We start from the raw sequence: 139,503 nt of genomic DNA on the forward strand, positions 1-139,503 counted from the left end.
GGTGCATGGGAGGGGGAGCAGGAGAGCAGGGAAGCAGGGAGCGGGGAAGCAGGGTGCAGGGGAGCAGGGTGCAGGAGAGCAGGTGTGCAGGGGCGTGGGGTACAGGGGATTGGGATAATAGGAGAGTGGGGGAGCAGGAGAGCAGGGAGCATGCAGTGGGGTGCAGGGGAGCGGGGCTCAGGGTGACAGAGGTACCCTGCGTGCCTCAGGTGGGACCTCGGGCTGGCTTGTGCCCTCAGCTGCTGGCAATACTCCACAGAGGGGAAGGACAAATGCGTGCAGGACCTCCAGGCAGCACTGCACTGTGCCTTAAGCACCTGCAGAAGCTGAGGAGGTGCAGAGAAACCCTCCCTCCTGGCCCAGAAGATGCCAGAAAATGTCTGGATTCATAGCAGTTTCCACAAAACCCGGGAGTTAGGTGAGAGGCTCCCTGCAAAGCAGGGGCCCAGGAGGCCCAAGGGGGGCGGGTAACGGGAAGGTGGCCCTGCAGAGGCATGGGGTCTGTTGGGGGCTGAGCCCTGGTGCAGACTTCACCTCAAAAATAATGAATTTTAAATGGAGCTGGCATGATCCACATGCCTGTGATCCCAGCAGCTTGGGAGGCTGAGGCAGGAGGATCACGAGTTCAAGGCCAGCCTCTGCACTTTAGTGAGGTCCTACCTACCAAGTTTAGTGAGATCCTTGGTACCAAAATTAAAAAAAAAAAGATTTAAGTGGGCAGTGACCCTAAGCAGGACTGCCCCAACACCAGAGCCTCTAGAGGAGGCTTCAGAACCGTATCCCAGACAGGACACAGAACCTCGAGGTGACACCTGGGAGAGCTGAGGTGTGGTGGAGAGGGCAGTGGAGTGAGGGAGCTTAGAACAGGGCCTGAGACGCCCTGGGACCAGTCTTGACCTCCAGAGACCAGCGCCCAACAACCCCTGTACAGCCAGGCATTTCCAGCTGACCGCCAAGCCCCAGAAAGGGCGCAGTGTCACCAATGGCCAGGCAGCGCAGGCCTCCGGAGCAGCAGGCTGACCTGGCACAGAGGGCACGGGGCAGGGCACGTGGTGGCACTCACCTGCCCACGGACAGCAGCTGCGCCTGACCTCACCACAGGGAAGGAGTCCATGTCCACGCCCTGGCAGACCCGAGGTGAATGTCTCCACTTCCTGCCCCTGTCACCAGTGGCACAGCAGAGAGGCTGGGGCCGCCCTCAGCAAGACACGGACCCCAGACCCCTTGGCACAAAGAGGAAGTCTCAAGTGGGGAGGGCCACAGGCAGCTCTGCAGCAGCAGAAAGCCCCCAGGTGGGTGGCCCCGGGGGGATCTGAGTGAAGGGCAGGAAGGGGAGGAGATCTGGGGAGGGGCCCAGAGGGGCAGGGAGGAGTGGAGGCCAGGGAAGGGGAGAGCCAGGGAGGAATGGGGCGGGGCTTGGAGGGGTAGGGAGGGGCCAGAGAGGGATGAGGTAGGGCCAAGGAGGGGTAGGGGAGCCAGGGAGGAGGAGGGGCAGGGAGGAGTGGGGCGGGGCCTGGGATGGGTGGGGCGGGGCAAAGAGAGGCAGAGGAGGGGCCTGGGGAGTGGGGCGGGGCCTGGGAGGGGTAGGGAGGGGCAAAGAGAGGCAGAGGAGGGGCCTGGGGAGTGGGGCGGGGCCTGGGAGGGGTAGGGAGGGGCAAAGAGAGGCAGAGGAGGGGCCTGGGGAGTGGGGCGGGGCCTGGGAGGGGTAGGGAGGGGCAAAGAGAGGCAGAGGAGGGACCTGGGGAGTGGGGCGGGTCCTGGGATGGGTAGGGAGGGGCCAGGGAGAGTCAGAGGAGGGGCCTGGGGAGTGGGCGGGGCCTGCGAGCTCAGGAAGAGGGGGAGCTTGGGAAAGACCTGGGAGGGACCAGGGAGGAGTGGGCGGGTCCTGGGGTCTCAGGAGGGGCTAGAAGTGGGCAGGGACCTGAGCCCCCTTCCGAGGGTTGCCCTGTCTTGCTTTGGGAGAGGCTGAAAGGACTACTGAGTTGGAGCCAGGCTGGAGCCAGACCCCCTCCAGTGGTATTTGTGGTGGGATCGGTGCCTCATAAAGCAGCTCGTGAACACGCGCACTTGCACCTAATGCAACCTGCAAACTGCGGTCAGGAGCCACGCTGGCCTCTGCCTGTGGTGAGAAACACAGGGTAGGCGAGCCTGCTGCCGCTGGAGGAGGCAGGCATGTCTGGGTGTGGCCCTACACACAGGAGGTCCTGGCTCAGTCTCATGCCCAAAGGTCCAAAGTGGTTGGGAAACAAAAACAGAAAGTGAGCTTTCTCAGGGAACACCTAACCTACTGCCAGTTTTCAGATAGGGCAGCAGGCCGTGCCTGCGTCTCCAAGGCCCTGGAGACTATTGCAGACTGATGGTTCTGAGGTCCGGAAGCCCTGAAGGCCTGTGGGCACACTCTGGGTCTGGAGATGCCAGTGGGAGAGTATCTCACCGTAGTGAGGGTGGCCACCCATGGGCTGTGCTTGGCCACTGCTCCGTCTCTGCATCTCTTTGGTCTCTGTGTCTCTGTCTGTGTCTCTGTCCAGCCCCCTCTAGCCCCACAGTCTTAGCAGGTGTCGGCATGTGCCTTTCTGGAGAGTTTGGGGGTCCAGTGGTCGGTGAGAGAGCAGGGTGAGTGTGGAAGTGTGACTAGTGGTTCCTGAGGCCCCCTGGGGACCTGTGACCCTGCCACTTGTCCTGGCAGCCACAGGAGCCCTGACTGTGGAGGGCTTCCATGGACTATGGGAGCCCTTGCAGGAGAGAGGCCTGCAGCGGCTGGGCAGAGGCCATGTGGACAAGTGGTCCAGGCCCTGCACCTCACAGGCTGGGAAGAGTGACAAGATGCAGGTAGGGAGACCTGCAGGGCCCCAGGCATGGGCAAAGGGGGGGTCCCCAGAGAGGAAGATAAAATGCTTAAGAAATAGCAGCTGATTTTTTTCAAAATTTGATGAGCACTAAAAACCCCCAAATTTGTGATCCTCAAGAAACCTCATGCACAATACACATAAAACCCAAACCAAGTGCTTAAAACCAAGAATAAAATATCAGTAGCAACCAGAGAAGAAGAACTCTACCTTCAAGAATAAACCTCAGGGCTGGGGAGGTGGCTCAAGCAGTAGCGTGCTCGCCTGGCAGGCGGGCGGCCCGGGTTCGATCCTCAGCACCATATTCAAACAAAGATGTTGTGTCTGCTGAAAAAAACTGGAAAAAAAAATATATTAAAAAAAAATTTTCTCTCTCTCTCTTAAAAAAAAAAAAAGAATGAACCTCAGCCCGCAGCAGCTGCCTCACTGTGGACGGAAGAGAACAGGCAAACCTTCCCAGCATTAAAAATCCCTCAGCCTCAGGTCTCACCCAGCAAAATGGTCATTCAAAACAAAGCGCAGATTCTGCAAGACAGTTGCAGCTGAGACTGCCCACGCGCACAGCACAGTCCGCAGGAGGAAGGCCGCAGAGCGGCCGGTGGACAGAGACATCCTCTGGAGCCCTCCATACAGGGAGGGCAGCGTGGGACGGGTGAGGCCAGGCAGCCGAGTGCAAGGGCTGTATCTCTCCAGGGCTGCAGGCAGATCTGCACAGTGCCCCGGGGGCAACAGCTGTGAGCGGGGGTGTGGCTAAGCCCCCAAAGCAGACTCTGGAGAACAGTCACAGCTATTGAGCCAGCAAAGAGAAAACACAGGTCACAGACAACACCCCGCTGATCCCCAAGTCAGAAGAGAGCCGGGCCTCTGGGCTGACAGGCAGATGGAAGACGGCACGGCCGAGGAGCCAGACCTCTGTGGACGACCACCCTGAACAGCCCAGCGAGGGCAGAAGTGGTCAGCTCAGGGAGAGGCCAGACCCCAGCACATGAAAACAACAGTCCTTCTAGCTCGGCCCTAACTTGATAGAGGTGAGGGCCAGTTCCCCAAAGGGCCACCAACCCCAAGTGTCATGCAGGGCGCCCAGGTGCCAGCGTTGGGCTCCAGGACAGAAGCAGTCGAGATGACGTGGACCCCAGCAGGACCAGTGGGCCCGCCAGATACCTGCAGGTCCTGGTCCAGCCACGCAGAGCCCTACCTTGACCAGGGGGGCTTCTCCAGCACAAGTCCAGAGGCTGCAGCCACCCATGTTCCCTGTGCGCCCTGCGGGCACTCACCCAGGCCCGCCCGGTGTCCTGAAGCACCCAGGACTGCATCCCCAGCAGGACGGCCAGGCTCACACAGGGCAGGGCAGCTGGGCCGGCTTGCTCCTGGGCATCCCACCGCCCTGCTGAGTGTGGGACCCTTAGTGGGTCAGTAATATGGCCACTGTCACAGGAGCGGGAGAGCAAGTGAGGGCTGCTGAGCTCCTTCCTCAGATAGAGGGCAGAGGGTCCTGAGTCTCCACCCTGACTGAGGAGTCTCGTAGGACCCCGACCAACAGGCCTCCGGCATTCAGTGCTCTCAGCTGGGGGGTGGGCAAGGAACTGCCGGGCCCTGTGCACTGCCTCCGTGCAGACGGAGGTCTGCGGGGCTTGGGCCGAGGAGGGGCCTCAACCCCACTTGGAGAGGCTCCGGTGGTGGTGGGGACCTGGGAGGAGGACCTCAGTACCTGCGGGAGCCTCAAGCTGCTCCGCCCTGGTGTGTGCATGAGGTGGAGCCTACGGAGGGGAGCACTGACGGTGGTCCCCAGGGTGGGCAGCAGGAGGGACGGATGCCTTTTCAGTGCCATCGGGGGTAGATAGGGGAGGGCCAGCCCCGGGATCTAGGAGGCGGGCCGGGACTTCCAGGAGGAGAGCCTGGTGGGCTGGAGCCCCTCCCGTGGTCACGGTGGGCACATGGGCAGGTAGGATGGCCAGGAGCTGGCACTGGGTCCCAGGAGGGCCACCTGGGACAGGCAGCCCAGCGGGGAGGTCCTGGTGAGCTGTGCAGAGCAGTGCTGCCCTGGACCCAGGAGCCGTGTCCCAGCCTCTGTCAAGGTCACGTGGGAGGATGAGTGACGGCCACACGCACCCACCCTGGGGAGTTGGGCAGCACAGACCACCAGAGCCCCTCAGAAGGGCACCTGCAGGGAAGATGGCCCCCAGCCCAGGAGTGGTCAGGGAGCTCTTCCCACACCCAGCCTCAGCCCAGGGCCTCCCGCCCAGGAGAGGCCAGCCCCTCCCTGCTCAGGCTCAAAGCCACTGTCCTGGTGCCTGGGCCTGGCCAGCCCAAGCCTGGTGCAGCAGTGGTCCCCAGGGCCCTCTGTAAGGCGCGGAGTCCTCCGTGGCTTCAGAACAGAACCCCACACCTCTCTGCTGCCTCGTTACCGGGCACTGCCTGTCCCTGAGTCCCAGCTCAAGTGACGTGTGTCGCCTGGCCCCTGACCTGGGCCAGGTAGGAGGGCTCTGGATAGGCTGTGGACCACTGCGGCCCTTCCTTCCCCGGCCTCCCTTGGGGCCAGTGCCTGCCCCACCCCACAGGTGTGGTCAGGTCGGCCCTCAGGGGGAGGCGGGCACTCTGCCTCCAGGTGCCAGGCCCATCCTGGCGTCTGCTGGCTACAGCCACCTCCCTCCGTCCTTACAATCCACCCTTTGGCTGCAGAGGGCCTCAATCATGCCCATTACCAGGATCAAAGGAGAGGAACTGCCCGCATCTCAAGACCGGACAGCCTGTTCAGTTGTGCAGGGTGCAGAGGGGTGACACAGGTGCAGAGCGGGCAGACCAGCCTTGTCTGGCCCTGCAGGCAGCCAGTGTGGGGAAACAGCCCAGCCTCTCCCTCCCCCGGCCTCCAGGCCCTCCCCACGGAGCTGCCAAGCCTCAGGAGATGTCCCTAACACCAGAGCCCCCTGCCCTGACCCCAGGTCAGGCTTTGCAATATTTACTCAGGTCGTGCAGGGCTGGACCTTAAGGGCCTAGGGTGTTGGACAGCCTGTGACCAGGTGGTCTTCTAGCCAAAGGGTGGCGAAGGGGGTGAGAGAAATCCACGCAGCTGAGGCTTCTCACCTTGGATGGCTTGTCTGGCCCAGCAGAGAAATGGCCTGAGCCCTTCCAGGGGACAAAGCTCCTCTGAGAACAAACACCACTAAATAATTACTACATAGAAACATAGGAGAAAGTTCTATAAATCAAATTAAGGACAAATCTAAGAAGGTGAATGTCTGCAGCTAAATGAGAGGAAAAGCATAGCCTTCATATGTGAAAAGCTCTCTCCAATCAATAAACAATGCCTTAGTAGAAAGTGAGATGCCATCGTGGACCTTGAGTTCGGATGCCAGCCTTGCCCACAGCCAAAGACAGAACCCTGGCAGTAACGAGGATGCCTTGCCAGCCTAGCAGGAGCATCCGCAGGCAGTGGGGCTCTGTGGTCCAGGAGTGAAAGCAGTTCCCCTGCCCAGGGAAGCTTCAGGGAGCAGCTGAGGGGGGATGCCAGTCCGCCGTCCCTGTGTGAGGAAGTGGAGTGGCAGCATGGAGAGGGGGGCTGCCTGGGAGGGTCCTGGTGGTTGTCCTCTTGATATCATTCTCCTTTTCCCTAAATTTCCTGTAACCATGGTGCAGAACTGTCAGAATAAGATGATAAACGTTGTATTCACAAAACTACGACCAGGAGAGAGTACCCTGAGAAATGCGCGTGGGCAGGGCGCGTCATTGCCTTGCGGGCTGGGGTGGCTCCCCTGGGGGACCGGGTGGGGCTCAGCCGTCCCGTCACACCTTCCACTCCACAGGGTCAGCACAAGACAGCTGGCACTTGGTCAGTGGGTCGTCCCACTCGTCCAGTGGCCTGAGCCTGGGGGGCTCTGTGGCCTCTAGGACGTCGCCCTGTCCATTTCCTGGAGATATTTCTGTGCCTTTATTTGTTTGTTTGTTTGTTATTTGGCCAGACTCCGATGGCTTTGGCGGGTCTCACTGTGTTGTGAGAACCAGGATCGGTGGTGGGAGAGAGAAGCAGGCGCCCGGGGTGTGTGCCAGGACCCGACCCCTCCACACCCTTGGCGTACCTGCGCCAGGCCCCCGTGGGTGGCTGGAGACACTGTCGAGCCCCTGGGCACAGGACAGCAGCTCCACTCCTCCTGGGCCCACGTCCCGGGCTCTGGGGCTGTGGCAGGTGGGAAGGACGCCGCTCCTGGGCAGGGCCGAGCGGGCTCAGGCAGGGGCCTTGCCCACTCGGGGGCCTCCAGTGGGTGCGTGGGGTCCCCTTGGCCGGGTGGAACTGGACTCAGGCCTCACACCACCTCAGCACACCCTTGTCCTGCAGGCCCTCAGCCCGTGCCAGGCTGCAGCAGCCCCCAGCATGCACCCTCTGTGGCCTGGACCCAGACCTCAGAGCTGCTCGAACAGCACCCATGGGATGCACTCCATAGGCCTGAGGGCTGATGAATGTGCTCCTGCCACTCCTCTCCCCAGGGCCTCTGGGCTTCTGGGCTCCCTGCAGGCTCCCTGCAGGACTAAGGTGTGCTTTCCGGAGGCCTGGGTGAAAAAGCTGCAAGGGAAAGGGACAGTGCCTGTCATGGCTGTGGGCGGGAGGCTCCTGAGCACTGCTCATCCCGTCCTCATGGGAGAGCTCACAGCACCCCCTCCCTGGGGCCTGGGGGGACTCTTCTTGGGGCCCTGGAGGAGGAGTTGGGCTAGGGATGCAGACCCCACCAGAGCCATGTCTTCCACCCCAAAGACAGACGGCTTCACAAGCCTGAGTCGGCGGCGTGCTCCTGGGCCACCAGCCCACAGGCAGCCGGAGCAGCTGGCCGACCCAGCCGCGGATTCTTAGTGGCGACACAGCCAGTCTCACTCCACCTGGGAACCAGGGACTCCTCATGATGGTGCAGACAAGCAGCTCAGGGATCCCTTGGAGCTGAGAAGGTGGCCTCAGTCTAGGCAGACCCGGAGCACCCTGGCCAGGGCAGAAGGAAGGGCAGGGCCCCAGCAGGTGTAGACCAGGTCACTATGAAAAGCCTCAGGAGGACCACAGGGAACTGGCGGTGGGGGAACACCTTCCTGAGCAGGCTGGACACGTGTCCAGGCATCAAAAACTGTCCACAGAGATAAGGGAGGAGGCCACAGGCGAAGCTCCCTCCTGTCTACAGCCTGCCTCCTTCTCCAAGGCCCACGCTCTTCCGGCCTGGCGTTGTGTCCTGCAGCCAGGGGCCTGGGATTGGACACTGCTTCTCTCTGGGTTCCCTGGACACAGGCCCAGCTGCTCCCTCCACTCTGGCCTCCTGCCTTCACTGCCCGCTGGAAACTCTCAGCAGAGCAACCGGAGCTGACCTGTGGGGAGTGTCTGGGACACGGCTGCGGAGCTGACCACTGGCAGGGTCATGGGAAGCATGCCACTGGGGACAGGAGGACCCTTGGGGAGGCCTCTTGGCAGGCCAGGACCAATTGTGAGGAGCCAGCTAGCCTGTGGACGCAGCACGCAAGACACTTGGGAACACCATTTTTTGGGGGGGTGCTTTCCCTCCTGGTGCCCAGACAAGTCTGTGTGGATCGTGCCTGATGCTGAAGGCCGCACCTCCCTGCCAGGCACACAGCTTGGTCCCTCGAGGAAGGCACTATACGCGGTGCACGTGAGTCAGAGGATTCCTGGTCAGGATGATGGCCGGAAAGGACATCCACGTCTAAGGGCCCGGTGGTCTGGTGACCACCATGAGTGCTGGGATGGGTCCCCTGGCTTCAAACCCACTCTCAGTCACCCTTGAAAGGCAAGATTCCTGCGCTGTCCAGGCTGAGGGCTCTGTGCAGGCCACTGGAGGGACCTCCAGAGCTCTGGCGTGCTGGTTGGAAGGGAAGGCGGTGGGAGCCGGCAGCCAGCACTTCCTGCACCACCACCTTTGGGCCAGACCACCGGGGTCCAGGGAGAGACCTGCAGAGAGCATGGGGCTCCAGGAAGGGTGGTGGGCAATGGGCGGTCATCTTATGCACTTGTGAGCACAATGATCCCTTCCCCAAATGGCAAGCACCCACCCAGGTGAAGGCGCACACCCTCAGAGCCACGGTCATGCATGGAAGGGGACAGGCAAGACTGACCAGGCAGGTTTTCTCAGACCCTGCGGTCTGTCCTGAGCAAGACCCCAGGCCATGTGCAGTGATGCCAGTCACACTGGCCACCGGGTGAGCAGCACCAGCATTTCTTGTACTGTGGGAACACAGAGAAGGAGAGGGAGCAAGCCCTGCAGACTGCAGACGTCTGCCCCAGGAAGGCTGCGCTGTGCAGGACCCTCCAGATCCCAGAAGCCTCCGGCAGCCGGATGCCAGGTGAGTGGAAGCTAGGTCCAGACTCAGGGGGCGTTGAGGATGGTGCCTCCGAGGCCCAGCCTGGCGGCTCTGGCGGGCACAGATGAAGGCAGGTGTGTGCATGCATACACACACACACACACACACACACACACACACACACGCACGCACACACGGCCACCTCCACTTCCTTCTCCCCCTTTGGCCTTGAGGTCAGTGACCAGGTGGAGGTGTCCAGTGGCTGCCCCAGTCTGATGGTCAGGATGGAAGTGGACAATGGTGTCAGAGATACTTCGACTGGCTGGAGGATGGAGCTGGTCAGGCCCCGGGTAGAGTCCAGGGCCAGCCCACAGGGAGGCCCTGTTGTCTCCAGGAGCAACTGTGCTGGGAGGTATCTTCAGCCTGGGGTCACTTTTGGACAATGTGGACATTGCTGTTCGCAGTCCATACTGTAAGCTGGCCAACGCCGGCCAGGCTGCGGACCTCCCTGCACCTCTGAAGGCGAGAGGACCATGGTGACAGTACCACCTGGTGACGACCACAGGAGCAGGTGGCACTGCTGAGCAGCCATGTGTACCATCTGTGTGAGAACAGGCATGTGTTTCATGAGGCCAGTACCCTGGCCTCAGCCTCCCTGCAAGGCCAGCTCGACCACCTGCAGGCCCGGGTTACAGAACAGAGTCCAGGTGCTGCCAGGGGCCCACTGTCCTCCCGGGTCCCACAGCACACCAGGGAACTGCCACCGGCGGGCACTGTGGCTGCAGAGGTGGATGCACAGCAGCCCCTCATCCTACAGATGAGGGTGCCTCCCTGACCACTGTGGACAGATAGATGGACAGAGGCTGTGAGTGTGCTGTGATGGGCCGCTGCCAGGCATGGCCCCCACAACCCTCCCTGAGTGCTGAGTGTGGAGTTGAGGAGCAGTGTGTGCCTTGCACCAGAGCAGACAAGGGACTTCTGCGGCCCGACAAGGAGACAGACACTACATCTGAACACACGTCTCCAAGGAGCCGCCAAGGGATGCCACATTGCCCAGCACGGGGGACCGGGGACACGTGGGGCAGAGCCAGTAGGTACACCTCCCACCCGGGAGGTGCTAGAGTCTCACGCTGCACACGGGTGTGAAACCATGCAGGGTTGTGGAAAGCTGCGTAGCTCTGAGTGGAAACCGCTCCGTGTGCAGCACGTCTGTGTGCACCTGAGGATCCAGGGCAGGTCCACACCACGCTGGGCAGGCATTCACAGCACCTTGGTCGCTCTAGCCGCGGTGCAGAAACAGCCCAGCATCCATCAGTGGGCCAGTAAGCAAGTCATGGGCCGGCATTCCCCCAAACAAAGCAGGAGGCACTGTCAGCACGCTGGCCTTGCCCGGGGCACCCTGAACACAGCTGTAGGACAGAAGCCAGACACAGGCTGCCCCACAAGGGTGCACTGCAGGGTGGGCCCCCACAGGGAAGCCCCGCAGAGACAGAAAGGGGTTGGGGGCTGCAGTGGGCTGGGTGGCCGTGGGAGTGCTGGCCGAGGGCAGGGAGTTACTCTCTGGGGCGACCACGACTTCGAGGACTTCCCACGAGGACAGAGCTGAAGCCATGGTGTGGCGAGTGGTGGGTATGTGAATTGTCTCTCAACAGAGCTGCCAAGGAATCAGTGAACCGCGGCCTGGAAACTGAAGCCAGACTACAGAGGGTAGTTGCTGCAGTGAGGTGAATCTGGGCTCATATCGAGTAAGATAAAGAAAATGGAGGACCTATAGAGAATGGAGTCCAGGAAACCAGGTCAGCACTGGGGGAAATTGAAATGTTAATGTCCCCAAGCCCGGAGCCCATCCTAAGGAACTGTCCATGAAACAGGCCCAACAAGCAGGGAGGTGCTAATCAAACCACCCCAGGCCCTTCCTGCCCAGATGACTCCTCCAGCCCTCCTGTCCCCCACCTTTGGGCCTTCCCACCTGCATTCCATCACGGCAAGATAACGGGAAACAAAGGACAGGAGGGTGGGAAAGCTGAAAGAAGACCTTAGCTATAAAAAAGGGAGGACCTGGCCCTTCCGGGGAGAAGTCTTCTCTGCTGTCCTTTAATAAACCTTCCACTGTCCACTCTCCACTGGCCTTGGCGTGCTTTTCGGTGTTATGCTTCAGCATTCAGGGAAGCAAGGACTCGTCACTGGTAAACAGTGGTAATAGGGACACATGGGGAGTGTCTGCTCTTAGGGTCTGCATTTGCCCAGCTCAGCACCACAAGGTGGCCAGGCCAGACCACCCCTCCTGCCCTCCAGGATACTTGCCCAGTGCATCCAGGCCCCCGGCATCTACACTTAATGAAGACCAGAGCCTCAGCCCGCAGAAGGAATAAGGCAATGGCCCCTTCCCCAGTACATCCCCCAGAGGACCACCACCCCAGCATGTGGAGGGCAGGTTGTGCAGCACTGTGAGCACACAGCGTCACCCAGAGGATCCAGACCACATAGGTGGGCAGAAGTCCTGTGGGTATGTCTTTATGGGGTCCCTCACCTGTCTCCTGTGGGCGCCGGGCAGTGGATAAGACAGCACACCCAGAGGGTCTCTCCACTCCCATTCTGCATAACACACAATATTGTTATTGTCACAGCACGTTAGCAGGACACCTGGAGCCACAGATGACTGGCTGTCACCTTCTAACTGGGAAGTCAAAATTCATGCGGGTTGGTGGGATGGGAAGGAGGGGGGCCTGGAGGGCTAACCCTGGCCTGGGGTCTGGGTCTGTGTGGAGGGTGCATTGAGCCTGGGCAGGGGCAGGGTCAGCTGGGCTGTGGCTGGGTGCAGCCTTCTGCCCTGAGGTATGAAGTCATCGTGGTGCAGAGTGGCTGGGTCTTCCAGGATGTCCCCTCCCTGGGATCTCAGAAGGGGTGGTGGGAACAGCTTGCAGGCTGGGCTGCCCAAAGTCTCGTCCTCACACCACCTGGCCAGTGCTGGTGTTTGCTGGGATTGGGGGAAAGTCTCCGTTCCAAACTCAGCTGTGCTTCTGGGAGATTCTGAGGTGTCCCAGGACTCTATGATGGGGAGATGGTAGCACCTGCCCCAAGATGACCTGAGAACTGGGCAAGACAGTTGAGGTGAAACGTCCTGCGGGACGCTAGCTCCTTCCACCCCAGTTGTCTTGGGCAGAAGGTAAGGAGAGGCCGGGGGAACTCTTTTGAGAGCCGGGGGCAGCTCTGAAGGGAACAGAGGGACAGTGGGAACAGGGTAGAAGAGAGGAGGCCTGGCAGGTCTTCGGCCACCAGCCTCCAGGGCTAGAAGCCAGCAGGGGTGGAGGTTGGGGTCAGCAACAGGGGCTGGACACTGGGGTGCAGCAACAGTTTGTAGGGAAATGCTGTTTTTATTCTCAAAATCCCAGTGAGAGACAGCGTGTGCACAGGAGAGGAGCTCCAGGGATGGAGGAGGTTTGGGGCGATCACAGGAGAAGTGTTGGAAGAAGCAAGCTGGGTCCAAGGTGAGAAAGGTGGTTTCTCTGAAGGTGGACAGGGAAGGAAGCAAGTGTGGGTGGCACCCAGCAAGTGAGGGCAGCAGAGGAGGAGGCAGACAGCAGGTAGCTGGACCACCAGGAGCAGAACAGGAGAGACAAGGACCCAGTCCCCCAAGGCCCAAGGTCTAAGGGAGGGGTACAGGGCTTATCCAAGCTGAAGGTCAGAACTGGTCTTTCATCAAGTGGGCAGAAAGAGGCTAGAGCCTGACCTTGGGGAAGAAGGGAGAGGGGGTCACCCCAGCCTGGCTGGGGTGGACTTTGGTCCTTCTCATCCTCTCTTCCAGGTACCTCTTCTTCCCCACAGATGTCCTGCCAGCCATGGGAGGCAAGCAGGGTCCCTGTAGTCTAGAGTCCCCAGGATCCTCCCTTCCAACAGAGGGGTCAGGCTCCCAGACTGGAGATGGCCTGGTGAAGGGTGGAGGATATCCCCCAGAGTCCCCTGGCAGCCAGAATGGCAGTGTCAACTGCAGCCCCTGAGTGCCCTCACAGTCTACTGTGCGGGTCCTTGTCACCGCCAAGCTCTGGGTCCCACCTCCCCAGTTGGCGGCATTGGGCTGCGATGCGCCTGGGCTGATGCGCCTGGGCTGCGGGCTAAGGGGGTCCTGGGGCTGGGGGCGGGCGGGTGCGCTGCGGGCCGCGGCCGCGGGGGGCGCTGCGGGGCCCGCGGTTAAAGCTCGGGCGCGGGCGCGCGCGCTCAGAGGGAGCCGGGCCACCGCGGGCGCTGCTGTCGTCTGTTGCCGCGCCGCCCTGCCCCGCGCTGAACCCGGCTTCCCGAGCCCAGCTCGGAGCCCGGTCCTGAGGCCCCAGCGGACGTCCGTCCCGGGCTCGGACCTGCACCTGAGCGCGCCCGGGCTGGTGGGGTCCGGGATCACGGCGGCGGCATGGGGAAATTTCAGTCCAAGCACGGTGAGGTGCGGGCCGGGAGGGTGGGCGGGGCGCGGACGGGCGGCGCCACTCACTGTCCTTCCCTCTCCCTCGCGCCCCGGCCGCGCAGCAGCCGCCGCAGCCTGCAAGCGGAGAGAGAGCCCCGAAGGTGAGCGCGGGGACCATCTGGAGCCCAGGCGCCCCGAGCCCGGCGCGCGCCCTGCCTTGCGCCCTCGTCGCGGGAGGTGGCCGCCGGGTCTCGGCGAGTGCGCGGTTCTGGACCCTCCCTGTTCAGGGGGTGGGCTGCTGCCCCCGCCCTGCACGGTCCTTGGGGCTTGGGGAGGGCGCGCTGGCGGCTGCGGCGCGAAAGCGCATCCCTCGGGGCTCACGGCATCTCCTTCCTCCTCGGTGGGTGCCGCGTTTCCCGCGCGTCCGTTCGTCACCCGCAGGGGACAGCTTCGTGGTGTCCGCATACGCGAGCGGCCGCAAAGGCACGGAGGAGGCGGAGCGGTACCCAGGCGGCGGCGTGGAGCGCTGCGCGCGGGACAAGCAGGTAGGCTGTGGCTGGCGGGCTGGGACAGCACTACTCAACCACCTTGCAGGGCGCACGAAGTGGTGCGGGAGCTGTGCACTCTTGCCCAGGACCAGGCTCAGAGGGAGCGGCCCAGATGGCTGACCAGAGTAATGTCCAGAGGGCCAAAGAACCAGTTGCTCCCAACCTCCAGGCTGGGGACTTGGGGACTGCAGCATTGGTGTCTGTGCTGGGGGCTGAAGGCCTAGGCTGGGGGTGGGGTGGAGCCCCCACCCTCCCGCTGGAGAGCTGGGAAGGGTCCTGGGAAGGGCTGAGGCCTAGGTGTCCCAGGCTGATGTTCTGAGGAGCTGAGTGGCCTGGGGAATCCACAGGTTATGGGATCGCTGGCCTAGAAAAGAGGGTCCTACTTAGAGGGCACCTTTGCCTCCCCTATTCCAGAGGGGTGATCACAGGCCAGGCAGAGGGGGTCACCAAGAGAATGGACTGCTGGTGAGCTGTGGCCACCTAGACCACAGATGCTGCTAAGGGGATCAGAGGGCGTACTGGGGACTCAGGTGCCCCTGAGGGCAGATTATGAAGTGCTATGTCCAGGAACAGAGAACTTCCCAGGCCCAGGGCCCTGCAGGTCTTGGGTAAATCAGACATGCCTGTATTTGCAGAGTTGGAGGGAGTGGGAATGACTATCATCAGCCTTAAGGGGAGATGGGCCCTGCCAGGTGGACCCCCTTGCCCACTGCTGGATGCCCGGTACACCAGGCAAAGTCAAAATACCCTTTTTGGAAGGGTATTTTTCTGCTGGTTGATCAAAGAGATGCTCTGGGTGTTATTTGTAAACATTTCTGCTCAGAAACTAACACACCCCTGAGCTTGGGTTCCTGGGAGGGTCTGTGCCATGCCTGTAAGGGCAGGAAGTACATTCTGAGGTATTTGCTGGGTGCAGCATAGTAACACGGCTGTTTTGCATCCCTCCATCCTGGGTTGGGGACTGACAGTTGTGTTTTCCCAAGGGAATACTGGTGGCCAGATGGTGCCTCTCGACAGCCTGGTTCACAGATGTGTCATTGTGTAGAGATGTGAAACAGGGGCTGGCGTTGAGGGCTTAGGCTGGCCTCTGTGCCTCAGCTGACCAGGCTAGGGACCTTCTCTCTGGCAGGCAGTGTGGGCTCAGCCCTTAGGGTCCTGATGAGAGAATGATGTGTTCAGGACAGGGCTGAGGCAGGACCATAAAGATGGGCCTCCTGTGGAGTGGGGCCAGAGTACATGTGCTCTGGAAGGTGACCGAGTCCGCGCAGCTGTGGAGTCACCTGGGCCAGGACTGGGGTGGTCTCCAGGACCAGGCTCCACACTTTGGGACATTTTTAAAGAGTGGTGTGGGGTCTGGCTGAGTGTGCCCACATTCCTGAGCACAGGGTCCTGGCTGTGGTGGGAAGAACAGACCCTCAGAACTTGGTGCTGTCCTAAGCCAGGCTCACGAGGCTGCCCACCAGCAGCACTGCTTAGCCCATGTCTGCCATCGGGTCACAGGCGTGCAGTCAAGCCCCCTGCCCAGGTGCAGCCCCAGCTGGGCAGCTCTTGGCCCAGGTCCAGGGGATCTGCCCCTCCGTCCTGCCTCTGCTGCCTGCCAGAGCTCCGCTGGGAATGGCAGGTGTGGAATCTGGAGGTCCTTCCATCTCCCACCTCCCTGCCTTCCCATGGCATCTAGTGCTCCACCCATCACCACATCCTCCTGAATGTGTCCCTGAGGAAGGCCAGCCCTGGTTCCTACTGTACCCTGTGACGTCTGGCAGGGACCAGCGTGGGGACCGTGCCTTCTGGTCCCTGCAGTTGCCCTTGTGAGCACTGTTTTGTCCTGGGAGTTGTGATAAATACCCTCGTGGGCAGTAAGTGGGTATTCGCAACCCCACTTTCACCTAGCCTCTCTCGCCTCAGGGTGGGTGAAACTGACCAAGTGGAGTTGCTGCCACCCAGACCATCCATAGGCTTGTGGCTTCCAGCATGTGAGACGCTCGAGTGTGAGCACGCCCCAGGCAGGTGGCCTACCCTCCGGTGGCTCCCCACACCATTCCAGGAAGCTCCTGCAGACTCGTCTAGGTGGGCTGGTGTGGTTTTCTCCTGAGCGTCTCTGAAGGTCCAGGCTGTGGATCTGCTGGTGATGGCCACTGGGTCGTCTAGAGTGGTGGGTGACATTGGGAGCAACTGTGGTGGGTGCCTTAAGGTTCCCAGCAGTGACAGGGTGGTGGCTTCTGGAGCACACTGTTAAAGTGAGCTGGTGTGGAGCAGTGGCCTCCCTGGGTTCTGTGCAGGAGTGTCCCCTCACATGGGTCTTCGGTTGTTCCTGCTCCCTGAGGCTGGAGGGAAGCAGCTCAGTGACAAGAATCGCTGTCCACAGCTGGATTCTTCTGTAGTTAAACACAGATTCCTGGTAGGTGCTCAGCCTGAGAGAGGGATGTTGTGTTGACTAGAGGGGCTGCTTACTGGGACTCTGCCTGGGAGTGAGGAGGCTGCTGGGCCTGCTGTCCGGGGGGACTTGGGAGCTGACCACATCTGCAGGAGGGCAAGATGTGGCTGCTCAGCCCTCCCTGGGCGACTCCCGCTCCGGGGCCACTCTGTTCTGTGCCTAGGCACAGGGCTGTGTGCGTGCTGATGTGTACTGTGCCTCCCGGTGGCGGTGGCCCTCTGGGACACTGGCCAGCATGAGCACCGGTCGCACCTCCAAGGCTGAGCTCTACACGTGCCCAGCAGTCCCCCGCGCTGGCGCTGGCTTCCGCAACTGTCCGCCCTAGCACGGCCTGCCCTAGGTCGCTTCTGGGATCTGAGGCTCGGCCCCTGTGCTGCCGTCTTCGGAACAGTTCCCTGGAGCTGGCCCGGGGCCTCAGATGCCCATCTCTGCAGCACCCACTGCATGGTCTGGCGGTGCTGAGGCCCAGGCTGTGCTTCCCGACGCCCGGCCGGCAGGAGCCCCTCACCTGCGGGGGTACCTTCTGCTCATCTGTAGGTGAGAGCCTGGCCCTGGTGACCAGGGTGGGGCCCTGGGCCTCGGTGCCCAGAGGTTCCAGTGGGCTCCTTCCTCCCTTCCCACCTCTGCAGCTGTGACAGGAGGCCTGGTCTCTCCTGGATGGGGAGGGGTCCTGAGCCGACACCCACCCTGAGCAGCTCTGGGGGTCAAGGGTCTTCAGTCCCTGCCACCTTCTGGGCCTTGATCCCTGCTGTGGCATGTGGGCAGGTGGCGGTCACTTTCCAGACTTGCCAAGAAGTCCCTGGAGGGACCAGTGTGGGGAGGGGCCGAGTGGAGTGGTCACCTGGCCCCTGGGGTGAGAGGAAGGAAGGCATGCCCTGCACAATGGTCAGCTGTGGCTATTGGCTCCCATGTGTGTCCCGGGGACTGCAAGGCAGGGTGAAAGTGGAGTTGGGGGACCAGGGCAGCTGAAGATAGGAGGCGCCTCGCGGCCTTGGGAGCAGCTGCAGCTTCCTCAGGTGTGTGACTCTGGCCATCCCACACCCCAGACCCTGGTGGACACAGGCTCCCACAGGGCCTCTGCTCTGTTAGCATCTTATGATTGTTCTGGGGCCTCAGTTGGTCATCGGTAAATGGTGCCCATGCATGCCAGTGTGGGGCAGTGGAGACCTGGGGCTCGCTGGGCCCCTGGGATGGAGGGTCCTTCTCAGGTTCTGGGGGGACTCGTTAATGCCACTTGGTGCCAGGCAGCACCAAGCCACCCATGGAACAGTGGCTGCGTCTCCTTGGAAAAAGAGGGGACAGCGCTGTTCCAGCTTTGAGTGGCTGAACCATCCCGCCTGATTGGCTGCCTCTCCAGGCTCAGCAGTGGCCTTCTGGAGGCTCACAGGACGTCCTCGCCCCGTGGAGAAGCCTGGACCTGGTCTCAGCCAGCTGTGGCCATGCTGCAGGCCGCGATTTGCCCTCGAGCCAAGGGGCCTGGGAGGGTGCCCTTTAGCAGCCTCCTGGGCAGTGCTGAACCCGCTGGGTCTTCTGGGCCCTGGTGGTCACTGCGGCTGGACCGGGCCGGTGTGGCCCTTGGCAGCTCCACGGGGGGATTTGTTTCCCCTTGGTCCTGCAGAGTCCTCCAAGGCACTTGTAGCTGGCTTTGAGCTCTTAAGTCAGAGGAACTAAGAAGCATGTAAGGTTTTTTTTTTAAAGGACACAACACCTCCATTTATCTATCTTTATGTGGGGCGGAGGATCGAACCCGGGCCTCACAGGCTAGGTGAGCACTCCACCGCGCTCCACCGCCCAGCCCCAGCCCCAGCCCCAGCCCCAAGCGTGTGATATACAGAAACTCAGATCATTTCAATCCAGCTGTGGGGGTCCTGGCTCAGAACACAGAGCACTATATGCAGGTTGCCTGTGCCTGGACCCCCAGCTGGTCAGCAGGCAGGCCCTCCTGGCTGTCGTCCCAACTGTGGTTGATGACTTCGTCCAGGGTGCACCTCAGCCAGGGCTGGACCCTCCTGCGAGGCCTGTGGTTCTGACAGAACCAGGCCTTAACTTCTGCTAGGAGGAAAGAGACCCGCTGTGGTTCTGGTTCTTGTCCTCTTGACCCGAAAGACCTGAACTGGTGACGTGTCCCCCATAGGAACCGCCCCCTGCGGGGGCCTCAGAGAGGGGTGGGGTAGGGTGGGGTGGGTGGGGTAGGCCTGGCCCTCCGCCACACTGGCCTCCTGCCCGCTCCTCCCTGTGGGGCCCCACAGGTTCCTTCCTGGCCAAGCCCTGGGATGCCCACGCTGCCGGGAGGCTCTGCTGGGCCTCTGGCCTTGCTCAGACCCCTGGCCCCCACCTTCCCCTTCAGTCCCCTGCCCAGCACTAGCCATCGCCCCTCGTGGAGTGCCCGCTGGCCCTTGCTTCCCAGAACACCTCACCAGGTGCCAGGACATCAGCTCTGACAGGCCTCCCAGAGGGCTGGAGTCCCCACTGGCCTTGGCCTTGTCCCCCCTGCCCAGGCATCCCTGTGGCCCTCACAGTCCCCTGTAGGCAGGGCCTGTGCCTTCCTGTGCCTACAGGGACCCACTTGTGGAAGTCACGGCCAGGTGTGGCCCGTTGGCTGGGTGGACTCCAGGGCTGGCCTCCCCCTGCCCTCCGTGGTCTGTGTTCCTGATGCAGGAAGAGGTCTCAGTCTGAAGAGAGCCCTGCGTTTCCAGAGAGATGGGGACCAGCATGGCCCCACAGGGGAGCCCCCAGGAGGTCGGGCAGAGCCCCTGTCCCAGGGAGGAGAGGCTCTGCAGGAGGGCGTGGTCACCTCGGGTGGCCCTTGTATGATGCGGGTGATGCTCGTGTGGAGCTGCCTTCCTGACCCGGCAGCAGGGTCCCATGGTGCCTCCGTGAGGCCCCGGCAGTGTCTGGTGCCCATCCTCTCTTCCACCTGTGTTTGAGTACCTGGAACTCTGCCAGCCCGGCTGTCAGCTGCTGTGACCCTCACTGGGCACCGTGGTTCCCAGAGCGCTCCCAGAGTGCCGCTGGAGAGCAGGTCCTGGCCTCCTGGCCACTGGGCACCGTGGTTCCCAGAGCGTTCCCAGAGTGCCGCTGGAGAGCAGGTCCTGGCCTCCTGGCCACTGGGCACCGTGGTTCCCAGAGTGTTCCCAGAGTGCCTCTGGAGAGCAGGTCCTGGCCTCCTGGCCACTGGGCACCGTGGTTCCCAGAGTGCCGCTGGAGAGCAGGTCCTGGCCTCCTGGCCACTGGGCACCGTGGTTCCCAGAGTGCCTCTGGAGAGCAGGTCCTGGCCTCCTGGCCACTGCGCACCGTGGTTCCCCGAGCGTTCCCAGAGTGCCGCTGGAGAGCAGGTCCTGGCCTCCTGGCCACTGCTCCCAGAAGCCCTTCCTTGCAGGGCAGGAGTCCTGCTGCCTGGCTCCGGCTCTGCACCGCCCTCAGCCCCGTTCACCCCAGTGTGCTCAGATGCCCTGGAGCAGGACACACAACCCCCCTTCATGCTGAGTCAGGGTCTGAGCAGGGGGCTGACCTCAGTGTCCCCACAGGGTGCATTTGTCCCCGACCCCCACTGCTGATAGGCGGCTGTCAGGCATGGGAGGCTCCATCAGTCTGGGTGAAGCTCGCTTCCTGCCCGCTGTGGCCCGTGGCTATGGTGTCACTACACAGGCAGAAAACAGCTGCAGACAGTGCCAGTGGACCTGCTGTGCTGACCTAGGGACAGTCTGTGAGGACAGGAGTGAAACAAAACCCAGCACACAGCACAGATGGCAGCGTCCACCCTGTCCAGGATCCCAGGACACAGAGTTGGCCAGGGGAGCAGCCAGGAGGAGTGGGCGGGCACGGTGAGGGTCTGCCCACGAGGCTGCTACGGGGGATCATTCGTGTGCTGAGCCCTCAGGTCCAAGAGGACGTGGCATGGATGAGGCAGGACATGCAGAAGGACCTTGGTCATCTTTGGGCCACATCAGCACAGTCGCAACCCCAGTGGGCTACAGAGATGGCCACGGTGTCAAGATGAGCAGTGGGTGGGGCTTGACCGCAGGTGGGACGGCAGAGTCCTGGCAGAGGCTGGAAGTAACAGGAGCAGGGTCCACCGCAGCAGGACTGTGCCAGATAGCCCTGCCTACGTGCACGGAGGGCGTGTGGCCAGGCCTTACAGTTCAGACGGCACCTGAGCCACAGACCCGGAGGCTCCATGCAGCCTGCGCAGAGCAGAGGAGGCCACTCTGGGCACGTCCCGGTCAGCCTGCTGGTGACCCATGGTAGGAGAGCTCAGCCAGGGGAAAGCTCTGTCCACCCCATGGTGGGCAGCGGGGAGGGAAGCCAGCGGGAAGGAGCAAGGCCGGGGTGCCCACACACGCCGCGGGGCCACAGGCGTTTCCCACAGGAGATGCTGTCCTTTTCCTGTTTTGAAAGGAGACTGAGATGCAGTGGGCTTAGGAGATCTCCCCAAGTCACCCTGGAACGAGTCCTGGATCAGGTCCCGGTGGCCAAGCCCGCAGAGCCCATGTCCTGGCCCATAGGCTGCTCTGCCTGCCCCCATGAACTCCTGAGCCTGTGCCGCAGGTCCCAAAGGGGCAAGGGTGACCCACGGATGGCCAGTTGGGAGGCAGTGCTGATGAACACTCCAGCTGGGGGCTGCCAGTGCAAAGGCCCTGAGGCAGGAGTGAGCAGCACATGGTGGACAGGAGGGATAGCAGAAGTCGGGGAGCAGCGAAGGATGGCCCTGAATGCACCCATACTCCTCCTCCAGGAGCTGGGCCAGGGTGCCCTGTCCACACGTCCCAGTTGGGGCAGGGAGGAGCGGCCGGGGAGCCGTGTGGGGTGGAGGACCGCGCCGTGGGCATTCTGGGTGTTCCAAGCCCAGGAGTGGGGAGGGGTGTCCCTTTCTTTCCTCCCATTGACTCGTTTGAAATGGCTGGTTTTCAAGAAAAGTACACTGGCTTTGGCCTTGGGGATGTGGATCGGCATCTCATGCCTGAGACCAGCTGTATTCGATGACGTGTCAGGAGTGGCCAGGCCTGGCCAGGATGACAGAGAGCCATATGTGGGCATCCTCAGGGCTAGCAGTGCCCAGCTGGCCTCCTGGGCTGTGCTGGACAGTAGGGCCTGTCCCCACAGTGGACAGGTGAGGTGGCTGGGGCTGGCCACGACCCTCCCACAGCTGGGCCCCACCTGGCAGGGGACCCTGCTCTGGCTGCCCAACACACCCACATCATGTTAGGGTGGACGCTGGCCTCCTGGCTGGGGAGGCCCGGCCCTGGGGGCTCTTGGGCCTGGCCTGAGCTCCTTCTGTGGAGCATGGCACAGCAGGCAGTGGGGCAGGAAGCAGGTGGGGGCCACCTTTGCTTGAGGGTTTATGGGGAGCAGCAGGTGGCCACGGTGGACACCACATCTCCGTCCGTGGCACGGAGGGGCTCGGGCCTGGAAGACAAGCTCCAGTCCAAAGGGCAAAGTGGCCAGGCCAGAGGACCCGCCTTTCCACTGGGTCACTGCCCTCTGGCCGTTCCTAGGCCTCGTGGCAGGAATTGTGGGTGCCCAGCCACCCGGCTGTGACCGGGTCTCGCCTGCTCTTGCTGCTCTTCCTGTTTGAACACCTGAGGGGCAGCGTGCGGCCCCCCTCAGAGTTCCCTGCACTGTCCCAGCCGCCCAGCAGCCTGGGGCTCCGGCTGTCACTGGGCAGGCAGTGTGTGCCAGGCTCCTGGGACACGACTTGTCTTCACACGTGGGCCTGGCCACACTCTTCCCCGGGTGGGTTTGGCCCTTGCTCCTCTGAGGCCCCCTTGGTGCTGCCAGGTGTCAGGGTCCTGAGAGGGCCTCCTCTTCGTCTCCCACAGCTGCTGCCAAGAACAGCAGCACATGGCAGCCGTGGGGCTGCAGGCAGGTGTCTCCACACCCTGTGGGGCTGCTCAGAAGGGGAGTGGACACTTGCAGCTCTTTCTGAGCTGTGCTGTCCCGGGGCTGGTGCCGAGACCAAGCGTAGGCCCATTGGCTGTGGAACAGGAAGCAGAGGCTCTCCCACCACGGGAGAAAACGCGCAGTCCAGTGAGCTTCCCTGGAAGGGTCCGGCGGGGACTGCGCAGGCCTGTCGTGAGGCCAGTGCAGAGGTCGCAGCTCTGCAGCTGGGCTCAGTGATCGGCCAGCAGAGCAGGGCCAGCCACCATGGTCCCCTTTCCCTGTAGAATCGTGTGTTGGGGCCCTGGCCAGATGGGCGAGGTCTGGCCCACTACTGGATATCCTGACTCCCAGCGTCAAACGGAGGACAAACCCGGGATGCCGGGAGTCAGAACCCGACAGGCATTTCATGGCTGCTACGCCTGGACAGGAATCCATGCACCTGTGTGTGCCTGCGGTGCGAGCAGGGTGCCATGAGCATGTGTGTGGGCTGCACGCAGGCCCTGAACATGTGAATTCAGCATGTGTGCTGAACACTGCATCCCAAGTCAAGACCCCATTTGTGACACCTGCCTGCCCCAGCCACACCTGGCAGATGGTAACGACCCCGGGAATGCAGAGTCCCCTTACCATTCTTGGGCAGATGCTGTGCTCTTGGCTTCTACCCGCTGACACTAGCTGATGTGCATGTCACCTAAGCCCCTGCAAGTCGAGAGTCTCACTGCATGGTCTATACCCAGCTCTTGCGAACGCTTGCTGCGTCTTGCTGTTCTACACACCATGGAGTCACTCGGGACAGGTACATCCTGAGGACTGCTGTCATAAACACCATGGAGTCACCAGGGCAGGCACAGCCTGAGGACTGCTGTCCTACACACCATGGAGTCACCAGGACAGGCACAGCCTGAGGACTGCTGTTCTACACACCATGGAGTCACTAGGGCAGGCACAGCCTGAGGACTGCTGTTCTACACACCATGGAGTCACTAGGGCAGGCACAGCCTGAGAGCTGCTGTTCTACACACCATGGAGTCACTAGGGCAGGCACAGCCTGAGGACTGCTGTTCTACACACCATGGAGTCACTAGGGCAGGCACAGCCTGAGGACTCTGTTCTACACTCCATGGAGTCACTCAGGGCAGGTGCAGCCTGAGGACTGCTGTTCTACACACCATGGAGTCACTAGGGCAGGCACAGCCTGAGGACTGCTGTTCTACACACCATGGAGTCACTAGGGCAGGCACAGCCTGAGGACTGCTGTTCCACACACCATGGAGTCACTCAGGGCAGGCACAGCCTGAGGACTGCTGTTCTACACACCATGGAGTCACTAGGACAGGCACAGCCTGAGGACTGCTGTTCCACTCACCATGGAGTCACTAGGGCAGGCACAGCCTGAGGACTGCTGTTCTACACACCATGGAGTCACTAGGGCAGGCACAGCCTGAGGACTGCTGTCCTACACACCATGGAGTCACTAGGGCAGGCACAGCCTGAGGACTGCTGTTCTACACACCATGGAGTCACTCAGGGCAGGCACAGCCTGAGGATTGCTGTTCTACACACCATGGAGTCACTCAGGGCAGGCACAGCCTGAGGACTGCTGTTCTGCACACCATGGAGTCACCAGGGCAGGCACAGCCTGAGGACTGCTGTCCTACACACCATGGAGTCACTAGGGCAGGCACAGCCTGAGGACTGCTGTTCTACACACCATGGAGTCACTAGGGCAGGCACAGCCTGAGGACTGCTGTTCTACACACCATGGAGTCACCAGGGCAGGCACAGCCTGAGGACTGCTGTTCTACACACCATGGAGTCACTCAGGGCAGGCACAGTCTTAGGACTGCTGTTCTACACACCATGGAGTCACTAGGGCAGGCACAGCCTGAGGACTGCTGTTCTACACACCATGGAGTCACTCAGGGCAGGTGCAGCCTGAGGACTGCTGTTCTACACACCATGGAGTCACTAGGGCAGGCACAGCCTGAGGACTGCTGTTCTACACACCATGGAGTCACTCAGGGCAGGCACAGTCTTAGGACTGCTGTTCTACACACCATGGAGTCACTCAGGGCAGGCACAGTCTTAGGACTGCTGTTCTACACACCATGGAGTCACTAGGGCAGGCACAGCCTGAGGACTGCTGTTCTACACACCATGGAGTCACTCAGGGCAGGCACAGCCTGAGGACTGCTGTTCTACACACCATGGAGTCACTAGGGCAGGCACAGCCTGAGGACTGCTGTCCTACACACCATGGAGTCACTAGGGCAGGCACAGCCTGAGGACTGCTGTTCTACACACCATGGAGTCACTAGGGTAGGCACAGCCTGAGGACTGCTGTTCTACACACCATGGAGTCACTCAGGGCAGGCACAGTCTTAGGACTGCTGTTCTACACACCATGGAGTCACTCAGGGCAGGCACAGTCTTAGGACTGCTGTTCTACACACCATGGAGTCACTAGGGCAGGCACAGCCTGAGGACTGCTGTTCTACACACCATGGAGTCACTCAGGGCAGGTGCAGCCTGAGGACTGCTGTCCTACACACCATGGAGTCACTAGGGCAGGCACAGCCTGAGGACTGCTGTTCTACACACCATGGAGTCACTCAGGGCAGGCACAGTCTTAGGACTGCTGTTCTACACACCATGGAGTCACTCAGGGCAGGCACAGTCTTAGGACTGCTGTTCTACACACCATGGAGTCACTAGGGCAGGCACAGCCTGAGGACTGCTGTTCTACACACCATGGAGTCACTAGGGCAGGCACAGCCTGAGGACTGCTGTCCTACACATCATGGAGTCACTAGGGCAGGTGCAGCCTGAGGACTGCTGTCCTACACACCATGGAGTCTCCAGGGCAGGCACAGCCTGAGGACTGCTGTCCTACACACCATGGAGTCACCAGGGCAGGCACAGCCTGAGGACTGCTGTCCTACACACCATGGAGTCACTCAGCGACCTTTTCTTGAGATCTGCTCTGCCCAGCCTTTCTGAGGACACGAGTGTCAACAATTTCACTGTTCAGAAAGTCTCTCTATAGGGACCTACATCTTCCTAATGATCCTGGACAGGTTTTATAGCAATTTAAGCTCTTGACCCCTCTTTAAGCTATGTGATGTAAGGTAGAGGGAAATTTCATGTCCGCAGGGGAGATTTAACTTAAATCACTAGTCACAGAGAGCAGCGTGACTCTGCCACAGGGCACATCTTCCCCTTTGATCCCATCTGCCTCTCAGATCGTCTGCATTTAACCCCAAGATGTTGGGTATAGTGATTAGTTATGTGCCACATACTCTCCAGTGACACTGCTATGGTGCCATGCTAACTGCTGTGCCCTGCATTGCTTCTTGTAGCCTTGTTTGGTTACTGTAGCCTTGGCTGGTCTTGGTAGCCTTGGCTGGTCATGGTAGCCTTGGTTTGTTACTGTAGCCCTGGTTGGTTACTATTGCCCTGGTTGGTTACTGAAGCCTTGGCTGATCTTGGTAGCCTTGGTTGGTTACGATAGGCCTGGTTGCTTACTGTAGCCTTGCCTGGCCTTGGTAGCCTAGGCTGGTCTTGGTAGCCTTGCTTGGTTACTGTAGCCTTGCCTGGTCTTGGTAGCCTAGGCTGGTCTTGGTAGCCTTGGTTGTTTACTTAGCCTTGGTTGGTTACTGTAGCCTTGGTTGTTTATTGTAGCCTTGGTTGGTTACTTAGCCTTGGTTGGTTCCTGTAGCCTTGGTTGGTTACTGTAGCCTCTGTTTGTTATTGTAGCCTTGGTTGGTTATTGTATCCTTGGCTGGTCTTGGTAGCCTTGGTTGGTTACTGTAGCCTTTATTGGTTATTGTAGCCTTGGTTGGTCATGGTAGCCTAGGCTGGTCATGGTACCCTTGGTTGCTTACTGTAGCCTTGGTTGGTTACTATAGCCCTGGTTGGTTACTGTAGCCTTGCCTGGTGTTGGTAGCCTAGTCTGGTCATGGTAGCCTTGGTTGGTTACTGTAGCCTTGGTTGGTTACTGTATCCTTGCCTGGTCTTGGTAGCCTTGGCTGGTCATGGTAGCCTTGGTTGGTTACTCTAGCCTTGGTTGGTTACTATAGCCCTGGTTGGTTACTGTAGCCTTGGTTGGTTACTGTAGTCTTGGTTGGTTACTGTAGCCTTGGCTGGTCATGGTAGCCTTGGCTGGTCATGGTAGCCTTGGTTGGTTACTGTAGCCTTGGTTGGTTACTATAGCCTTGGCTGGTCATGGTAGCCTTGGCTGGTTACTGTAGCCTTGGTTGGTTACTATAGTCTTGGTTGGTTACTGTAGCCTAGTCTGGTCATGGTAGCCTTGGTTGGTTACTGTAGCCTTGGTTGTTTATGGTAAGTTGGTTGGTCATTGTAGCCTCTGTTGGTTGTAGAGGAGATGTCTCCAGAAGGCCACGCCTGGTGTCAGCCAGCCTCGTACCCGTGCTGCGTTGGCAGTGGACTTGCAGCACCCAAACTTATAACCTGGGGTGGGGCCCCAGTGCCGGGCACTGGTCCCTCCAGGAGGACGAGTAGCCCGCAGAGGCACACGCTGAGCTCCAGGCGGCACCAGGAGCCTGTGACTGCATCTCCACAGGCTGATTCCTTTTGCAGCAAACATCTACAGGTTAATAGGTTTCATCTTCATGTCCACCTGGGGCAGAGCTCATGCCTGTCCTGCGGGTCAGAACTCCTCTGGGCTCCAGTGGACGGCACACGGTTAGTGAGTAGTGAACAGGCTTCACGGGCCGGAGCAGGTCTGTGGCCTGTCGGCTGCTCAGTGAGCAAGGGAGGTGGTGCCTTCTAAGGTGAGCTCTCGAGTGAAGCCCCGGCGCAGATGGGGGCTCTTCCAGGTGACGGGCTCCCGTGGGCTTGGCGGGACATGCAGGTTGCCCCTGCCCCCAGGGAGGCCCTCCTTCCCCAGGCCCTGCAGCCTCACGGAGCCGTGTCTGTCCAGGGGCCCGAGGGCCTGGTGCTTCTCCCCACGGTGCTCAGGCGCCTCTTCCAAGCCCCAGGGGGAACGGGCGACCTGTGCCCTGGCGTGGAACATCCGGCTTTTCACGGCTGTCCTCTTCTGTCTCTTGCTGAGCCTCAGCAGGACAGGCCAGGGCAGGGTGCCCCCGGCCCTCCCACTCGGTGGAGCTTTAACTGCCCCCATGCTCTGGGGCTGAGGGAGGCCCACCTCCGCTGTGTCCCAGGGGTGGGCCTGAGCCCTGGAGGTGGTGCTAGGTGGCCTGGCAGGAGGTTGGCTGCTCAGGCAGGTGGGCCCAGGGAACGCTCTGGGCCTGGCTCCTGGTCACTGTGGGCAGATGAAGCTGTGCCAGGACACACCTGTGGGCCTCAAAGGCTTTGGATGAAATGAAACCAGGGTGGCCGCGACACTCTCCTGTCTCCAGCTGCAAACAAAACCGGGCTCTGGCCCTGCGTCACCTCCAGGGACAGATTCCATTTGGCCGGTGGGTGGGGTCTTTGCTCAGCACTGGGTCTGCTCAGGGGCCCCCAAGGCTTTGCATCCACCCAGAGTAAGAAACAGAAATGTCCAGTGGCTCCTGGGCCTTCTGGATGCTTCCAGGGCTGGGGGCCTGCAAGCGCGGGGTGGGGACTCTGCCTGACCAGCCCCACGGCCTTTGCCCCAGCTCCCTGAGCACGTTTTGTTTCCCTTCTGCTCTGTTCTGCAGAGTTTCTTGGCTAAGACAGACTTGGATGTGTCTGAAGTCTCTCCATTTTCCCGTAACTGTCCTTGAGGTCGGCGCTGGGCTGAGGGGTGTCTCCTGCCACGGGCCGGGCCCTGCGTCTCAGCCTCACCCTACAGAAGGCTCTCAGGCTCTGGGGGGCTGAGGCAGGGGGCCTGGTGGCGCCTTTGTGCCTCTGGCTTCTTGTATTCAGCGGTCAGCACGGTGGGCTGGGCTCCAGGGCCCTCCAGGCTCTTGCTTTGAACAGCAGCCGGGTCCTGGTCCTGGAAACACCCAGGTGGAACTTGGGTCAGAGCTGCCGCGCAGGGACCTCTGCCAGTCCTGCTGGGGTGTGGGGGGGCGGTGTTCCTGACTCGGAGACCAGGAGGGCCCAGGAAGCCTGAGGCCCGGGTCCGTTCCGGTCCTGCCGCGCCGAGCTGGTGCTCACGTCCTTCTGTCTGCCCAGCTGAGCCTCATGGTCACTTGCTATTCTGCTTCCTGCAGGAGCTTCCCAGTGGGGACCCCAAGGATGGGCCTTTCCGGGAGGGCCAGGTGCCCCTAGAAGGTGAGTCCAGTCCCTACGTCCCCAGAGCTCACAGCACCGCATTGAAGGCCAGGGTCCTGAGTGGCCTGACACCTACCAGCGTGAGTGTGGCAGCAGCCTCGTGGCCACACTGCCCCCCAGGATCCTCACTGGACAGGCAGCTTGCGTCTGGCCATCACACGTGGTCCAGCCTGTGTCCCCGAGTGCTGTTGCTCCGTGTCTGGAACTCGGCACCCTGTCTGTGGGCACAGGCTCCACGGGGACAGCTCTGGGGGGCTGGGGCAGGGGGCTCCACAGACCATGACTGGGACTGTGAGCCCCAGTGGACGTGGGGGCCACTGTGGAGTGGGCCAGGGTGCATCTCTGGTGGAGGACAGTCCTCCTACAGAGGACAGTCTCCACAGGCCACCTGCCTATCGGGTGCAGGGTGCAGGGTCACCTTTACATGGCTGCTAAGGCCAGGGGCTCTAGGACCCCTACCCCCTGCTGGAAACTCAGGTTCTGGGCACCTTCCCAGCTCCCAGCTGGGAGAGCGCTGCCCGAGGGGTCTGGGGCCCTAACCTGGGGACACGGCTTGTGAGAGCCAGAGAATCATGAGTCGTAGGACCCAGGCGCCTCACCGTCCACACGCAGAGGCTGGGAGAGGGGGTCTGCTCCACAGACAGCCTGCAGGCAGCCTCACCTATGGGTCCTGGGTTGAGGGCTGTCGGGAAACTGGATCGTGCATGGGGGGAGGGAGGTCTGGCCACACGGGCCATGCTGGAGGCCCCACGAGCAGGGACCCTTCCCCAACCCTCTGTGCAATGTCGGCAGCCCCCAGAGGACAGCCTGCTCCTCGGGAGCCAGTGTTGGAGGCCGGCGAGGCAGGACACCTGGCTGCAGCTGACTCTGGAGAGGCCTCCCTGCTGGTCTCTTGGTGCCCCCTATTCCAAAGGCGGACTTTCCGCACAGGCCCACCTGGGAGGGGTCTGTGGCTGGGGGAGGTAGCGCAGGGCAGCAACAGCTCTCCCTGGCCAGGCCCCATCCTCCATTGTCCCCTCTGTCACCAAATCACCTACCTGGGCTGGGCACCTCCCTCACCCCTTCTTGTTCCCCGCAGTGGTGTTCCCCCCCGAGAAGGCCGAGGGCCACGAGGGCCCAGGACAGCTCTTCAGCGTGGACGAAGGGGAGAGAGCCGCAAACCGTGAGGGCTCGCGAGGCCTGGGCAGGAAGCACCTGAACATTGACGTAGGCCTTGGCCCACTCCACACAGAGCGTCCCGGGGCCCGGGGTGGGCAGTGGAGGCCCCAGGTGGGTGGCCCTGGGCCTTCCAGCTGGCCTTCCTGTCATCCAGCATAGGCCCCAAGGAGCGAAGCTCGTGTGTGTGTGCTCTGGGCCTCAGCACAGCTGTCTCGGTGAGCGCGGCCCAGCCTGGCCGATGAGGCAGAAGTGGAGAGGCCCTGCATGGGTGCCCAGACCCCAGGGGAAGTACAGCGAGGGCTGGGGACGGGTCCTGCCTCCTTGTGGGGCCTGGGGAGGAGCCGGCCACCTGGTTTACAGTCGATTTCTGGGGCTGGCACTTGGCAGTGGGCAGGGCCTCCTCATCCTGGGAGACGCTGGGCACTCGAGCAGGCACAGGCCATAGTGGGAGATTGAGCACGGTGCCAGGTCCACTTGGAGTCTCCTGGCCGCACACCAGAAATGGAAGACCCCTTGGAAGTGTCCCTTGGAGTCACAGGCCCCCTGGTGTGACAGGGCCTATAGAAGACCCAGGGTTGTGGGGGATGACAACAGTATTTCCTGTGCCCTATCCCTGCGTGCTACCAGCAGGCCCTTCAGTGTGATGTCTCAGTGGAGGAGGATGACCGCCAGGAATGGACATTCACGCTGTATGACTTTGACAACTGTGGGAAGGTCACCAGGGAGGTACCGTGCCCGTGCACGTCAGCTGTCCACCAGAGGGTGCTCGGGTGTGGCCTGTGGCATCTGGAATCAGGCTGGTCCAGTAGGCAGATGGACAGACAGAGACACCCAGCCCCCGAGATGGGGAGGCAGCTCCAGCTGAAGCAGGAGAGGGTGGGCCTGTGGCTGTGGGGAGGTGGGAGGCAGACAGGAGGGCCCACTGGCGGTCCTGGCCGGCTAGAGTGGGCGTCCTGTAACCCAGGGCTGCCTGCTGACATTTCCCCGCCCAGCCTGGTGTGGTCAGTGTCTGCAGCTGGGATGCCCTTGGCCAAGCCTGGGCCAGCAACCCTGCAGGGCAGCCAGGTCCCAGGAGCAACCCCTACCTGGCTGAGCTGTGAGTCTGGGGCCCAGAGGCCTCTTGAAGTGAAGCAGGGGACAGGGGACATGAACATGCTGAGATAAGCATGCCTGAGTGCAGGTAGAACTGTCCGTCTGTCTGCTGAGCCCTTTGGCAGAGCGCCGTGACTCCAGGGGTAACGGGGTGACCGTCCAGCCATGGAAGGCACCCTCTGGGCTAATCTAAGACGGTCTCTGGCCTGGGAATTGGAGTGCATGGCGCATGGGTGCCAGGGCAGCAGGGGTGGGGGTGTTTAGCAGCAAGGGTGGGCAGTGTCTCCTCTCAGGTCAGCTGTGCCCTCCCAGGACATGTCCAGCTTGATGCACACCATTTATGACGTCGTCGACGCCTCCATCAACCACTCCTCAGGCAGGAGCAAGACCCTCCGAGTGAAGCTGACCGTCAGCCCTGAGCCCTCTAGCAAGAGGAAGGAGTGTCCTCCCACCAACCAGGGTGGGGCCCTGGGCCAAGAAGCCGCCCTTGCTTAGATAGTCCCGTCCCCACAGCACTGCCCAGGCCTGGTTTCAGGGGCTGGTCACCAGCCCTATGCCTGGGCCCTGCCCACACTCTCCCTTGGCTCTTGCCCACTCGCCCACCCCCAGCACAGTGCATGACCCCGACCCCATGCATTTCTCACTACCCGGCTAAGCCGTGCTGTCCCCAGCTTCCACAGTGGCCCCTGCCCCCTGCCCCTGGGGGTTCCAGACTGCTGGGCAAGTAAAAGCGAGGCTGCCCTGCTGGGGGGATGTGCCCAGTGAGTGGCACCCTAGTGGAGGGGCGAGTGGGGGGTGGGGGCTCACGGTGGACAGAATGGATGGGTGCAGGGCCAGCAACGAGTAGTGCCTGAGCCAAGCTGGAGAGCGCCCACCCCTCTTGCAGACCGGGAGCCCAATCGCAGCCGGATGGAGAGCGAGCTTGCAGAGGATGCCCGGGTTGCGGAAAAGTGGCCGTCTGCCCACGTCGGGTGAGTGGCCACTTCTGCAGCTGCCCTGGGAAGGCCCTGGGTGGAGGCTGGGCTGAGCACCCAGCCTGAGTGACAGGCAAGGCTCTGGTGGCAGGTGCTAGGTGGGCCGGCACCCCCAGCCCGGGTCACTGCACATCTTGGGTTCCACTGGCCAGTTTGGGAGGTGTCAGTGGCCATAAACAGGTGACCAGAAAACACCCCAGTGTCACTTCCCGAGGCTCTCTGAGGATATGGCAGGTGACATCCTGGATCCATATGGACCTTGTTCCTCCACCACCACCACCACCACCACCACCATCATGTTCCTCAGGATGGTGCCCAACCTTCCTCAGGCTGCCCCAGGCCATGGGTACTGGTCAGAGCACCCCGGGGCCTTGCTGCCTCTACTGATGCCCCTCGTCAAAGGCGCCTGGTCAGGCCCCTCCTTTCTGCCCCTGCAGGAGGCCCAGCGTCGAGCCCCAGCCCTGCTCTGTGCGGGGGCCCTACTGCGTGGACGAGAACACCGAGTGCAGAAACCACTACCTGGACCTGGCTGGGATCGAGAACTACACCTCTAACTTTGGCCCAGGTAGGTAACGGAAGACCCTACACCACCTGGGCCCAGGTGCTAGCCAAGCGGAGGGCTCTGGAACCCACACATGGTTGGGGCCAAGGGTGCCCCACCCACTCAGAGGACCTGGCCCACTCCTCGGCACCAGCCAGTGCCTGGAGCAAGGCTGTGCATGTCCAGGTGTGCATGATGTACCCAGCCCCAGAGAGGCCAGACCTCGGGGGATCCCGGAAGCCCTGCCCCATGGGGGAGGGGTGTTTTAGTGCAGAATTACCAGCTCCCTCAGAAGCATTGGGCACTCCACAGAGTGGACAGAAGCAGGCCTGCCCACCACTGGTTCCTTCTGACTAGTAGCACCCTTTGTGGCATTCAGTAGGTTGCCATGGTGCCTGGGCCCTATCCTAGGGGTGACCTGGGTCCCCTGACACCCTGACTCTGGGAACTGACTCCCAGTAGGAGTCCAGGGCTGGGCTTCAGGGCCTGTGCCTGTCTGACCTCTGACCTGGCCACCAGGCTGGCCTTGGATGGGAGCCCCTGGTGAGGCCCCCCCTGTGGATCGTGAGCACGTCACTTCCGGGAAGAGGAGACAGGAATGACCCCTGTTCTGGGCCCCGCATGGGCCCATCCTCTGTCCCGTCTGTAGGGCTGCCGGAGCAGGCCAGGCAGGAGCAGCAGGGCAGGGCCGCCTATCTCCAGAGCAGGTCCCGCTCCCAGGAGCCGGACACCCATGCTGCCCATCACCGCAGGTCCCAGATGCTAGCTGACCATGCCATGCCGCTTCCCGAGCCCACTGTGAGGGCCCTGGACATACAGCCCCGGCTGAAGGGGCAGGAGAAGCCGTTCCTCAGGTCCCCCAAGGGCCCAGGGAAGCCACTGGGGCTGGCAGGCAGCAGCAAGCTGGGGAAGGCCCTTGGCTACTACCTGCCGGCTGCCTCGGCCTCCCAGGCCCCTCAGGACGGCCACCACCTCCCACAGCCCCCTCCACAGCCCCCACCGCAGCCCTACGGCCACAAGCGATACCGGCAGAAGGGCAGGGAGGGCCCTTCCCCACTCAAGGCCCCGCACGGCCAGCCTGTGGTGGAGCACGAGGCCTGGCGGGACCTTTTGGCCGTGCCGGGGGCCGAGGGCTACGTGGTGCCCATGGTCCAGCGGCATGAGCACCACCACCATCACCAGCACGAGCACCACCACCACCACCACCACCACCACCACCTCCACCACCTCCTCCTCCTCCCATCCTAGCACCCGCCCCGACCGTGCAGGCACCTCCTCCACCACCTCCTCCACTACCACGTCCCAAGACCATGTCCTCCTCCACTACCTCCTCCTCCTCCCATCCTAGCGCCCGCCCCGCCCATGCAGGCACCTCCCCCTCCACCACCACCACGTCCTCCACCACCACCTCCTCCTCCAAGACCACATCCTCCAAGACCACGTCCTTCTCCACCACCACCACGTCCTCCAAGACCACGTCCTCCTCCACCACCTCCTCCTCTACCACCACCACCACATCCTCCTCCACCTCCTCCTCCTCCCATCCTAGCGCCCACCCCGACCATGCAGGTACCTCCTCCTCCACCACCACCTCCACCACGTCCTCCTCCTCCCATCCTAGCGCCTGCCCCGACCATGCAGGCACCTCCTACTCCACCACCACCACCTCCACCACCATGTCCTCCACCACCACGTCCTCCACCACCACCTCCACCACCTTTTCCTCCTCCCTTCATAGCGCCCGCCCCGCCCATGCAGGTACCTCCTCCTCCACCACCACCACGTCCTCCACCACCTAGTCCTCCTCTACCACCTCCTCCCATCCTAGCGCCCGCCCCGACCATGCAGGCACCACCTCCACCACCTCCTCCATTACCTCCTCCTCCACCACCACCTCCACCACCTCCTCCTCCACCACCTCCATCATCTCTTCCACTACCACCACCTCCATCACCTTCACCAGCTTTACCACCTCCACCACCTTCACCATCTCCACCACCTCTTCCTCCACCACCTCCTCCTCCACCATCTCTTCCACCACCACCACCTCCATCACCTCCACCACCTTTACCACCTCCACCACCTTCACCATCTCTACCACCTCCTCCTCCACCACCTCGTCCTCCACCACCTCCACCTCCACCACCTCCACCTCCTCCTCCTCCTGCCATCTTAGCACCCGCCCTGGGCACTACCTCCTCCACCACCACTAGCACCTCCGCCACCACCTCTTCCTCCACCATCTCTACAACCTTCACCACCACCTCCACCATCACCAACTCCTCCACCACCACTACCTCCTCCTCCACCACCTCCACTATCTCCTCCTCCCTTCCTAGCGCCTGCCCTCACCCACTCTGGGCACCACCACCACCACCACCACCACCTCCTCCTCCCCCCATTCTAGTGCCTGCCCTGCCCACACTGGGTGGCACCACCACCACCACCTTCTCCTCCAGTCCTAGGGCCCGCCCTGTCCTCTATCCACCCTGGTCCTGTGGATGCAGCTCAAGTGCCCTGTGTGAAGTCTGGTGCAGAGCCTGGTGTCCTGACCCTGCACTGGTTCCAGAGGTCAGGTGGGCACAGCCGGGGTAACACCAGGACAGACATAGGCAGGCAGGACTCTGCTCATTTCCCATGGATGCAGGTGGTCAGATGCCACTGTGGTTCCTGCGATGAGCAGTTGTCTGTGATCATGAAAACTGTGCACAGGAAATGCACTTCACTTGCTGCTGTTCATGCATCCAAAGCGGGCCCAGGGCACCAGGGGTCTGCTGTGTGGCTCTCAGCACACCCTCCGGCAGGGTGTCACCTCCGAGTCAGGCTGTCCCTGTGCAAGGCCAGGTGGAGGGAGATGAAGCCTCTTGGAACGTGTGTTCTCTGTGAAGTCAGGCGCAGGGCCTTCCTGAGCACACCAAGTGTCCTCCCCAAACATAAGTCGTGGGGAGAGGGGCGGCTGCCGGCTTCAGCAAGAAGTGCCAGTGCTGGGGCCGGAGAAGAGGTGGTGGCAAAGTGCTCTGTGACAGTGCAGCACGTGGGTCCCCAGTGTCTGGGTGGGCACCAGCAGAGAGGTGCAGGGTCAGGAGGTGAGTCTCACACTTGTCTCGCCCAAGCAAGCGTCTTCCCCGGGTGAGCAGGTGCAGGTCGGGAGCTTGGCCTGCAGGGGCTGCTGCAGCTCCACCGAGCAGAGGCCTTGAGATCCCTCCTGCAGCCTGTCTGCCGGGATTATGGGCTTTCTCTCCTTGGGTTGCTTTGAGGATAAAGCCAATCGGTGGCCTGCTGCGCTGTGAGAATTTCTTCCAGGTGTAAGAAAAGCCCGCGTTTTGTGATGCCGCAAGCTACTGCATACCAAAAGTTTTCCAGAGAGCTGCAGTCAGCGCACCTATTCCAAGTGGCCGGGCGCAGCCCACAGGGTGGGGGCTGTGCGGACAGTATGTCTGCCTGGGTCGATGCGGTGGAGAGTTCCCACCACACTGCTCTGAGAAAACCCCAAACAAAAACCGCAGACCCCCGCTCAGCTCAGGACCCGGGAACACTGGGCCTGGTGTGCAGGTGCATAGACCTTGGCTGGCATAGGAAGCTGGGCTCTGGCCAGCAGGGCCTGCTGCAGGGGCCCACATCCTCCTCGGGTGTTGTGGTTTTAAGAAATCCCTTGAGACTTTTGGGGCTGGGGTCTCTCCCGTGAGCCAAGCCATGGGCACCCACCTCTCCTGGCACTTTGTGTGGGGAACCCCACGGCTGAGGCGGGTCACACCCCGAGGTTCCTTGCTAAGGCCGCCTTCCCAGGACATGCTGCCTTTTCACAACGGAACAGGTCCACCACAGACTCGGCTGTGGACAGTGCTTCCCTGAAGTCCAGACTGACGTCCCCTTCAGGTGTGACCCCAGGAGGGCAGCTGTGGCCCACAGGGTGACTTGACAGCGTCACCATTCCTCTGCGCCCAACACCTTGCCGTCTGCCCACCTGCTGCAGCGAGCAGCACTCTGGTCGGGCCTTCCCTGGTGCAGACCTGAGCTGGTGGACCCGTCCTGCGACAGCCCCGCCCAGAGGAGGGAGGGTGAGCACATTCCTCCCGCCGTGGACTCTGCTCAATGAGACTCGTGAAATTCTCCCAAACCTCAGGTTTCATAGGACTTTATTCTACAAACAAAGTCATACAAAGACAAGGGATCTATAAAAGGAAACCATGAAGTCGACTGTGGATGGCTGCAGTGACAAGGCAGGTTCACAAAGGAAAAGCTGGCCAAGGCAGAGCTGCAGCCCGGCTCCCCAGGCCCTTCCTGGGACGAGGCAGCAGCCTTCCACATGGCTTGGCTCTGGCTGCCCTCGGCGGGCAGGTGAGTTGGGCTGCCGAGTCCAGGCAGGCCCACTGCCTGTGTGGGACATGAGCCGAACAGTGGTCACTGGCAAGCTGACCCCCCCCCCCCGTGCCCTACAGTGCCTCTGCCCTGACCTGGACTCTGTGGACGGGCTTATTCACTAGGGAGCCCTGGAAGCCAGAGGCAGCCCAGGGCCTGGGTGTGGGACCTCCGAGGAAGCAGGCTCTGTGGACAGTGGGGTCATCCCCAAAAGGCCCCAGTGTGTTTAAATAAATAAATAACCCACGCAGCGGACAGCGAGGCCAGCAAGGCCAAGTGAGTCCACAGCCTGCAAACACAACTGACCTAGAATCGGAAAGCTCCAAGGTAAAGTGCAAACCAGCAGCTGGTGGTGAGGGTGCCCAGCTGTTGCTGCCTCACCACACGAGGCCCATGCCCAGCAGGGGCTTGTCCAGCTCAGGCTGCCTTCTTCAGAGGGCAAGGGGTGGGACAGCACTCCACTCTGCATGTGGGCCATGTGCGGAATTCCCGGCTCTTAGGTCCCCGCACACCCCCACTGCTGGCCACTCAGGGCAGCAGGCCCCCGCAGCCCAGGCGCACACTGGCAGGGCCCTGTGGGTGCTTACGAAGAGCAGCTGGGACCCCCACACAGCCGCAGCTTGGCAGGAGGCCAGCAGGGATGCAGCTGGCACTCACACCCCCACAGGGACACAGGCTCTGTCCAGCATCCTGCCCAGTGTGCACTGGCCCAGCTGTTCATGGGAGACTGGGAGGCATGGAGCCCCAAGGCCACACTGACATTCTGCCCTTGGCCCAGGGGACAAGTATGCTCTGCCATAAGTGTTCTGTGTGGGGTGTCAATGACATGCAAAGTCAGTCTGGCTGAGGCTGGGCAGTGGACAGTGGTCAATCCCAGGTTGCTGGGTACATGGAGCTCTGCCCTGGACGGATACAGGGGGCTCTCCAGTGCGGCCCCTCTCAGCACTTCCTAGAATGCCTTCTGTGTGGAGGGAGCCCAGGTGGTGGCTCTAGGTACAGCAGGTCAGGTGGCCTGAGTGGCATCTGTCAGTCTGAGCTGGGCTGGCACCGTCCTCACCCCATCTGGCACGCCCACCGACATCAGGCCTTAGGAGTAGATGGTGATGACCTCCCGGCCACCGCCCCTGACCAGAAGCACCCTGTTCAGCCCCTCGGTCAAGACCTCGAGGAACTCCATGTCTGGGTGCAGAGTTAAGGCCAGGCAGGTCTCACCTGGGCCACGTGCAGGGGAGACCCTCTATCACAACACGGAGTACACCTGGGAAGGGGCCAAGACCAGCCAAAGAAGGCCCCGTGCTGGGGGGCGGGATGGGGGACCCCAGGGAGTGGGGAGGACATGGAGGGGCTGCTGGTCAGGAAGGAGGAGGAAGTGACCACTAGTCCCACCGCAGACCTCAGCAGGTGACCAGATCAGAGCCAGCACCCAGAACCCAGGGTCAGTCTCTGACCCAGAAGCCAGGAGATGCCCAGGGCTGGCTGCAGTCTTGAGGGGAGTCCAGCAGGACCCCATGCATCAGGCCTGCATGACAACAGTTGAACCACTGAGCTACGGTCAGTGGACATGAGCTTCCAGCCCGGGGCTCTCGCTGCCTGCCCTCCTGAGCAGGAGCAAGCTGAAGCTCAGGATGGCCCAGGGTACAGCAGGCAAGATGCCCTACCTGGGCAGGTGAGGGCTGCCCCCACCCCCACCAGGCCGGGTGCTCAGGGCCGGCTTCTGTTCTGTTCTCTCCTCGCCCTAACTCCATCATGGGCCAGCCACAGAAAGCACCATATGGACTCGCTACTGTCCAGGCCCAATGCCCACACCACCTGCTGTAGCCTAGCACTGACCCCCAATGTAAGCCAAGAGCACCTCATGGGGCAGCACTGCCCTGGCCCCCACTGGCGCAGCCGCAGTGTCCTCTCTCTAAACCCTGGAGGGCCCCACCCCACCTACCCACACCTACTCTCCAGTCTATGCCACCCACAGGGACCAGCCCACTCCCCTTCTGTCCCAGGCCTCCCCCAGCTCCGGGGGCAGTGCAGGGGGACCATGTGGTCTGGCATGGTGACCCCAGGTGGGCCCCTGCCTACTTGCCTTGGGGGCCTCTGTTTGGACAAGAGGCAGCACAAGCCCAGCCAGAGCCCCTAACTCAGAAACCACTGGACAGCCCCCACGGTGCCCACGTCCCTGCAGGCAACGTCACAGGAAAGGATACAGTTCTCATCCCCCTGCCGGTTTTTCGGGGGCCCCGGCATGTTCAGCAGGACCAGCTGGGCGTCCTGGGACTTGCTGAGGACAACGCCATTGAGCTTCACGGCCGTGTGCATCCTCCTGACGTTGGACTGGTCCCTGTGGGAGGGGCGGCAGCAGTGGGCAGGAGGCCTTCAGCCTGGCTGACCCGCCCCTGGCTCCTGGTGCTAGGCAGGGCCAGGAGGACTGTGGCCCGAGGGGTCCCAGGGGGCAGGCCCCTAGGAGAAGCGCTGGGTGGCAGGCAGGCGGCTCTGGAGCAGCAGGAAGCACCTGCCGGCATTCTAGACTGAGCGCCACTACCACAGGCCTCTAGTCTACGCAGCGGCTGGAGACTACAGAAGCACAGGACATCCACAAAGCAGAGCTCGCAGGAGGAAGCAGGTGCGAGGGAGCGGCTGTCCTACAGGCTTGGGAACGGGCCACCGGCCTGTGCCTCTCGGGCTGACAACCCTGAAGAAACCCCTGGCTGAGTGGGTCCAAATGGAGCAGAGGCTCTGGGTCTGGGCAGGGCCGGTGCTCAGGAGGGAAGCGCCCACAGTGCCCAGCTGACAAGCAGCCACTGCAGGGCGGCCACTCGTAGGCCCTGCAATGTGGACGGGCTCAGCAGAGAACCTGTAGCCACACCTGGGCCCCTCCAGCCTGGCCCCCCTGGGCCACGCTGCACCTTGGCGGATGGTGGACAGGGCTTCCGGCCTTGGTGGTGCAGGCCTGGGTCTGCCCGCAGGGCATTCCCACCGAGTGCTGGTGCTGTGTTCCTCAGTGTCCCTGGTGGCCAGGCCCAGGGGTGACCATGTAACTCTGGGGCACTGTAGACTGGCACAGGCACACGTAGGCACCCAGAGAACAGAGGCCTCACATGTTTGTTTACCCACCCTTGACCAGGAGGCCACAGTCCCTTCTCTAGGTAGCCTGGGTCAGCCAGCTGCAGAACTGGCCCTCCCAGAAGCCACGTGGAGAAGCCCTTCCACAGAGGACTCCTGCCGTGGTGTTGGTGTCTGTGCTAGAAGACCCAGACGATGTACTGACCCTGTCATGGGGTGGGACCTGTGCAGCCTCCGTTAGTCTGCCCACCTGGTGTCCTCCACAGCCTTGTGCAGGTCACTTGTGCCCCAGACACAGACGGCCAGGCAGGGCCACCAGCAGGTCAGGGAAAGGGCCCATGATGTCCTGTGCTAGCACCCTCTGATCAGCTCGACCAAATACAAGCCTCAAGCCAAATACATCTGCTGACACCCACCACCCACCTGGAGGAAAGAAGGCAGCAGGCCCCACCCCTGGAACCTGGCCCGGTCACAGTCGGTCTCCCCATGGCACCGGGAGGCCTCCACAAGAACCTCAAGTCCACAACCCTGGGGGCAGTCACTGTGTGGGCAGGCGAGACTCCAGAAGGGCAGGGCGTGCGTCACAGGACTTCCTCAGCCTCAGAGGCCAGGCTGGGTTCCCAGGAGGTGGCCCGTGGAGGTCAGAGGACAGGAGAGGCCCTCTGTTCCCAGTGACTGCAAACCCACAACAGGACACCTGCAGGGACATCTGCACCTGGTGGCTCTCCAGACCTGGATCTCCAGCTGGGAGCCACAGGGGCGGGACAGGGTGGCCAGGGGCAGAGGAGATGAGGAAGGTCCACGCCAGCAGGCACACGTATGCACACTCGAGTACACCAACACGCTCTTACACCAGCATGATACAGAGGTGTGCACATGGGTACACATGAGCGTGCACACAAAGTGTGCTCCAGAGATGCAGTGAGCCGTCAGCACACCTCACGTCTAAACTGACCCAAAGGGGGGCCTGGCCTTGACCTTCCAGAGCATCCTAACCCTCCTAGCAGAGGCAAGCCCAAGACTGGAAGGAGTCTCGTGTGTGCATGGTGTATGTGTGTGCGCTGGCACGTGTGTACATGTGTGTGCGCTGGCACGTGTGTACATGTGTGTGCGCACACGCATGCACCCAGGTGTGTGCACGTGGGCACAAGGAGGGCAGGGGTCAAACGTGCTTCGGCACCTACTGTTTCTAACTGAGCCATCTGAGGCACCTTCGGACTCACAGACAGCAGGACAGGGGGCTCCCACATCTGCTGGCCTCGCTCCCAGTGGCCCACCCCCGGCCTCTCCAGTCGCATGGCTGAGGTGCCCTCTCCAGTGCCCAGCTTTGACACTGCCCTGGGCACCACCTGCCTTAAATCCAACAGCCTAGGAGGTCACTGTAGAGGGGATGAGGACCGGCAGACGGGTGGAGGGGCAGAGCAGCAGCCCCAGGCAGGTCCTGCCAGGATGGCCCTCCTGAGACTGGCAGCCTGGACCCCAGCTGTGGGCTCACCACCTCAGACCCCTGGCCCTGGTGCTCCTCGCGAGCCCGACCACAGCGGGACTCAACCCACACCCGCTCCCTGGAGATGGGGGAGGACGCTCCTGAGGGGTGGTCTGGCTGGGGGTGTGGGTAGGGTCACACGCCCACCCTGTGCGCCCTCAGGACCAGCCTCGGGCTGCCTCAGGGATCGCTCAGGGAATGACGTTCAGTAGGCCCAGGGCCATTTTGAGGAGTGGGCTACAAGGACACACAGGGCCGAGCACAGACATGCAAGCAACTGGACCGAGGTGGCCCACGTAAAGCGGTGGCAAAGCCGTGAACTTACAGGTTTCCCCATTCTCTAGAGGAAGAAAAACACGGAGAGCACGTTACTCCACGGAACCCTGCTGACCACGCCCAGGCTGCACCCCCCGCCAGCAGAAGATGTCCTGGGCCCCTCTGGGCCCCCCACAGGGCAGGTAAAACCCCTCTGCCCTCCTTGAGAACCCGGGCCCTGAGGGTCAGCTCCACCACTGCAGGCTCAGCCGGCCACGGCTGGACACGGGACTGAGCCACATCTGCACCCCCGGGGACCCACTGTGGCCCTAAGGGCCTCGGCCAGGCCCAGGGCTCTTGGACAATGCGGGGAGAGGTGGCCCAGAGGCCTGCTGGAGCTCTCGGCTGGTGGAAAGTCGGGCACAACTGAGAGGCTGCAGCCGCGTGCGGCCATCACCAGAGCAGGGCAGCCCCAGGGCTCAGACCTGCCTCATCGCCCAACCCACTGGTGCTGACAGGCAGCAAGAGAAGTCTCTGTGGACCTGCGGGCCCTGGGGGGCAGGCGGGGCGCCCGGGGCAGGGGCTGCAGGGCCTGGCTCTGCCCAAGGCCTCACGACACTCACGGCTTCAGGCTGAAGAGGTCTTTGAACCCAGGGGTGCTGGCCTCCTTGTTCCTGTGCTTCTCCGCAATCAGCTTCTCCTTCGTCCAGGTCATCTGCACCTTGTCGGGCACCGACAGGGCCTGGGGCCTGGTGGCCGCCGCGGCATGGGACGCAGTGTTCCTGTCGTGGATCAGCTGGGCCTGGAGGGCGTGCAGGGGTCAGCACAACCAGAGGCTCACCAGAGCTACCAAGTGGACAGCAGCTGATGAGGCAGGCTGGCCATGGAAAAGGACTTCAGAGCAGTGGCCCGGGACTCCTGGTCACCCCAGCCCTGGGACAGCAGTCCCCCGGCTCTCAGCGCTGCTCACTCCTCCCGTCTCTGAACCCCCCCAGCCTTGCCTCCCTGTCCTGGCCCCCAAAACCACATGGAGCCGTGGCCAACCACAGAGGGCCAGCCAGGTGCTGGAGCAGGGCCGTCGCGTGACCGGTGACCGCAGGGAGCTGACGCTGACCCCATAGAGCATCACCCCCTCTTACCAAACCTCTGATGCAGGGCTAGGGTGTGAGGCCTGGCAGGTGTGTCCGCAGAGCCCAGGGAGGAGACTGCCTCCCAGGCAGAAGTCACGCTGCCGGCCATTCCGAGTGTGGAGTGGCCAAGAGATGCCAATGCTCAGGCACCACCCTGAGGGCACCAGAGACCACAGCAGCACCTCACCAACACCCAAGCCCCAGGCTGTGTGCCACATGCACGGTCATCCCTGCAGCCCGGGCCACGTGTGGCTCACCTGCCCAGCATTCCTGCCAGACTCCACAGGCTTCTGGGGGGGCAGGGGGCACCTCCCTGACCACTGCCCTCACCCCCACAGACGCCTTCCTGTGTGCATTCCTGGACGCGGAGCCCACGCGTTCTGGGAGGGTCTGGCTCAGGCCCCACACACCTCTCTCTCCCGCTCGTTCTTGGACAGCTGCATCTGCTTCAGCATCTGGGACCTCTGCTCCATCACCAGGGTCTTCTCATAGGTGAACGCAGAGATGTCGTTCTCAACCTAGAGGTGCACAGCACGCAGGTGAGCAGAGCGCCCCAACAGCAGGCGCACAGGGTCCCTGGCGCTCTGCGGCCTGAGCTGGTGAGCAGCTGAGCCCGAGCCCTGCAGGGCCCCTGGGGACCTGCAGCTGGGCCCCAAGCAGCTGGGGTAGTGTGTGGACCTAAGTGCCAGACGTGATTGGCAGTCACAGCAGGCAGGCTCTGCTGCCCTGTGCCCCTCCCGGGCCCTCTGCCATCAACACGTGGACAGCAAGAAGAGAACCTATCTCTACACCCTGACCCAGCACCCAGGGCACAGGGTCCTGGACAGGTCATCCAGCTGGTACCTCGGGGCTCACCAGCAACTAGTGCGGCTTTCTATGACACGCAAGCTCACACCAGGAGACCCACAGGGGACGGAACTTAGTGTCACTGCCCAGGGACCCTGGGTTCCGCTCCATGTCCAGAGCAGCCCTGCCCACTGCGCTCACTCAAAACTGCCCATCATCCTGAACCATGGCCATCAAAGGGCCCCACTCCATCAGCTGATGATGTCATCTTGGGCCACTGGTGGGGCACAGGACAGTGGCCCTCTGCGGCACTCTGAGGCAGCTAGCATTGCAGGCTGAGGGGTGGGTGGTGACGCCCACAGGTGCTGCAGGGTCAGGGGATGTGGCCGGCTCTGCCTGCCTCCCTGCCCAGCCCCTGTGGTCCTGAGGCCTCATCTCCTCCCAAGCAGCTCTTGTGACATGTGTGCCACTGTTCAGAGCAGCTGACCCCGAGGGCAAGCCCATAGCCAGGGCTGCGTGAGCTAAGGCCACCATGCAGGCGGCCAGCAGCTGGATCTTGTCCTGACGCAGATGTGCAGTGCTGGACAGCGAGCCCCGTCACGAGAACAGGAAGGGGCACTCAACCTGCTCCCAGCCTCGGAAGCTCCTTCAGAGCAGGAGGAGAACCACCCAGGGACAACACTGCCCCATGGAGACCGAGAGAAAAACACCAAGGGTCATCAGTGATGCCCGAGGAGATGCTGACCTCACTCGAGATCAGAGGCGCAAATCCAGACTAGATGCTGGAGGCTGTTGGCCAGCACTGGACTCCGTACCCCCAGCAGGGGCCTCCCCACATCACTGCTGCGGGAGCAGAGCCCCTCGGGGGCAGTTCCATGTGGTCCCCCCAGCAGCTCTACTCCAGACTGGACTGCAGACTCGCCCGAGCTGGGCAGGCCCCATGCTCACTGGGCGTCACCCAGGATCAACAACCGGGAATTGATGGTGTGACTGCAAAACCGCTACCCTACCCCCCAAGGGCAACCAGAGGCTCTGGGGGTCAGGCGCCTCACTGCAGGCCACAGCAGCGCAGGGCACCTAGGGTCCAGGGGCCGTGGCTGGAACAGATGCCCCCGTTGCCCAGGCCGCCTCCACACCTTGCTCTCTGGAGGTGCCTGGGACTCAGTAGACACTGTCCACCAAATGACCCATTTGTCCTACACCTTGCCCCAGGCTGACCTCACTGACTGATGACCTGTGTGGACAGAGATGGCTGGTTATTTCCAGCTGTGGGACCATGAGGCCATCTCCCACAGCTGGCCACACCCAAGGCCTGAGCAGGCTGGAGGCCAGGGGCAGGGAGCACCACGGGTTGCCTGGTGAGGAGGCGTACCTAGGCCACAGACATCAGCCAGAGGCACTGGGGACATTGCACTGTCCCTGCGAGCCCAGCTCTGCCAGCCCCACCCAGCCCCACGGCGCCTCAGGCCGGCGGCCACACGCACCATCTCCACCACCTCCACCTCGGCGCTGATCCTCAGGTGGTACAGGAACACCTGCAGGTCCTTCTTCATCTGGATGCTGTTGTCGTCCACCTGGGCCACTGTGAAGATGCGCATCCGGCACTTCCGCCACACCTGGGGACGGAGCAGGGGTCCCTACTTGGGCAAGCCCTGCCTGCCCCAGCTGCCACGTGCATGGGGAGCCTGGCAGGCATGGCCAACCCCATGCTCCCTGGGCACAGCCTGCCTTGAACAGGAACAGCTGCCACCCCACACCTTAGACTAGGCTCACCTGTGTGGGCACGCCCATCCCCCGCGATGTCCACCTGTTTGTTATGACCCCACCTTGCGCTGGCGCAGCAGGAAGGGCAGCAGCATGAGCGTGCCCCCCACCTGCCCCCGGGCACCGCCCACCTTGTGTTGGCGCAGCAGGAAGGGCAGTAGCATGAGCGTGACCCTAACCCTGCCCCCGGGCACTGCCCACCTTGCGCTGGCGCAGCAGGAAGGGCAGCAGCATGAGAGTGACCCTAACCCCGCCCCCGGGCACTGCCCACCTTGTGCTGGCGCAGCAGGAAGGGCAGCAGCATGAGCGTGCCCCCCACCTGCCCCCGGGCACTGCCCACCTTGTGCTGGCGCAGCAGGAAGGGCAGCAGCATGAGCGTGCCCCCCACCCCGCCCCCGGGCACTGCCCACCTTGTGCTGGCGCAGCAGGAAGGGCAGCAGCATGAGCGTGCCCCCCACCTGCCCCCGGGCACTGCCCACCTTGTGCTGGCGCAGCAGGAAGGGCAGCAGCATGAGCGTGCCCCCCACCTGCCCCCGGGCACTGCCCACCTTGTGCTGGCGCAGCAGGAAGGGCAGCAGCATGAGCGTGCCCCCCACCCCGCCCCCGGGCACTGCCCACCTTGTGCTGGCGCAGCAGGAAGGGCAGCAGCATGAGCGTGCCCCCCACCCCGCCCCCGGGCACTGCCCACCTTGTGCTGGCGCAGCAGGAAGGGCAGCAGCATGAGCGTGCCCCCCACCCCGCCCCCGGGCACTGCCCACCTTGTGCTGGCGCAGCAGGAAGGGCAGCAGCATGAGCGTGCCCCCCACCCCGCCCCCGGGCACTGCCCACCTTGTGCTGGCGCAGCAGGAAGGGTAGCAGCATGAGTGTGCCCCCCACCTGCCCCCGGGCACTGCCCACCTTGTGCTGGCGCAGCAGGAAGGGCAGCAGCATGAGCGTGCCCCCCACCTGCCCCCGGGCACCGCCCACCTTGTGCTGGCGCAGTAGGAAGGGCAGCAGCATGAGCGTGCCCCCCACCTGCCCCTGGGCACTGCCCACCTTGTGCTGGCGCAGCAGGAAGGGCAGCAGCATGAGCGTGCCCCCCCCGCCCCCGGGCACTGCCCACCTTGTGCTGGCGCAGCAGGAAGGGCAGCAGCATGAGCGTGCCCCCCACCTGCCCCCGGGCACTGCCCACCTTGTGCTGGCGCAGCAGGAAGGGCAGCAGCATGAGCGTGCCCCCCCCGCCCCCGGGCACTGCCCACCTTGTGCTGGCGCAGTAGGAAGGGCAGCAGCATGAGCGTGCCCCCCCCGCCCCCGGGCACTGCCCACCTTGTGCTGGCGCAGTAGGAAGGGCAGCAGCATGAGCGTGCCCCCCCCCGCCCCCGGGTACTGCCCACCTTGTGCTGGCGCAGCAGGAAGGGCAGCAGCATGAGCGTGCCCCCCACCTGCCCCCGGGCACTGCCCACCTTGTGCTGGCGCAGTAGGAAGGGCAGCAGCATGAGCATGCCCCCGTCATGCACTATCCACCACACGTCGATGCTCCCCTCGCTGAAGCGTTCCTGGTTTTGCGGGAACAAGTCGATGTTCTTGGCTACCAGCAAGGCCTGCTGGGCCGCTGTGGTGTCGCGGACAGTGTCTGTGGAGAGAAGTGGCAGCAGCAGGTCACTGAGGGTGGGCTGACCCGCGACCGCATGGAGGCAGGGTCTCCATGAAGCCCCTGCCCAGGGCAGGCATTGAAGGGTCCTCACATCACCGGGTCCTCCTGGCCCAGATGCAGACACTATGTGTCAGAGGCTGGGGACCCCTAACTTGGGGACAGGCTCCAGGGAAGGGAGAGCCTCAAGACTGCCCAGTGGCCATTTACTTGGCTGGTGACAGTGTGGCTCAGGCCTTCCATGGCCCCAAGGAACACGCTCTGGCCTGCAGACAGACCCGAGTGGGGAAGGACCACACCCAGCAGGGCCGAGGGGTGCTGGCTGCCACACCCACCGACGAAGTTCTTCCAGGAGAAAGGGTTGTCCTCCTGCTTCCAGGCCCCGGGCCAGGCCATGAGCACCGTGTTGTGCTTCATGCCCCCCAGGCCGGCCGACTGGATCAGGTGCGACATGCCGTCCCGCAGGTTGGAGGACACCACCAGCTGGCAGAAGCCCTTGGTCTTCTCCAGGCCCATCAGGAACCGGATGTTCTGCAGGAGACGGAAGGATGCCTAAGGGCGGCCAGACCAGCACACACCAGGGGCCCCCACCGGACCCTGGCCTGCAGCCATCAGCTGTGCACGCACAGTGAGGAAGACGGGCTCAGCAAGCAGGTGTGCACGACACCAGCAGGCACAGGTGCCCAGGAGGGTCCCCTGCCCCCGGCGGTTCTTCACCATCAGGGGATCTGGGCCACGGGCCACATGCCCAGCACACTGACACTACCTGAGTGGGTCAGCAGGACCTAACGACTTGTGCAGAAGAATGCTGGACAATACCACTTCACTGCCTTTCCGCCAGGGCTGCGTCTGCCCGGCAGCGACCCCCAGCAGCCAGACATCAAGGAGGCTGGACACGCACGATTCATGATATGTACCCCTGAGCCGTGGCTCCTGCCCTAGCCGCTGGACTCCTGGGACCCACGGGGCTGGGCTCTGGTGGGCTGGCTCCAAACTCGTGCTCCTGGTCCCCAAACCTTGCCCTGTGGAACAGTAGTGCCCGCCATGGGGACCTGCCGTCCACATCTCCAGCACGGAGACCCTCCGAGTCGCAGGACACCACCCAGGGGGTGCAGAGGCAGGACTGGATGGGACTGCGGCTGAGCTGACGCAGCAGCAGTCGGACCTTTTGGTGACATCTCAATGTCATGAACATTTTGCACACATGAGATGTGAACTTGGGGGGGGGGTCATAAAGTGGACTGTAGAGGGTTAAATGGTGGCCCCAAAAGAGATGGCCATGTCCCAACCCCAGAACCTGAAGATGTGACCTTATTTGGAAGGTGTCCTTGCAAATGTGGCTGGAACTCTCATGGTAAGAATGCCGATCACCTCTCTGGACCCGAGTCCAGCAGCAGGTGTCCGTGTAGGAGTCAGCAGAGATGGACACAGAGAAGGGCTGGCAGCAGGGAAGACGGAGGCCAGACTGGAGGGACCAGCCTGGAGCTAGACCCGGCAGGAAGCAGTCTCGGGGCACAGCCTGGCCACCCTGCACCTCAGACACAGTCTGCAGACCCTCAACAAGCTACTGCGGGCCACGGCCACCTCTCTGCCTCCTCTGTGCAGTTCCAGCTGCCACCTGCACCAGCCCTGCAGTGACATTACTGGGCTCCCCAGCCATGTACCCAGCAAAACCCTCCTTCTCCCTCCCACCACCTCCAGGCCTACTCTCTGGATGCCTCTGTCACACACCGACCCCCCAGGGCAGGGCAGAAATGTGGGGACCACAGACACCCTCCCCCTTAGAATTAGCTCAAGTCAAAAGCTGCCCAACATGCTGCCAAGGGGAGCTGGCCGCGGGCAGCCCGGGGTCTTCAGGGATGCAGCAGGACACCCACCAGCCGTGTCTCAGCCAGGAGGCCACCAGAGTGCATCGGTGCTCCTGCCGCAGGCTCTGGACAGGTGTCCGCAGACGGGGTTCTGGGCTAGGTGGGCAGAGAGACCACACCACACCCTCTCCTCGTGCCGGCAGAGCCGGGAAGAGGGCTTTGACGCCAGGGTTCCACGAGGCACACGGAGTAGAAGCTTTTGTGACTTAAAGACTTTCTGAAATCCTTCTCAATTTTATGCCACTGACTTAAAGTCGGATTAGAGCACACAGCTCCTAGGGAGAGCATGTCAGCCCCTGATGCTGGCCTGGGGACAGATGGGCCCTGGACGGCTGCTCCCTGCCTCTGCTGACCAATGAGGAAGCCAGCTCTCAGGTGGCCGGCGCCTTCCTACGGCTCTCAGGGACCAAGCACATCCCCTGCTCAGGCCCTTTAAACACCTGAGCTGCCCAGGACGAGGTGTGGCGGACGGCAGACGCTGGCGTGAGGCCCTGGTGCCGGCCCCAACACCCCAGAAGAAAGGCCATGCTCAGGTATGGGCCCAGGCCGTTCCTATAACAGGGCCAACTGTCGGGCCAGATGCAGGGAGCCACTCAGCCACCAGAGGAGCCCCCTGGGACCCGACAGGAGCCGGTCGAGCTCTGGGACAACAGCCCTGGGTTAACTCTGGGTTCACAGCAAGGGCAGCCGGGGTCCAGACCCACAGAGTGCCATGAGCTGAGAGCCACTGGCCTCTCCTGCCTCCGCAAAGGCTCTGAGCCCTGGAGCGGCCCGAGGCTGGTGGAGCGGTGGTGCCTGAGCCCTGCAGCTCCCCAGGGTTGTCCACAGCAACCCTCTTCCCAGTCTCCCCTCCACAGGCCACCAGCCTGGACTGAACTGAGTGTTGGGCTGAGCACGTGGACAGCAGAGGGCGCCCTGAGGACATGCCAGCAAGATCAGGCCCTCCTGGCCCCCAGGGAAGAGGTGGACACACCTACTGACCCAGAGGGAACAGAGGAAGGGCCTGAGCTGGTCTGCACCAAGGCTCCACAAGCAGACCCAGTTCCAAATGAAACACGTCACAGGGAGGGGCCAGCAGGTGACAGGACCCGGGCTGCAGAGGCAGCAGAGGCAGGTGGCCCCTGTGCCTTGAGGTTTGTGGCTCCCCCAACACACAGGTGCAAAGGTAGGAAATGAAGAACCGTCGTGGGAACCCAGGTGTCACAGAGCCACCAGACCAGGGCCAGCAGGAGTCAGCACAGCACTGAGCCCGGGAGGCGCAGGTCCCACACCCCACTCTGTTCACGGAGCTGGGATGGGCAGAACCGGGCAGCAGAGGCCTCACTCGGTCAAGCTGGTGGTCCAAACCCTGGAGGAAGGCCGGGCTGTGGCGAGGGGCTCCCGGTGCAGAGGTCAAGGCCGGGCAGCCCCTCAGGGTCTCCGTGCAGCCCCTCAGGGTCTCTGCGCTGCATAGGACTGGGTCCCTCGGGTTCTCACGCCTGTCCGTTCAGACCTGCAACCTGGCCTTGTGACGCGAATGGCCACGCGGCACACAGGACTGTTTCCCCCGTCGAGGCAGAGGGCACACTGGTGGCCCTCCGTGTGCCACACCCGTCCTCTGCGCACCCAGCCACCTGCCCACGCACCTCCTCAGCCTGCTGGGCCTCCAGGTGCTGGTCCAGGTAGGTGCCCTCCAGCACTGAGCCCACGATGGTGAGGCCCTTGCCGGCCTTCAGCTGTGAGGCGAAGGACAGCAGGCGGGGGTGCTTCACACAGCGCTGAGCGTCCAGGTTCAACATCACCAACACCTGGGGCCTGAGGGACAGCAGTGACCATGGCAACATGTAGCTGGACTCAGCCATCAACGGGAAGGGCAGGGGGCAGGTGCCAGGCTGTGTCTGAGGTGCCTGGAGCATGAGGCAGGGCCTCCACTACTGGCCACCCAGGCCAGAGCCTGCAGGGCAGGTGACAGCCCCTGGAGGTGAGGTGGTCCACAGGGTGACTCAGAGCCAGCCACCACACCCAGAGCAGGACCAGCAGGGACACTCTGCCCTTCTCCAGCAACTCTGCAGGGGGCCTGTGAGGGGTGGGGGGTACTGGGGACCCACCCTCGTGACCCAGCTTCTGTGGTGGCCCCAATAAGACCCCACCCAAGGGCTAAGGGCAGAAGCTTTAGGACAACAGCTTCCAAGTGAGGGTGGCCTTCCTCCTGTCTACCCCCCCAACACGCTCTTCTCTGTCCCCTCTCCTCTCTGGCCCCTCTCCTCTCTGCCCTCCCTCCTCTCTGCCCTCCCTCTCTCTGCCCTCCATCCTCTGCCCTCCCTCCTCTCTGCCCCCGCTCCTCTCTGACCCCTCTCCTCTCTGCCCTCCCTCTCTGCCCTCCCTCCTCTCTGGCCCCTCTCCTCTCTGCCCTCCTTCTCTCTGCCCTCTCTCTTCTGCCCTCTCTTCTCTCTGCCCCCGCTCCTCTCTGACCCCTCTCCTCTCTGCCCTCCCTCCTCTCTGGCCCCTCTCCTCTCTGCCCTCCCTCCTCTGCCCTCTCTCCTCTGCCCTCTCTTCTCTCTGCCCCCGCTCCTCTCTGACCCCTCTCCTCTCTGCCCTCCCTCCTCTGCCCTCCCTCTCTCTGCCCTCTCTTCTCTCTGACCCCGCTCCTCTCTGACCCCTCTCCTCTCTGCCCTCCCTCTCTCTGCCCTCCATCCTCTGCCCTCTCTTCTCTCTGCGCCCGCTCCTCTCTGCCCTCCCTCCTCTCTGCTCTCTCTCCTCTCTGCCCTCCCTTTCTCTCCTCTCCCTCCTCTCTGCCTCCCTCCTCTCTGCCCTTCCTCCTCACTGCCCCTGCTCCTCTCTGCCCCCTCTCCTCTCTGCCTCCCGCTCCTCTCTGCCCTCCTTCCTCTCTGCCCTTCCTCCTCTCTGCCCTCCGTTCTCTGTCCCCTCCTCTCTGCCCTCCCTCCTCTCTGGCCCCTCCCTCCTCTCTGCCCTCCCTCCTCTCTGCCTTTCCTCTCTGTCCCCTCCTCTCTTCCCCCTCTCCTCTCTGCCCTCCCTCCTCTCTGCCTTTCCTCTCTGTCCCCTCCTCTCTTCCCCCTCTCCTCTCTACCCTCCCTCCTCTCTGCCCTCCCTCCTCTCTTCCCCCTCTCCTCTCTGCCCTCCCTCCTCTCTGCCCTCCCTCCTCTCTGCCCCCTCCACTCCTCTGCCCTCCCTCCTCTCTGCCTTTCCTCCTCTCTGCCCTCCCTCCTCTCTGGCCCCTCCCTCCTCTCTGGCCCCTCCCTCCTCTCTGCCCTTCCTCCTCTCTGCCTTTCCTCTCTGTCCCCTCCTCTCTTCCCCCTCTCCTCTCTGCCCTCCCTCCTCTCTGCCCCCTCCACTCCTCTGCCCTCCCTCCTCTCTGCCCCCTCCCTCCTCTCTGGCCCCTCCCTCCTCTCTGGCCCCTCCCTCCTCTCTGCCCTTCCTCCTCTCTGCCCCCTCCACTCCTCTGCCCCCTTCCACTCCTCTGCCCTCCCTCCTCTCTGCCTTTCCTCCTCTCTGCCCTCCCTCCTCTCTGCCCCCTCCCTCCTCTCTGCCCTCCCTCCTCTCTGGCCCCTCCCTCCTCTCTGGCCCCTCCCTCCTCTCTGCCCTTCCTCCTCTCTGCCTTTCCTCCTCTCTTCCCCCTCTCCTCTCTGCCCTCCCTCCTCTCTGCCCCTTCCACTCCTCTGCCCTCCCTCCTCTCTGCCTTTCCTCCTCTCTGTCCTCCCTCCTCTCTGCCCTCCCTCCTCTCTGGCCCCTCCCTCCTCTCTGGCCTCCCTCCTCTCTGCCCTCCCTCCTCTCTGGCCCCTCCCTCCTCTCTGGCCCCTCCCTCCTCTCTGCCCTCCCTCCTCTCTGCCCTCCCTCCTCTCTGCCCTCCCTCCTCTCTGCCCTTCCTCCTCTCTGCCCCAGGGGGGGGGGCCCACTCACCTCCAGTTCTTGGTGTGGGGCGGCCCGTGCTCCAGGCGCAGTAGGGCGTAGCGGGCAGCGTTCAGAGACAGGCCCCTGATGCCGTCTCCCCACTCCTTCTCAGCCCTGTGGGCAGAGCGGGTGCTGGGCCCAGCAGTACCTCTGGCAGAGCACCCGTGGGGTCTCTGCGACCCTAGTTAACAGAGGCTCTCGGAGGCAGACAGGGACATGGGGACCCTGGGGGAACAGGGAGGTGGAAGCAGCAGAGACCAGCCCCCTGTGTGGGACTGACCAACAGTGCCATCAGGGACAGAGGGCAGTTCAAGTGAAGGAAATGGTGCTCTGAAGAGCAGACAGTGACCTTGGGCAGAGCTGGCCAGGGACCCCAGCCCCTGTCCAGCTGCCAGGAAAGAAAGGGAGGACAATTCTGCCCTGGCACCCACCTCCATCAGGGCCAGGTGGGCCATCCAACAGGCTGGGTCTCCTGGGAAAGCCCAGGGGGCCAGGAGCCAGGGTACAGAAGGGGCGGGACCTGACCACAACAGGTCAGAGTTCAAGAGGAAGAAGGTCACCACATGGGGCCACGGAGGCTACCTCACTTTCTCAGGCAGCCCACTCTGTGCCAGGCTGGTTCCGGGACTTTGGAAGGGACAGGGAAGCCACAGAGGCAGGTCACAGCTGCGCGGGCCGCCACTCACCCGCGGTACTCGATGTACTTGTAGATGCAGCCGGCGATGAGCATGGCGAAGAGGGCATAGTACCAGGAGCAGATGAACATCAGGGCCAGGCACAGGCTCATGCCGAGGAAGGACAGCGTCCTGGGGGACACACAGCTCAGGTGCCGCTGCCCACAGAAACTGCCCTTCCCTTTATGACCCTTCCTCTGTGCTGGGAAAACATGCTGGCCACCTGCCTGTCGGGCCCTCCCAGCCCAGGCTGACCACAGGTGGGCCCAAGAGGCCCACATGTGTCCTGGGGTGGACAAAGAGCATGGAGGCAGACAGGCCACAGGCTCTGGGCTTTGCAGGCTGGTTCTGCAGGGCCACGGGGGCCCCGGGCCCAGGCCACCGCCAGCCTTGAGGCATCCTTACCAGTGGTAGTACTTGAAGCGTGGACGCCAGTTGGGTGTTCGCAGCAGGGTCTGCACAGCGCAGGCCAGGTTCACAAACATGTAGCACATGAGGAAGAACCTGCAGCAGGTGGGCAGCACAAGGGGCCACCGACCACTCAGCCCACAGTGGCCCCCACCGGCTGCCCTGTCCACACTCTGCTCACGACTGCACTCCTCGGGGTCCTCTGTCCACACCGTGGTCCCCCCACCATGGGAGTCTCACTCATCCCCAAGTCCAGCTCCAGTAGCTGACTGGCCTCGTGGACACACCCCACCCTGCCACCGACAGCCACGTGTGGCACAGCCCTGGTGTCCACCACAGCAGCCTTTGGTCAGCCACGCAGCCTTGGTGACCAGATAGCTCAGCACCCACGTGACCCTGTGGCCTGCTGCCCTGCTGTCTCCTGCACCTTCCCGAATGCATGGCCCTGTGCCCTCACGGGGCCACTCACATGGACAGGATGGGGGCCACACTGTCCAGGGAGGCAATGAGGATGCCCATTTCACAGATGAGGGTTGTGAGCAGCAGGGCCCAGGTGGGCTCACCGTTGGCCTTCCCATGTCCGAACACCTGCAGGGAGGAGGCACGTGGGCTGGGGGCAGGAAGGGTCTCCCTCGGGTGAGCCACCCAGCGCCCGCCAGCAGGGCTGCCAAAGACGCAGGACCAGAAGCCCAACCTCCAGGACAGACCACCTGGGCCCAGGAAGAAGTAAGTCCCGACAAGGAGAGGCCCTGACAGCCAGCCCATGACACCTGGAGCTCAGACGTCAGCCTCCAGAGCGCAGAGAAAATAACCTTTTCTCCTGTGTGTGCACACGTGCGCTGGGGCCCGGGGACCACTAAGGACGGACCCTGGTCCCACTCGTGCTGGACGAGTACTACCGCTGACTGTCCCGTGACTTTCTGTTTTGAGGTCTGACTGCAGGTGTGGTGCAGCCCTGTGGCCCAGTCACTCCTCTGCATGCCACCGACTTCCCATGCTCTGCAGGAGGTCCCCAGACACCCAGGCCCTGGCTGACGTGCAGTGGGACAGCAGGGAGCGTCCCCCTCAGGCGAGGAGGACCAACATGGGCCTCATGGCTGCTCGCAGAATAAGTCTCAGAGGCATCTGCTGGCCTGGAGGGCAGGGGCTGCTCTGCCCACCACACCACACACTCAGCCCCGCATCCAGAGGGATGGTGACCACTGGCTGAGGTGGAACACGTGTCTACTCTCTTTACCCTAAGGGTTAGGGTTAGGGTGAGGGAGCAGACCCTCAGGGACCCTCACACACAGAACCCTGACCTTCCCAGGGCTCCTTCCCTCAGCAAGGCACCCGATGTCCACCTACCACAGCCTGGGCCAAGGGCTCACCTGCAGGAAGGGGACGATGCCATCACGGGCGATAGCCTGCAGCAGACGGGGCGCCCCCGTCAGGCTCTGCAGGCCAGCCCCACAGGTGGAGAAGAAGGAGCCGATGACAATGACCCAGGGGGACGGCCAGGCCAGCATGCCGATGACCAGGTTCCCTTGCAGGGCTTCCCCAAACCTGTGAGCAGGCAGGGTGGGCAGTTGGTACAGCTTCCCAAGGACAAATCGGAGACCCTGACCCCAAGTGAGTGGGACTGGTGGAAGGGCAGGGGGCTCCTGAGGAGGAGAGTCAGGCCCAAGACCCCTCCCCACCAGAGGCCCCACCAGGACCCTGAGGGGTTCTGGTGTGGAGGGCACTGCTCGCTGCCAGGCCACGCCTCACGGGCCGGGCAGCACCAGCCTCCTGTCGGCAACCCAGCAAGGCCCCGAGGTCTCCACTCACTGCTCCCCACCCAGCAGCCGCGCCTCACCGTCCTGGACCTGCCCCCACGCCCCAGCCCGCCAGGCACCGTGGCTGCACCCCGCGGCTCCCCAGGCTCTGGGCCCAAGCTGGGGCCTTGTTAGCGCCTCGCTCAGGCCGAGGGCGCCCAACCCCAGCACAAGGCTCTCGGCTCAGACGTGGAGCCGAGACGCTCTAGGAAGGTCGATTTTAAAGCTGAAGCTGCCCCCAGGAAAGAGGGTGCTGACCACACACGCCTGCCCAAGCCACCGTGGAAACCAACGCACTTATCTCGCAAGACCACGCCTTCAATGCAGGCCCCAAAAAGCACTATGCAGGAGAGATCTGCAGCCAGGTCAAGGTCGGTCAGTCCAGAGTGACGGCACAGCAGGCCACGGGGGAGGGGGGCCACTGGCCAGCAGGGCCCATCCCAGGCTCCAAGTGGGCCTCCTGGGCCAGTGTTCCCAGAGTCCCGTCCCCACACCCTGACCCACTGCTGTGCCCAGACCCCATGTCTTCAGTCCTCCCCTCTCTCCATCTCTGTCGGGCTCCCAGGGGTCAGAGTGCGCTTGGCCTGCAGTGTGTGCGCGCTCTGGGGAACAGCAGGAGACCCAGCAGGAGGTCAGACCTCGGCTCGGAGGAAGACGCCTGGAGTCCGAGCCCACCCGGGTCAGTGTGCCCACCAGTCACCATCAGCTGTGGCCACACACGTCCCGTCAGACATGACACTGTGGGTTGCCAAGCCAAAGGTCAACATCGTGGCACATGGCCACCCGGAGGGAGTCCAGCTGTCGCGCTTGGTTGGGCGCATCGCACCACAGCACCCATAGCACCAGGGAGGGCAGAGGCACGGCCAGGACCCACCAGACCTGGAAAGCCCCCCCAGGCTGCTGCTGTGTAAGTGGGGAGGCCAGGGTCCACTCAAGGATACAGATAAAAGACGTGGTGACGATGGCCAAGATGGTCCCTGTGGGGATGGACTTCTGGGCGTCCCTGAGGTCCCCGGAACGGTTGGATCCTGCCATGATACCTGCAGAGGCAGACAGGAGGAGTGACGTGACAGGCAGCCCCGGCGAGGCACGCCCGAGGCCCTCAGCAAGGGCCAGCCAGGCCACAGCTGCCCCCACAGGCACCCGAGCCGCTGCACCATGGACGAGCTGGCCCAGAGGGCCCAGGCCTCCTCTCTCCACTCCACAGGATGGCTGCTACAGGGGCCAGGCTGAGGACCCCAGCTGCCCTCCGCGGGAGATGGAGGTCCCAATAACCTCCTCCAAGCTGCAAAGCAGGGCCAGCGGGTCCCAGCACGCCTAGGATCCTGCCACCTCGGTTCACCCTGTGTCCCAGGTCACAGACTCCAGAAGACGGAGCCCAGGGCTGACTGACTTGCAGCCTGATGGCACCAGGGTGGCAGGCATGGCCCCGAGACAGCTCCGGCCATGCCAGGCTGCCCTCAGCCTTCTCCCACCAGACCCCCGGGAGCAGCCACCCAGGGCCTGACGCTGCCCCAGCTGCACCAGCAGCTGCACCGCAGCCTGTGTGTGGGGAAGCCCAGCTGCGTGCGTCCACGCACCCACAGGCACGCCTGGCTGGCCTGCACCAAGAGGGCACTGCAGGGCCGTGCAGACCCGGGTGGGCGCCCACACCCAGCAGCCACCTTGGGCCACTGAGCTCGTTCCTGGGGGCTCTGCGCTGGCGGGGGAGCGGAGCACAGGGAGGGACGGGGAGGACAGGAGGCTCACCCGTCACGGAGGGGAAGTAGATGCCCACGAGCATGGTGAAGTAGGTCATGATGTCCGAGAGGACGTACGGCAGCCCGCTGGCCCGGCTCTCCTCCGACACAGGCACGGACGGCACGCCCTCCTTCTCCACAAAGGCCCCCTTGTCCGAGTACGCGCTCCACAGGTTATCTGCAGGAAGAGCAGGTCAGGCCAGGATCCGTCCTCCAAGATTCTGGAACCCTCTGCCAGGGCTCCTGGGGCCACGCAGGCCACCACGGGGGCCTGGGAAGGCTCACACTCTCCCCAGGTCACCTTTAAAGGAAGATGCCCAGTGGGAACCACATCTGGGGACCCCCTCCCCAAACCTCTGAGCCAAGACTCCAGCAGCAGGAAAGCTCACACATGCCCACTAAGTGCAGGAGGACCCAGGGCCTGCACAGTGCTGACCAGGTGCTCCAGGGACCCCACTATCTGCAGACCTCCCAGGCAGACCCCAGCTGGGCCAGCACAGGCTCATGCCACCTGCATACACTGTAGGCCCTCCCCACCGGGGAGACTTCATGGCCAGACTTGCCCCTCTGTGCCCCACAAAGCCCCCGCCAAGGCCTGTTCAGAGGCCGCCTCCTAGGGGCTGAGCACAGGCTCCAGCACGGACACAGACACGACAGGGCGGCCGCAGCCCAGTGCCAGCTCATGCTGTCCCCCACACACCAGGCCCGTCCCCGGGGCAGGGGCACAGACAACCACCAGCCTGGAGCCAACTTGCTGGCCTAACACCCATGTGGCTTCTTTGGCTCGGGGAGGGTCGGGGGCCACAAGGGAGCCCACAGGCTGGTTGGCAGCAGCTGGGGAGGGCTGGCCATCCTGGCCATGTCCACAGGATAGCACCCCGCACCCTTCCCTGGCCGGACCCGCCCTCCTTACCCAGGAGGACACCGCTGGCCACACCAGGGATGCCCTGGATCTCAGTGACATTGTTCTGCACAAAGTACTCGTCGCAGGAGGCGCCGGGGCTGGAGCTGTTGCAGAAGAGGCTCCAGAGCGCGGTGGTCACCGTGCCGTTGCTGGCGACGTGCGTCTTGGCACAGGCCTCGAAGGTGCGCTTTGCCAGGGTGCGGTTCCCGAGGAGGCAGACCCTGCACGGGGAGGCAGACCCCCATCTCACCACTTCCACAGCTGACCACAGGAGTCTCCCGAGGCTCTGACGTGCCACAGCCACCATGGCAGCAAGGGCCACACACCAGGGACGGCTCCTGCTCCAGCTGCAGCAGCTCAGGACTCCTAGGGGCCGCTCAGCCCAGTGCCAGGGTCCAGTCCAGTCCTGCCCCAGTCCCTACCAGCCCAGGCCCTGGGCCCCACTCAGCCAGCCCACAGGGCCAGTGCTCCACGGATGGGTGGTGGCCCGTCCTACAGGCCCTCTTGCTCTCTGATGCTGGCCACCCCCGCCACCTCCTCATCCACAAGGGAGACAAGGAAAGGGCCCAACGGGAGGGCCTTCCATGAGGGTGCAGGAAGACTCTGGAGAAGCCCGCTGCCCAGTGGTCCACAGGGCTGCCGGCCACCAGTGGTGAGCCGGGCCCGTACCAGCCTCCGTCCCTATGGTGCACCCAGACCCGCTCCCTGCACAGGGACCGGCTGCACCCCAGCTTCCTCCAGGGAAGGAGGGACCGCCCAGGGCCACGCTCAGCCTGGAGAACAGCCGAGGCCTGGGCTGAGGGCAGAGGCTGCAGAACCCAGGGCCTCCCCCGCCAGGGCCAGCGGCCCCCACTCACGGGATGTCGGGCGGGTCGAAGGCCGTCTTGATGACACCGGCATAGATGGCCAGGATGGAGAGCACCACGCAGGCCAGGAAGACCAGGGCCAGCTTGTTGACGTACTTCACGCCCACGAAGACCACCATGGCCATGAGGGCCAGCGTGCAGCTGCCGTACACGCGCATGTTGTTCAGCAGCGCCGCGGCCTCGCCGCCCGTCTCCGTGGCCTGGAAGATGGCCGCGCTGGGGGAGATGTAGGTCTGCAGGGAGCGAGGCAGCTCAGTAGGGCCTGCCGGCCCAGAGGGCCCCCCGTCCAGGACCCCAACAGGGGCTTCGCACAGACCCCTTGGAGCCTCAGAGAGAGCACATCAGGCCCTGAGACACGAGGACCGACACGGCCCCAGGTCCCATTCCTTAAGTCATTCCCGACAACTGGGCCAGCCCGTGACCTGTGGTGTTCCCAGGACCAGGACAAGACTGCCCTTCACCTTCCAGAGTGGTCGCCCTGCCCCAGGCCCTCCCTGGCAGACAGGCCAGAGTGGCGGGGGGCAGGGTCCCAGCCACAGCCCTGGGAGAGGCAGGCAGCTCACTGTCCTGCACTGTGGCTGCTACAACTGGCTGCAGCCTCCAGAGAGCCAGCAGGTGGCCAGCCTGCCATCCGGGCAGCCCCACCTGGGACTTGCCTAGGGCCAGCAGACACTGGCCGGGCAGAGGGCGACAGTCCAGAGCCTAGCTGCCTGGGTATGGCCCAGCACCAACTGGTGCATGAGGAACTTGCTAGAAATGTAACAGTGTCCACTTTATGCTCCCAATACAAGCCCTTGCTGCTCGGGCCATCTCAGGGGAAACTCGTTACCTTTCTTCCCCATCCCAGGCAGAGTTACCTGTCCCTGAGCACACACCCACCACAGGAATGAAGGCACCAGACTTGGGGATGGCACCAGAAGATTCAGAAATGACTGTCTCCCAAATTAACAGGTGGATCACACTCCAACAGAGAGCACGGGAATGTCGCCCTTGAGTCGCCCTTTAACTGCCCCTGGTCCTGCTGAGGGGCAGAGTCACAGCCTCTGGGACAGGAGCCCCCTGGGTCTCTCCTTTGCTGATAGAGCAATGAACCTTCTTTTTCCTTTTTCTCAAAACCATGTCCTCGTTACTGGATTGGCATTGGGGACAAGGACCAGCTTTGGGTCCAGCAGCAGTCCCAGGCCCTGGCCCAGACCTGAGTCAGAATGTGTGGGAGCCCAGGCTGCGTGTCCCCCTTGAGAAGACAGGAGGGCCTCCTCTGCAGGGGGGCCGCTCGGAGCAGAGGCCAGCCCCACCCCAGCTCTGGGGTCTGGCAAGCAGGGGGAGGGCAAGGTCCAGGACTCAAGGCCAACAGCCTTGTCCTGCTCGGTCCAAACGCCCAGGCGGGAACTCCAACTCCAACCTGGGGAAAGCCTCGCACTGAGGACGCCGACCAGCAGCCCGCGGCAGCCGCTGAGCAAACACACCGCCCAGGAGGCGCGTCCAGAAGCAGGGACAACAGGGTGGGGCCAGGATCCTGTCAAGGGGCCTCTCTCCTGAGCACACAGACCACAAGGCCACACTGCCACCCAGGGCTCAGACGCTCGGGAAGCACCAGGTGCTCCTCACAGAGAGGACGTGAGGGTGTCCCGAGGGACACCTACCACAGCAGCTGGCACCCAGTGCTCCACCCACAGCCCAAGGCAAGGGGGCAGGGGTCCGGCTCTGGAGGCGTGCAGGGCAGGGCACAGTCAGAGGGGCAGCATGGTGACAAGGGGGAGGCGTGGATGGTGCCCTTTCAGCAGCATGCAAACCGGTCCCTGGGTGGAAGGCCTTGGCAAGGAACACTGCAAACCACACACTCACCAAGAAGATCTCAATGGTGCCCAGGATGTACATGGCGCCTGCAAAGGTGGTGCCCAGGTAGAAGCAGAGACCCACGGCCCCTCCAAACTCAGGCCCCAGCGAGCGGGATATCATGTAGTACGAACCTCCAGCTACAGGCAGCAGAGAGAGCAGACCATCAGGGAGCGCACCCCTGGGGACCAGATGGCAAAGCGTGGCCCTGCGGAGGGACCTGGCCCAGTCCCACCCTCAAAACTGCAGGGGACCCTGAGCCCTGGTGCCAGCCCTCCTGTGGAAAGAGGATGGCGTGGGTGGCAGTCAAGAGCCACTCCACCCAGAGTCCAAGTGGCTCCCAGCAAGAGGTCCATGTGACTTTAGTTAAAAAAAGAATCAGGGAGCCAAGTCCTCGGGGAGCTGCTGGGTGCGTTCTGCGTCACCCTAAAGAGTCCTCAGGGCATGGTGGTGGCCATGGCCTGCCGCCCCTCCCTGGTCTGTCCACCAACAAGTGGGTGGACTCAGACCATCACACCTCAGCAGGACACCAGGAAGGTCCAGAACACTCCTGGGGTGCACCCTCCCCCACCCCAATCCTCCCCAGGCAGCACCACGGCCAGGCCACGGAGCTTTGTCCTGAGCTCAGCCAGCAGAGGCTGGGAGAGGGCGGAATCCAGGGCCTCAGTGCAAAGCAAGCTCAGCTGCCCACAGAGGGACACGAGGGGCAGCGGGTGGTCACGACCCGGGCTGTGAACTGACGTGCTTGTTAATTATCACGCGTGTGTCCACTAGCACGTCACCGTTCCCTTATTCGTCTGCAGGGGGCATCCCGCTGCCCCTCTAGCTGGGACCAACCTTCCTAGGACGCAGGCCCCAGGCTGCAGGCCTTCCAGACCCCGTTCTGCTCCCTGCAGGGGCAACTACATGGTGACGCAGGGACAAGTGAACAGGTGAGACGCCACAGGCTCAAGTGACAAAGAGAAGCAAGAAGGAACAGGACCAGGCCACCTGCACACAGGCGTCCCCACGCCCTGGGCTGGGCCACCTCGCCTGCTTAGTACTACTGCATGCTAAAGAACATGGTCCTGGGGCCCATGGTGAGCACCCGCCTCTGTCCAGAGAGCAGAGGCCGAGTCCAGCACCTTCCAAGCCCGCTCCAGCAAGCAGCCAAGACAGCAGCACACACAGGCGCAGCAACACACCTGCCCCGGCCTGGGCAGGGCACTACAGGCCAGCCACTGCCCGCACACAGGGTGGCATGCCTTCCAGGAGAGCCCAGGCTGCCTCCTGCACACGAAACACCATCCTCAGTCACAGAGGACAGCAGGCAGGTAGAGGTGTGTCTGCACTGGGGCCCACGTTGTGCAATCCCTGAGCAGCACAATGCCCAGGCCACCCCAGTCGAAGGGTTAAGGTCCAAGTCACCATCACTATGAAGCAGACAGGACTCGACCTCCACGTGCACGTGGCTCAGGTACCACACTGTGCAAGACTCCTCCAGACCAAGGGCAGGCGCCCCTTACCTGGGACCACACCGTTGGTAGCGATGGCACTCATGGAGATGGCGGTCAGCATCGTCTGTAGAGAGACAGGCAGCCTGGGGCCCAGCCACTCACTCCCGGGCTCCTCATCGCAGAGGAGCCCCTGAGTGACCAGGATCAAGAGGCGCAGGCCCTGCCACTGCCTTCTCCTGCCCACCACAAGGCTTCCTCTCGCACCCGCAGGCGAAGCCCGGACTGGGACACTGCCCAGCCCTAAAGGCAGGGTCCATCTATGCCTACTCATGGGCACAAGGATACCTCCTCTAGGTGTGTACCCAGCAGGGTACAGGTGGCCCCATCTAGTGTCCACTTCCCCAGGGGCATCATGGTGTCCAGTTAGCCAGGGAGGGCCCTGTCTCCAGCTACCCGCCCCTGCTCAGGAGAGCCTGTCTCTGGGCACCAGGAGTGACCAGCTGGGACAGACAGCAAGATCTGGGGCAGGGGGAGGGTAAAGAAGAGTCCTTCCCAGAGAGGGCACCCCAGGTCGCCCTGTGACTAGAGCAGCTCTTCCTCACCAGAGCAGGGGAGGAGCTGAGCTGGGGGCTGGGCACCCAGAGGGCCAACCGGACGAGGCAGCCGCGGTGGCAGAGAAGCCAGCGCAGGGAGGCGACACGGGCACGAGACACAGGGGTGGGGGGCTGCCAGCTCCCCACAGTGTGCCGGGCAAGGCTCCGTGGGACAATGGCCAGCTTCTCCAAGGACCTCCCGCCCCTGGACAGAGCCCCAGCTGGACGCACAGGGACCCAGCGCCACGGAGGCTCCCGCGGGCAAGGACACCACCCCCAGGCCTCCAGGGACGGCCACTCACGCAGGTGCAGCACAGGGAGACGATGAGGAAGGACTCCAGCACGCCGGCCGCGCCCACGATCCACGTCAGGCGCAGGAAGAGGATGACGCCCAGGATGTTCTGCAGGCAGGGCAGGTAGACGCCGATGAAGGTGCCCATGCGCGGGGCCTGCAAGAGAGCACTGCTGTCCAGGGAGCCCGCCCAGGGGCACTCGTGGTCATGGGGTGGTGGCCATGGGGTGGAAGGGAGCCCCAGGCCCTGCGACCCCGAGGCCCTGGGGGTCCTGGGTGCAAGGGAAGCTCTGGTCTGAGAGTAGGAGCCTAGTTCTGAGCCCCGGGATGACCCGGCAGTGAGGCCCCCGCTGGGCTGGGCAGCTGCACACAAGGAAGCCGGGCCAGGGCAGAGCTGGCCCACACCTCCCGCCACGGGCCTGGGTGACAGTATTTGTGGTGCAGGTGACAGAGGTGGTTTTGCTCTGAGCTCTGCAAGTCAAGTGGGCAGAGACAGGCGTGGGGATTCTCAGCTGGGAGAAGGCAAGAACGGTGTAAAGGACACAAGGCCACCGCCGACCCCAGGAAGGCTGACCCAGGGTGTGGACAGCCCACGGACCCTGGACACAGAGCAGCCCTCCAGGCAGAGCCATGCTGGGACAGCTCCAGGTCCTAGCGTCCTGGAGCTCCAGGCAGAGCCATGCTGGGACAGCTCCAGGTCCTAGAGTCCTGGAGCTCGTCCTGTGGCCAGCGCCAGGACCCACGTCCTCTAGAAGAGCACTTTACTCCTGAAAGGCCGCTTGCAGAGGTCCATCGACCAGTCACAGCTCAGGAGATGGACATGCTGAGAAGGTGCCCAGACCGATGGTCCTGGCTGGAAGCCAGTGTCCGCCTCCAACAAGCAGTGTGCTTGGCAGGGGGCCAGGCAAGCCCCAGCCCCTCCGTCCCGGGACCTCACCGGTCCTCTGAGCAGGGTGACCACCTCAGGAAACAGGGGCTCTGCAGAGAAGCACAGGTGGCCCTATCCTGGCATCGACTGAAACTTAGCCCAGGGACCAGCACCACATCCTCAAGGGCACTGCAGCCAGAGCTGGGTGCCTGGGTGGGATGGGGATGTCCTAGGGCCTGACCTGGGCATTCTGTACACAAGTCCACCAACTAGACACTTGCCGGAGAGCTCGGTGGGAGGAGGCTGCGGGCTGCGGGCAGGAGTGTTCAGACCAGGCCCCACACACTGCACGGGTCAAGGTGTCCCCGACACAGGTTCCAGTAGACAGGACGGGGACAGACCCATCTGTCTGCACCAAGTAGGCCTGGTCCTGAGGCCTCTTGTGTGTCACGAGGCAGTGCCGGGGCAGGGACGAAACCCCAGAACACGCTCAGGCACCAATCCCCACCATGACTCCTTCCCCCAGGCAAAGTCTGTGCCCGGCAGTGGGGCAGGCCCCGCAGGGGACCGCAGGAGTGTGGTCCAGAGGCTTCTGAGGACACTGCCCCTGTGCCTGTCCCCAGGGGTCATGTGGCTGGGTCCCCCCAGCCCATTGGCCCCACATCTCAGAACTGCGGTGCTGGCTCTGCTGTGTTTATGGTAAGAGGAAGGAAGGCGGACGTCAGGCACTTTGTAAAGGCCTGGCTTCCCAGGGCCGTGGAGGCCAAGGTCAGGCTGGACGCTCATGGGGGAGGTGTTCAGGATGTGGCTGGGGAGGGCCTTGGCCGCACCCCCACAGGGGGACCACCGGGATGGAAGCACTGAGCTCCTGCCTCAGCCGCCCTCCTGGCACCGCAGACCCCACCCTCCACAGGAAACCGGGCCTTGGTGGGTTGAGAGCGAGGTGGAAAAGCACCACCAGTGGACACCTCCTCCCGGCCCGACTGGGGGAGCCCGTGCTGACCCGGGACGCTGGCTTCTGAGGAGCCTGGGGCTCCTGACGGTCAGGCCCTCATGTCCTCGGGAGGTGGGCCTGCTCCAAAGGCTCTTTGTTGGATCTGTTTGCAAGAAGCCGAGGGAAGGGGCGCGCGGACACCTGCGTGGATCTGGGCCTCTGCTCCAGACTGCGGCCCTCCCCGGGGCCACCCCGCGTCCCTGCTGAGGCACCGTCCTGGGCCCAGGGACCTTTCCTCCTGTGGCTCCCATATCGAAAGACCAGACCCCCCTGGAGCCATGCCCACGAGAACCCTCCCTGGGGCTCCGCTCTTCCTCAGGAGGGGCTCCTAGGGAGACATCCTCAAGCAGTGCATCCTGGGAAACGGCCATGGGGCTGGGGCAGTGCTGAGGGGGAACGGAGAGGGCGGAGGGCAGGGGGCAGGGGGCAGAGGATGGGGGCGGAGGGCAGGGGGCAGAGGGCAGAGGATGGGGGCAGAGGGCAGGGGGCAGAGGGCAGAGGATGGGGGCGGAGGGCAGGGGGCAGAGGGCAGAGGGCAGGGCGCAGGGGGCAGAGGGCAGGGGGCAGAGGGCAGAGGATGGGGGCAGAGGGCAGGGGGCAGAGGATGGGGGCTGAGGGCAGGGGGCAGGGGGCAGAGGGCAGGGCGCAGGGGGCAGAGGGCAGGGGGCAGGGGGCAGAGGATGGGGGCGGAGGGCAGGGGGCAGAGGGCAGAGGGCAGGGCGCAGGGGGCAGAGGGCAGGGGGCAGGGGGCAGAGGATGGGGGCGGAGGGCAGGGGGCAGAGGGCAGAGGGCAGGGGGCAGGGGGCAGGGGGCAGAGGATGGGGCGGAGGGCAGGGGGCAGAGGGCAGGGGGCAGAGGATGGGGGCAGGGGGCAGAGGGCAGGGGGCAGGGGGCAGGGGGCAGAGGGCAGAGGGCAGAGGATAAGGGCGGAGGGCAGGGGGCAGAGGGCAGGGGGCAGAGGGCAGGGGGCAGGGGGCAGGGGGCAGAGGGCAGAGGATAAGGGCGGAGGGCAGGGGGCAGAGGGCAGGGGGCAGAGGGAAGGGGGCAGGGGGCAGGGGGCAGAGGGCAGAGGGCAGGGGGCAGAGGGCAGGGGGCAGCCCTGCAGGACCCTGGGCAGAGGGTAAGAAGGCCGCTCCCCTCTGGGTGGCAGTCTGGACAGACTCGGGTGGGAGGGCACAACCTCGCCACACCCAGGTGTGGCCCATGTTCTAGGTGTCGGCTGAGGCCCGCACCTCGGGAAGGAAAGGCTGATCTGCCGTGACACTGAACGCGACACTGAGCGCATCCTGACTAGACACTGCCAGGGCTGCCTGCGGCCAGCGGTCAGCATGGGTGGGGACGGGCGGGGACAAGGCGGCAGGGCGGCGTGGCGGTACCTTGGCTTCCCTCCGCCGGCTGTCCTCGTCCTCCTCGTGCTCCACCACGCCCTGGCTCAGGTTGGTGTAGTTGGCCAGCTTGTTCAGCAGGGAGGACACCATGGGGTTGCTGTCCATCTCCTCCTGTGAGGCGGGAAGTGCCAGGCACAGGCACGTGAGTCAGGTCCTGCGACACCCCAGGCCAGCAGGCCCCTCTGCCCACTGCTGGCGCCGAGCCACAGGCTGCCAGGAGCCAGAGAGGCCCTGGTGGCCTGCCCAGCAGGCTTGAGTCGGGTCAGCACGGAGTAGGGCCAGGGGACCCACACCCACGGGGGGCCAGGGCCCTCGAGATGGTCTGGGCTCGGGGCTCAAAGGCTCCCAGAGGGCCAGCGGCCCAGACCCAGGGCCCCCGGAGGGCGCCTGGCATCTGTGTGCATGAGGAGTGAGGCCCGGGCAGGGCTGCCCAGCTTCTGCCCACCAGCGTGAAGAGGGGGATGGCCCTGGCCTTGGACCCGCGCCCATCACCAGCCTGGGGCTGCTTTACTTTTCTGGGTGAAAGGCACTGCCCTGAGCACCCAGAGTTACCTCGAAAAGCGCCATGTTCTTCCCTTCCAAGTGACTCTCCCTCTCCAGCTCCACGCTGCTGAGGAAAGGGCTGCTCTCCCTGGGGTTCCCATCTCCTGCAGGGAAGGTGAGCGTCCCTCTCAGGGCCAAGGGCGACGAGGGCGACGGCGAACTCTCCTTCCCCCAAACACTGGTGCCAGGCCCTCACCCCAGCGTGCTCACATGGCCGTGCGTCCCCAGCCTCCAGGGTCTCCCGTCTGACCCAGGGTCAGTGCATCGGAGCTGCTTTCCTGGCCCTCGCTGCTGGCCCACTGCCCTCCCTGGGGTGGGGGCTCCTGGCGAGTTCCAGGACTCCCGGTAGGCCTTGACCCCACGCTCCCCCTTGACCCCTGGGGGAGGCTGGACCTGTCAGCTCCAGCAGAAACTGGACGGTCAGGACCTCTGGTCACCAGACTGCAGGTGCCGGGAGCCTGAGGTCACAGGCATCCTCAGACCAGAGCTGTGAGCCTTCGGGAGTCCTCATGGTGGGACGCGGACACCGGGACCAGACCCTCTCTGCCTCTGACCTCCAACCCCGCAGGCGGTGTCACCAGCCCTGCCCACCCCTGGGGGCTACTGAACGCATACGCAGGACTCCTGGATCACCACACTCCAGCCACAAGAAACAGGGCCGCCGTCCCCAGGCCACGCCGCGCCCTGCCCAGGACAAACCCAGTGGCCCGGACGGTGACAGGGGATCCAGGGCACCGCTCCCTCCTGGGGTCCATGGAGTGCGAGAGTCCCCACCCCGGGGACAAGCACAAGCTTGGCTGCCAGGTGCTCCTCCAGCCCGAGGACCGCCTCGGGACCCAGACCACATGATGACCTCAGTGACCGCCCCTGCCGGGCACACTGTGACCACTTAGGAAACTGGACCACGGGAGGGGCTGGGCAGCACTCCTCCAGGACCCCTGGCCCCTGCGTCCACCCCGTGCCTGGCGGGAAGGAGCAGGGAGGCAGCAGGAGCTGCCGGGGTGGCCCTGGGCAGGCAGGGGTGGGAGACCAGGAACAGGTTCAGCAACAGAAGGGGACGCCCCGGGGAGGCTACGCCAGGGCCCAGGACCCTGCGGGCACCCACAGAGGAGTCCACAGAGGCACCCACAGGGAAGGCGGGAGGCTGTGGCTCACCCTGGCAGGCGGGTCCCCAGCCGCCCGCCGCAGCCAGCAGCTGCCTCCCTCCAAGCCCAGAGCTCATGCCTGGAGGGGCTCAGACCCAACCGGGACCTCCAGGGCAGGCCCAGCAGCAGGCCCCGATATCAGCCCGGCCTCTGGGGACTCGGTCACGTCACAGTCCTGGAAGAAAGGGGCCACACACTGGGGACCCGACTCCAGGGGCTGCCCTGACCCACTGGAAGGCCCTGGGCACTGCAGGAGGCCTCTTTCGCCCCCTGTTTAGGGACAGGGGCATGCGGTGGGGCACACAAGGTCACGAGGGGTGTCCCGCGGCAAGATGAGCACTGGAGCTCCCGGGCAGCGCGGTCTGGCGGTGCCCAGAGGAAGCGCATCTCGAGGCTGACAGACCAGAGGTGGCGCCCCCTGGAGCCCTAGGAAGAGACTCCGGCCTCAGAAAACAAAGACCAAGGGTGCAGGGGCACCCCGAGTGAACCACAACTGAGGGCGGTCAGCCACCCGCTCCTGCAGAGCGAGCCCAGGCCAGGCTGCACGAGGCAGCACCCCTGCAAGGGTATCTGCTTGTTGGGCCCCCACACAGCCCTCAGCTGGGCCTGGCCGTGAGGTGCCCCTGTGCTGACACACCCACCTGCAGGTGGCCGACCGTCAGTGACTCCTGCCCTACAGCCGCAGGGCACACCCGTCAGTTTGTCTTCTTGTTTTGACAGCAGCTGTGAGTTTCAGATCCCCTAGATCCTGGCAGATTACACTGGCCTTACAGTGATTCTGTTTGTTCAGAGCACAGCTTGTCACCAGGGACCCCACGGACCTGACCCTGCAGACCTGGCCCACCCAGATGTGTCCAGGCCCACCTTGGTCTTTGTGGCTCAGGAGAGGCCGGACCGAGGCCCCAAGCCCCAGATGTGAATGACCAAGGCCCTCAGGGCCAGGCCTCCAAAGAACACAAAGCACCCAGTCCTGAACTTGACACCAAGCCACTCCTAGGCCCAGAAATGTGGCACCTGGTCACATGTCCCAAACAGGCGGAGCAGGGGAAACCTTGGCAGGGCCAGCACGCCACTGACCAGAGGCCCCACCGGGAATCACCGGGCACATCCCTGCCCCAGGGCCCTCAGGATGGCAGGTGACAACAGGAGGGTAGGTCCTCTGCCAAGAGCTGCCGGCTGGGGCGGGGGCCATAGCCACGCAGGGCCTGCCTGTGGTCTAACCAGGTGCCGCGTGAGGACCCTGCGGAACCTGTGGAGGCACCTTCCCACTGAGCCCAGCCCCAGGTCACCCCAGGACCTGCCACTCTGCCCGTTCTTCCTGGACTGGCCCAATGGGGACCGCAGGCACAGCTCCAGTCCCAGGACCTCCAGGGAGGTGGGCTACGCCTCACGCCACAGACGAGAACTGAGAACGGGGCTGGTCCTGTGCCAGAGTGAGTGGAAGGTGAGAGAGAACAGGTCTGCAGACCCACACGTGCACACACACGCACACATACACATGCACACGCGCGCACACACACGTGCACATACATGCACACACACAAATGCATGCATGCACTTCCATGCATGCCTGTGAGCATGTCCAGGGCTCTGCAGCGTGCTTCCCCTGGATGTGCTTCTCCACAGGGACTGCCACAGAGTGGATTCCAAGCCAGGCCTTGTCTACGCAGCCACAGACCAGGAACAAGATGCATCAGGTGGGCATGCTTCAGTCGGACACATGGTAGCAGGGCCAGACCCAAGGGGAGCCAGGCTGGTGGAGCCAGGGCCAGGGGGACTCAGGAGCGAGGAGAGCAGGGCAGGGTGGACACACTCTGCAGGGACACTGGCCTTCCTGCCAGGCCACCTGACCCCACATGTGATCCACCTCCACAGAAGCCCGCAGCACCAGCAGAGATGCCCTCTGCACAGTCCCTGACCACAGCTCTCGGGCAGCTCCCAGCTGCAGCTGCCACGTGCATGACCCAGAGGTGGGGCCAGGACATCCACAGAGGACACACACGCACGCGCGCGCGCGCGCACACACACACACACACACGCATGCACATGCGCGTGCTCTGAAACAAAGGCACTCTGGGAGAAAGATGCTGGACATGCAGAGCCTGGGTGGCAGCACCCTTGCTGCAGGTGTGCCCCTCCACCTGACACCCCCGAAGGTCCCCAGGACCAGCTGCAGGGACGTGGCTGCCTTCCTCTGGGGAGCGAGCCTCCTCACTCGGCCTGGCTCCCCTCCACCAGGCCAGCTCTATTCTGCACGAGCAGCAGAACCAGGCCTTTCAAGCTGCGCCATCCTGGCCGTCATCCAGGGAGAAGCGTCTTTGAAACGGCATTCATGTCTCATGTGCTCAAATAAGTTAAAACCAACATGAAGAGGGGACCCCAAGAGGTCAGGACCCAAGCAGGGGTGAGGGGCATTGCACCCCGAACACAGACAGACACTGGCTGGCGGCCCAGATGTACCTCACAGTCCCCAGTCCCTTGTGCACACAGCGGTGGGTGCGCCACACCATGATGACCTCGTGTGTTGGCAAGGGCGGAGGAGGTCTGAGCTAGCTCTCAGGGCACTGTGGGTAACTGGGCCAGCTTCCACTGTCCAGGGAGCGCAGACCAGAGTGAGCTGGCCATGACGCCACGGCACGTGACCACACACGTGTGTGTACAGCTGCCTAACCCATCTCTGGAGCCAGGCGTGCAGGAGCCCCTGTGCAGGCAGCCCTGGAGGAGGCGATTCCAGCACTGGCGCAGGACACGCGCCCCAAGCCTGGGGACGTGTGTGGAGCGGGCAGAGGCAGTGCAGAGGCTGGTGCCGCCCACGATGGTCTCCCACCTCCACCATCAGAGTTAAGAGGTGCACTGACAGGGAGTTCCCCAAGGTGCATACGAGGGGCACAGGGCAGGGGTCCTCCTCACCGGAGGTACCTGCAAGGTGGGCTCCTCCTGCAGAACAGCAGCCCTCCCAGCACTGAGTGGCAGAAGCAGAGCCCACCAGCCACCACCACGGGTTGAGCCCCAAGGACAATGAGAGGCTGGGCATGGACAGTCCACTGTACCTCCTGATGGGTAGGTGACAGGGTAGGGGACACAACTGACATCCCCATCAGATTCAGTTGGGCCCCAGAGGCTCCTGATCTGCCACCCAGGGAAGCGGAGGCATCCTTGGGGGTGTTCTGGCCAGGGACGACACCTGATTCTGACCACAAGCAAGAATCAAGCAGATCCAAACCAAGGGACGTCAGCAAGACCCAAGCCAGCCAGGCACACAGCTGGAAAGACAGGCAGAGTCCCGCAGTGGGCGGCCTTACCAGGCAGCGGGGAGACCTCCGCTGTGCCCACCCTGGGTCAGGCGCCGACACTCTGGAAATTCTCTTTGGTCCTGCTTGTTTCTGGGGACTGCACCCGGGCTTGGTGCATGCTGGGCCAGCTCTCTGCCACCAAGCTACCTCCCCAGCCTGCTCTAGACAGAAAAAACGTGCTGTCCTAGGAACACACCTTCCGCACAAGGAGCCTGCTCTCTGCCGCCCTCTCCCCAGGTCAGGGAGAAGCGTGGGCGTGGCGGAGACAGGAGGAGAGAAGGGGCAGGAGGGACCGAGAGCCAACACAGGACAGCGTCAAGGGGAACCCGGGCACTGGGAGATGGAACTCTGTGCTCCTGCAACTCTTCTCAGAACCAGGCCTCAAGGAGATGCCTGCTGTCGGCCGCGGGGCTCAGTGAGCAGTTCAGGGACCTGCAGGCAGCGACCCGCTGGACCACAGCACACCTGGGAGGACTCGTGGGGCGAGCCCTGAGCCCACTGCCCCCATGAAGGGATGGCCACAGGGCCTGAGGTTCTCATTGTTGGAGCCAAACCCAGCTCACACCCTTGGACCAAGTCACCAGCTGGCTGGGCTCAGGTTCCTGCCTCCTGGAAGGAGGAGGAAGGGTAGGGTCTGTAGTCTGTCCCTGCTCTGTCCTCCACCCCAGCTCTGGGGCAGGGCCACCACTGGCCTCTCTGAAGGGCAAAATAGCCCGCCTGTGGCTGGGTTCTCGGCATGCCACTGAGACTTGTGAGACACTGCTGACCTGGACCATGAGCCACTCAGGCACACACTGCTGCGGGCGTGTGATCCAAGGACACCACCCTTCCTGGGGCCGGGGCTCCTGGGCAGTACCACACAGCATGCTGGGCACAGAGCCTCCTGCAGGGCTCAGACACAGCCCCCGCCTGACACCTCACTTCCAAGGTGCACAGAACGAGGCTGAAGCACAGGAGCGTGATCAAGCGGAGTGAGCGCTGGTCATTATCTACTTTAGAGGATGACCATGAAGGCTGACCTTACAAGTCCAGGCCAGGGCCAGCCCACAGGGCGCTGCGCGGCAGGCAGGAGGCTCTCTTAAAACAGCACGGTGCAGAAGACGGGAACAGAGCCTCAGAACGACACGAACATCGGAACTGGGTAAATCCCTCCAATCTGGGGCAACCCTGAACACACTGCGTTTGCACCGACCCTGAGCACGCTCTTGCCCTAGTCCTGAGCCACGACCCACAGCATTCGGCCTGAAAAGAAGGTATTCGAGTCGGGCACGGGGCCACCTGTCCTCCAGCTATCAGGCCATGAGAGGACGGCCAGTCCCAGCCAGCCCTGGCAAGTCTGCAAGACCTGCCTCCAAAGCAGCTAAGAGGGCTGGGTGTGGGTCAGCACGAGGGCACTTGACTCGCAGGTGCAAGGCCTGGGCTCGGGCCTCAGCACCCAAGAAGGGAAAAAGCAAAACCAATCCCCTTCCTTTTTTAAAAAAAAGTATCCACTCAGTCACAAGCTCGGGTCGTAGGCAGAAAGGAAATACCCCTCCAGAGGCATCTGGGAGACCCGGACAGCAGGTGGACCCAGAGCCGAGGAGGAACACAGCCGCCCCACGCTGCCAGAGTCAAGAGAAAAAGACCCAGATACGTCGACCTGGGGCACGATTCACCTGCATTTCCACAGAAGGACACAGGTCCCCTGGCCTGATCCGCATCACTGGGCGCCACACTGCCAGGCAGCATGAAGGGCCGCAGGGCTAGGAGGGAATCCGCTCACCTGCAGTAGCCTCAGTGTCCCCTTCCCCATTGGTCAGCACGTCTGCGACAAATGCAGGGACCCGAGGACCAGCCTGGACAGAGGAGAGCTGGTGCACAGCCGCCAGGAGCGGGGCTGGGGACCTGCGGTGTGCTCTGGGGTGGGCCCCAGGACAGGGCACTCTGCCCACTGAATGACGCAGAGGGATGGCATGCCAAGACACAGTGGGTGACCGGAGTGTCCTTGACCAAGCACTTCAACTGACACCACTGCCAGCCAGGGAAGCAGCACCTGGACGCTGGCTGTCTCCAGGCAGGCTTGAGGACCAGCCCTGCTGGCCAGGTCACTCTGTGAGGACAGGCTGGTATCCATGGGGGTGGGGAGCTCAAGCACGGTGCTGCTGGGAAGTCGCAGGACTGAGCACAACAGCCCCCAACTCATCCCCACGTCCTGCAGATGGCGACCCCCCGGCACGATCCTCCCACACAGGCAGTTCTCGGCAACCCCAAGTTCCCCGTCAGAGGCGATGACCAGCCACCCACCCACCATCTCAGGGACCCCATCTGAGAGGCACCAAGAGAAAGTCGCAACCACGTGACCCCCACCAGACGCAGGTGCAGGGTGCTGGGTTCCCAGGCCGTGCGCCAGGACGGGGTGCACCGTGGGTCATCCTGTCCCTCCTGCCTTGCACTGTGACTGTGCCAGCTGCTCCGTCACTGAGAAACGTGACAAGCAGGGTTTTAAAACAGGATGAACAAAGGAGAGCCGGAACACTGCAGGACGGGGAGGCCACCTGGACAGGGTGGGTCCTGCCAGAGTCCACAGGGCCACCAGGCTGCAACCAAAGGTACCAACCAGGGGACTTCCCTCGGGGGCCAGTGTGGAGCCATTTCGCCGAGGTGCGTACATCTGTCAAGCCGCTCTGGCTGGTCGCTGCCCCAGGGCCGGCACTTGCAGTGCCAGCACCGGGCAGATCCTGATACAGGACAGGCGTGAGCCTCCGATGGCCCCTGCGGCCTGGCTGGAGCAGCACAGGAAGGCAGCCGGGGGTCAGCCATGCTTCGACACAGCCCTCTGCCCCGCTCACTTCTCACCATCTGCCTGCCGGCCTGCGCAGACACATCCTGCAGTCAGTCCTTGTGTGTGTACACCAGGGAGGGAACCCCAGTGCTCACCACGGAGCCACATCCCCAGCCCTTTCTATATTTTATTTTGAGTCAGGGTCTAAGTCTCTTAGGGCCTCAAACTTGAGATCCTCCTGCCTCAGCCTCCCGAGTCACTGGGATTACTGGGCAGTTTGTCTCTTTAAAGCCCTTAAAACGCATACTGAGTGCTCTTAACAGCTCCTGCAGGAAGTGGTCCCCAATTCCCTTGGTCACCCCAAGGCCCAGCCTGAGTCCTTGGCAGCTGGAGTCGGCCCCCACCCCCTGCCGTATCACCCCACCCGCTTCTACCCAGCACCCAACAGTGGGAACCAGCTCCGACGCTGACCATATCACTCACAGCCCCGGGCCACTTGCTCAAATAAAGTCAAGGGCTGGGTGGGCGACCACAGGGGCACGAGAGCAGGGCCACTCCATGTGGGGACAACCAGCCGGCCTCTCTGCAGGTGGGCAGGGTCAGCAGTACAAGGTGCAGGGACAGCGTGTGCCCACCCGATGCCAGGGACAGGCGTGTGCTCCTCCTCCACGTCACGCAGGGACTGCTGCAGAGAATCAGACGACCCTTCACCAGGCCTCCCCAGGCCACCCACAGAGCCCTCAGCATGGTCACCGGGAGCCAGGGGAGTCTGAGGCCTACACGTCCTGGGAGACCTCGAAGCGCCCCAGGGTACACTGCCTCTGGCCAGCAGGTCCAGCAGAGGCCATGGAGCAGCAGACAGACTTAATGCTGCTGTGGGAACGCGCAGGGCCTGGTCCTTCTGCCTTGAGGCTGCTGGGTGTCCGGGGGCTGGAGCCCACCTCGTCCTCGGCCTTCCACCGCATCAAGAGAACATGCGCACTGGAGAGCGGGCGGCCCTCCTGCACCTACTGCCCCTCAGACGTCCACCCAGGCTGCGCCCACACCTCCAGGACCGGTGGCGGGCCCATCCGCCACGTTGTCGTTTGAGGCATGCCCAGGGCCTCCCTGCGGAAACCGCTGGCAGAGACTCTCCCTCGCCACCAGAAAGCGGCCTGCCAGGGCGGCCCTGGTGGGGCTCCCCACGCACCCCACAGCGCCTCTGGGCCTCGGGCTGCTGCCCTGAGGGGGCTCTCTTTAGACAGAGGTGGCAGGCCCCCTGGCCGGGGAGGGGCGGCCACTCTTCTAGACACACTGGGTGTGAGCAGACCTCCGTGGCTGACAGGCACACCCAGCGGGCAGACCCCAGACTCACAGTCCTGCCAAGCCCTAAGCAGCCCCGGGGGTCTGCTCTGGGTCACCTGCTCAGACCCTCAGTGCCCAGCCATGCAGGCCAGGGAAGGACCCCCAACCAGCAGGGAGACCCCTTCTTGGTGACCAGCTGCAGCCCGTCCAGGCCTCTCTGGCTGGACACGGAGGCTCCTCCCACCCTCGCTCCTCGGCTGGGTCCAGCTTTAGCACGGGTCTCTCAGGAGGGCTGAAGGGAGGGGCAGAGAGCGCTCCAAGACACAGCCAGAAACACTCCCTGCGGTCAGTGGCGCGGGCTGGCCAAGGATGCCCAGCGGCCCCCGCCCCTTCCTGCCACCAAGTGCGGGCAGGAAGTCTGCCTGGCTGGGCAGCAGTGGAGGCCTGGCGAGGTCACAGGCGGCCTGTCTGGACAGAGGCTGCAGGCCTGGGGGAGCAGTGGCCAGCAGGACCACACCACAGGGCGCCCACAGCAGAAGAGCCCCCGGCAACCTCAGGAGCTGCACCCAGCCCCCAAATGCCAGACACAGAAGCCTCACCCACCCCACCCCCAGCACCTCCGGAAGCCACTTCCTGGTGACAGTGCTCTCAGAAGTATAAGTGCTGGGGCAGCGTCTGCAGGCTCCAGGAAACGGGCAATGACGACCTCTGCTTTGTCCCCCAGGCCTGGTACTTCTGCACCCTAAAACCCAGCCACCTGGCCCATCCCGGCCATGAAGCACCCAGGGCGCAGCACAGAGGGTTCTGCCTTCAGCCAGAAGAGCTGAGCAGCTCCAGCCCAGAGTGTGGGGGTTCTGACAGCGAGATTCTGGCTGAGACGGCCACACACACTGAAGAACAAACAGGAAGTCCTGAGGAACAAGAACCACCCCCAGCCCACCAGCCCAGAGGGCCGGTCTGCATCTCGGTCTGCATCTCGGTCACTCCCGGCCAGCATTCCTTCCTCTAGTGAGGGCCCCGGGAAGGGCCCGCCCAGCTCCCGACCTCGGGCCTGCAGAGAGTGAAGGGTTACCCTGGGAACACCCCTTCTCCGCCGCCCCCCCACCCTCCCGATCACCGACTCAGACAGGCGCCTGGAGGCCCTGGCCCCAGGGGCACACACACCAGGTCAGCAAATCGGACGGTCACCTCCACACCTACATGCTCCCCGCAGCCGCGGTCTTCCCGCAGAGCACACCCTTCCCATCCAGTAGGTGCTGCCCTGAATGATACCCAGGCAGCCATCCAGGACTGAGGGGCTCTCAAGCAGACAGGGTGGCTGGGGTGCCCTAGCACCAAGGCCGCAATACCCCAATATGAGTCCAGCCCCGCAGGGTCTGCCCAAGCAGCAGGCTGGCCCCCACCCTCCTTAGGGACAGGGCAGGCCAGCAGACATCGGCCAGCCAGGCACAGGGGCAAGGCTGAGGCCAGGTGGGCAGGGAAGCCCAAGGATGCTCAGCGGACTGCACAATGCCAAGTGCCCGCTCTGCATAGAGAAGTAGAGGACCTCAGAGCCCAGCAAGTGCAGGCAGAGGCCCACGCGTGCAGCCACGGACATCATGGAACACACACGCGTGTATGTATGCGTGCTCACACAGTGTCAGACACGACAGTTCCCACTCACCCATGCTCACACACACGGCAGTCCCTGTGCACACACCCTGCACACTCATCTACACACACCATGCAGGCCCGTGGCTCATGTGCCCCCGTGGCACACACACCTGCAGGGAGCCGCAGACCGTGCCACCAAGAGGCAGGTCCAGGACGGGCCAAGCCCTGTGAGTGCACAGCCGCATGATTCTGGGACTTTCCATCTAGAGGACATGACCCTTTGAGGGGAAGGCAGCCTCTGGTGACTTCAGCCCTGACACCCCCTCGTCACGCGGCTGGGGCTGGTCCTGGTCCAGCCTCTCTTCCCCAGAGAAAGGGCTGCGTCAGAGCTGTGGAGGCGCAGAAAGGAAAGGGCCCTGGGATAAAACAGGGGCAAGGTCACACCTGCGCCTCCCCCAGCCCCGCAGGCACCAGCAGGGCCCTCCTGGGGCCAGCTCCTGTTACAGGCTGTCTGGCTGCGGTCAGGACCCTCCACTTAAGAAGGGAACCCAAGAGAGGCCTGGCGCGGCCCAGCTCTGCTCCTGACCACACTCGATCCTCCCCGAGAGCCTGCCGACCCGCCGGCGCCAGGGACCTGCAGCCAGAGCCAAGGCACGGGAGGTCACAGCCACCTTCAAGATGGGCCACTCCTGTTGAGGGAAACCAAGGCAGACATTCAGGGCCACTCTGATGTCCTCAAGGACACAGCAGCCCGAGGTAGACATCCCCTGACAGAAGCTCAGGCGGGGACAAACCCAGGGACAGTGGCCCAACCCCTCCAGCGTCGCCAGCATGAGGACAGCCCCAGGACACAGGAGCACTGACCAAGCAACAGGCCAGCGTGCATGTGACACCCACGACCCAGCCTCAGGCCAGTTATTCTGGCCACCTGTAAACAGGATGGAGCAGCTGACCCCTTCAGACCCTCCCCAGAGGGCCAGGTGAGGGACGTGGCCCTAATGGGGCTCTCCGAGGCGGAGGCAGTCAACGGCCCTCCCTGCTCGCACCATGACACACCCACCCAGACCCACAGCCCTGCACTCATCAGTCCTCTGAAGAATCCACCCAGGAGAGGGAAAGCAGAACCCGGGTGTGCCAGGGACCCACCGGAGGGCGCCCCACAGACACCCCACAGCCCCGAGGGCCCCACACCAGCAGCACAGCCCTCTGGTTCCCTCCTGACGTGGGACTGACACAGGACCCCTGGACCAGGCTCAGCACTCCTGGCAGGAGGGACAGAGACCCCCAGCCAGGGGTCTCTTGTCCCCAGGAGGGACAGACCCACCCAGGTGGACAGCTGGCTGACCTGCAGTCAGACCCCCTCTGCGATCCCTCTGACTCTTTGTGGTCACTCCTAGAGCCTGAGCTCACCACGCCAGGAACCCCAAGCCTGCCCACTGCCTGGACACTGTCCTCTCCTCAAGCCGTCCACTCCAGGCCCACTGGGCTGTTGGCTACAGAGCTCCCTCACCCCAGAGGAGGGTCTCCTTCCTGAGGCCCCAGCCACCAAGGGCTCCTGGCCCAGAGCAGCTGTCACTGCAGAAGGACCACCCCACCCAGCTGCCCTGCTGCCCCAGGAGAGCGGTTAATACTTAACCTGAACTTCAAACTTTGCTCTCAGGGCTTAGGCCGCCGGCAGCTTGGCCTCACACTTCAGCAGGCCGGCCTGCCTGCCAGCGACACAGCACCCCGGATGGCACGCCAGCTGGACCACTCCCTGCTGTTGGGAGGTCACCAGACCCACCAGCACCCAAACGACACCCAGCTGTGCTGCAGACAGGAGAACCCTTCCATCCACAGCACCCAAGGACAGGAGCCCCGGGAAAGCCCTCTGACCCAAGGTCACCAGCCCTCAATACAGGGCCCGGGCCTGCCTGCGAGTCCCCAGGGCAGGTCCAGCAGGCTTCCCTGTGTCCAGTGGGCAGAGGTACTGATGGGAGCACCTTCACTCCTCTCTACCTCCCTGAGCGCCGAGGACAGGGTTCACAGCCCAGGACCCCTGCCAAGGTCGGTGACATTCACTGGCCACAGCAAGGACTTCCCATGATAGCTGCTGCCCAGAGCCCTGGACACAACCTCACCCTTTCTCTGGGCAACCCCTTCTCCAAACGCTGCTGCCGACCACAGGAGGGGACATCTGGGGTCAGCTACCTGAAGAAAACCAGGACCCTCCACTTATGAAACCCAGCAGTACCACCCACAGAGTGAGGGACAGCCACATGATCCCCAGTGGCCTCCCAGGGTCCCTTGAGGCTCAGGGGACGTGGGTGTTCACACATGTGTGTGCATGCTAAGTGTGCACACATTCGGCTGGCTGCCCAGCCACGGAGTCCTCAGTGCACACCTGAGGGGCTGGGGACAGCAGCCACCCGCAGGTCTGCCTGGCCCAGCAGCTGCTCACAGCCACGGCAAGGCCTCCCGCAGCTCAGGGCGCCTCCTCAGGTGGGGGCCCTGCTCTACAGGAGCACCCTGGGACCCCCGCGGTGTCACATGTGCAGAGGCTCCTCCTGGCGGGCTCCGACCTTCTCTCCCTGGGCACCTCAGCGCCAGGGCTGCAGCCTGACACACCCCAGGCCAGGACTTCACACTCACCTGGGGCTGGAGTCTGCACTTCTGGGAGGCCAGCTGCTCATCCTTGTCACTAAGGGATCCCTGCTCCAGCTCTTCCTGGCACCTCGCCACCCCACCCACCTCTCTGCTAGCACCTGGCCCCACCATCCCAGCATTCTGCACTCGCCTCCTTGTCGGCCGCCACCCTGACCCCCACCCCCTCAGGACTCACTCATGACACCTGAGGCCCTAGGAGATTCTGCTGTCCCCTAGCGGGGGAAGGGAGACTGCTCACAACTGCACCCCAGACCCACGAGGGACATGGCTTTGGAGAAGGATTTTCTTAGAACCAACCATGGCCAGTGACAAGTGGCCAGCCAGCCCTGAGCCTGCCCCACCCGAAGGGGCACAGGTATCCATGCAGGACCCTGGGAGGGTCCTTCACTCTCTGCAGGCACCTGAAACTCCTCCATTGGGCAGCAAACTCTCCCGGCCATGGAGCTCAGAGGTCGGTTCCTGCACACAGAGACCAGGAGACCTGGGAGAGTTCCCAAGAGGACACCATGGATCCCAGGCCAGGGGGCTCCTCACACTGATGAACGGACCACGGCTAGGCACAAGTTCAGACCTGTGGCAGACGTGTCACCCCCACCCCTGCCCCGCACCAGGGCTGCTTACTGGACAGACAACCTGGCCACAGGGATAGGCAGGGGACAGCATCCAACACACGCATGCCCCTCTCTCTCCTTGGTGTGCACGCACGCACACACATGCATGCCCCTGCCATGCCTCGAGACGCAGTGCCACCGCCTCCTAAGGGCACGGCCTGTTGCCTGGACAGACAGACAGACAGGAACACAGGGAGCGCCTCCAGGGCCACCTGCTTCAAGGGCCTCCTTTGTTCCCTTGGTTTGGTTTGGTGCTGGGACCCAGCCTTGGCTGTTGGGCAAGGGTTTGCCACTGAGCTACACCCCAGTCCCTCCTTTGGCTGTGGCAGAACTTGGTGACGGCACGTGGACCGCCTGTCTGGCCCCATACTCACAGACTGTCTCCCCAGATGCCACCCTCCACCCTAGCTCCAAGGGTTCACAACAGGGTGGTTTGGGGTCCATGCCCGCCTGTCCCTGCTCAGACCACCTCTGATCTCACTGTGACGCAGTCCTCCTGAGATCAGAGCTGCCACTCCCTGACCCTGCTCAGCAGGACAGGACCTAGACCCCTGTGCTGGGTCCCCTGATCCCCACTTCCCTAGCTGGCCAGACAGGCGCAGCCTCTCATCACGGCTGGCAGCACCCCTCCAGTGCAGCACAGGGCATCACCTGCTGCCAGCCTGCCCCCAACAGGACAAAGGTGACTGAGGACTGTGTCAGGGACAGGGCTCACTTACAGAGGGAGGCAAGAGCCCCGAGGTGACCCACGTGAATTCAACAATGGAGCACAAAACCATGAAAACAGGATCCAGGCAGAAAAGGGATCCAGAAAGAGGAACTGGAACTCCAGGAGAGGAAGACTGAGCTACGAGGCCAGGCTGGAGACAGAGCCGACCACGTAGCAAAGCCTTGCCAAGGGCCAGCATGGAGGCTCCTTCCTGAGGGAGGGCCTGGGGGACACATTGCCGGGGCCTGGGACCTTCCCGGTCAGTCTCCCCACAATCCCCCACAGCATCCCGAGACCTCAGCGGTGGCACATGCCTGGGGACGGCCAGTCTGTGCAGGCAGCAGGCCCTGGTCCTTCTCTGGGGCCAGAGAGGAAGTACCCGGCCCAGCACCGTCCTCGCAACACTACCACCAGAAGCTAAGACTACTGAGCCTTCTCACTTTCAAGAGCTCTCACACCAAAATAAAACTCAGGAACATGCTGTCCTGCAGAAGTGCCGATGGGCGGGGGGAGGCCAGAAGGACTTACTACAGGGTGGGACCCGGGAGCAAGGGACCCCAGGCCATTCCAGAGCACAGGAGGGGTGGGCAGAAGCTAAGGATGTGGGAAGTAAAGCATGGGGGTGGACGTCCTTGTCTGCCCCTCCCCCTCCCAATCAATGTTCATCTGTTTTGAGGAGCAGGTTCCTCTGGGGGAGCCTGGGGGCTCCATTACCAACAGATTCCACTCAGGCAGAGGAGACACCACTTTCTCGGCTCTTAGGTGCCAGTGGCAGGCCCCACCTGGGTCCAAGTAGCGGGGAGGCAAGAGTCACGCTTCCACCATGGCTAGCTATGAGAAATCGCCCTGGCCATCATGTACTAAGGAACAGCAGCTGCCGGAAGCCCCGCGGGGCTGTCCTGCTCCTCCAGCCAGTATACGCCACAGTGCAAGAGGCCCCGGCTGGCTTGAGACGGCTCACACAGGACCCTGAGTCCCAATCCCCCACAGCATGGTGCCTCCAAGGTCCACCTTCCCCACCACCACCCCAGGAGGCTGCCAGAGGAGGGAAAGACCTGCGGTGAACACGGATGACTCCCAGCATCAGGGGGCTTGACCCTGTCCTGCAAGGACCCCATACCACAGGCCTCTGGAAGGCGGCTGGTCTCAGCTTCGGCAGGACTTGCCCACCAAAAAGAAAAGCATGTGGTCCCCTCCCCTGCTGGCATGGGGCACACCTGAGCACCAACTCTGAGCTGGCAGCCCCTATTTGAAATCAGGACCCAACCAAGCAGATTCAAAGACCACAGCACAGCCACTCCCAGGGGCACAGGCAGCGGAGTTCCAAAAACCTCTCCATGGAAACGCGAAGCGCCCCAAGCCCCAGATGCAAGTCCTACAGGAGCTCCGCCAAATTTCACAAGTCCAGCTCAGACCATAAAAGGGGCATTAACAAGCACACAGGAGGCCCATACTTCCCGCCAGCACCCACGGTGAGTGTCCTCAAGCCCTCGGCGGGAACTGAGAGCAGGCAGATGACAGCTGAGCTGAAAAGGGACAAGAACATGAGCAATGGGAAATTACCTCCGACTGAAACAAACACACTCAAGTTCTGGAGAGAAGTGAAGGTGGCCTTCCCTAGGCTCCTGGATACCCAGGGAGGGTCACTGAGGCTCTTCTGGGAACCCAGAGTGCAGCCCCAGAGACATGCCAGAGTGAGCTTAGCCTGGACAGAGCATATCCAGGAAAGAGCGGACTCACAGGTTCTGCCTTGACTCTCACCTAGTTTTACACCTCAGCCAGGCAACAGCCCTGACCAGCTCCAGCAAGAAGCATCAACCATTGTCTGTGCAGAAGAGCCTGGACAGCCAATCCCAGGGAGAGGGCACCAAGGGAGGTGGCAGGACTGACCATGTGTGCTGGGCCACTTCACAGCGTGTACCCCTATCCTCCTGAGGTGTGTCCAGAGGAAGCACCCAAGAGGGGCAACAAAGCTTCTGAGGCCAAGGAGCTGCAGGACCTGTCCCTTGCCGGGCCTGCACTCCTCCTCTGCCACCTCTGGAGCAGGGAGCTGAGTCCCCAGCATGATGTCCACACACTGTGCACTGGGTCCTCTCACTTCTAAACAGCCCCAGAAGGAAGGCCCTGGGGCCCCAATTTCCAGAGAGGAGCTGAGACCCACAGATGAAGTAGCTAGCCCAAGGTGACCCACCATCTGCAGCAGGGAAGCCACACTTGGAGCTGGGATGGAGGGACCCGAGGGGGAGACTTCCAGGCCACCACCACCCACAGAAAGTGAAAGTGCCAGAGAGCTGGGATTCCAGAACAAAGAGCGAAGGGGGACACTGGGCCAGCGGCCCCCTCCTCAGTCCCCCAAAGACCACTGTCCTTCCTCAGGTGACCCCAGGGGAGGTCTGGCTTGTCCAAGGTCGGGCAGAGGCACAGCTGGGATCCCAGCCTGGACTTATCTGTGGCCCGGGTCCAGGAGTGAGGGAAGGCAGGACAACGGGTAAGAAGCACTCTGGCATGCCACCACCCAGGGGTCCGCACCCCCTTCCCACCCACCAGGTGCCACCAGGGGCCTGCACCCCCCCCCACACACACACACACCCGCGTTTCCATGGCTACCTCCAACAGCTCTGCCCCTCCTCCCCGGTCCCAGCCAGAGTTGAGAGAGAAAAGTGGCTTCCGGTGCCCCTGGCCCGGGTGCCCACGGGCCAGCCACGCTGGGGAGCCTGGGTCCCGGCCCTGGCAGGCCCTGCGCCGGCCGCCGGGCCTGGGGCGAGGGGATCTGCAGGCAGGGGACCCCGGGAAAGGAGCCGAGGGAGAGTGGCGGCCAGGGCGGCAGCCTGCGCCCCGCCTGGGGGGGGGGGGGCCTGCGCGGCCCGGTCACCCCTCCTGCTGGGCCGCCCCGCCAGCCACCGCCCGCCCCAGGCCGCTGAGCGCGGCAGACCGGCGGGAGGCCCGGCCTCGGTCTTTGTCCGGCGGCAGGTGCGGTCGCGCTCACCCGGGCTGGGGCAGTCGGGCTCCGCGCCCTCGGGAACCCCCGGCGCCTCCGCCAGCCCGGCCGCCTCGTCCACGCCGCCGTCGGCGCGCGCCTCCACGGGCACCACGGTGAAGTTGGTGGGCATGGCGCCGCTGCCCTGCGCGCTCCGGCCGGGCGCAGCCGCCGCTCTGCCGCCGGGACTTGGGCGCAGGGGCGGGGTCCGTCCGGCCCGCCCCGCCCCGCCCCGGCCGCACGTGACCTCACCTGCCCGCCCCCGCGGGCCGCGGAAAAGTTTGCCGGCTGCCGGGCTGCTCCACAGCCGGCCCGCGATCCCGCTGCCCGCGCCCGCTGCCCACCCCCACGGGCGGCTCCCCCGCCCGCGCCGCAGGCCACGCCCGCCTCTAGGCCGAGACCCACGCTGGCGAGACCGACCCCTCCCGCTTCGGACCTGGTCAGGCCCCTGGCCTGGCTCGGGGCCCTCCCAGCCTGCCAGAGCAAGGGATCCTGGGTTAGCCCTGGGGCCGGGGTCCTCTGGAGCTTGCCCGCCCCCGCGCCCTGTTAAGATACTCCGGAGAGGGATGTGACCGGGAGGGATGTGACCGGGACCGCCCCCGTGCCCCAGATTCATTGTGTCTGCGGCGGGAATGCCCTGCGACCCCGCCCTAAGGGACCCTTGCTCCGTGTTCTGGGGATACAGCTTCCTTCATCTCTTCCCGCCTTGATCTAAAGAAGCTCCACGAAAAGGAACCCCGGGCTCCCGACCCCCAGGTCACACCACTGGCCTTCCCCTGCCGGCACCTGGCCGATTTTTCAGTGAATGACTGGTGGAGAAGTGGGAACAACCAGATGCCCGACAGTAGAGGATTGGTCTAACATGCCACGCGCTCGGGTGCGAGGAAGCGCCCCAGAGACGATTAGGCTGGGTAGCACGAGTGCAGCAGGGTGGCCAGAGGCTGCACTGGGAAGCACCTGTTTGGTGGGGAGCTGTTGGGTGCACCAGAGGCAGCTGCCAAGCTAGCAGCTGTCCAGGGCGTGGGAGTTACAGGGCTCTGCATTGTGTTCTCTCTGATGCCCAAACAATAGAAAATAAACTCAGAAAAGTCGTCTCTAGGAAAAGGCCAGGGTAACAGCCCTTCTGCATCCAGCAGGTCCCCTGCCTAGCACCAGCCTCTGCAGAGGCACAGTGCAGTGGCCTGGGCCACATGCCCATTCCCACTGTCTGTCAGGAGCCCCTGGAGTCCAGTGGGAGTTAGGTGAGGGTCGGCTGGACAGAAAATGGAAAGAACCATAAGATGCCACTGAAGCTGACTTTTCTAGATGACCTGGTGCTGAGGGCCCTGCAACAGAAGCGCCCCTGAATCTGTGGTCAGATCTGCCCTGGGTCACCAGACAAGGGCTCCCTAGTGCAGCACTGACCACCTTCTCCCAGCTACCCAAAGCTATTCTTTTATTTTTTTTTCAAAAACAAGAATTTCATGATTTATTATGTATTTTACAAAGAACTAGAAAGAAGAGAGAGATTTGAAGTTTCCCAGTAGAGAGAGATGAGAAGTGATTCAGGAGGAGGAAAGGCTAATTGCCCTGATTTATCATCACATGGAATGTTAAGAACTATCCTTGCACCCTACCTGTGTCCAACCATGCAGGTCAGTTTACAATAAAAATGAAGAATAAATGAAAGCAGAAAGGGGTGGACAGACCCTCCCAGCAGGAGAGCTGTGGGGACAGGAGGAACCTTTGGCTGCCCTGCAAGACCTGGACTCCAACTGAGGAGGCCTGCTGGGGGTGGGAGCCTCCTGCCTAAGGCCAGGTGGTCTCCTGGGGCCCTGTGACAGCCACATCTGCTGCAGCTCAGGGGCCCAGCAGACAGGTGCAGCAGAGGCCCACGCCCGCCCTCCCAGCAGGGACAAGGCATCCTGCTCTCTGAAGTTAGTTGACTGTGGACTCTAAAATCTGGCCTGCGCTCTGCAGAGCTGACGTCACCAGAGAAACCAGCAGATGAAGAGTGGGCCTCACCAAGGTACTAAGCAGACAGTACTGTCCCCAAGTACCCCAGTGGGGTTGGGGACTATGAAGGTCACCACTGGGACAGGTGATGGAATGTGGGGTTCACAGTACTATCACTGTACATTAGGGTGGGTGTAGAATTTTTCCAAGTAGAATAATTGCATAACTCCAGGTAAATGGCCCTTATTTCAGTGTAGCCAGTGACTGGGTCCTGAAAACACTGGTCTCCGGGTGCACCCTGCTCTGCAGGCAGCTCTCCTGGGCCTGCAGGACCCTCACTGGGGCGGATACCTAACCTGCTGCAATTGGGGCCCCGTAGATCCACCTGGCCAGAGGCCTCCAGGTGGGTCCCTGAGTAGGGATCAAATCCCCAAGCCAGAGGCAGGAAGTAGAATCTGGACACAGAGGGCAGATCCCTGCCTGCTGACCTTGTCAGGGCTTTACTGTGCATTTGAGAAGAATGGCCAGGGAGCCTCCTCCCACTAAGCCAGCCCCACTGCTGCCCTCCTTAGCGGGCCCTGGTCAGGCTTCCCCCACCCCGCAGGCCTCTGGCCTTCTCTCCAGTCCTTGTTCAAGTGATTTAAATTTTTGCACTGAGACTCGTATCACAGCAGGACATTCGTAAATCGGGGGCAAACTGAAGGCATCTCATTTCTTTTAGTGTCGGCCACCCAAACACTGTCACCTCTGGTGCTGTTCTTGTCTTTCTCCGTCCTGCAGTGCCAAGGATGGAACCCAGGACCTCAGGCAAGCTAAGCAAACGCTCTACCACTGGGCTGCAGCAGTCACTTTTCTCTCTCTCTCTCTCTTTTTTTTTTCCCCTAAGTTACTACTTTTGGAATAAGTCCTGGACAAAGGTCTGCTGTCAGCTGGGGAGGCCACACCAGACCGAGTCCAAGGGGCTCACCTGGGTGCAGGGCTGCAGGAAAGGGAGGAAGGCCTAGGGCCTGAGATGGGAACTGTGGGACATAGCAAAAGTGCCATCAGGCTCAGAGGGAAGTGCCCAGGAGCCCTTGGAATGCAGGAAACCCCCATGAACCTTTGAAATGCAAAGCAATCATCAGCAAGCAAAGCAGCCCACCTTGTGTCCTTAGCCTGTGCCCCTGGCAGCCCCTGCCCCTGCCTGCCAGAGGTAGGTAGCATGAGGCCGGGGGCAAAAGGGTTGAGAGTTCCAGACCAGCCTCAGCAACTCAGCAAGGCCGTGTTTCAAAGTGAAAAAAGGGCTGGGGGTATGGTTCGCAGTCCCCAGCAATCCAACTACAAAGGCTGGGGAAACTGTGGCCTGTGGGCTCTGCCCAGGCTCACCTTGGCCAGGCCTGAGCCGTGACCACATGGAGGGTTGCTCCCTCCTCTGTGGGTGCTGCTGTCCCCTGAATGTGACATTTTACTTTTCCCCAAAAATGCCTCTTCAGAGACAGCCACATTCTCCCTCCAATGTGTCCCACTGGTGCAGGCTGAAACTCTTCTTTGTCACATGTCATAAATCTCACTTGTCCTAAGTCAGGTTCCCCCCTCTCTGGGAAGGGACACTTTATGCTTGGAATACAGCCCTTGCTGCTCTGCCACTGAGACTTATTATGGCTGGGGGTGGGGAGTGGGGGGGGGGACACCTTGTGCATTCTAGGCAAGCGCTCTACCACCTGAGCCACATCCCCAGCTCTGCAGCTGACTGTTAAAATGGACACTTTCTCCTCCTCTCTCCTGCTCCTCCCTAATCTCTCCCCTCCCTAATCTCAGGGGAAACTCATTACCTTTCTTCCCCATCCCAGGCAGAGTTACCTGTCCCTGAGCACACGCCCACCACAGGAATGAAGGCACCAGTCTTGGGGATGGCACCAGAAGATTCAGAAATGACTGTCTCCCAAATTAACAGGTGGATCACACTCCAACAGAGAGCACGGGAATGTCGTCCTTGAGTCGCCGTTTAACTGCCCCTGGTCCTGCTGAGGGGCAGAGTCACAGCCTCTGGCACAGGAGTCCCCTGTGTCTCTATTAGTTTATTGCTAACAAAACAATAAACCATGTCCTTGTTACTGGATTGGCACCAGAGACTAGGACGAAGGTTTCGCAAGAGTCACGCAGGCAGTCAAGGGCCTGGGGCAGGCACTGCAGGCAGCTCCCACACCTCATCTCCACCCTCCCACCCCAGCAGGGACCTGGGCTGGGCCCCACCCTTCTCTGGAAGGCCGCCTTCAGGGAGCAGGCCGGCAACACGCCCTGGGCCTCCGGTGCCCTGTGGAGAGTTCCTGGAATGGGTGAGATGGGGCCTGGACAAGGCCCTGAAGGGCAGGCTGGGGCCACTGACCTCCGGTAGGCCACCTGCTCCCGTTGCTGCCCCTCTCCTGGCATAGCACACTCGGACCACTGCCCAGCACGTCTCCAGTATACCTCTTTGTGGCTAGGGTCAACTATGGCCTTTCCACCCAGTGGACATGTAAAGCCCCGTCCTCATCCTTGAGGCCCATCCAGACAAGGTCTTGGGAGAAAGGAGAGCTGTTTCGTCGCTAACAAAAGAGAAACACAGGGGGCTCCTGTCCCAGAGGAGGCTGTGACTGCCCATCAAGGGAACAGGGGGCTGTTGTAGAGGTGATTCCGGGAAAATGGGATCAGTGAGGACAGATTAGGGAGAAGGTGAGGGAAAAGAAGATCAGGGAGGAGGGGGTCAGAAGATCATGGAGAAGAAGGTTGGAAACACCTGTAAGTTTCACAGCCACAGGGGACACAGTGAACCCCTTCAGCCTCTGGATGCTCCTGGGCAGAGGGAGGCGGCCCACCCTGTGGGCTCCACGGGAGGGCCCAGGCTTGCTGCACTCCCTCAGGAGCAGGGCTGCGGGACCCTCGGTGGCCTCCACGCTCCTCCCAGCAATCAGCTGGCAGGGGAGGGCCATTAAAACGGCACCCTCTGTACCCGCCGGCTGTTGAGGGCGGAGAAGCAGACACAGGAGCACAGGGCGCCTCCGCGCTGTGACCAGCAAGGCCTGAGCTGGATCTGCAGAGCCACAAGGAAAAGCCAGAACTGGAGGAAGAGGCCACGCCCCGAAGGACCCTCCACAGGGGACTCGTGCAGTCGGCTGCTCCCCAGGTCCCACGGGCCAGTCAGGGATGGCCAGGGTCGGGGCAGCTCCCTGCAGCCAGCCGAGTGCGTGCTGCGAGGGTGCTGAGCCCGTGGATGCCCTGAACCAGCAGGGCCTCCCCCAAGTGCAGCTGCCCTAGAACACTGTGAGGCAGGGGCCCTGGACACTGAGGCACCTCTCAGTCATGGCCCAGAAATCCCACCCCAGCGGAGGCGGAGACACCAGGACACTTGGCAGCCCAAGCCGGATCCGCCCCACTGGGACAGTGTCACCAGCAGGGCAGCCGCGAGCAGAACAGAGGGAGCCTTCAGCAGGGCCCACACAGAGGTGCAAGCAGGGCCACAGCCACTCACAGCGGGGACTCCCTCACGGCCCACTGAGGGGTGGCACTGTCCACCACAGCACAGAGAAGGGGACCTAGCTAGCAAGGGCAGCAGCTCCACGGTGGGTGCCAGGGCAGGCCAGGGCGATGCTTGGACCTGGGCAGGGAGCTCTTGGGACATGCTTGCAGGAACGGACTGCCCTTGCTGGGAGGAGAGGGCGGGTGCAGCCTGGGAAATGGTGGTGCTCAGCCTGTGCCCTCCAGGGCACTGCCTGCCTGGCGCCCTCACCTGGCCCTGCACCACCTCCCGCACATCCCATGAGCCCTCGCTTTCCTGGTGACGAGATCTGGGTTGTTCCTGACACCCACCACTGTCAACCGGAAGGGGCGAGTAGCTGATATTGGTTAAGTCACAAAGCCAACAAGGTGCCTGTCAGGGCCTGGAGTTCCCCACACAGCCGGGAACCTTCCCCAGCCCAGTAAGTATCTGCCTCCGAGGCCGTCACCAAGTCTGCCAGGGCCGCACCTGCTCCCTGCATAGCTCGCAGCCTCGCTGGCCAGGGTGGAGGCCAGTATCCACACCCGAGTGTCCTGCTCCCCCATTCCAGCCCCGAGCCCTCTGGCTTACCAACCCAGCAGCACTCACCTGCGGCGACGCTGCTCCGAGCCCCTTGTGAGCACCACTCAACTAATCATGGAAGAGAAAACGGCAAGCACCTGTAGGCACAGTAATATGCTTCACTGACCAGCCCCCAGCTCAGTCCTGCACGCAGCACAGCTCCATGCTGGGCACACAAGTGGGGCCCCAGGACCAGGGCTCCATCTGGACTCAGGACCTGTGGGGGTGGCCCTGGCCTCCCCACTCCTGAGCCTTGTCCGCAGGCCTGAGGTCAAGCAGGCAGCCAGACCTGCTGGGATGGCGTCCCCACCTCCATCTGGACATCCTCCCGACTGCGTTTCTCGGATAATTAAATCTGCGTTGAACCACCCATTCTCTCCAAAGGGGGCCTGACCCCTGGATGAGTGGCCCTCTGGCCCTGGGGAAGCCAGAACCGCCTGCTCGCAGGGCTGTGGGAGGGAGGAGCCAGGCCAGGGGACCGTTCCAAACCTACTGAGGGTCAGACCGCTGGCCAGCGTCCACTGCACGGCGTAGATGGCCCAGCACTGTGCTGCAGCCCCTGGGGGGTGGCCATGGACACTGGTCCCAGTGCCGCCTCAGGTGGTTGCTGAGGAAGGTCCACTCACTTGGACTCTGTTTCCCTTTTTTCAGTTTCATTGTTTCTTTTTAAAAATCAGTGCCCAGGGGCTGGGCTGGGGCTCAGCAGTAGAGCGCTGGCCTTGCATGTGTGGTCACTGGGCTCCATCCTCAGCACCACATAAATAAATAAATAAAATGAAGGTGTTGTGTTCCCTACAACTAAAAATTTTTAAAATCAGTGCTCGTCATCATACATAACAGTGGAACTTGTCACTAGGTATTTGCGCATGACATGACCACAAGATTTAGTCAGTCCCATTCCCAGTACCTCCCTTTCCCTTCCGTCTTTCCTGATGTCCCGGAACACCTCCCCGAGAGAAGCCTGTGTCTCAACAAGGCCATGCATACAGGTGGAAGGGAAATCCATCCCAACAGCTGCATAAACCCAGCACAGAATCCAATAAAACACGGAAAACCTGGAAACACGACAGCCCCCAAGGTTCATGACTGCCAGCAACTGACTTCAAGGTACAGAAACTGACAATAGCCGATAAAGCACGATTATTAAAGTGATCTGTGAATTCCAAGACAGCACAGAAAAACAACTAGTGAATTAAGTCCGCACAGGATCTGAACGAGGAGTTCAGTGAAGAGGTAGAGATACTGAAAAGGAACTGAACAGAAACCTTGCAAATGAAGGACACAACAAATCAAGTTAGATGTTCAGCTGACAGCAGAAGACAGAATCTCAGAGTGGAGGACAAAGGGCCAGGAGGTAGGAGAACCCTGGGACAAGGCCAAGAGACCAGACTTCAGAATCACAGGAATCAAAGAGGATGGTGAGATGCAAAATTTATCTGTTTAATGGCAGTAAATATAAATGACATGAAATTTGCAAGAAACTTGGGGAAATGGTTAAGAAATCTTCGCCACTCCAGAGTGGACAGTTGTTGGCATGGCCCTGACACCCAGGGTCCCAGCCCCTACCATCCAGCTGCACAGAGCTTCGTCTGCCCGTTGCCATCTCTCCCCCACCTTCTAGGCCAGAGCCCTCCGCCTGCCTTCATCCCCGTGAATGTGACAACTCCGGGGCCTCACAAGAGTGGACTTGGACAGCATCTGTCCCTTCCTGGCTGGCCTGCTCTCCAGGACATGTCCCCGAGGCCTGTCATGCGGCAGGACGGTCAGAGTGACCTTCCCTGTCGATCGATGCCCATCTTCCATATGCACACTCACCCGCTGAGGGACGCTGGGTTGTTTCCACACCAGGGCTGTGTGAGTGCTTCCCCCACCTGGGGTGATGGCGGGATGATCCCCAAGGGACTGCCTTTGTAGAGAACCCCCCACACAACTGGTCTGGGAGGGATGGGCATGCAGCAGGGGCTCTGCCTGCGGGGGCTGGGGGGGACTGTCCCCGCTCCCCGCCCAGGGGCTCCTCCCGCACCCTCCGCGATCCGTAATGTGGGCCAGCACTGTCAGACAAAGCCCTTCCTGACCATTTAAATTAACCAGCTGCCCCTGTCCAGAGATAATCAGGCCCCGTCCAGTGCCCCGGCATGATCTCTGTCCTATTATTACCCCAGCACAGATAAAGTGGCACACTTCTGTGCCAAAGGTCACTCCGCCTGCTGTGGGCAGGCAGGGTCAGGGGGCTTTCAGAATCCCTTGGGGGAGGGGGTTCTGGGACCCACCCAGCTCTCACACCCCCGTGTGCAGGGCAGAGGTCCTGCAGGGACCCCAGCCCAGAGGAGGGGACTCGGGAGCCACTTGGTCCTGGCACCTGTAGGGTAGCCCTCGAAGCCCAAGGTGCTGACACCCAGGATCCCAGCAGAAGGACCCCAGATAGTGAGGAGCATCACCTACCCAGACCCTGCACCCTGAGGCGCAGCTGCTCAGCCAGGCAACAGGGCCAGCTCAGGACGCGGGCACCAGGGTTGGCGGCCTGCTGCTCGCAGCTTCACGTCCTTTCCTGTGCCTGGGGCCAGTGGGCATGCGGTCGGCCACCGACACCAACAACTCAGCTGTAGGTGCTTCTGCCAGGTGCTGTCCAAGCCGGCTTCCCACATCCTCAAGTTCCAAACCTAAAATTTTGCTTGAAAAAACTAAGGAAAATCAGGTTTTTAAACACTTTCTCCTATCATTCTGTTCTGAGTAGAGGGACGGGAGCAGGTTGCCTCGCTGTGGCTGAGTTGGAGACTCTGGGGGGGTCAGTCACCTTATTCCAACCTTGAACATTTGGCTTGGATCCCAGGAGAGCAGTTGGATGAACACAGCTAAATCCACGGCTATTGACGGAGAAGTACTGGGGTGCAAATGCTGCAAGCCGTTGCTTTCTATTTCCTCAGGGCGATGAGTTAAAAATACAGCTTAAAATGGCCTTGATGTCCGCTGAAGTCACCCACAGCATGTGCTGCTCACGGCTCGGACCCACGACACCAGGCAGACCTGCCCACCACGCAAACCTGCCCCTCCTCGGAGACAGGCTCCAGTCACAAAGGCCCTGAGAGCGCAAAGGCCCTGAGTGCTGAGAGTTTCCAGAGAAGAATCTCCTTCCCCAGCAGGGACAGGCAGGGTGTGGCTCAGAGGCAGAGCACTTGCCCCAGGCAACAGAGTCTGGTTCCAGCCCAGCACAACCGCAAAAAGAAACAAACCCCGGCCCAGGGGCTGCCTGCCTGCCACGCTCTGCCTGGAGGAGCAAAGGCACAACGGGCAGGAAGGCAGGAGCCCTAAGCTACAGGGAGACGCAGCAGGAAGCCCTGGGTGCTGCTGGCACTGACCAGCCTCCCAGGGCTCCCTGGAGGGCGACTGTGGACGTCCACAGGCTGGAGGGCAGGCTGCACGCTCCACCGTGAAGAACCTGCCTGTTTGCCTTGCGAGACTGGTGTGTTGACTCTGACTTGAACATGACACAAGGCACCCCATTAACGTGGCCGGGTCTGTGTTCCTAGGTATCAGTTTAATGGACGTAATTAAAAATAAACAGACAAAAACAGGTTTGTGACTCTAGCTCTGGCCACAGCAGAGTTCCTGCCTGAGATTGTCTCAGAGGGCAGAGTCCAGACAAGAGTGGAAAGATACTGGCAAAGCCCACAAAGGAGACAGCTGCCAACCTGCATTCCCACCCCCCACACGCTCATTCAAGACAAAGGCAAAGAGTCAGCGAGGTGGCGCCCATCTCAGTGGCTCAGGAGGCTGAGGCAGGAGGATCTCGAGTTCAAAGCCAGCCTCCGCAAAAGCGAGGCACTAAGCAACTCAGTGAGAGCCTGTCTCTAAATAAAACACAACATAGGGCTGGGGACGTGCTCACTGGTTGAGTGCCCCTGAGTTCAATCCCTGGTACCCCACTCCCAGTGGGGGTGGGGGAGGCAAAATCAAGTCATTTCCAGACAAACACGGCGGCGGGGGTGGGGGGGAGAGTATATCCCAAGCACCCAATATCTGCGCCCAGCCTGCAGACAGGACTGAAACTACAGCCCAGGAGCACTCAGGAGCTCTGGGATGCTCACCTGCCTCACACATCGTGGAAGTCCTACTTACAGCTGACCTGAGCAAGTCAGGCTTCTGTTCGCACAAACGCTGGGGCCACAACTCTGAGAATATAGAATGTATGTCAATAAAGAATACACCCTTAACCCAAAGTAGGAGAGAGGGAGGATGGCCCCAGCAGGTTACAGCCCCAAATCATGCACCCTGGCAGCAGCCCCAACACAGCCAACCCATGCGCTAAGAGAAAAGTGCTTCCCTGGGAGCTCCGGAGCTGGCAGCGCTGCTAACACAGGTGCAAAACTCAGCCCCTGGTGGAGTCGGAGGAGCTGGGACGGCACAGAGCAGCAGGGACCCAGCTCACAGAAGCCTGTGGTGGCACCTGGCACCACAGCTCTCACCTCCAGCAGCCCAGAACCAAGGGGCCATTCCAGCCGGTTGCCAGGAAGTGGTAACGGAGAACACGGTCTCTGGCATGAGGAATGGGGCCGAAAATCAGCAACACCTCCAAGAACCCAGGCTAGAGGAGCCATCTAGAGCCACACCAGAGTGGACACGCAGCCTATGAAGACCCTCCCCTAGTGCCTCAGGCCCAGGATGGGGAGATCTTGAGGGCGCAGCACGATGGCCCAGGCCTTGCCAGCCTTGTTCTGCAACTGAAAGTGCAGTGAAGCCGGCCACCCCTGTCATCCCGCGACTCAGGAGTCAGCAGGAGGATCACAAGTTCGTCGTCAGCCTGGGCAACAAGATACAAAGAGGCTCCGGGTGTAGCTCACCGGCAGAGCGCTCTGGGTTCAGTGCCAGTACTGGGAAACAAAGGGAAAGGAGCGGGTGGAATGGTGTCTAACTGGCGGGAAACAATGTGTCTGTCTAGAGCCGGTGGGGCTGGCCCAGGAGAGGAGCCACTGCAGGTGTTCCAGCAGAGGGGCGCCAGGCCCAGGGAAGAAGGCCACCTGTGTCCACAGCCTTCCCGCCCACTGTGCCCGCTCCTCCTCTCCCACACCGGGCCCTGTATATGCCCTCATATGGCCTCCCCATCTCCTCAAGTTTCCAGCCCCGAATGAGCCGGCCTCCTTTGCAGGGCCAAGCGGACCATCTTGGGTCTTGGGTCTTTGTTTGGCAGCCCTGGAGATAAACCCAGGGTGCTCTATGGCTGTGCCACACCCCCCACCTTCACTTTTTAATCTAAATTGCCCGGGCTGGCCTGGATTTGGGGACGGAGAATTCTTTTTCTTTTTTGGTGCTGAAGATTGAACCCAGGGGTGCTTAACCACGGAGCCCCATCCCCAGTCCTTTTCATATTTTATCTAGAGACAAGGTCTTGCTCAGTTGCTTAGGGCCTCGCTAAGATGCTGAGCCTGGCTTTGAACTTACGATCCTCTGCTTGGAGACAATTTTTTAAGCAGAAGGAATGTCACTCCACTGTGTGCCATCAGAGCCATCCTGTCACCAGGGCACTGAAGCCAAAGCTCAAGGAGGCACGGTGCAGGTGCAGGTAGCATGGCGAGCATGTGGCGCTATCTGCATGACTGCAGCGGGACATGGGCCTGTGCCGAGTGCTCACATGGGGCATCCTAGACCTGCCACACAAGGACCAGACCCTGTAGGTGGCTCAGAGTCCTGCACTTAAACTTGACCCTCCTCAGGTGAGGAAGTGTCGGTGGAAGAGGGGTCACCACGCTGGCCAGGAGCCACAGGGGCCACCTGGGTTCTCTGGGGCCATGAGAAGAGCCCTAGTGCGTGGTGCGGGAGCAGGACTCTGCCACCACTCTGGCTGCAGAAAGCAGACTCCCAGGCTTCTCCTGGGACCGGCACAAGTGTGCACATGCACACCCACGACTGCCCCTGCTGCCTGCCTGCACAGGGAAGGCTCCTGTCACCCTGGCAGCCCGCGGCTCCCTGCCCTCTGCCCGCACCCGGCTTTCCCTCCCTCTCCAGGGCACAGGCAGGCTGCTGGCGCAGGGCCAGGGGTGACCTCCAAGATAGAAGCCATGACCTTGGGCCCTTCTCAGAGCCCACGCACTCCTGCACCCAGGGCCTGCTCAGGACACTTCTTCAACGGGCCTCCCATGGCCACTGCTGCTGGCCCCTCTGTCTATCCTCATGGGCCAGCCGGGCAGCAAGGAGCAGCCTCACACTCCAGGTGAAAGCCCCACCCACTCCCCCTCGAGTGGAGAGTGTCCTGGGACCTCAGCTCAAGGTGTAGGGACCAGCAGGCTCCATCCTGAGGCCCAGTCTCCAGGGGACCTGAGAACCTTCAGGACTTCTCCTGGTGAAGGGGCAGAGGCGGTGCCAGACTCTCCTGTCCCCTCTGCCCTCCCTGTGATGTACAATTCAACTAGGAAGTCACTGGTGTGCCCAGGAGTAGGGGGACGTGACCCCAGGTGCCCAGCTGGCATCGACACCTCCACCAGCAGTGCGTGGGCACCTCCAGCTTCCTGAGCACCACAGAAGGCTCAGGAGCCACCCATGGCTCCAGGAGGAGCTGCAGCCGGGCTCTGCTGGAGGGTGACCTCTGGACAGGATTGGACAGGAAGGAAATCTAAGATACAAGCCGAGATTACATTCAGCAAGGCCGAGCCCTGGGGGCAAAGGGAACCCCCGAGCCTCCTCCTCTGCCCCCCACGCTGGCCTGAGCAGTGAACATCTGCACTCTGAGACTCACTCTTCCAATCAGGGGACGCAGCCTTGCAGCCCCAGGGTCCCTGCTCGGGCAGCACGGGGTGCCTGGTCCTGGAGGCCGCGGAGGGCCCATGCCCCTGAGGTGATGCGGGAGGTTCTGCAGAAGCCCCTCCCTCTGAGCCACACTTCTCCTTGTTTGTGCTGATGACCATCAGTTCATCGCACAGCAGCTGCAGGAGCCGTGGACTGCCACTCACTCCTAGGAATCAGAGAACAGTCTGTGCTGTCTCCGGGACAGCAATTCCGTGGGGCCCAGTGGCCCTTGGCGGCTTGGCCACTCTCAGGCTCTGGAGTGACATCCCTGTCCTCCTGCTGCTCTCACTCAGTGTCCTCTGCTCTCCTGACACTGGCCAGCTTCCTCAGACCACCTGTCACCCCACCCCGGACCTCCCTCCTGGGTGGCCTCCCCACCCCAGAACAATGAGCCACAGCTGGAGGTTAGCGGTTCATCTCCCTCCGGCTTCTTCCAGGAAACGGCCACACGGCACGAGACCCCGCGAACCCACTCTCATGCTGAGTGGTCCCCGGGCACCCGGTGAGGGCCTCCTCCTCAGCAGGGCTCCAGCCAGGGGAGAAGGGTCCGAATGGAGCCCGCTCCACAGCCAGCACATGGGGCCCAGCCCAGGGGTCAGGTGAGGGCCCTCCTGGTCCTCGTCCTTGGGCAGAGGGGCCAGGCTGCGGGCACTGCTTTCTAAGGGCACTCCTGGCACTGACCCCCCAAGGCCACACCTCACTGTGACACTGGGGTTAAGAATGGACATAGATGGGGACCAGGTATGTCCCCCAAGCTGGGCAGAGGCCAGCATGTGGCCCACCAGTGGGATGCCTGCACCTCCGCTGCCCACTGAGCCACACTCCCTCTGGTTTGCAGGTGTCCAGGTTCCTGGGACCCCCCCACGTCACCCTCAGGAAGTCTGGGTGCTTCTGAAGTGAACCTCCAGGAATACATTGACCTGAGCTGGCCCAAAGCCCCAGCCCGGCTTCCGAGCTACGCCCGTCTCTAGGTGTGGGCAGAGTCCACTGGCGCCACGGTGAATGTGGTCAGGGCTGCCCAGGGCCACGGCCAGGGCACCAGCCCAGGGCACCCGCCCACCCAGACCTGCCTCCTTAACCCAGCCCCCGATTTAGAGGCCTGCAGCACCCCAAGGCGAGGCTCGAGGCTGGGGTCTCTTGGGGAGGGTCATCGGCACCACCCGGTGGAAGAAGGGGGGGCTTTGGGCATGGGGAGGGCGGGGCCTCTGCGGGCTGGTCCTGGCCCTCTGCCGACCCTGCCCGGGGGTGTCGGAGCCCCACTCTGGTCGCCGGGTCCGGAGCCGCCCTCAGGCCTGGCTTGCTGTCCTGTGCCAGGACATTGTGGTGGCACCCTGAACAGAGCAGGGTCCTGCTCCTGCTCTCTGGGTAGGACCCCTGGAGCCTCAGAGCACGTGGGCACCACACCGACGGGCCAGGAGCCCCTCCAACCCTGCAGAGGAGACAGAGGCTGCCCAACTCTCCTTTCCACTGACTGTGCTGACCCTGTGGGCAGCTATTCCCCCTTTAGGCCAGCGTCCTCCGGCACCGGCCCAGTGGCCATGAAGCCAGGTGGGCGGGTCCAGGGCTCTGCTTCCCGTCCCAGGCCTCGCATCCCGACCGTGGCAGACATGTGGTGCAGTGGCACGGGGCCAAGGGTGGCTCTCCCATCCTCCCTTCCTTCTTTGCTTTTCTGGGGTGCTGGCCGTGGCTCTGAGGGCCTGGTGCTCGCTGGGAGTGCTTTACCATGGGCCACACCCAGCCAGGAGTGGTCTGTCTCCCGGCCAGTGCTTCTGGGCGTGGGCTCTCACCACTGGTCCCCAGCCTCTGAGGTCACAGGTGCTGGAACACACCAGAACACGCCTCCTGCTGCTGCTCCCGAGCACCCCAGCCCAGCACCCGGAGGCCTGAGAGTCGCCGCGCCTGCAGGGCTCCCAGACGCTGGGGGCCTGGTGACCAGGGGTCCACCCGTCTGCTCTGGCGGGAGTCCACTGAGGGAGCTGTGCCGTCCTTGGAAGGCCCTCAGGAGGCAGGGCTCTCGGCAGCGGGGAGCTGGTCAGGCACACAGAGCAGGAGCAGGTGCACAGGCCCCTCCTAGGCCAGGGTGAGCGGCCTTGTCCACAGAAGGCAGAGGCCTTGCCCAGTCCAGCTCATGGAGGAGACGCGGGCCTGTGGGACCCTTCGCCCACCTGCCCCGTGTCGGCAGCCGGGCCCCCGCTGGTGTGTGCAGGTCCTTCTCTGAGAAGGCAGCCCCAGGCCACCAGCTTGTCCCAGGCAAGGGACTCTGTGGTCCCCCGGGCCTCGGGACCCTTCTGGCTGCTGGTCTGTACACCTGGGACACCTGTGTCCTAGCACCCCTTGGTTCTGTGACCTGCAGGTCTGGGGGACAAGGTGAAGGGGGCAGAGATGCTGCCCAGGCTGCTACACCACGGTTCGCTCCTCTCCCCTCCTGGGAGTCCCTCAGGAGATGTGGCTCTGTAAACAGGGAAGTGGGCCCACAACCTCACCAACATGCCCAGCGCTGCCCCGTGCCTCCGTTTGCCCAGGAACATGGCACTGCCCCTGTGGTGCACCATCTAGTCCAGGGGGACGAGAGCGCTCTGGTTGCCAAGCAACGAGATGGAGGCATGGAGCCGTCCAGGGCCCCAGGGAGGACTCAGGTGGCCGGTGGAGGCGGGGCAGCAGAGCCTGGCAGAGGTGGCTCTTGGGAGGGAGAGAGCCCAGGTGAGCAGTTGAAAAGTACCTGCCTGGGAGAAGCAGAGCCCAGCACTGGCCACAGAGGCTCAGAGACCTCACAGTGGATCATGGAGAAACTGGGGAGCCAAAGAGGGGGCTCTGGGCAGAGAGCAGGGGCCGTGGGCTGGGCAGGACGGGCTGCCTCTTTGTCCTCCCTCACGTGGCTCCCTCTGTGAGTCCCCAGGCCCCTCTCCCTTCTCGTGAGGCCACCTTCTGTCAGATAGGACATACAGCATGACCTCACCGGTTCCCATTTCTCCCTAAAAGTCTGGCATCGGGCTCACTCTTGCTGGAGTGAGGGCTCCCCTGTGAGTCGGGGCGCAATCCAGCTCACAGCAGTCTGTAACATGTGGACACTTCTGTGGGTTTCTGAGCGTCCCCTTCCATTCCAGGCCTGTGCCTCCATGCAGTGCCCTTTGCTGGCTCCTGTGCCCCACGTGCATGGCAGACACCGTTGGCATCTGCACTCTGCTTGGTCTCCACCTAGCCCAGGCCGGCCCCAGGGCTTGGTGCCTGCAGAGTCTGCTCAGAAGCACAGGGAGCCCCTGGACGGAGTCCCTGGTCTCTGCATGTGGCCCTGTGCCTCCTGGCACCCACTCCCACTCCCCGGTCCCCCCAGGCAAGGTCTCCCCTGTGGCATGTCAGCCAGCCACCAGCTCCCATCGCCAGCACCTGAATTGTCACCTCGGTGCTCAGGGTGGAATCGGAGCAGGAAGGAGACGTCTGAAAGCAGGGGTGCCCCAGGAGAGGAAGACCGGCCTGGGCCACGTCCCGTGGAGGGGCCTGTCGCCGAGGGTGTCTTCCCTGAGGACGCCCCTCCGAGGGCATGCAGAAGAACCCTATGTTTCTAGCTTCAGAAGGGCAAGATGACCACAGCCTCCCCCGTCCACGGTCCCACCCTTCGGCTACAGTTTCAGATGGGTCTAGCCACAGAGCAGAGGGGCCTGCAGCTCAGTCACACAGGACAAGGAGGAGACCACACAGCCCACAAGGCATCTGCCTGAGAGAGCGGACACCCAGGCTGGACACGGTGGTCATGCCTGCAGTGCCATCAACAGGAGGCCCGGGCAGGAGGATGGCAACTTCCAGGCCAACCTGGCACTTAGCCAGACCCTGGGGCTGGGGTTGAGGCTCAGTGGCGGAGCGCTTGCCTGGCATGTGTGAGGCCCTGGGTGTGATCCTCAGCACAATATAGATAAATAAAATAAAGGTCATTGACAGCTAAAAAAAATATGCTAAAAATAAATAAATAAAATAAAAAATGAAAAGGACGGTGGACTACAGTGTGGCCCGGGGGTAGAGCACCCCTGGTTCAGTCTCCGGTGCCAGAAAGAGAGAGCTGACCCCGCAGAGCCTGGCGCCTTACGGCGTGGGCATGTTCAGGCTCACAGACCCCAGGCCTGGGGTGCAGTGCTGAGAACCCAAGGTCAGGATGGAAGAGGTACGTGTGGCACGAAGCCAGCGTCACTTCCAGATGCCCCGAGCTGTTCCTGTCTCACATGTCACGATGACATGCCGGTCAGCTCCAGCTCTGAGCCCTGTGCAGTCTCTGCAGCTGTGGTCACCAACACTGACCACAGCATTCGGTGGCACGTGAGCACCGTAGTTGGGACACAGTCCCCACTGCTGCCTCCCTGGCAGCCACGAGGTCGCACTGGGACACTGGGTGGTATGCCTACCTGCAGGGCTCATGCCATGGAGCGGGCACCACCTGCGGGACCCCCACAGCAATGGCACTGAAGGGGGTCCTGGCCACACGGTGTACAGAGGAATCTGGAGAGAAACCATAGCCTTGCCAGGGGTCATCTGGGAGGCCGCTGGGCAGGCCCTGGCCCTGGCCCATGGCCCCTTCTCGAGGTCTGTGTTTGGTTGGTGTTGCAGTGACTTACTTCTGGGTGTGTGTGCATGTGTGTGGGTGTGGGTGTGCACATGTGCGTGGATGAACACCTGTGTGTGGATATGTGCATCATGGGTGTGTGTATGTGGGGGTACACGTGTGTATGTCAGTGTGAGATGTGCACATATTATGTGGGCAGGTGGTGGACACGTGTGGTTGCGTGTGCATGCATGTGGGGTGTGCCCAGACACCTGCATGTCTTTCAGTGAGGTGCTCATGGATCGACTGAGTGCTCCCTCGGTGCTGGGCCTGGGTGCCTGAAGGTGCTCAGTGTCCTGGATGGCTGAGCGTCCTGGGAGAGGCTGGCCCTCACAGATGGCCTCCCTGTAGAACACACCAGCCCTGAGCTGCAGGGAGCTGCAGCGGCTGGCGGCCAGGCTACGCCGCATGCACACACCAACCCGGCCGCACACGACAAGGAGGCCCAGCAGGCTGGCGGGCAGACAGTCAGAGCACCTGGCCAGCCCTCTGCACAGGGAGCCTGAGCAGAGCCCCCAGCCTTGCCTAGACTGGCAGGTGGCAGTGGCAGCAGGAGGGAGAACATGATGGCCACTTGCTCTGGGATCCAGTCCGGAGCACCTCCACCACGCAGCCTGCCTGGCCCACAACAGCCGTTCACTGAGACTCCTCTTCTGCGGTCTCCAGGGAGAGGCGGCCAGGGGGGGTCACGCCTACCCTGAGTCCTGGCTGGGGTGCCCTGCTGGAGCCCTATGTGTCCAGCTAGGGCAAGTGGGCCAAAGTGGATGCGGTCCCAGGAGAGCTGGATGGGGGACGGCAATCCCTGTGCGATCCCCTCCCGTCTCTGGCCCTCCCACAGAGGATGCTATTTGAGACAGGAAGGTCCCTGGGCAGAAATCTCTCTTCCAAGATGCCTGCAATTGCACCTTGCAGAGAGTAATTTAGATTACAATGGGCCCTTCCTGGAAGGACCGCCTTGGTGTGAATTGATTCAATCAAGTTGATATCCTCCGGAAAGGAGCTGGGGCCAGGCGCCTCCGCCCCTGGGCGGCCAGGGAGGACCAGGGAGGCTGTGTCCATGCCCTGCCTCCTGAGTGCACTCTACTCTTCTTGTCGATGTTTCTGTATGTGGTAGAATATACATAACATGAAATCACCTTTTTTTTTTTCCTTTGAGGTGCTGGGGATTGAGGCCAGGGACACTCTACCACTGACCCTAACCCTTTTTATTTTGAGGCAGAGTCTCACTAAGTTGCCCAAGCTGGACGGAACCTGCTATCCTCCTGCCTCAGCCTCTTGTGTAGCTGGGGTCACGGGCGTGGCTGCCACACCTGACTGGCTTTTCTTTTTTAGAGATTGGGTCTCCCCATGTCACACAGGCTGGCCCTGGACTTGCGCTTCTCTTGCCTCGGCTTCCTGAGCAGCCGGGACCCTAGACTCATACCTCATCGTGACTATTCCTAAGTGACAGTTCTGAGGAGGGCAGGTGTCTTTGTGGCCAGCTGCAAAGCTGTCCCACGGTGTAAGACAGGAAGTCTGCACCCAAAGAGTCAACACCCCCTGCCTCTGGCCACCTCCATGTCACCTCCTGCCTCTCTGACAACTCCAGGGACCTCCTTGGAGACCTGCAGCGTCTGTCCTTTTCTGTCAGTGAGCACATGTCCCCAAGCTCCATCCGTGACGTCGTGGGTGTCAGAATTTCCCTTCCTTTTAAGGCTGAACAGTGCTCCACTGAGTGCAGTGTCCAAAGACGCCATCACACACAGTTGGCTACAGCACTTGGCTTTAACTCGTGACTCAGAACCAGGGCAGCCGCCACTCTGCGAGAACGAGAGCCACTGGGCGGCACAGAGCAGTGGGTGTTGAAAGGTGGGACAAAGACTCAGAATAGAAAGCCCGAGAGGTCCTGGTCAGGTCACGCTTTTTACCAGGGTCAGCTCACAGCGGGGACTGGAGCCTCCTGTTCTTTGGAAACTCTATTCTGTTTGAGACCTGCCTGCTTCCTTCCATCCCTGCCTGGCGGTGGCCTGGGCTGCCTGAGGATGCCTCCCCTGGCCTGGGCTGCCCACGGGGCCCTGCAGCACCTAGCCTGTGTCATGGTCTCACCTCGGAGCCCCCGAGCAGGGCTGCTCCCCTGGCCAGTGTGGCAGTCTGCGTGAGCACAGACGTGCCTGTGTTGGGCTCCTGCGTTCCCTTCTGGCTATCCCTGGGTGTGCGGCTGCGGGATGGTGCAGGGCTCCCCTGGGCACACGTCAGCCCACCAGGCCACTCGGCCGAAGCCGGGCTCTGACCTCCCCACGTCCCCGACAGCATTTGTTGTCTGAGAACAGCCATCGCGTGGTCATGAGGATCTCTCTGTTGACTTCAGTCTTTGTCTCCTGACAGCGGGTGACACTGAACATCGTCCTGTGCTTACCGCCTCTGTGTGTCTTTTTGGAGAAATGGCTGTTCAAGCCTTTGCCCAGATCTGACGTGTCTGGTGTCCTGGAGAGTTGGATCACAGTTCTTACCCGATTGATTTTGGGTATTTCACCCTATTTTGTGGGTCGCTTCCACTCTTCAGAAGCATGTTTGTGCTTGGGGGTGTGTCTTGGGAACTGAGCCCAGGGGCGCTTCACCACGGAGCCACATCCCCAGCCCGGTTCACTTTTTGTTTTGAGAGGGTCTTGCTAAGTTGCTTGGGGCCTTTTTGATCCTCTGGTTCAGCCTCCTGAGCGGCTGGGATCCCAGGTGGATGCCACCTGCCCAGCTCTGTCTGGGCTTCTTACCTTGCTGTCATTTACTGGGTCCTCTCTGACAGCTGCCTGCAGGGGCTGGATCCCACACCCCCGTCTGGAGCCCCCAGCCCTCGCCCTTGTTGGCAGGGCTCAGATCTCACCAGGCACCTGCTCTGGGCCTGGTCTGTCTTCAACCTCGTGGCAGGTTGGAGAGGGAAGCATGTCACAGGTGTTCTCAGGGGTTTGTTCTCTGTGTGAACCTAGAAGACACTGGGAGTCAGAGCCCCTGATGCTGCTGGGCCATGACCCCCTGCAAGTCCCTAACTCGTCCTGGGTGGCCGTGCTCTTCGGCCTTTTGGACATTTAAAGACGATTCTGATGCATCAAGGAAGTAGGTGCCTCAGCGCCCGGGCCCAGTGCAGTGGAAACAGGACACAAAGCCAGCGGCGGGCAGCAAGGAGATCTGTGTCCAGCCTGGTTTCCGTAAGCCGAGGAGGGTCGCAATGGCCAGGGCCCTATTAAGAGGTGACAGATAAGGCTGGGGCTGGGGCTCAGCGGTAGAGTGCTCACCTAGCATGTGTGAGGCCCTGAGTTCGATCCTCAACACCACATAAAAATAAGTAAATAAAGGTGTGGTGTCCAACTACAACTAAAAAACAAATATTTAGGAAAAAAAAAGAGGTGACAGATGGGGCCTGCCCTGCTCTCGGAGAGCGGGAGGCGGCGTACAGGTTACCAGCAGGGCCGGGCCCCATGAAATATTTAAGCAGAAAGAAAACGGAGTCTGCCCAACGGCAGCAGGGTTCCAGACACCAGAGCCAGCACCCTCCGCCCCGCAGCGCCCAGCAGGAAAGCGCCAGCTGCCAGCCCTGCTCCTGCAGGAGGGAGGCATGGTACAGCCCCGACGGACCATCCTGTCACACGCAGAGACGAGACCCAGACCTGTGAAGGACACCGACTGACCTCGGGCCACCTGGCCTGGGAGGTGGGCTCCCAGGGAACAGAACAGAGGCCGAGGGTCAGGGCCTGATTCTGGGTCGGGCAAGGGCAGGACCTTGGCTGGTGCCAGAGGACAGTCCTCAGGCCCACCCTGCTCAGCCTCCAGGTCCCCAAATCCCAGGCCACCGAGCACATGCCCCTGTGCAGGCCTCTGACTTGAACTGGTCCTCCATGAGAGCTACTTCCAGGGCTCAGACAGGGTCAGCACAAAAAATCAGAACACTCCACAGAGACGCGCGCAGACCACACCAGACACGGGCGGAGACTCACAGGGGACGAAACCGAGACAGGCAGGTGGCAGGGAGACCCAGGCAGAGACACAGACGCACATGTACCACACACCATGCACAGACACACAGAGACCAACACAGGTACACAAAGACACACAGGGACACACACACTCTAAGGAACGTCTGGCGCAGGGTGTGTCCTCTGGGAGCTGGTCTCTGCAGAGTGGACTGCGTCACCCCACCCTCAGGCGGTGTGTCTGGTGTCCAGGTGCTCTGCGCCAGGCAGACCCTCCAGGAGCAGCCTCCAGTCTGCAGGAGGCTGCCTCCACCTAGAACATCACTGGAAGCCAAGGCCAGCCGCCAGTCAGGCCTCCACCCTGTCTTCGCCTGTCCCAGCGGTGCAGCTGCAGGGAGGCCACAGCCCTAAGGCCAGCGGAGGGAGCCCACCTGTCCCCAGAGCACAGCCAGCAGTCTGAGACTGCAAGGTAGGGCTGCTAGTGCTGCCTGCCACCGCCCCAGCCCCGTCCCTGTCCTTCTGCACAGGGTTGTCCTCGCTCTGGGGACCCTCTCGGATCCTCTTCCCTTCTGACCTGTAGTGCTCCAGGTGACTGTCCATCGATGCCCAATAGCTGGACTGGGACCCTCTTGGAGCTGTCCGACTGAGGACTCAGCAGCCCCGTAGGCTGGGAGGAGACCCAGGACTCGTGTGTAGTATTCCTAGCCCCAACCCCTTGGGCCCTATGCTGTACTGTTTGACCTGATGCTATGGTCACCTCCCCTCACCCTGTCACCCTGGCCTGTGTCCCTGGATTCCCAAGAAGGTGCAGCCACTTCCAGGGAACAGGAGTCACACTCCTCATAACAGACAGGACACTTGTGGCACACTGCGGGGGCCTGCTCAGCCAGTCCCAGGCCCAAGCTCACACATCTCTGCAGAGCGGAGGAGACCCAGCACCTGGCACCACAGTCGGCCATCACCAGCGGTGGTTCCCACGGTGGGGCTGGGGCCAGGAGGCCTGGTGACTCCAGAGGACCCGAGCTCACCTCAGTCCTGCCCACATCTGCAGTCAACAGGTCAGCTCCAGACACGTGCCCCACCCAGCACTCGAGACCTGGCTCAGCACTGGGCCCTGGGCGGACCAGAGAAATCTGTTTGCTTTCAAAACTTAGTTCATTGTCTTAATGACAGCGCCAAGTCATAGTCTTCTGTCCCCAGGTCGTGGGCACAACACAGAATGACTTGACTGAGCGGTGGCTGGGCTGGCCCAAATCCACACGCAGCGGGAGCTCAGGTGTCCGTCCACAGACCTGGCTGCCCAGCCAGGCGCAGCCCAGCTGAGGCCGTGGTGCAGTACAGGGCCCCACGTCCCCAGGGCTGATCCTCCAGGCCACCGGTAGGCCGCTGGCAGAGCCCCCCCGGCCCCCCCGCCTTCCAGCCAAGGTCAGAGAAGGTGGGGGGGGGGCGTGAAGAGGCCTGGGGCTTCCTGGCCCTGAAGAGCCCCTTTCCCACCTGCTGCATCCATGTGCGGGCAGTGCCCCTCCCCATGCCATCAGGGGACAGACATCAACAGCCCTAGCAGGGAGGGAGGACGAGTCACCACCTGCCACTGTCCCAGGGGCCTCTGACCTACACAGGCCAGTAGGAGGGGCACTGAGGGCAAGGGTCAGAGGATCCCAGAGAGGGGGACCTGCAGGGGTGGGTGGACAGTAACCCAGGCACCAGTTCCAGCCAGGAGGCAAGGTTGTGTCCTGGGGAGGAGTGGGGGGGACAGGCAATTCCAGGTCAAGGTCTCTGTGGAACACAGTGTGGGGGGACACACCACCCGTCCGCTCAGGGGGCCAGACCCTGCCCTGGAGGGGTGGGGCCACCCCCCAGGGGGCAGTGTGGAGGACCACCTGGGGCTCTCCACTTTCCCCCACCCACATCCTCTCGGAGGCCCTGCTGACCTCCACTGTCCAAGCCAGCTCTCCACAGGACCTGCTGGACCCAGAGCCAGTGGCCCCCATCAGTGCCTCTAATTCACACCAGTCGTGGCCTGGCGAATCATGGACGCACTCTTAGGTTCCACAGAGAAAATCTAAAGAAATGTGTCCGAGGGGAGTAGGCAGGTGGCTACTGGGCGGCCCTCTGCCATGATCCCATGCAGCAGCCGTGGCAGGATGCGAGGAGAGGCCCCCTCCTGGGTGAGGACCTCGGCTCCAGCCGGCGCCACGAGGCACACTCATGAGTCCAGGGAGTGGCTCTGGTGGAGGATGACAGTGGCAGGCCCAAGAGCCAGCGTTCCCCAGCAGGATGGGCAACCATCTGTCCTGTGCCTAGAGCTTGTCACCCTGATCCAGAGCTCCAAGTAGGGGCAGACTGACACCATCCAGTCACCAGCCCTCGGCACCCCTGGGCAGTCCTGGCACACACCCGGACCCAGACACACAGGTGCACACACACACCACACAGACACACAGGCACACACACATACACATACACACCTGGACATAGAGACACATACAGTACACACAGAGACACATACCACCACAGACACATACACACACAGGGACACACATATTACACAGACACACACACATCTAGACACATACACACACTCCACACAGACACACAGCACACAAGACACACAGACACACACAGAGACACATACAGTTCACACAGAGACACATACCACCACAGACACATACACACACAGGGACACACATATTACACAGACACATACACACACACCACACAGACACACAGGCACACAAGACACACAGACACACACAGAGACACATACAGTTCACACAGAGACACATACCACCACAGACACACACACACAGACACACAGACACACACACACACCCCAGAGCCACCGAGTGCCCAAGCTCACACGGGGAGGTGGCTGCTCAGAGTTCGTGGTGACCAAGGCCCCCAGCAGAGCAGCTGGCTGAGGAGCCTGAACTTGCTGAACCAGAGCTGTCCTCACTGAGCCGCCTCCACAGAGGACACAGGGGACCGCAGCATGCCTCCCCACGGAGGCCTTCGTGGTGGACACCAGTGCCTCCCGACTGACCAGAGCAGGGCAACTGGACCTGGGAGGACCTGCCACTTTCACACCCACGTCAGCCTGGCCCTGGAAGGGAGGGCAGACTCAGGAAGGCCAAGTCCTCTGGGCCAGGCCCTGCAGCCTCTGCCCTCACCACCCAAAGCAGGACTCGGATTGGGGAGTCTGCTGTGGAGGACCCTTCCCCCCACCTCCCATGGGACCTGGGGTGCCACCATGTGGGCAGTCAGTGGTCAGGAGCCACTGTCCTGGGTCCCTATGTCAGGAACGGTCACAAGTCATGGCCATGGTCACTTACATTTTCAGTTCCTGAGACTAGCCACACAAGATCAGAGGGCTGGTCTAGGCTGGGCGGGGGTCACTTCAAGAAAGGATAGCCAGCCCAGTGTCCTTCAGAGGACTGGGATGTCGCACTCGCTGCTCCTACCTAAGGCCTCCCTGACCTGTGGGTGGTCACACAGAGGTCCCTGGGCCAGGACAGGAGCCCAGTTCCCTTCCTTGGTGTCCTAGAGGTGACTGGTCTGGAGGGTGGGAGATTCAGGAGTAGTGAGGTCAGAGGGCCTCCTCAGGAGCTGTCACCCACCGCTCTGGGTGACCAGGTTGCCACTGGTGCCTCTACAGACTGGAGGGCAGAACCACTTTGGAGGCCCAGGTCAGGGCAGGCAGTGGTCAGGGATGGCCTGGGCTCATCGGGGCACAAGGGACATTACTACAACACTGCAACATCCCGGCGACACGCAGCCGTCCCCAAGGCCAGAGCAGCAATGGCCACCTCCTGATGCGACCTTTGGGCAGCTGCCGGGAGCCCCCGGCCACAGCTGCGCGGCCCACGCAGACGGCCTGCCGGGCGACCCTCGATGGGACGCCCCGCCCGCCGCGGCGGCACCTACCGTAGCGGCTGGGCTCGCGGCAGTAGCGCAGGATGGGCAGTGCGTCCACGCTGGGCGGCTGCGGCGCCGCCCCGGGGCCGGGGTCGGGGTCCGGACCGGAGCGCGGGCTGCCGTCGTCCTGGGCGGCGGAGACTGCGTTCCCCGCCCCGCCCGCCGCGGGGGTCACCACGAAGCGCAAGGACATGCTGGCGTCCGAGGGCCGGCGCCGCGATGGCTGAGGGATGCGAGTGGGGCTGGGCGGCCCGGGTCCGCGGGGCGGGGCGGGAGGGGCGGGGCGATCGCGGGGCGGGGCGGCCAGCCCGCTGGAGGGCTGCGGGCCTCGGCGGAGGACCTGCCCGCGGGACTCAGGCGCTCTGGTCCTCAGGCCAGTGGAGTCCCTTCAGTGCAACCTCCCGGGTCACACTTCGTGGTTTGGAGACGCCTCCATTGCCAGGAGGCCTGGGTCAGGGAGCTGCCCTGGACCCGGCCGGACTGACAAGCCACGGCAGGAGCTGCTGCGCTGAGGGCAGCTGTGATCCTGGACAGGGTCAGCTGGCTGGGACCGGTGATGATGCCCACAAGGGCCAGCACCTGAGATTCTGGGAGTGAAGGAAGGGGAAGCCTTGCTGACCACTGGGGCTGGGCAACAGCATCCCCTGTGCTGACATCCCCAGCTCAGGCCTCTGGGGCACCTGGACTTAGCCCCTGAGCCCACGAGGCTCCTCCTGGGCCTGTACTTGAGTGGAAGGCCCCTGGGAAACCAGGGCAGAAGGCAGCCGTGAGACCTGACCACTGGAAACAGGGACACCAACTACTCTGCCTGTGTGCTCAGATCTGACTGATACTGTTTGTTTATGCGGCACTATGATACTTAACCCTCGGGCACCCGAGGGCCTCTCGGTGCTGGCCCTGTGATGGTAAGGCAGAAACCCCAGCCGTTTGTGGTGTGCCTTCTACAGGGGAGGTAGAAAGTAAAACCCTAAGAAGCAAACAAAGAAGGGGCAACATCTGAAATTAGGTGTTAGGGAGACCCTCCAGGTGACACAAACAGTGGCATCAAAAAAGTCAGAAGCCAGCTGTGCGTAGCTTCCATCCACATGCGTGTCTCATGGTGCCAGATAACTACTCTTGGTCCTGCCATTACGTTTGTATTGTAGCAGTAGAGAGAGGACAAGGGAAGAGCACACAGTTTCTCCCAGGGCACACAGCACCTTTGCTTACAGCACTAGGTACCTGGCCAGGCCTGGCGTGAAGAAACCTGGAAGAGGTGCTCAGATAGTGTTGGGGCACTCTGGAGGAGGCTTCAGGGGTTGGATCTCAGACTTGTCTAGCCAGGAGGAAAGGCCAGGGTTTTGTTTGAGAACCGGACTCCTCATCCCCGAAAACCCTCTCACCACCGACCCTCCTCCGCTCACTGGCATCTAGAAGAGGGGAACCAGGACACACATTCTCACAGGGCAGGTCACCTGTCTATATCTGCTCAGGCCCACCGACACCTGCCTGCACCTGCCCACACCTGCCTGCACCTGTCCACACCCATCTATACCTGTTCACACCTGCTCAGGCCCACTAACACCTGCCCAAACAGGCCCACACCTGCCCACACCTGCCAATACCTGCCCACACCCACCTATACCTGTCCACACCTGCTCAAACCCACTGACACCTGCCTGCACCTGCCCACACCTGCTCATACCCACTGACACCTGCCTGCACCTGCCCACACCTGCCTACACCTGTCCACACCCATCTATACCTGTCCATACCTGCTCAGGCCAACTAACACCTGCCTGCACCTGCCTACACCTGCCCACACCCACCTATACCTGTCCATACATGCTCAGGCCCACTGACACCTGCCCACACCTGCCCACACCTGCCCACACCTGCCCATACCTGCCTGCACCTGCCCACACCTACCTATACCTGTCCATATCTGCTCAGACCCACTGATACCTGCCCACACCTGCCCACACCTACCTACACCTGCCTGCACCTGCCCACACCTACCTATACCTGTCCATATCTGCTCAGACCCACTGACACCTGCCCACACCTGCCCACACCTGCCCACACCTGCCTACACCTGCCCACACCTGTCCACACCCATCTATACCTGTCCATACTTGTTCAGGCCCACTGACACCTGCCCACACCTTCCCACACCTGCCTGCACTTGCCCACACCTGCCCACACCCACCTATACCTGTCCAGACCTGCTCAGGCCCACTGACACCTGCCCACACCTGCCTGTACCTGCCCACACCTGCCCACACCTGTCCATACCCACCTACACCTGTCCATACCTGTTCAGACCCACTGGCACCTGCCCACACCTGCCCACACCTGCCTGCACCTGCCCACACCTGCCCACACCTGTCCATACCCACCTACACCTGTCCATACCTGCTCAGACCCACTGACACCTGCCCACACCTGCCCACACCTGCCTGCACCTGCTCACACCTGCCCACACCCACCTATACCTGTTCATACCTGCTCAGGCCCACTGACACCTGTCTGCACCTGCCCACACCTGCCTATACCTGTCTACACCTGCCCACACCTACCTATACCTGTCTATACCTGCTCAGACCCACTGACACCTGCCCACATTGCCTATACCTGCCCACACCCACACAGGCCCACACTCACCTATTCCTGTCCATACCTGTTCAGACTCAATGACACTTGTCCATACCTGCCTACACCTGCCCACACCTGCCTACACCTGCCCATACCCACACAGGCCCACACCCATCTATACTTGTCTATACCTGCTCATACCCACCGACACCTTTCCAAACCTGTCCACACCAGTCCACACCTGCCCACACCTTCCTGCACTGCCTAAACCTGCCTATACCTTCCCACACCTGCTTGCACCTGCCAACACCTATACCTGCTCACACCCACCTACACCTATCCACACCTGCCCACACCTTCTCGCCCCTGCCCACACCTGCCTGTACCTTCCCACACCTGCCTAAACCTGCTCACACCCACCTACACCTATCACACCTGCCCACACCTTCTCACACCTGCCCACACCTGCCTATACCTTCCCACAACCTGCTTCCACCCACCTACACCAGCCTACACACACACACAGGCCTACACCCACCCACACCTGTCCAACCCGCCCATACCCACCCGCACCTGCCTACACCTGCTCACGTCTGCCCACACCTGCCTACACCTATTCATATCTGCCCACACCTTCTCATACCTGCCCACACCTGTCTATACCTTCCCACACCTATCCACACCTGCCCACACCCACCCACACCTGTCCACACCTGCCTACGTGTGCACACTGGTCCACATCTTCTTGGGCTCTTCTGGGGACTGGTGGGGCTCTCTGGCTGGAGGGGCTCTGTGCGGGACCCTGGCCCTCTTGTCTTTCTCGTTGCTTTCTAGGTCACCCTACTTTTCCCCAGGAGGAACTTGAGGGTCATTTTGAGAGTTTCCTGCCAGATGTGCTCAGTTCCAGCTGGAAGGGCGGGTGCATCCACCGCTGCGCGAGAGCGGCCTGGACGAGGGCCTTCACCGGGTTCTGCGCTGCCCACTGCGGTGGCCCACTTGCCGCTGTGCTGACACAGAGCTGGCTCTGAGTGCTTCCTCGTGACTGCCGCCTCCCAGAACTGGGGTCTTCCCCGCTTTCCTGGGCGGCACTGGCCGTGGTGGGAGCTCCTGCCCATGTTCCATTCCGACCCCTGCATTCTGCAAGGAATTTTTTTAGCCCATAAACAATGTGAGCTTTATCTTTCCCCTTGTTTTTTCTATTCTGTTTTCTTTTCACCCCTTTCTTCTATTCTGGAATTTTCTAGAAATTCCAAGGCAATATCCAGTCCTGCTGGCTGGGATGCTGCCGTCTGCTCTGGGCTGGTGTGAGAGGTGCTGGGGTCTGCTCACAAGAGGCATGGCTCAGGAGGTGAGCGGCCGCGTGCTCCGCTCCGCAGGGCAGGCCCTGGACGCCACCCCTTTAGCCTGAGGAGGCAGCTCTGATGGACATGACCCAGGAGGGAGCTCACAGCACAGTTCTTCCTCTGCCTCGTCCTGTCTCTTCCTGTTCAGGGTCCCGCAGGACACCAGCCTCCATTTTCAGCTTTCATTTCAAATGCCTAAGCCTGTCCTGTCCTGCCACACCATCTGCGGCACTGGCCCTCTTTTGGGGGGCTCCTGGGAATTTGGAAGTTCATAGAAACTACTGGCCACACTGACAGCTCAGAGGAACTGTCTCCTACACACCCCCAGGAGGTCCCTGCCAGGCCTCCCTGGGCCTCGGACCTAGGTGGGGCAGGGCCTGGGTGGGACCCAAGGCCTGGGAAGCCTGGGTGATCCTGGTCATTGCTCTAGTCTGTATGACATATAAAAATTCAGTTCCTCAAAATATTAAACCCAGGAAACCTGTCCAGGCCGACCCTGATTTTGAGCAGTGTGTGGGGTGAGGACAGAGATCTGGGAAGTTCAGGAGCAGGGAGGGAGGACGAGGCTCAGGGTGCAGAGGCAGGCAGGGACAGGGAGCCACACGGAGGGGGGCCGCCCCTGCCCTCTTCCTGCTGTCGGAGTCCCTCTTGCGCCCTCTTGGCGCTCTTCTGCTGTCCTGATCTGACACTCAACGAAGAAAACTTTGAAGATTATATATTTTCCTCCAAAAATAGCCTGGCCGCTCAAAGCCTTCCTCCTCTGCAGACTCTCATTACTCAGCCTCGCTGACTCAGGGCGGCTGACCTCCCCATGCTCACGGCCGCAGGGTGCCTCCCTGGGCAGCCAGCGCTCCCCAGCACAGGACCTCGTCACCTGAACAGCCCAGCAGCCCCTCCGCGCCCTAAGGCAGATGGGTAAAATGCCGTCCAGCTCTGGAAGCTCCCCGGCAAAGGCCCTGCTGAGCTCCCAAGCCAGAGACTCCAACAGCGGCTCCTTGGGTGGCACCTGAGTGCCCCCGTGTGCTGCAGTGTCACTTGAGTGGTGGGGCCCAGGTGTCAGAATGGCTGAGGGAGCCTGAGCACGCCCTCCTGGCCGGGCGTGGGCAGCAGGCCTCTCTGATGGGAGCAGCGGTCCTGGGTTCTCCCTGGGTCAAGGCCCTAGGGGGCGGTACTGTCACAACCTCTGCCACCCTCTGGGCTCCGCGGGGACATGCTGCCCCCTCCTCAGTAGGCCTGCCCTGGAGGCCTGACCTGCAACCCTCCATGGGGACCGCAGGACATGTTCAGCCAGCACGCGGCAGCCATGGAGCTGGGGAGGAGACTGCAGGCCTTGGGAATCCTGGGTCCAACAGGGGGGACAGAGCACAAAGAGGGGGAGGCTGGTGGCCCCAGAACCCGGAGTCTCTCCTTGGAGGTGTTTGAACGGCCTTGAGGTAGGATGGCTTCTCGCACCCCACTAAGGAACCAGGGCTGGCTTCACAGAGCTGGCCCCTCAGGTCCCCACGCCCCAGAGGTCCAGTTACCAGGCCTGGGAGGCCCACGGTCACTGGCCTGCAGTACCTCCAGAGGTCACCAAACCTGGCCTCACTCAGCCAGGCCTTCCAAGGGGAGACCTGGTCGGGCTCACTGCAGAGCTCAGGGCTGTATGGCCCAGGGTCCTCCACAGGTGGTGTCCCTAGACAGGAGAGAGCCTAGGGCTCTTTGGGGTGAGCAGAGAGCATGTGTAAATCTGTGCTAAATGGAGGACAATATTTGTTATGGAAGGTTGCCAATGAGGAATTTTGCACCGAGACGGCTAGGCGAAATGCAGCAGCCAGTTACCCTCAAAGAAATCTAGATGTATTGTTAGGAAAAGGACCTTATGAGGGTCAACGGCAACAAATTGAATATGATCCTGCTGTATACGCACAAATCGCTGTAGATGCGGTTAGGGCATGGAAGACTTTACAAGGACATGGAGATTTACAAGGTCAGCTATCTAAGGTAATACAAGAAACTAATGAACCTTACGCTGACTTTGTAGATAGGCTTATTCAAACAGCTGCCAGAATTTTTGGGGATACAGATCAAGCAATGCCATTAATAAAACAACTGGCTTATGACCAAGCAAATCGTTGCTGCAGAGAGGTTATTAGACCATGGAGACATGAAGATTTAAACACATATATTAAATTATGTAGAGATGTTAATGAACAAGGACAAGTCTTGGCAGCAGTACAACAGGCTTTAGATACCAGGCCCAAAACATGCTACAACTGTGAACAAACAGGACATTTTAAAAGGAGTTGCTCCATAGGAGGAGGGTTTAACAAAACTAGGTATCAAAGGAATAGAATACCGGGTATTTGCCCACGATGCCATAGAGGGAGACATTGGGCTAATGAATGCCGTTCTCAAACCACCATAGAGGGTACTCCCTTATCAAAAAACGGACAAGGACCAGGTATTTACCCATGATATCATGGAGAAAGGCATCAGGCTCCATTGCCAAAAAACGGACTGGGGGGCCCAATGCTCCGGAGCCCACAACCTCAAATATACAGGGCAAAGGAGGAACCCAGAAACACCATCAGGGTAGTGCCCAGGACACATTGTCCATTAAATCCCTCATCAGACAAACCAGAGGGAGCGCAGAGTTGGACATCTGCGCCTCCGCCAGATCAGTACTAACTCCAGAGATGGGAGTTCAAATCATTCCCACAGGAGTAAAAGGACCTCTTCCCCAAGGAACAGTAGGCTTGTTATTGGGACGTAGTTCATCTACATTAAAAGGACTTATGATAAGTCCTGGGGTAATTGATCCCGATTATGTAGGTGAAATAAAAATTATAGCTAGTTCTCTAAGAGGTATATCAGTAATTTCACCTGGAGATAGAATAGCACAGCTGTTAATAATACCCAGCCTACATAATAAATTCTCTAGTCGTAGTGTAGAAAGAGGTTCCAGGGGATTAGGCTCCATAGGTGTAGATTGGGCTATGCTGTCTTTAAATTTAGATTCTCACCCAATGCTAAAACTAAATATTCAAGGACATGAGTTTAATGGGCTACTGGACACAGGTGCAGACCTTAGCATTATATGTCGTCAAGAATGGCCAAAACATTGGCCATTACAACAAGCCACTCAAACGCTTCGAGGCCTAGGGGTGATGACTAATCCCCATAGAAGTGCAATGATATTAGATTGGAAGGATCCTGAAGGATGTGAAGGAACTATACAGCCCTATGTATTGGATCATCTTCCTATAAATTTATGGGGACAAGATGTCCTAGATCAACTAGGTTTGATGTTAACAAATAACATCAATCCTAATGCGCCCACTTCTAGGGCTAAACAAGGTATCAGGAAAGAAAAAAGATTAGGAGAACAAGAACAAGGTATAGCAGCACCAATTCAAATAGATCAAGGAACAGACAGACATGGGTTGGATTTTCAGAAAGGGCCACTGAGACAATCAAAATTACTTGGAAATCAGAAAGACCAGTGTGGGTTCCTCAGTGGCCCCTGACTAAAGAAAAGATAAAAGTAGCCCATGATCTGGTCAAACAACAATTAGCGGAAGGACATTTACAACCTTCCATATCTCCCCATAATACTCCCATTTTTGTCATCAAAAAGAAATCTGGTAAATGGATATTATTGCAATATTTAAGAGCCATTAATAATGAGATGGTTATTATGGGACCTGCTCAATCAGGGATTCCCCAATTGTCTGCTTTAGCAAAAACCTGGTACGTTTTAGCTATAGATATTAAAGATTGTTTTTTTTCGATTCCAATTCATCCCGAGGATAGTCCACGTTTTTGCATTTACTGTTCCTGCACTGAATCATGAAGGTCCTGATCAGAGATATGAATGGAAAGTACTCCCTCAAGGGATGGCTAACAGTGCAACTATGTGTCAAATCTATGTTAACAAAGCAATCCAGCCACTTAGAAATCAAAATTCTGAACTACGAATATTTCACTATATGGATGATGTATTATTAGCACATAAAGATAAAAACACATTGCTGGAATGTTATGCCACACTTACAAACTTATTAAAAAATTATAATCTAGAGATAGCAATAGATAAAGTACAATTAAATTTTCCAATTAATTATTTAGGAGTTCTATTATCCTCAACCATGGTCCGTCCACCAAAAATTCAAATACGAGTAGATCAACTCAAATCACTTAACGACTTTCAAAAGTTATTGGGAGACATAAATTGGATAAGGCCTTATCTAGGCATACCAACAGGAGAGTTGGGACCTTTATTTGATATCCTAAATGGTCCATCAGATCAAATTCACCCCGAATGTTAACTCCTAAAGCTAGAAAGTCATTAAAAATTACTGAAATATATATGGAAAATATGCATTTGGATAGAATTGATATAAGTTTGCCTTTATTATTTATTGTACTACCAACAAAAAATATTCCTACAGGAGTATTTTGGCAAGAAGGTCCATTATTGTGGATACATTTATCTTATTCTCCTAACACTATTCTTACTAGGTATCTTGAGGCTGTAGGACAATTAATATTCAAAGGAATAAGAGCAACAAAGGGAGTGTTTGGAATTTCTCCCAATAAAATTATTACTCCATATACTATGGATCAAATTGATGAGTTAGCTAATGAGTTAAATACTTGGGCAATAATCATGTGTAAATCTAATGTTTCATTTGATAATCATTTACCATCTAATCCATTGTTGTCTTTTTGGTCTAAGCATCCTGTAGTTTTTCCTAAAATGACAAGAAAAACACCTATCATGAATGCTCCAAATATATTCACTGATGGGTCTAATAATGGTAGAGCAGCAGTAGTTACCCCTGATCAAACTTTTACATTTTTAGTACCCAAACAATCAGCTCAAAAGGTAGAGCTTAATGCAGTTTTACAAGCTTTTGTGATGTTTAAAGATTCTGTATTTAATTTATTTTCCGATAGTCAGTATATAGTTAATGTTATAATATCCCTTGAAGATGCTGGTAGGATTTCCCCTTCCTCTACTGTTTTCTCTTTGTTTTCCACTATACAAAGTCTAATCTGGGACAGAAAAGATTCATTCTTTATAGGACATATTAGGGCACATACAGGATTGCCTGGAGCCCTCAGTTTGGGCAATGATTAGCAGATAAAACTACACATGACATACATATTTTCTCTACACCAGAAGAAGCTACAAATTTTCATAAAAGGTTTCATGTTAATGCTAATACTTTACAAAAGCATTTTAAAATAACTAAGGAACAAGCCAGACACATAATAAAACAATGTCAAAATTGTGTGACCTTTTTACCACAAGTTAATCTTGGAGTCAATCCTAGAGGACTGATACCTAACCATATTTGGCAGATGGACATCACACACTTGCCAGAATTTGGAAAATTAAAATATTTGCATTTTACAGTTGATACTTCTTCCGGATTTTTTATGGGCTCCCTTCATGCCAGAGAAAAAACTAAAGATGTTATAGCTCATTGCTTACAAAATTTTGCCACTGTGGGCATTCCAAAACAGTTAAAAACAGATAATGCCCCTGGTTATACCTCTACCTCTTTTAAACAATTTTGCTCATCATTTGGCATTACTCATATAACAGGAATCCCATACAATCCTCAGGGACAAGGCATAGTTGAAAGAGCTCATCAAACTATTAAAATGTACTTATTAAAGCAAAAAGAGGGAATTGGAAAGGGGTATATATCCCCCAAAGATAAACTTAAAATAACCCTTTTTACTCTAAACTTTCTAAATTTGGATTCATCAGGACTTAGTGCTGCGGAAAGACATATGTATCCAAAAAATGTACATAAGCCTAAGGTACTTTGGAAAGATATTCTAACAGGACAATGGAAAGATCCTGACCCAGTGATTGTCTGGAGTCAGGTTCTGTTTGTGTTTTTCCACAGGGAGAACAGCAGCCGATTTGGATTCCAGAGAGATTAACTAAAGCAATTTCTACAGAAAAAGAAGATGATTTGACTCAAATCCATAACAGCTGATATCCAGAGTAAAAATATATCCAGCTTGGCTATTCTTACATCTGCGACAGTGATTAACCACGGTGCTTTTTTTCAATATCTATTTTTTATTGCATTTTCCCCACATCATAAAGTTCTATTTTATTTTTGAGCTCATACAAACCTAGGTTAATGTTTTTCTGATCAGTTTTATTTTTTGACTGTGGAGTTTTTAAACATTGCAATGGAGATTTCACCTAGGTAAAGCTACAAGGCCTTTACTATTGTCTTATGTGTTGTATGTTATGTGTGCACACTTCTGTTTTGTGTTGTATGCCTGTATGTGTGTATGTCCATATTTCATATATGAGGAGCACTCATGAAAAAATGGATCCGAATTATTTTTTTTAATTCATGTGACTTAAATGGTTTAATTTAAATTAGGTAAACAGGTGTTAAGGATTGTTTTTAAAGGTGGTTAACAGATCTGTTTGTTTACTAATTTAAATTAGGTAAACAGCTGTTAAGGATTGTTTTTAAAGGAGGTTAACAGATCTGTTTGTTTACTTTCACCTTTCCTTTTCATTATATTTAATAATTCTGTTCAGGATAATGTCTCTTTAGCATCTTTGCCAGAACTCCCATCTCCATCCCAGTGCCAGTGAAGACTAAGATAAAACCAAACTACAGCTTCTATGATAGCTATCAGAGTAAACTGTATAAACTGATGCATCAATGAATATAACTCAATAAGTAATGCTCAATCAAGGACTCGATTTACTTTGGGAGGAAATGGACATATTGATAGACTCCTCTGCTTTGAACTGCTTGCAGAACTTGCCTGGACTATATATCATTTGTATGCATTGTGAACTATTGTTTGGTGCAGCGAATTGTGATAGTGCTGGCATATCTTTGCTGATGGTGTCACCAGTGATGCAATTTTTCCAAAGGAGCCGTCAACTAGCTTGGTGTCGTGGCATTTCTGTATCCTCCTCCCTTCTGCTAGTGAGGGTCTAAAATTTGGGGGCCAACAGAGGTGAGGCTAAGAACCTAACCCCCACACTGGCACCAAGGCTAAATTTGGGGGCCAACAGAGGTGGGGCAAGAACCTCACCCCCCCAGTGGTGCATAGGCCTATCCACAAGTATGGCTGTATGCTGGACCAGTAGTCAGTGTATGATCCAATTGCAGTGGTATCAACCTAAGACAGGAGGCTGACACCTAGAGGTCAGTTTTCCCATAACGGGTAAGAACCATATGTTGAATTGGACAACCTACCAGGCACAATCCTTAAGCCACATTGCTTGTTGTTTAATTAATCAGAAGTGGGGAGGTGCTGAGAGCCATTGCCAAGTAGGAATGACGCATCAAAATTTCCTTGCCAGCATACCCCATGTTGCTTAGAGGAAGGACTGGTGGAAATGGACTTGCCATGGACATATGCAGTGACATTGCATGTATGTTTGAGAAAGGTGACCCTGCTCAAGGACCAGGGTGGATCCTGGTTTAAGGAGGATCCTACTGGATTAGGGCGGATCAGATTTTAGGGAGTATCTCGCTCCTTGGGTTTAGGGTGGTTCCAGGTTTAAGGTGTACCCTGCTGGGAATAGGGTGAATCCTGCTGATAAGAGCCTGGTGGATTTTGCAGAGAACATGATTTTCCCCAGAGCATGTTTGTAGAGGGCCCGTGTGAGTTCGGGAATAAAGAATTGCTTTTGAATCTACAAAGCTGTGAGTGGCTCGTGATTTTGTGCCCAGCCAGACTGCAGCAGGGTGCCCATCACGTTATGGTCTTGGTGCGGGGGTTGCTCATACCTGTCTGCTGGGTCTGAAGAGCTCACAGGCCTGGAGTCTTGAGCAGCCCTGTGCATCTGATTTAATACAAAATCCACAGGTGGTCCTGTTAATTAACATAATTTACTTATCATATTGTACCTTTAAGTTGCCAACGCTGGGGAGACGATTCTTGTTCACTTGTACAAGCTCGAAACATCTTCTAACCCAGCCCTTGATCAAACTGGAGCCACCCAGGGTGAGCCACTGCTTAATAACATGATGTGACTAAGGGCACGAGCCTAGAGAACTGATGTGCTGTATACAGAGTCACCAGGGCAGGCACAGCCTGAGAAATACTGCTCTACAAACCATGAAGACACTCAGGACAAGTGAAGCCTGAGGACTGCTGTTCTACACACCATGCAGTCACTCAGGGCAGGTGCAGCTTGAGGATTGCTGTTCCACACACCGTAAGTCACTCAGGGCAGGTGCTGCCTAAGGACTGCTGTCCTACACACTATGGAGTAACTCAGGGCAGGCACAGCCTGAGGATGGCTGTTCTGCACACTATGGAGTCACTCAGGGCAGGTGCAGCCTAAGGGCTGCTGGCCTACACACCATGGAGTCACGCAGGGCAGGTGCAGCCTGAGGATTGGTGTTCTGCACACCATGGAGTCATCAGGGCAGGCAAAGCTTGAGGACTGCTGTCCCACACACCATGGAGTCACTCAGGGCAGTAACAGCCTGAGGACTGCTGTTCTACACACCTTGGAGTAACTCAGGGCAGCTGCAGCCTTAGGATTGCTTTTCTGCACACCATGGAGTAACTCAGGGTAGGAACAGCCTGAGGTCTGCTCTCCTACACACCATGGAGTCACTCAGGGCAGATGCAGCCTAAGCACTTGTGTCCTACACACCATGGAGTCACTCAGGGCAGGCACAGCTTGTGGACTGCAGTTCTACACACCATGGAGTCAATAAGAACAGGCATAGCCTGAGGACTGCTGTTTCACAAACCATGGAGTCACTAGGGAAGGTGCAGCCTGAGGACTTCTGTTCTACACACCATGGAGTCAGTCAGGGCAGGCACAGCCTGAAGACTGCTGTACTACACACCATGGAGTTACTCAGGGCAAGCGAAGCCTGAGGACTGCTGTTCTACACACCATGGAGTCACTAGGGAAGGCCTAGCCAGAAGACTGCTGTTCTACACACAATGGAGTCATTAGGACAGGCACAACCTCAGGACTGCTGTCTCACACACCATGAAGTCACTAGGAAAGTCACAGCCTGAGGACTGCTATTCTGCACACCATGGAGTCACTAGGGTAGGCACAGCCTGAGGACTGCTGTTCTACACACCATGGAGTCACTCAGGGCAGGGACAGCTTGAGGACTGCTGTTCTACACACCGTGGAATCACCAAGGGGATGCACAGCCTGAGAACTGCTGCTCTACACACCATGGAGTCACTAGGGCAGGCACAGCCTGACAACTGCTGTTCTGCACACCATGGAGTCACCAGGGCAGGCATAGCCAGAAAACTGGTGTTCTGCACACCATGCAGTCACTCAGGACAGGTGCAGCCTGAGGACTCCTGTTCTACACACCATGGAGTCACTGGGGCAGGTGCAGCCTGAGGACTGCTGTCATACATCTTATGGAGTCACTTAGGAAGGGTGCAGCCTAAGGAGTGCTGTCCTACACATCACGGAGTCACTAGGGCAGGCACAGCCTGAGGACTGCTGTTCTACACACCATGGAGTCACTCAGGGCAGGCACAGCCTGAGGACTGGTGTTCTGCACATCATGGAGTCACCCGGGTAGGTGCTGCCTGAGGATTGCTGTTCTACACACCATGGAGTCACTAGGACAGGCATAACCTGAGGACTGCTGTCTCACACACAATGGAGTCACTCAGGGCAGGCACATCCTGAGAACTGTTGTCTCACACACCATGGAGTCGCTCAGGGCAGGCACAGTCTGAGCACTGCTGTTCGAACACCATGGAGTCACCAGGGCAGGAGCAACTTGAGGACTGCTATCTCACACCATGAAGTCCCTCAGGACAGGAACAGCCTGAGGTCTGCTGTTCTACACCCCATGGAGTCATTAGGGCAGGCGAAGCCTGAGGACTGCTCTTCCCCATACCTTATAGTCACTAGGGCAGGCACAGCCTGAGGTCTGCTGTTCTGCACACCATGAAGTCACTAGGGCAGGCACAGCCTGAGGACGGCTGTTCTGTACACCATGTAGTCACGGCTTGCACAGCTTGAGGAATGCTGTTCTACAAACCAATGAGTCACTAGGGCCGGCACAACCTGATGACTGCTATCTTACACACCATGAAGTCCCTCAGGATAGGCACAGCCTGAGGACTGCTTTTCTACACACCATGGAGTCGCTCAGGGCAGGCACAGCCTGAGGACTTCTGTTGTACACACGATGGAGTCACTCAGGGCAGTCACAGCCCCAGGACTGCTGTTCTGCACACCATGGAGTCACTAGGGCAGGCACAGCCTGAGGACTGCTGTTCCACACACCATAGAGTCACTAGGGCAGGCACAGCCTGAGGACTGCTGTTCCACACACCATGGAGTCACTAGGGCAGGCACAGCCTGAGGACTGCTGTACCACACACCATGGAGTCACTAGGGCAGGCACAGCCTGAGGACTGCTGTTCTGCACACCATGGAGTCACTCAGAACAGGCAAAGCCTGAGGACTGCTGTCCTAAACACCATGGAGACACTAGGGCAGGCACAGCCTGAGGACTGCTGTCCTACACACCATGGAGTCACTAGGGCAGGTGCAGCCTGAGGACTGCTGTTCTAGACACCATGGAGACACTAGGGCAGGCACAGCCTGAGGACTGCTGTCCTACACACCATGGAGTCACTAGGGCAGGTGCAGCCTGAGGACTGCTGTTCTAAACACCATGAAGATACTCAGAGCAGGCGCAGGCTGAGGACTGCTGTTCTGCAAACCGTGGAGTCACTAGGGCAGACACAGCCTGAGAATTACTTTTCTACACACTATGGAGTCCCTAGGGCAGGAACAGCCGGAGGACTGCTGTTCTACACACCATGGAGTTACTCAGGGCATGCACAGCCTGAGAACTGGTGTTCTACACACCATAGAGTTACTAGGGCAGGCACAGCCTGAGGACTGCTGTCCTACACACTATGGAGTCACTTGGGCAGGCACAGCCTGAGGACTTCTGCTGTCCACAAAATGGAGTCCCTCAGGGCAGGCACAGCCTGAGGACTGCTATTCTACACACCATGGAGTCACTAGGGCAGGTGCAGCCTGAGGACTAATGTTCAAACACAACATGAAGTCCCTCAGGGCCAGCACAGATTGAGGACTACTGTTCTCACACCATGGAGACACTAGGGCAGGCACAGCCTGAGGACTGCTGTTCTACACACCATGGAGTCACTAGGGCAGGCACAGCCTGAGGACTGCTGTTCTACACACCATGAAGTCACCAGGGCAGGCACAGCCTGAGGACTGCTGTTGTACACACCATGGAGTCACTCAGGGCAGGTGCAGCCTGAGGACTTGTGTCGTACACACCATGGAGTCACTCAGGGCAGGCACAGCCTCAGGACTGTTGTTCAACACACCATGGAGTTACTAAGGGCTGGCACAATCTGAGGACTTCTGTCCTACACCCCATGGAGTCACTCAGGGCAGGCACAGCCTGAGGACTGCTGTTCTACACACCATGGAGTCACTAGCACAGGCACAGCCTGAGGGCTGCTGTTCTACACACCATGGAGTCACTCAGGGCAGGTGCAGCCTAAGGACTGCTGTCCTACACACCATGAAGTCACTCAGGGAATGCACAACCTGAGGACGGCTGTTCTGCACACTATGGAGTCACTCAGGGCAGGTGCAGCCTAAGAACTGCTGACCTACACACCATGGAGTCACTCAGGGCAGGTGCAGCCTGAGGACTGCTGTTCTACACACCTTGGAGTCACTCAGGGCAGCTGCAGCCTTAGGATTGCTTTTCTGCACACCATGGAGTAACTCAGGGCAGGAAGAGCCTGAGGTCTGCTCTCCTACACACCATGGAGTCACTCAGGGCAGATGCAGCCTAAGGACTTGTGTTCTACACACCATAAAGTCACTCAGGACAGGTACAGCTTGTGGACTGCTGTTCTACACACCATGGAGTCAATAGGGGCAGGCATAGCCTGAGGACTGCTGTTTCACACACCATGGAGTCACTAGGGGGTGCAGCCTGAGGACTTCTGTTCTACACACAATGGAGTCACTCAGGGCAAGCACAGTCTGAGAACTGCTGTTCTATACACCATGGAGTCACTAGGGCATGCCTAGCCTGAAGACTGCTGTTCTACACACAATGGAGTCACTAGGACAGGCACAACCTAAGGACTGCTGTCTCACACACCATGAAGTCACTAGGAAAGTCACAGCCTGAGGACTGCTATTCTGCACACCATGGAGTCACTAGGGTAGGCACAGCCTGAGGACTGCTGTTCTACACACCATGGAGTCACTCAGAGCAGGGACAGCCTGAGGACTGCTGTTCTACACTCCATGGAGTCACCAAGGGGAGGCACAGCCTGAGAACTGCTGTTCTACACACCATGGAGTCAGTAGGGTAGGCACAGCCTGACAACTGCTGTTCTGCACACCATGGAGACACCAGGGCAGGCACAGCCTGAGGACTGCTGTCCTACACACCATGGAGTAACTGAGGGTAGGCACAGACTGAGGACTGGTGTTCTGCAAACCATGGAGTCACTGGGGCAGGTTCAGCCTGAGGACTGCTGTTCTACACACCATAAAGTCACTAGGGCAGGCACAGCCGGAGGAATGCTGTCCTACACACCATGGAGTCACTCAGGGCAGGCACAGCCTGAGGACTGGTGTTCTGCACACCATGCAGTCATTCAGGACAGGTGCAGCCTGAGGACTGCTGTTCTACGCACCATGGAGTCATTCAGGACAGGTGCAGCCTGAGGACTGCTTTCTACACACCATGGAGTCATTGGGGCAGGCACAGCCTGAGGACTGATGTTCTACACAGCATGGAGTCTCTCTGGGCAGGCACAGCGAGAGAACTGCTGTCCTACACCATGGAGTCACCAGGGCAGGAACAACCTGAGGACTGCTGTTCTACACACCATGGAGTCACTCCGGGCAGGTGCAGCCTAAGGACTGCTGTTCTACACACCATGGAGTAACGAAGGCAGGCACAGCCTGAGGACTGCTGTTCTACACACTGTGGAGTCACTAGGGCAGGTGCAGCCTGAGGACAGTTGTCCTACACACCATGGAGTCACTAGGGCAGGCACAGCGTTAGGCCTGCTGTTCTACACACCATGGAGTGACTCAGGGCAGGTGCAGCCTGAAGACTGCTGTCCTACACATCATGGAGTGACTCAGGGCAGGCACAGCCTGAGGACTGCTGTTCCACACACCATGGAGTCACTAGAGCCGGTGCAGCCTGAGGACTGCTGTACTACACACCATGTAGTAACTCAGGGCAGGCACAGCCTGAGGATTGCTGGCCTACACACCATGGAGTCACGCAGGGCAGGTACAACCTAAGGACTGCTGTTCTGCACACCATAGAGTCACTAGGACAGTAACAGCATGAGGAATGCTGTTCTACACCTCATGGAGTCACTCAGGGAAGGCAGTGCCTGAGGACTGCTGTTGTACACAACATAGAGTTACTCAGGGCAGGCACAGCCTGAGGACTGCTGTTCTACACACCATGGAGTCACTAGGGCAGACACAGCCTGAGGACATCTGTCCTACAAATTATGGCGTCACTCAAGGCAGGAAAAGCCTTAGGACTCCTGTTCTACACTTCACTGAGTCACTCAGGACAGGCACAGCCTGAGGACTGCTGTTCTTAACACCATTTAGTCACTAGGGCAGGCACAGCCTGAGGACTGGTGTTCTACACACCATGGAGTCACTCAGGGCAGGCAAGGCTTGAGGACTGCTGTCTTACACACCATGGAGTCATTCAGGGCAGGCACAGCCTGAGAACTTTCGTTCTACACACCCTAAAGTCATTAAGGCAGGCACAGCCTGAGGACTGCTATTCTACACACCATGGTGTCAGTAGGGAAGGAACAGCCTGAGGATTGGTGTCCTATACACCATGGAGTCACTAGGGCAGGCACAGCCTGAGGACTGCTGTTCTACACACCATGGAGTCATTCAAGGCATGCACAGCCTGAGGACTCCTGTTCTACACACCATGGATTTACTAGGGCAGCCACAACCTGAGGACTGCTGTTCTACACACCCTGGAGTCACTCAGGGCTGGGACAGCCTGAGGATTGCTGTTCTACACCACATGGAGTCACTCAGGGCAGGCACAGCCTGAGAACTTTCGTTCTACACACCCTAAAGTCATTAAGGCAGGCACAGCCTGAGGACTGCTATTCTACACACCATGGTGTCAGTAGGGAAGGAACAGCCTGAGGATTGGTGTCCTATACATCATGGAGTCACTCAGGGCATGCGAAGTCTTAGGACTGCTGTCTCATACAACATAAAGTCACTCAGGGCAGGCACAGCCTGAGGACTCCTGTTCTACACACCATGGAGTCACTAGGGCAGGCACAACCTGAGGACTGCTGGTCTACACACCAAGGAGTCACTAGGGCAGGCACAACCTGAGGACTGCTGGTCTACACACCAAGGAGTCACTAGGGCAGGCACAGCATGAGGACTGCTGTACTACACACCAAGGAGTCACTCAGGGCTGGGACAGCCTGAGGATTGCTGTCCTACACCACATGGAGTCACTCAGGGCAGGCACAGCCTGAGGACTGCTGTTTTACACACCATGGAGTCACTAGGAAAGGCACAACCTGAGGACTGCTGTTCTGCACACCAGGGAGTAACTCAGGGCAGGTGCAGCCTGAGGACTGCCTTTCTACACAGCATGCAGTCACTGGGGCAGGTGAAGCCTGAGGACTACTGTCCTACATCTATGGAGTCACTTAGGGAGGGTGCAGCCTAAGGAGTGCTGTCCTACACACCACGGAGTTACTAGGGCCGGCATAGGCTGAGGACGGCTTTTCTGCACACCATCTAGTCACTCAGGGCTGGTGCAGCCTAAGGACTGCTGTCGTAAACACCATTGAGTCACTAAGGCAAGCACAGACTGAGGACTGCTTTTCTGCACACAGTGGAGTCACTAGGGCAGGTACAACCTAGGGACTGCTGTCCTACACACCATGGAGTCATTCAGGGCAGGCAAAGCCTGAGGACTGCAGTTCTGCACACCATGGTATGACCAGGGAAGGCACAGCCTGAGGCCTGCTGTTCTACACACCATGGAGTCACTAAAGCAGCCAGAGCCTGAGGACTTCTGTTCAACACACCATGGAATCACTAGGGCAGCCAGAGCCTGAGGAGTACTGTCCTATACACCATGGAGTCACTAGGGTGGACACAGCCTTTGGAGTGCTGTCCTGAACACCATGGAGTCACTAGGGCAGGCACAGACTGAGAAATACTATTCTACACACCATAAAGACACTCAGGGCAGGTGCAGTTAAAGGACTGCTGTTCTGCACAAAATCGAGTCACTAGGGCAGGTGCAGCCTAAAGACTGCTGCTGTCCACACTATGGAGTCACTAGAGCATGTACAACCTAAGGACTGCTGTTCTACACACCATGGAGTCACTAAGGCAGGCACATCCTGAGGACTGCTGTTCTACACACCATGGAGTCACTCAGGGCAGGCACAGCCTGAGGACTGATGTTCCACACACCATGGAGTCACTCAGGGCAGAAACAGCCTGAGGACTGCTGTCCTACAAACCATGGAGTAACTAGGGCAGGCACAGCCTGAGGCCTGCTGTTCTGCACACCATGGAATCACTCAGGGCAAGCACAGCCTGAGGCCTCCTGTTCTGCACACAATGGAATCACTCAGGGCAGGTGCAGCCTAAGGACTGCTGTTCTGCACACAATGAAGTCACTAGGGCAGTTACAACCTAAGGACTGCTGTCGTAACACCATGAAGTCAATCAGGGCAGGCACAGCCTGAGGACTGCTGTTCTACACACCATGGAGTCACTAAGGGCAGCTGAAGCCTAAAAACTGCTTTTCTGCACTCCATGGAGTCACTCAGGGCAGGCACAGCCTGAGGTCTGCTCTCCTACGAACCATAGAGTTACTCAGGGCAGGTGCAGCCTGAGGACTGCTGTTTTACACACCATGGAGTCACTAGGGCAGGCACAGCCTGAGGACTGCTGTTCTGCACACCATGGAGTCAATCAGGGCAGAGACAGCCTGAGGACTGCTGTTCTACACACCATGGAGTCACTAGGGAAGGCACAGCCTGAAAAATGCTGTTCTACACACAATGAAGTAACTAGGACAATCACAACCTGAGGACTGCTGTCTCACACACCATGAAGTCACTAGGAAAGTCACAGCCTGAGGACTGCTGTTTTACACACCATTGAGTCACTCAGGGCAGGCACAGCCTGAGGACTGCTATTCTCCACACCATGGAGTCACCAAGTCAGGCACAGTCTGAGGATTGCTGTTCTACACACCATGGAGTCACTAAGGCAGGCGAATCCTGAGTACTTCTAAACTAGAGACCATGGAGTCACCAGGGCAGGCACAGCCTGAGGACTGCTGTCCTACACACCATAAAGTCACTAGGGCAGGCGCAGCCTGAGGACTCCTGTTCTACACACCATAAAGTCACTCAGAGCAAGCACAGCCTGAGGACTGCTATTCTATACACCATGGAGTCATCAGGGTACGCACAGCCTGAGGACGTCTGTTCTACACACATGGAGTCACCAGGGCAGGCACAGCCTGAGGACTGCTATCCTACACACAATTAAGTCACTCATGGGAAGGAACAGCCTGAGGACTGCTGTTCCACACAAGATGAAGTCACTCAGGGAAAACGCAGCCTGAGGACTGCTGTGCTACACCATAAAGTCACTAGGGCAGGTGCAACCTGAGGACTGCTGTCCTACACTCCATGGAGTCACTCAGAGCAGGCACACCCTGAGGACTGCTGTCCTACACACAATGGAGTCACTAAGGCAGGCACAGCCTGAGGACTGCGGTTCCACACACCATGGAGTCACTAGAACAGGCACAACATGAGGACTGCTGTTCCACACAACACGGAGTCACTAGGGCACGTGCAACCTGAGGACTGCTGTTCTACACACCATAAAGTCACCAGGGCAGGCGCAGGCTGAGGACTGCTGTTCTGCACACCATGGAGTCAGAAAGGCAGGCACAGCCTGAGAACTGCTGTTCTACACACAATGGAGTCACTCAGGGCAGGCACAGCCTGAGGACTGCTGTTCTAAACACCATGGAGTCACTAGGGCAGGCACAGCCTGAGGACTGCTATTCTACACACCATGGAGTCACTAGGGCAGGCACAGCCTGAGGACTGCTGTTCTACACACCATGGAGTCACTCAGGGCAAGCACAGCCTGAGAGCTGCTGTTCTATACACCATAGAGTCACCAGGGCAGGCAAATCCTGAGAACTGCTGTCCTACACACCATGAAGTCACTAGGGCAGGAACAGTCTGAATACTGCTGTTCTATACACCATGGAGTCACCAGGTGAGGTATAGCCTGAGGACTGCTGTTCTGCACACCATGCAGTCACTAGGGCAGCGACAGCCTGAGGACTGCTGTTCTACACACCATTGAGTCACTCAGGGCAGGCACTTCCTGAAGACTTCTGTTCTACACACCATGGGGTCACTAGGGCAGGCAGAGCCTGAGGACTGCTATCCTACACACCAAGGAATCACTCAGGACAGGGGCAGCCTGAGGACTGCTGTTCTGCACACCATGGAGTCACCAGGGCAGGAACAGCCTGAGGACTGCTGTCCTATACACCATGGAGTCACTAGGGCAGGCACAGCCTGAGGACTGCTGTTCTACACACCATGGAGTCACTAGGGCAGGCACATCCTGAGGACTGCTTTTCTACACACCATGGAGTCACCAGGGCAGGCACAGCCTGAGGACTGCTATCCCACACACCATGGAGTCACTAGGGCAGGCACAGCCTGAGGACTGCTGTTCTACACACCATGGAGTCACTCAGGGCAGGCACAGCCTGAGGACTGCTGTTCTACACACCATGGAGTCACTAGGGCAGGCACATTATGAGGACTGCTGTCCTACACACCATGGAGTCACCAGGGCAGGCACAGCCTGAGGACTGCTGTCCCACACACCATGGAGTCACTAGGGCAGGCACAGCCTGAGGACTGCTGTTCTACACACCATAAAGTCACTCAGGGCAGGCACAGCCTGAGGACTGCTGTTCTACACACCATGGAGTCACCAGGGCAGGCACAGCCTAAGGACTGCTGTTCTACACCATGGAGTCACTAGGGAAGGCGCAGCCTGAGGACTGCTGTTTTACACATCATGGAGTCACTAGGGCAGGCACAGCCTGAGGACTGCTGTCCACACCATGGAGTCACTAGGGCAGGCACAGCCTGACGAGTGCTGTTCTACACACCATGGAATCACCAGGGCAGGTACAGCCTGAGAATTGCTGTTCTACACACCATGGAGTCACTAGGGCAGACACAGCCTGAGGACTGCTGTTCTACACACCATGGAGTCACTAGGGTAGGCACAGCCTGAGGACTGCTGTCCTACACACCATGGAGTCACTCAGGACAGGTGCAGCCTGAGGACTGCTGTTCTACACACCATGGAGTCACTCAGGGTAGACACAGCCTGAGGACTGCTGTTGTACAACATGGAGTAACTAGGGCTGGCACAGCCTGAGGACTGCTGTTCTACACACCATGGAGTCACTAGGGCATACACAGCCTGAGGACTGCTGTTCTACACACCATGGAGTCACTAGGGTAGGCACAGCCTGAGGACTGCTGTTTTACACACCATGGAGTCACTCAGGGCAGGCACAGCCTGAGGACTGCTGTTCTACACACCATGGAGTCACTCAGGGCAGGCACAGCCTGAGGACTGCTGTCCTACACACCATGGAGTCTCTCATGGCAGGAGCCACCTGAGGACTGCTGTTCTACACACCATGGAGTCACCAGGGCAGGCACAGCCTGAGGACTGCTGTTCTACACACCATGGAGTCACTAGGGCAGGCACAGGCTGAGCACTGCTGTTCTAAACACCATGGAGTCACTAGGGCAGGCTCAACCTGAGGACTGCTGTTCTACACACCATGGAGTCACTAGAGCAGGCACAGCCTGAGGACTGCTGTTCTACACACCATGGAGTCACTCAGGGCAGGAGCAGCCTGAGGACTGCTGTTCTACACACCATGGAGTCACTAGGGCAGACACAGCCTGAGGACTGCTGTTCTACACACCATGGAGTCACATGGGTGGACACAGCCTGAGGACTGCTGTCCTACACACCATGGAGTCACTAGGGCAGGTACACCTGAGGACGGCTGTTCTACACACCATGGAGTCACTAGGGCAGGTGCAGCCTGAGGACTGCTTTTCTACACACCACAGAGTCACTCAGGGCAGGCGCAGCCTGAGGACTGCTGTTTTACACACCATGGAGTCACTCGGGCTGGCACAGCCTGAGGACTGCTGTTCTACACCATGGAGTCACTAGGGCAAGCACAGCCTGAGGATTGCTGTTCTACACATCATGGAGACACTCATGGTAGGTGCAGCCTGAGGAGTGCTGTTCTACACAACATGGAGTCACCAGGGCAGGTACAGCCTGATAATTGCTGTTTTACACACCATGGAGTCACTAGGACAGGCGCAGCCTGAGGACTGCTGTTCTACACACCATGGAGTCACTAGGGCAGGCGCAACCTGAGGACTGCTGTCCTACACACCATGGAGTCAACAGGGCAGGCACATCCTGAGGACTACTGTCCTACACACCATGGAGTCACTAGGACAGGCACAGCCTGAGGACTGCTGTCCTACACACTATAAAGTCACTAGGACAGGCACAGCCTGAGGACTGCTGTCCTACACACCATGGAGTCACTAGGACAGGCACAGCCTGAGGAGTGCTGACCTACACACCATGGAGTCACTAGGACAGGCACAGCCTGAGGACTGCTGTCCTACACACCATGGAGTCACCAGGGCATGCACAGCCTGAGTACTGCTATTCTACACACCATGAAGTCACTAGGGCAGGCACAGCCTCAGGACTGCTGACCTACACACCATGGAGTCACTAGGGCAGGCACAGCCTAAGGACTGCTGTTCTACACACCATGAAGTCACCAGGGCAGGCATAGCCTGAGGACTTGTGTTCTACACACCATGGAGTCACCAGGTCCTGCACAGCCTGAGGACTGCTGTTCTACACACCATGGAGTCACCAGGGCATGCTCAGCCTGAGGACTGCTTTTCTACACTCCATGGAGTCACTAAGGCAGGCACAGCCTGAGGACTGCTTCCTACACACCATGGAGTCACCAGGGCAGGCATAGCCTGAGGACTGCTGTTCTACACAACATGGAGTCAATAGGGCAGGCATAGCCTGAGGACTGCTGTTCTACACACCATGGAGTCACTTGGGCAGGCATAGCCTGAGGACTGCTGTTTACACACCATGGAGTCACTAGGGCAGGCACATCCTGAGGACTGCTGTTTACACACCATGGAGTCACTAGGGCAGGCACATCCTGAGGACTGCTGTTTTACACACCATGGAGTCACTAGGGCAGGCGCAGCCTGAGGACTGCTGTCCTACACACCATGGAGTCACTAAGGGCAGGCACAGCCTGAGAACTGCTGTTCTACACACCATGGAGTCACTAGGGCAGGCACAGCCTGAGAGCTGCCGTTCTACACACCATGGAGTCACTAGGGCAGGCACAGCCTTAGGACTGCTGTTCTGCACACCATGGAGTCACTAGGACAGGCACAGCCTGAGGACTGCTGTTCTATACTCCATGGAGTCACTAGGGCAGGCAACGCCTGAGGACTGCTGTTCTACACACCATGGAGTCACTAGGGCATGCACCGCCTGAGGACTGCTATTCTACACACCATGGAGTCACTAGGGCAGGCACAGCCTGAGGACTGCTGTTCTGCACACCATGGAGTCCCTAGGGCAGCCAGAGCCTGAGGACTGCTGTTCTGCACACCATGGAGTCACTAGGACAGGCACAGCCTGAGGACTGCTGTTCTACACTCCATGGAGTCACTAGGGCAGGCACAGCCTGAGGACTGCTGTTCTGCACATCATGGAGTCACTAGGGCAGCCAGAGCCTGAGGACTGCTGTTCTGCACATCATGGAGTCACTAGGACAGGCACAGCCTGAGGACTGTTGTCCTACACACCATGGAGTCACTAGGGCAGGCACAGCCTGAGGACTGCTGTTCTACACACCATGGAGTCACTATGGCAGGTACAGCCTGAGGACTGTTGTTCTACACACCATGGAGTCACTAGGGCAGGCACAGCCTGAGGACTGCTGTTCCACACACCATGGAGTCACTAGGGCAGCCACAGCCTGAAGACTGCTGTCTGTACACCATGGAGTCACTGGGGAATGCACAGCTTGAGTACTGCTGTTCTACACATCATGGAGTCACCAGGGCAGGCACAGCCTGAGGACTGCTGTCCTACACACCATGGAGTCACTAGGGCAGGCACAGCCTGAGGACTGCTGTCCTACACACCATGGAGTCACTAGGGCAGGCACAGCCTGAGGACTGCTGTTCTACACACCATGGAGTCACTCAGGGCAGGCACAGCTTCAGGACTGCTGTTCTACACACCATGGAGTCACTAGGGCAGGCGCAGCCTGAGGACTGCTGTTCCACACACCATGGAGTCACTAGGGTAGGCACAGCCTGAGGAATGCTGTTCTACACACCATGGAGTCACTAGGGCAGGCGCAGCCTGAGGACTGCTGTTCCACACACCATGGAGTCGCTAGGGCAGGCACAGCCTGAGGACTGCTGTTCTGCACACCATGGAGTCACTCAGGGCAGGTACAGCCTGAGGACTTCTGTTCTACACACCATGGAGTCACTAGGGCAGGTAAAACCTGAGGACTGTTGTTCTACACACCATGGAGTCACTCAGGGCCAGCACAGCCTGAGGACTGCTGTCCTATACACCATGGAGTCCCTAGGGCAGGAGCAGCCTGAGGACTGCTGTTCCACACACCATGGAGTGACTAGGGTAGACACAGCCTGAGGACTGCTGTTCTACACACCATGGAGTCACTAGGGCAGGCGCAGCCTGAGGACTGCTGTTCCACACACCATGGAGTCACTAGGGCAGGCACAGCCTGAGGACTGCTGTCCTATACACCATGGAGTCACCACGGCATGCACAGCCTGAGGACTGCTTTTCTACACTCCATGGAGTCACTAGGGCAGGCACAGCCTGAGGACTGCTGTCCTACACACCATGGAGTCACCAGGGCAGGCACAGCCTGAGGACTGCTGTTCTACACACCATGGAGTCACTAGGACAGGCATAGCCTGAGGACTGCTGTTCTACACACCATGGAGTCACTAGGGCAGGCACAGCCTGAGGACTGCTATTCTACACACCATGGAGTCACTAGGGCAGGCACAGCCTGAGGACTGCTGTCTGTACACCAAAGAGTCACTAGGGCAGGCACAGCCTGAGGACTGCTGTTCTACACACCATGGAGTCACCAGGGCAGGCACAGCCTGAGGACTGCTGTTCTACACACCATGTAGTCACTAGGGCAGGCACAGCCTGAGGACTGCTGTCCTACACACCATGGAGTCACTAGGGCAGGCACAGCCTGAGGAATGCTGTCCTACACACCATGGAGTCACTAGGGCAGGCACAGCCTGAGGACTGCTGTTCTACATACCATGGAGTCACTCAGGGCAGGAACAGCCTCAGGAGTGCTGTTCTACACACCATGGAGTCACTCAGGGCAGGCACAGCCTGTGGTCTGCTTTTCTACACACCATGGAGTCACTAGGGCAGGCACAGCCTGAGGACTGCTGTTTTACACACCATGGAGTCACTAGGTCAGGCACAGCCTGAGGACTGCTGTTCTGCACACCATGGAGTCACTCAGGGCAGGTACAGCCTGAGGACTGCTGTTCTACACACCATGGAGTCACTAGGGCAGGTACAGCCTGAGGACTGTTGTTCTACACACCATGGAGTCACTCAGGGCAGGCACAGTCTTCGGACTGCTGTTCTACACACCATGGAGTCACTCAGGGCAGGCACAGTCTTAGGACTGCTGTTCTACACACCATGGAGTCACTAGGGCAGTCACAGCTTGAGGACTGCTCTTCTACACACCAAGGAGTCACTCAGAGCAGGCACAGTCTGAGGACTGCTGTTCTACACACCATGGAGTAACTAGGGCTGGCACAGCCTGAGGACTGCTGTCCACACCATGGAGTCACCAGGGCAGGCACAGCCTGAGGACTGTTGTCCTACACACCATGGAGTCACTAGGGCAGGCACAGCCTGAGAACTGCTGTTCTACACACCATGGAGTCACTAGGGCAGGCACAGCCTGAGTACTGCTGTTCTACACACCATGGAGTCACTAGGGCAGGTACAGCCTGAGGACTGTTGTTCTACACACCATGGAGTCACTAGGGCAGGCACAGCCTGAGGACTGCTGTTCCACACACCATGGAGTCACTAGGGCAGCAACAGCCTGAGGACTGCTGTCCACACCATGGAGTCACTGGGGAAGGCACAGCTTGAGGACTGCTGTTCTACACATAATGGAGTCACCAGGGATGGCACAGCCTGAGGACTGCTGTCCTACACACCATGGAGTCACTAGGGCAGGCACAGCCTGAGGACTGCTGTCCTACACACCATGGAGTCACTAGGGCAGGCACAGCCTGAGGACTGCTGTTCTACACACCATGGAGTCACTCAGGGCAGGCACAGCCCCAGGACTGCTCTTCTACACACCATGGAGTCACTAGGGCAGGCACAGCCTGAGGACGGCTGTTCCACACACCATGGAGTCACTAGGGAAGGCACAGCCTGAGGATTGCTGTTCCACACACCATGGAGTCACTAGGGCAGGCACAGCCTGAGGACTGCTGTTCCACACACCATGGAGTCACTAGGGCAGGCACAGCCTGAGGACTGCTGTACCACACACCATGGAGTCACAAGGGCAGGCACAGCCTGAGGACTGCTGTTCTACACACCATGGAGTCACTCAGGGCCGGCACAGCCTGAGGACTGCAGTCCTATACACCATGGAGTCACTAGGGCAGGCGCAGCCTGAGGACTGCTGTTCCACACACCATGGAGTGACTAGGGTAGGCACAGCCTGAGGACTGCTGTTCTACACACCATGGAGTCACCAGGGCAGGCACAGCCTGAGGACTGCTGTTCTACACACCATGGAGTCACTCAGGGCAGGCACAGCCTGAGGACTGCTGTCCTACACACCATGGAGTCACTAGGGCAGGCACAGCCTGAGGACTGTTGTTCTACACACCATGGAGTCACTCAGGGCTGGCACAGCCTGAGGAATGCAGTCCTATACACCATGGAGTAACTAGGGCAGGCGCAGCCTGAGGACTGCTGTTCCACACACCATGGAGTGACTAGGGTAGGCACAGCCTGAGGAATGCTGTTCTACACACCATGGAGTCACCAGGGCAGGCACAGCCTGAGGACTGCTGTTCTACACACCATGGAGTCACTCAGGGCAGGCACAGCCTGAGGACTGCTGTCCTACACACCATGGAGTCACTAGGGCAGGCACAGCCTAAGGACTGCTGTTCTACACACCATGGAGTCACTCAGGGCAGGCACAGCCTGAGGACTGCTGTCCTACACACCATGGAGTCACTAGGGCAGGCACAGCCTAAGGACTGCTGTTCTACACACCATGGAGTCACTAGGGCAGGCACAGTCTGAGGACTGCTGTCCTACACACCATGGAGTCACTAGGACAGGCACAGCCTGAGGACTGCTGTTCTACACACCATGGAGTCACTAGGGCAGGCACAGCCTGAGAATTGCTGTTCTTCACATGGAGTCACTAGGGCAGTCACAGCTTGAGGACTGCTGTTCTACACACCAAGGAGTCACTCAGGGCAGGCACAGTCTGAGGACTGCTGTTCTACACACCATGGAGTAACTAGGGCTGGCACAGCCTGAGGACTGCTGTTCCACACACCATGGAGTCACTAGGGCAGGTACAGCCTGAGGAATGTTGTTCTACACACCATGGAGTCACTAGGGCAGGCACAGCCTGAGGACTGCTGTTTCACACACCATGGAGTCACTAGGGCAGCCACAGCCTGAGGACTGCTGTCCACACCATGGAGTCACTGGGGAAGGCACAGCTTCAGGACTGCTGTTCTACACATAATGGAGTCACCAGGGATGGCACAGCCTGAGGACTGCTGTCCTACACACCATGGAGTCACTAGGGCAGGCACAGCCTGAGGACTGCTGTCCTACACACCATGGAGTCACTAGGGCAGGCACAGCCTGAGGACTGCTGTTCTACACACCATGGAGTCACTCAGGGCAGGCACAGCCTCAGGACTGCTGTTCTACACACCATGGAGTCACTAGGGCAGGCACAATCCTGAGGACGGCTGTTCCACACACCATGGAGTCACTAGGGCAGGCACAGCCTGAGGACTGCTGTTCTACACACCATGGAGTCACTAGGGCAGGCACAGCCTGAGGACTGTTGTTCTACACACCATGGAGTCACTCAGGGCTGGCACAGCCTGAGGACTGCAGTCCTATACACCATGGAGTAACTAGGGCAGGCGCAGCCTGAGGACTGCTGTTCCACACACCATGGAGTCACTAGGGCAGGCACAATCCTGAGGACGGCTGTTCCACACACCATGGAGTCACTAGGGCAGGCACAGCCTGAGGACTGTTGTTCTACACACCATGGAGTCACTCAGGGCTGGCACAGCCTGAGGACTGCAGTCCTATACACCATGGAGTAACTAGGGCAGGCGCAGCCTGAGGACTGCTGTTCCACACACCATGGAGTGACTAGGGTAGGCACAGCCTGAGGAATGCTGTTCTACACACCATGGAGTCACCAGGGCAGGCACAGCCTGAGGACTGCTGTTCTACACACCATGGAGTCACTCAGGGCAGGCACAGCCTGAGGACTGCTGTCCTACACACCATGGAGTCACTAGGGCAGGCACAGCCTAAGGACTGCTGTTCTACACACCATGGAGTCACTCAGGGCAGGCACAGCCTGAGGACTGCTGTCCTACACACCATGGAGTCACTAGGGCAGGCACAGCCTAAGGACTGCTGTTCTACACACCATGGAGTCACTAGGGCAGGCACAGTCTGAGGACTGCTGTCCTACACACCATGGAGTCACTAGGACAGGCACAGCCTGAGGACTGCTGTTCTACACACCATGGAGTCACTAGGGCAGGCACAGCCTGAGAATTGCTGTTCTTCACACCATGGAGTCACTAGGGCAGGCGCAGGCTAAGGACTCCTGTTGTACACACCATGGAGTCACTAGGGCATGTACAGCCTGAGGACTGCTGTTTTACACACCATGGAGTCACTAGGGAAGCCACAGCCTGAGGACTGCTGTCCACACCATGGAGTCACTAGGGCAGCCACAGCCTGAGGACTGCTGTCCACACCATGGAGTCACCAGGGCAGGCGCAGCCTGAGGAATGCTGTTCTACACA

General features: G+C 60.5%; 2 protein-coding genes and 1 long non-coding RNA gene across 9 annotated transcripts; 2 read left to right on the plus strand and 1 right to left on the minus strand.

The window, feature by feature from the left end:
- Nucleotides 1–13,334: 13,334 nt before the first annotated feature.
- On the plus strand, nt 13,335–36,984 carry Nkd2 (NKD inhibitor of Wnt signaling pathway 2). 2 transcript variants are annotated; one of them, XM_078018606.1, is made up of 10 exons: nt 13,335–13,555; nt 13,644–13,682; nt 13,963–14,066; nt 28,545–28,605; nt 29,684–29,811; nt 30,394–30,489; nt 31,168–31,315; nt 31,742–31,826; nt 32,267–32,394; nt 33,020–36,984. In XM_078018606.1, the coding sequence occupies exons 1-10, from the start codon at nt 13,531–13,533 to the stop codon at nt 33,616–33,618; spliced, it is 1,413 nt and encodes a 470-aa protein (XP_077874732.1). In that variant the 5' UTR covers nt 13,335–13,530; the 3' UTR covers nt 33,619–36,984. The 2 variants fall into 2 exon arrangements, with proteins under 2 accessions (XP_077874732.1, XP_077874736.1); XM_078018610.1 differs by having other exon boundaries at nt 13,647–13,682.
- On the minus strand, nt 36,490–109,404 carry Slc12a7 (solute carrier family 12 member 7). 6 transcript variants are annotated; one of them, XM_078018603.1, is made up of 25 exons: nt 109,187–109,404; nt 66,937–67,031; nt 66,373–66,495; nt 63,145–63,291; nt 62,319–62,373; nt 60,823–60,953; nt 58,969–59,210; nt 58,121–58,332; nt 57,218–57,385; nt 56,410–56,508; nt 55,766–55,823; nt 55,043–55,217; nt 54,142–54,260; nt 53,670–53,768; nt 53,277–53,396; nt 52,600–52,704; nt 50,328–50,496; nt 47,170–47,365; nt 46,647–46,816; nt 44,925–45,056; nt 43,065–43,172; nt 42,148–42,326; nt 41,595–41,609; nt 38,928–39,061; nt 36,490–37,908 (listed from the first exon to the last, which is right to left on the minus strand). In XM_078018603.1, exons 1-25 carry the CDS (start codon nt 109,368–109,370, stop codon nt 37,817–37,819), a joined length of 3,327 nt encoding a protein of 1,108 aa, XP_077874729.1. In that variant the 5' UTR covers nt 109,371–109,404; the 3' UTR covers nt 36,490–37,816. The 6 variants fall into 6 exon arrangements, with proteins under 6 accessions (XP_077874729.1, XP_077874728.1, XP_077874724.1 ...); XM_078018602.1 differs by lacking the exon at nt 109,187–109,404 and adding an exon at nt 84,199–84,577 and having other exon boundaries at nt 58,969–59,177; XM_078018598.1 differs by lacking the exon at nt 109,187–109,404 and adding an exon at nt 84,199–84,577.
- LOC144365903 (uncharacterized) lies at nt 84,690–87,979 on the plus strand. The gene is made up of 3 exons (XR_013424632.1): nt 84,690–85,954; nt 86,603–86,688; nt 87,711–87,979. It is a non-coding gene; the product is annotated as an uncharacterized LOC144365903 (long non-coding RNA).
- Nucleotides 109,405–139,503: the final 30,099 nt, after the last annotated feature.

This window comes from Ictidomys tridecemlineatus, chromosome 1 (assembly GCF_052094955.1).
Source record: "Ictidomys tridecemlineatus isolate mIctTri1 chromosome 1, mIctTri1.hap1, whole genome shotgun sequence".
Taxonomy (NCBI): domain Eukaryota; kingdom Metazoa; phylum Chordata; class Mammalia; order Rodentia; family Sciuridae; genus Ictidomys; species Ictidomys tridecemlineatus.

Excerpts from the sequence above, each read along its gene's own strand:
- Nkd2 (XM_078018606.1), top strand. The coding sequence starts at position 13,531 with ATGGGGAAATTTCAGTCCAAGCACG. Across the intron at positions 29,812-30,393 it reads GGAAGCACCTGAACATTGAC|GCCCTTCAGTGTGATGTCTC; the intron begins GTAGGCCTTGGC and ends TGCTACCAGCAG. Across the intron at positions 30,490-31,167 it reads GTGGGAAGGTCACCAGGGAG|GACATGTCCAGCTTGATGCA; the intron begins GTACCGTGCCCG and ends GTGCCCTCCCAG.
- Slc12a7 (XM_078018598.1), bottom strand. The coding sequence starts at position 84,562 with ATGAATCTGGGGCACGGGGGCGGTCCCGGTCACATCCCTCCCGGTCAC. Across the intron at positions 63,292-66,372 it reads GCCGGCGGAGGGAAGCCAAG|GCCCCGCGCATGGGCACCTT; the intron begins GTACCGCCACGC and ends GCTCTCTTGCAG. Across the intron at positions 60,954-62,318 it reads TACCAACGGTGTGGTCCCAG|CTGGAGGTTCGTACTACATG; the intron begins GTAAGGGGCGCC and ends TGCTGCCTGTAG.